The sequence below is a fragment of the Carassius carassius genome, chromosome 7, assembly GCF_963082965.1.
Source record: "Carassius carassius chromosome 7, fCarCar2.1, whole genome shotgun sequence".
NCBI classification, from domain to species: domain Eukaryota; kingdom Metazoa; phylum Chordata; class Actinopteri; order Cypriniformes; family Cyprinidae; genus Carassius; species Carassius carassius.
In genome coordinates, this window is record NC_081761.1 from 27,972,114 (window position 1) to 28,073,171 (window position 101,058).

At 39.3% G+C, this 101,058-nt stretch overlaps 6 protein-coding genes and 1 long non-coding RNA gene across 10 annotated transcripts; 3 read left to right on the forward strand and 4 right to left on the reverse strand.

Annotated features, from left to right (window-relative positions):
* Positions 1-92: 92 nt before the first annotated feature.
* Positions 93-1,699, reverse strand: LOC132143129 (lectin-like). 2 transcript variants are annotated; one of them, XM_059553275.1, is made up of 6 exons: positions 1,649-1,699; positions 1,500-1,575; positions 1,057-1,199; positions 817-957; positions 503-617; positions 93-341 (listed from the first exon to the last, which is right to left on the reverse strand). In XM_059553275.1, exons 1-6 carry the CDS (start codon positions 1,649-1,651, stop codon positions 238-240), a joined length of 582 nt encoding a protein of 193 aa, XP_059409258.1. In that variant the 5' UTR covers positions 1,652-1,699; the 3' UTR covers positions 93-237. The 2 variants fall into 2 exon arrangements, with proteins under 2 accessions (XP_059409258.1, XP_059409260.1); XM_059553277.1 differs by having other exon boundaries at positions 1,057-1,187; positions 1,649-1,691.
* Positions 1,700-14,304: 12,605 nt separating this feature from the next.
* LOC132143130 (lectin-like) lies at positions 14,305-15,847 on the reverse strand. Its single transcript, XM_059553278.1, has 6 exons — positions 15,830-15,847; positions 15,523-15,632; positions 15,069-15,211; positions 14,830-14,970; positions 14,645-14,756; positions 14,305-14,513 (listed from the first exon to the last, which is right to left on the reverse strand). The coding sequence occupies exons 2-6, from the start codon at positions 15,590-15,592 to the stop codon at positions 14,413-14,415; spliced, it is 567 nt and encodes a 188-aa protein (XP_059409261.1). The 5' UTR covers positions 15,593-15,632; positions 15,830-15,847; the 3' UTR covers positions 14,305-14,412.
* A 1,550-nt stretch (positions 15,848-17,397) lies between these two features.
* LOC132143131 (P2X purinoceptor 3-like) lies at positions 17,398-27,244 on the reverse strand. The gene is made up of 12 exons (XM_059553279.1): positions 27,026-27,244; positions 26,616-26,751; positions 26,217-26,288; positions 26,048-26,117; positions 24,984-25,077; positions 24,825-24,902; positions 24,597-24,738; positions 24,090-24,226; positions 23,635-23,728; positions 23,492-23,557; positions 17,788-17,865; positions 17,398-17,686 (listed from the first exon to the last, which is right to left on the reverse strand). The coding sequence occupies exons 1-12, from the start codon at positions 27,166-27,168 to the stop codon at positions 17,558-17,560; spliced, it is 1,239 nt and encodes a 412-aa protein (XP_059409262.1). The 5' UTR covers positions 27,169-27,244; the 3' UTR covers positions 17,398-17,557.
* A 3,678-nt stretch (positions 27,245-30,922) lies between these two features.
* Positions 30,923-54,114, reverse strand: ssrp1b (structure specific recognition protein 1b). The gene is made up of 17 exons (XM_059554422.1): positions 54,003-54,114; positions 53,739-53,924; positions 53,528-53,633; positions 52,302-52,495; positions 45,511-45,611; positions 45,287-45,416; positions 45,041-45,144; positions 44,604-44,732; positions 38,123-38,344; positions 35,485-35,557; positions 34,683-34,815; positions 34,145-34,190; positions 33,684-33,807; positions 33,389-33,556; positions 32,812-32,909; positions 32,496-32,670; positions 30,923-31,791 (listed from the first exon to the last, which is right to left on the reverse strand). Exons 1-17 carry the CDS (start codon positions 54,054-54,056, stop codon positions 31,726-31,728), a joined length of 2,109 nt encoding a protein of 702 aa, XP_059410405.1. The 5' UTR covers positions 54,057-54,114; the 3' UTR covers positions 30,923-31,725.
* LOC132143132 (uncharacterized) lies at positions 49,225-50,813 on the forward strand. The gene is made up of 4 exons (XR_009434197.1): positions 49,225-49,367; positions 49,586-49,634; positions 50,382-50,454; positions 50,541-50,813. It is a non-coding gene; the product is annotated as an uncharacterized LOC132143132 (long non-coding RNA).
* Positions 54,115-54,614: 500 nt separating the features above from the next.
* LOC132143133 (DNA polymerase delta subunit 4-like) lies at positions 54,615-56,058 on the forward strand. Its single transcript, XM_059553280.1, has 5 exons — positions 54,615-54,771; positions 55,183-55,284; positions 55,460-55,549; positions 55,735-55,846; positions 55,930-56,058. Exons 2-5 carry the CDS (start codon positions 55,185-55,187, stop codon positions 55,952-55,954), a joined length of 327 nt encoding a protein of 108 aa, XP_059409263.1. The 5' UTR covers positions 54,615-54,771; positions 55,183-55,184; the 3' UTR covers positions 55,955-56,058.
* A 1,140-nt stretch (positions 56,059-57,198) lies between these two features.
* Positions 57,199-86,712, forward strand: LOC132143841 (sarcoplasmic/endoplasmic reticulum calcium ATPase 2-like). Of its 3 annotated transcripts, none has more exons than XM_059554419.1 (23): positions 57,199-57,363; positions 58,578-58,697; positions 58,822-58,839; positions 59,188-59,270; positions 60,332-60,436; positions 60,566-60,704; positions 62,985-63,151; positions 64,286-64,441; positions 66,576-66,717; positions 70,668-70,834; positions 71,085-71,173; positions 71,410-71,512; positions 71,592-71,723; positions 72,501-72,626; positions 73,527-73,748; positions 73,894-74,005; positions 74,702-74,943; positions 75,017-75,237; positions 75,605-75,807; positions 80,469-80,554; positions 80,709-80,842; positions 84,350-84,467; positions 85,764-86,712. In XM_059554419.1, exons 2-23 carry the CDS (start codon positions 58,580-58,582, stop codon positions 86,049-86,051), a joined length of 3,171 nt encoding a protein of 1,056 aa, XP_059410402.1. In that variant the 5' UTR covers positions 57,199-57,363; positions 58,578-58,579; the 3' UTR covers positions 86,052-86,712. The 3 variants fall into 3 exon arrangements, with proteins under 3 accessions (XP_059410402.1, XP_059410401.1, XP_059410404.1); XM_059554418.1 differs by lacking the exon at positions 57,199-57,363 and adding an exon at positions 57,370-57,802; XM_059554421.1 differs by lacking the exons at positions 57,199-57,363; positions 58,822-58,839 and adding an exon at positions 57,370-57,802.
* The last annotated feature ends 14,346 nt before the right edge of the window (positions 86,713-101,058 follow it).

Below are 101,058 nucleotides of genomic sequence, written 5' to 3' on the forward strand. Positions count from 1 at the left end.
GGAACCATTATTCTTATAAGTGTAGCCATTACAGACAGTCATAATCAGACAAACAGTAAAAAAAAAAAAAAAATCAACTGATAAATTTGATTACCAGCATTCTTTATTAGCATTTTAAAGCTATTTGAATAATTATTTTGAATAATTATTTTTTATTTATTTTTATTGTAAGTTTTTTGTTGATGCAGAGAATATCATTTTACTCAGAAAGTTTTATGGGTCAGTACCCAGATAAAACTACTCCATCTCCTCAGAGCCTGGTTCCAAGATGCCATTTAGTTTGAAGGCACATATGTAGTTTTCCTTGAAATGACAACCGCGGTCATTCCATTTGCCAATCTCTGAAAATGAGGGACAGTGAAATAAAGAGATTATTCTACTTTCTGCAGTGTGTTTTACCAAATATTTCTCACAGCGTCACTGGAATAAATCACTTAGCAAAACATTTACTTAAAAATGAATGTGATTATCCTATAACCCATTAGTGTCTCTCTGTTCTTACCTTTCCAGTTCATCTCCACACATTCCTCATTGCTGGTGTACATATGGTTGGGTTCACCACGTGTCCAGATTTGATAATCCCAGTAGGATCCATCAAGCCAAAGAAATTTACCAGACTGAGAGAATGAGTTTTTAAAGAAGAAATAAAGAAAGACAGACACACACACACACACACACACACACACACACACACACAAGTCATTAGTGAGAAACTATAGTGCATGTAATAGAAAACCATATAATAACATAAAATATGTCATTTCTCTTTTCTCTCCATGTTTGTGTAAACACCAGCACATCTCAATCTTTTTTTACCTTAAAAAGTTCAAAAGCTCCAAGCCAGATGCGCAGGTTTTTGGGGTTGAATCTTCTCACAATGCAGAGCAACTCATCATTATGCTCTTTTTTATGCACTGACACCAGGTGTGCTCCAGGGGCTTCTGCCCTACAGCTGAACTAGATATGAACAAGGAAGAACATTTAATTACTACACATTACATTAATATTATTTTTTTTTTTTTTTTTATTTCACATTGCATGGGCAAAAAAACATACCTCAGCCGCAGTAAAGTTGAGAGGTCTGCTGAAGTATTTGACACAGACCCTGCCCACTTTGTACCAGTCAGTGAAGCCGTACACATTACACTTTTTAGGCATAGAACATTGCTCAGTGACATTTGTACGGCCTGCAACAAACCCTAAATGACAGAATCACATATTTGAAAATGTATATAAATATGATACTTGCCTGTATAAAAGATGAACTTTTAATTTATCACTCTGTTTATGTAATAATACTGTCAATGCATACTCAAAGCAAGTCATCTCATCAAATACTTTATAAATCATATGCACAAACTGGTCACATGCTTTTTGTTTAACAACACCTGGTTTACCTTTAATTCATATCAGGGGAGTTATTTACAAATGTGTGTGAAGTAATAGATAAAATTATGAAAAGTCAACATAAATATATTTTCGTATGAATTAAAAATTACCTCTCTCCATTTTTAAGAAGTCTCCACTCCCAAAAAGGAAAGCCATCAACAGAACGCCAATAGATCCTGATTTGACCTGTCAAAGAAGTGGAATATGATTATTAAGCACAAATTATATATATGTATATATAGAGGATACGACGACTTGCCATTGTAGTTCACCAGCTTCTGTCTCTTTCCTCACAATAATTTTACATCTGTCTCACCTTATTTTATACCTTTCCATTCGATATCACAACTCCTCCTCCTCTCTCAGTCTTACCATCTTAAGGGTGAAGAACAGTTTTTTATTCATCACACAGGAAACCGTTAAACACATCTAGTGACTGAAGCATTTTAACATAAATATATTTAATATAATTAAGAAAAATTTGATTTTTGTGTGAACCATTAAACTTTACACAGATCAACCTATGCATTCAAATTTTAATGAATAAATTAAAAAAAGGAAAGAATGAGAAGAGAGAGCGTGTACTGGTGGATAGAAACATGATTGCTTGTTTTATTATACGATCATGACATTAAAATGCTGCACTCTTCTCATTACAATCTGAGTCATTATGCACTTTTTTTTTTAATCTTTAAGTTATGGTTCAACCCTAACAAGAAATAGATCTGCATCTTATTTCCTACATTTCTATGACCCTTCTCTTATTTTTTCCCAAATATCAGTATAGTGACTGGAAAACAGGCTAAAATTTTATTCTTTTGCATAAAGGCCAAATCTCATTTTCAAGGGGGTCTATTACACAAGAATCCAAAACAAAGAACAACAACAATCAAAACAACACACCCTACTACAATATTAACACATGAAGTATTAATAATTATATTTATATTATTTATATGTATATATTTAAAATGGGTTTTATAGACACTACATTGGTCAGAAAGGGGCAATCTTGTAAATAACAAGCATCTGAAAAGTCTTTTAAAAGACAGTGAAACCAATAGGTCCTGGGGTTGAAGATACAGCTATGACCTGAATCGCTTTGTCACTTTAAAAAAAATTAAATCCATCTGCCAGTCACTTTGTACTGCTTTAAATTTCACAACTCCTCCTATTTCTCTCACATCTCATTCTCAGTTCATCACACATAAAAACCCTTAAAGCTGGCCTCATGATGCCTCATGGTAAAACAAAGCTACTTGTATTAGAACATACTGCATTAGGTTGTATAAAGCATTAGTTCTTATAATTTCCCATTCACTATTATAGCTAGAATGTAACTGTTTTGTTTGTTTGTTTTATGCAAGATCTAAGAGATTCTTGTCAAACATTCACCTTGCAAGAGTGAAGCCTTGGCTAGGAGGAGTTGATGTAATCAGACAGTATCCAACTCCCCTTGGGTGTTTTGACCCTGAACCATAACACCCTCCTTTTGTAATAGTGTAATAGTGGTCTCTAGAGACCTTCTTATCAGAGTGGATAGGTTCAGCATGTGGATCAGCCTGAGCATGAGGAGGAGTATTCACTCTCTGAGCAGGGGTATGATACCTTGGCATAACTTCAGGCGAATCATCTGTATAGATGAAATGATGCAGTCCCTCACCTGCTCTGTTATCTGCCTGATCTAGGCAGAGGGGTACTGGTAGAAGTCTCTGCTTTGTGTGGTGGGCACTGGCAGGCTACGACATGTTTCTGGCTCATGGAATTGAGGAGCTGGTATGGGAGACACTAATTTGCGTGGAGTGGTCACAGTTGTGGCTAACTGCTGTATTACTCATTTCGTGAAGGCATTCTCTGCTTTAAGGCCTTGCAACACACTTAAAATCTCTGGCAGTTGTCAAATGCAGCTGCAAAGCTCATCATTCTCACTGGTGGGTGAACACTGACTTATGGGTGTAGAGACACAGAACTCAAGCTCTGAAGACAGTGTTGGATCTTCATCATAATTGGAACATGCAGGTTGCTGGGATCTTTGCTCAGATCCAGGCCTTTGTACTTGGAAGTCTGCTAGATATGTAGGTGGCTTTACATGTTGTCTGGGATGTCATTCTCTGCAGTAATTTGAGATCTGGTTTGATGGACCACTTGTAATTGAGGTTTTAAATTGTTTAACTGATTCAAGTAGATGCGAACCCCTGCAGACAGTCGGTCAGAACTGGATAATGACTTCTAACTTGAAGAATTCATCCCAGACTTTTGAATCACTTTGAAGAGTTTACTGATGGCAAAGTTGTGGTTTTTATTTGCACACACAACTATATTACATCAGTAAGTTTGAGATATTGCAGACAAATGTGAGATGAAATGGATTGCTCATGAAAGGAGTACGCGTTACTGTATGCATGTCTGCTCAGTGCACCTGCTCCACTTCCTCATGGCACGTGATGCACATGATGGTGAAAGAGCCATCACCACACCAGTCAATGAAACCCCTAATTCTTGCGATTACGGTCACCGTTCTGATCACCTAGTATCAGTGCTGCATAAATTGAAGCAGCTTTCAAGTTGATTGTTTAGTAGACTTAGTTGCTTTACAAATCTTTTACTAACTACAGAAATTTAGTTCAGATTGATTGTGTACATTTAAGCACAGAGCCACAACATTAAAAAAAAAAATTAAACACATGATGTGACACAATAAGTGAAACAGGTTTTCTGTTCACTTCACTATTTAACAAGATTGTTTTACTTGATAATTTTTAATCCAGCTATACAATATCTCTATCATTTTCACAACCCTCCTCTTTTTTCTCACATTTTTTCTCACATTTTACTGTCACATCTTACATTCAGAGTTACTTCTAACACATGACAGCTTCCTTTAAAATGTCGCCTCATGATATTATAACCTGTCTGTTATTAGCCTGCATTATGCTGCAAAAAGCGTTATTTTTTCACTATTGCATTTACATGTTAAAACTGCCAAAAGTAGTATGTATGTATGATATAAACGTTGTCTTGTTTACATCCCTTTTAGAGGCTTAAATGTTTAATAATGTATTTAGGTATAGGATGTAAAAAAAAAGGACACCTTGCAAAATCATCAAACGTGAACAAAAGTTGAGTATATTGTATGTTTATATTATACATTGTGTATTTACATAAATATGAATTTATTATGACTTAATTAACATAAAGTAATATATATAAGACTTAAACCTAAACTTTTAACCTAAATCACCCCAGCGTCCATCTATAAATGACATAGGCTGTCGAACACACACAACTGTTAGCCAATCATAGCAGTTGGTGTTTACTTTAGAGTCTACAATCCACCACACCTATTCAAACAGAAGGTTCTGATGGGGGGGGATGGGGGTGCAGAAAATAGCCTATAACTTCTAAATTATGATCATTATTTTTTTAATTGTAAAAATATTATATAACATTATAAGTGGACAGTACAAAAAAAAAAAAAAAAAACCCGGGGGTCAGTTCATGACCCCTTTAACCATCTCAGATTATGAACCCCTGAACCCCTGAACCCCTAAATCAGACTGACTGGACTCTCTGAACTGTGGCACGAACATGGTAAACATGGTGGCGCCCATCTCAAGTTACAGATCACTATAGAGATCATTTATAAAGGTCTTTAAATGACAAAACACACTAATTTGAACATATTTGTAAAATCAGATTGTTCATGACATGATAAACAAGTTTGTAAATATATTAAATAAAAAATGACCGTTGGAATGTTTTAAACTCACCACTGAAAAGGTTAAAGGGTTGCCTTCATTACTTGACAGTGTGTACTAGTAAGTGATGTAAGTCGGTTGACAGCAATGTCATTTGTGCATGACGTTCAACAATGAAAACAGAAGAACAATGGTTACAACAGGATGATGGAGGACGGTGTGATCGGAGCTGTGTTTTTGTTGTGTCTCGCGGGTTTCACAATAATGGACATGGAATTTCGACATATGCATGAAGCGATTGAAAGAACAGAAATGAGGACTAAGAATCTCCAGTGAAAACTGACAGTGCTACATCTGCTACAAGTGCCTGCACTTCAGCGTCCGTATATCTATCGCTGTTCATCATACTTGCAAAATAAGTTGACACAATGTTTACAGTATGTTTACATTGTGTAGTTTTGGAACGCGTCTGTCCAATCAATGTATATTTACGTCAAGGATAGTATCAGTTGTGCTGGTTAGACCCTGCTCCGGAGTAGGAGATAATTTGGTTCTCTTACGAGAGCTCTCTCGTACTGCGTCTTAGCTAAGACGCTACGGGAAAAGTCTCTTTTCACGAAATACTGAAGCAAAAAATTATCCTTAATTTTGTATTTTTGTAAAGCGCATTTGCAGCAGTACACAGCCATAGGCGAGACGGCTCGCTCGCTCATTGGCTTGTTCTGCGGCAACTGCACAGCCTATCGAGCGCAGGCTGATGCAACATCAGACCAATAAGGGCGCCTCGCGCCTTTCTTGCCACTTCCCGCCGAAACGGGTGTGGCCCAACCTATAAAAGGAGCTCGAAAAGGCTGACTCACCTGATTTTTCATCTCTTCAGCGAAGCTCACGCATCGCTGGATCACGAGGAAGCAAGCGCCGTCTGGAAGAGCATATCAGCAGGACGAGCCATCCTGAAGCCGCTGGCACCGCCGCCTTCCACTGCCGTTCCTGCTGCGCTATCCGGCGCCCATATCCTTTATAATCCTTGTTCTGTGATATTCTGTGTGTGTGTTCGCCCTGCGACGCACATTCACAAAAAAGCTGCGTCTTTTTAAAGATGCCTTCGTGCGGCTCGTGCAGAACCCCGCTCAGCGAAGGAGATCGTCATGTCATCTGCGTCTCCTGTCTGGGTGAAGACCATGCAGCGCTCGCGCTCGCTGATGGCGGATGTCCTCATTGCGAGTTGATGCCTATGGTGACTCTGAGGACTCGCCTGGCATCCTTCTCGAAGCCTGCATCATCCGCTGCGCCGCAGCGCCGTAAGAAGCGCCGCTCGCAGCGCCTACCAGAACCGCCTCCAGCTCGGCCGAGCTCGCCGGTTCCCTCCGCTTCGCCGGTCTCCCCTGCATCGCTTCCCGATGCTCAGCGTCCGCTGCTTGCCGACGCGTCATCGGAGGAAGTGGATCTCAGGCCCGCGTCGGAGGAAGAAGACACGTGCTCTCTGCTTGCTTCGGGCAGTGAGGGTTGGGCGAGCTCCATGGATCTCGCGCCCGCTGCTCAGAGGCCCAGCAGACGGGGGGATATCGATAAGGAGCTGATGCGTGTACTCTCGTTGGCCGCGGCGAGCCTCGGCCTCGAGTGGTGTGCACCAGCGCCCCCTTCACGTTCCCGGCTGGATGGTAGCTATCTTCCGGATGAGCTATCAGGCCATCCAAAGCCTGCCGCATGACGTCATCGCTGCTCGCACGGATATTCTCTGCTGCTGGGCAGGCTGCGCCTGCGTTACACACCATGGCGACGCTACAGATTTTCCAGAGCGATCTTCTCCGCAAGCTGGATGAGATGGGACCTGAAGCGATCTGTCTCGCGGATCTGAGGAGTGCTTCGGATCTCTCCCTCCGCGCTACTAAGTCCGCTGCACAGGCCATGGGACGGGTTATGGCTTCCGCTACGGTGGCTGAGAGGCATTTGTGGCTGACGCTTTCTGACATCAAGGAGTCTGAGCGCGCTGCGTTTCTTGACGCTCCGCTAACTCCTGCCGGCCTCTTTGGATCTTCCGTCAACGAGTTTGTGGAGAGATTCGCCGAGGACCAGAAAGCTTCACAGGCGTTCAAGCACTTCTTGCCGAAGCGCTCCAGTTCTGCAGCTAGCCGCTCTAGACCGGCCCCACAGAGCTCTCAATCACGCCCACTGCCTCCTGCTGCGCCATCACGACAGCGTCAGCAACGCAGCTCGGGACCCTGTTCTCGCTCTTCGAGCCGTCGCCCCGCGCCGCGGGAGCCGTGGCAGAGGATTGCGGTGAAGCCAGAAGCCCCGAAAGCATCCTAGCACTGCTGGGAAAGCGTCGGTGTTCGAGTTCCGCTGCGGCCGAGCTCTCACCCAAGCGCGCCGCTGTTGCAGTTCCAAGAGTTGCGACTGCCTCAGTGTCTTCTGCAATGCGCAAGCCTGCACGAGTGCCCGCTTGCCTGCACACAAAAGCCGTTATCACGGCTACCCAGATGTTTCACAAAAACAGTGTTTTTTCTGGTGTTCCGGCCACGGCCGATGGTGCTATAAATGTTGTGACGATGCCCACTCCTCAGTGCCCATCTCCACATGTAAGCACAGCCCCTACACACAGGGCCTGCGCTCATAATGTCGACTCAAGTCGGTCGCGCACACTACATAGTAAACGTGCCCACCCCTCAGTGCCCACAATTACTATGTCACACGCGTCATGTGGTTTCTGTAAAAACGAAACCCGTGCACGCTCGTCCGGCCACGGCCGATGGTGCTTTAAATGCAGTGACGATGCCCACTACCCAGTGCCCATCCCCGCATGTAAGCACAGCCCTGCACACAGGGCTGGCGCACATAAGATCGACACAGATCGGTCGAGCGCGCCGCATAGTAAACGTGCCCACTTCCCAGTGCCCACATACACTATGTCACTTACGGCGCGGGGCTTCTGTAAAAACGAGGCCCGTGCACGTACATTCTGCACAGGCAGACGGCGAGTTGGAAGTGGTAAAAGTACACACATGCAGCCCACGGTTACTCGCAGATATATTGAGTCCCACGGGACCCGCTCAGCCTCCCTCCAGTCGGTTAAGCCATTCATGCAGATGCATGGTCAGCGCTTCCAGGGGTTTCGGATTGGGTGCTAGGCATTATAAAGAGAGGCTACTCGCTACAGTTTTCTCGACGCCCACCGCGCTTCTCAGCGCGCGTCGAAACTACGGTCAAAACAGAAGTAGCACACATACTTCGGGCCGAAATATCAAAACTGTTGAGCAAAGGGGCTGTAGAGCCTGTGTCTCAAGCTCAAAGCGAGGGGAGGCTGTACAGCAGATACTTTCTGGTGCCCAAGAGAGACGGGGGTCTCAGGCCCATACTGGATCTAAGACAGCTGAACAAGGCATTGATGAAACGCAGTTTCAAAATGCTCACGACCAGGAAGCTCCTCGCGCAGATTCACGGAGGGGACTGGTTCATGTCAATAGATCTGAAGGACGCGTATTTTCAAATACAGATAGCGTCAAACCACAGGCGGTTTTTGAGATTCGCCTTCGAGGGCCAGGCATACCAGTTTGCAGTCCTGCCATTCGGCTTGTCCGTAGCTCCTCGTACGTTTACGAGGTGCATGGATGCAGCGCTCGCTCCTCTCAGACTCAGAGGCATACGAGTGCTGAATTATTTGGACGACTGGCTGGTTCTGGCCCAATCACGAGCGGAGCTCGTGGACCACAGGGCCGTTTTACTCGATCACCTCGAGAAGCTCGGCCTCAGTGTCAATTTGGCGAAGAGTTCGCTGAACCCCAGTCAGACGATCCTGTTTCTGGGTATAGTTCTGAACTCGTGTTCCATGACGGCGCGACTGTCACCACAGCGCACGATGGGCATTCAGCGCGCAGCGAGTTCTTTCCGCTGTGGCGCGACTGTGTCGCTCAAACACTGTCAAAAGATGCTGGGTCTCATGGCCTCAGCATCTCCGGTTCTGCGGCTGGGCCTGCTCCGCATGCGCCCCCTGCAGTTCTGGCTGAAGGCTCGGGTGCCGCGCAGAGCGTGGGCGTCTGGCCGGCTGCATTTCAAGGTCGATCAGAGCTGTGTTGCGGCTCTAGCACCTTGGACAGCGAACGGCTGGTACCGATCAGGTGTAAGCCTGGGGACTTCCCCGAGTGTGAAAATGGTGTCGACAGACGCCTCCACTTCGGGATGGGGAGCGCTGCTCGAAGGCAGACCGTCCTTTGGCCTATGGTCAGAACGGGAAAAGCTCCATCATATCAACTGCCTGGAAATGCTGGCAGTGGAGAACGCGCTGACGCGCTTTTGTCCCCATATCAAGGATCACCACGTCGTAGTCCGTTCGGACAACATGTCCGTGGTGTCCTACATAAATCACCAGGGCGGTCTCGGGTCCCGAAACCTGTACAGGCTGACGGAACGCCTCCTGATTTGGGCTCAACGCAACGTGCGCTCGCTGAGAGCAGTGCATGTGCCTGGACTGCAGAATCTGGGTCCAGAGAGGCTGTCCAGAGGCAATGTCCCTACGGGCGAATGGTCTCTACACCCGCAAACAGTTCGGCTGTTGTGGGAGAGATTTGGCATGGCAGAGGTGGACCTCTTTGCGTCCCACGAAAACCCTCACTGCCCCGCGTTCTTTTCCAAGAACGAAAACGAAAAGTGTTGCCCGCTTTATGCGTTCCCTCCCGTCTCCCTCCTTCCGCAGGTGATAGAACGGGTGAGAGAAACGAGATGTTCAATACTGCTTGTGGCACCTCTTTGGAAGAACCAACCATGGTTCCCAGATTTGATGCAATTAGCAGATGTCGCCCCATGGCCGGTACCGTTGAGGAGAGATCTCCTCTCGCAGGCCAGGGGCTCGATTTGGCACCCTCAACCGGAGTTGTGGTCCCTCCATGTATGGGCACTCAACGGTTACCCGCTGATCTCGCAGTGGGAGTGCTAAATACCATCACTCAGGCTAGAGCTCCGTCGACACGACGTCTGTATGCCTCGAAGCGGTGGTGTTCTCCAGCTGGTGCACAGCTCGAGGTTATTCACCCCTTAGTTGTGAGGTGACGGAGGTCCTCTCCTTCCTACAGGAGCTGTTGGATAAGGGCAGAGCCCCATCCACGCTCAAAGTTTATGTGGCGGCCATCGCGGCGTTTTCTGAAACGGCGTCCGGTCAGTCAATAGGAAGGAACGATTTAGTCATCCGGTTCCTCAGAGGAGCTAGGAGGCTGAATCCTCCCAGACCTCCGTCAGTCCCTATGTGGGACCTCGCGGCGGTTTTGGAGGCCTTGAAGGGTCCCCCTTTTGAGCCTATCCAATCGGTTAGCCTTCAGCATCTGTCGTTCAAGACAGTATTCTTGTTGGCTCTCGCTTCTGTGAAGCGTGTGGGTGATTTGCACGCGCTCTCGGTGAGCCAGTCGTGCTTGGAGTTTGGGCCCAATGACTCAAGGGTCATACTCAAACCTAGGCACGGTTATGTGCCGAAATCCCTCAACACACCGTTTCGGGCTCAGGTTATTGCCCTGTCTGCCCTGCCGGTGTCAGGGGAGGATGGAGACTCGAGTCTTCTTTGCCCTGTCAGGGTTTTAAGAGCTTATGTGTCTCGCTCTGCTGCCTTTCGGCAGACGGAGCAGCTATTTGTCTCGTTCGGTGGACGTTCCAAAGGAATGGCTGTTTCGAGACAGACTCTATCCAGATGGATAGTTTACGCCATAGCGTTAGCTTACGCTTCCAGGGGCCTTCAGTGCCCGTTGGGCGTCAAAGCACACTCCACAAGAGGCGTCGCCTCGTCGTGGGCGTGGTCTACTGGGATCTCCTTGCAGGATATATGTATGGCGGCGGGTTGGGCCTCGCCGTCTACATTTATCAGGTTCTATAACCTGGAGGTTCCCGCCTTGCAAGCAAGGCTGCTGTCGGTATAGAAGAATCAGGGCCCTGAGGGGAATTCTGAATTCATGAGCGCTATGCGCTGCCGACTGTTATATGGGCAGTATTGCGTAAAACCCGCATTGCCACATTGGTCAGGCCTTGCCTCGGCTGTGTGATGTCATATTGCCGCATCTACGGATGCTGCTAGATATGGGACGGAGGGCTTTCCCCCTTTTCTGTCCCGGACTCTCTGTGAGTCCCTCAGGTGACTGTGCACTGTAAATCCTGGGCGTTGCTTCAGGTTTATTGGTGTGTGATCCCTGCGCGCATGGCGTTTTACATCGGGTTCCCGTAGCGTCTTAGCTAAGACGCAGTACGAGAGAGCTCTCATAAGAGAACGTACTCGGTTACTAAACGTAACCTCGGTTCTCTCTAGAAGAGCGAACGAGTACTGCGTTCTCTGCCGTGCGTACGATTCACTCTGGTTCGCTTCGGCGATGAAATAAATCAGGTGAGTCAGCCTTTTCGAGCTTCTTGTATAGGTTGGGCCACACCCGTTTCGGCGTGAAGTGGCAAGAAGGGCGCAAAGCGCCCTTATTGAAAGTGAAGTGACATTCAGCCAAGTATGGTGACCCATACTCAGAATTTTTGCTCTGCATTTAACCCATCCGAAGTGCACACACACAGAGCAGTGAACACACACACACACACTGTGAGCACACACCCGGAGCAGTGGGCAGCCATTTATGCTGCGGCGCCCGGGGAGCAGTTGGGGGTTCGATGCCTTGCTCAAGGGCACCTAAGTCGTGGTATTGAAGGTGGTGAGAGAACTGTACATGCACTCCCCCCACCCACAATTCCTGCCGGCCCGGGACTCGAACCCACAACCCTTTGATTGGGAGTCCGATTCTCTAACCACCAGGCCACGACTTCCCTGGTCTGATGTTGCATCAGCCTGCGCTCGATAGGCTGTGCAGTTGCAGCAGAACAAGCCAATGAGCGAGCGAGCCGTCTCGCCTATGGCTGTGTACTGCTGCAAATGCGCTTTACAAAAATACAAAATTAAGGATAATTTTTTGCTTCAGTATTTCGTGAAAAGAGACTTTTCCCGTAGCGTCTTAGCTAAGACGCAGTACTCGTTCGCTCTTCTAGAGAGAACCGAGGTTACGTTTAGTAACCGAGTACGTTCTCAAAAAAGCAGTCTGGTACTAAAATCGCACCAAGTTCCAGCGCTGTGAAAACATCAAAAAGTGGGTAGTTCCACAATTAGTTCTGGTACTATAAAAAGGTTCCTGCAGTGCGAAAGGCTCTATTATCACATGGCACAGCTGATTGGTTCTCTCTTGTATCAGTAGCCAACAGAGATGTATAAAGTACTAGAGACCCAGACTTGAGTAAAAGTACAAGTGCTCTATCAAAAAAATGACTTGAGTAGAAGTTGAAGTGCTCTTTAAGCACCACACTTAAGTAGAAGTACTAAAGTATTCAACCTTTTTTGTACTTAAGTATTGCAAGTAGTCTATTTGAAAATTTACTACTCAAGTACTGAAAGTAAAAGTACAAGTATTGTGTTATGTAGTTATTAAAGATAGTAGTCAAAAGTTTGAACATATTGTTTTTACTATTTCAAATGAATAACCTAAAGGACAATCACAATTCCTTTGACTGTAACTTTTTGTAAACAAAAAACAGATTAAAGGGTTAGTTCGCCCAATTTGCTAAATTATGTCATTAATAACTTACCCTCATGTTGTTTCAAACCCGTAATACCTCCGTTTATTTTTGGAACACAGTTTAAGATATTTTAGATTTAGTCCGAGAGCTCTCAGTCCCTCCATTGAAGCTGTGTGTACGGTATACTGTCCTCGGCGTTCATCTCTCTCTTCACAGCAGTTCAGTCAGCACGCGCAGTCTTCTTAATCGCTTGATTCGCTCAATGATGTGCCAGCTTCATCAAACCTGCCATCTACAGTTCTGTTTGTAATGGAATGATTCGTAACATTTTTATAATTGTAACGAGTAACGATGCAGCACATAAAAAAATATTGGAGTAAAAGTATTAAACTCATCGAAAATATGTACTGAAGCAAAAGTGAAAAAATAATACTCTAGTAAAGTACAGATACCGCCTTTTAGTACTTAAAGGCAGGATAGGTAATAAATTTATAAACAACTTTCTTCCAAATTTGTTTTAACTTTCTATATATATCAATGCATAATTAAAATGTAAGTACTCTGATAAAAAGAGTATAAAAATCGAGTGACTCTAGACCGTTTAATCTGTATTAAACACAGCTCATTATTTCCATTTCGGGACGAAACATAGGATTGGCTTAGGCGACTGTCACTCTCTCGCAACCATGGCAACCACCCTTTTGCCACACATGACCTGCCCACTTGCGCGCGCACATTTGATTTGAGGAATTCAAGAGGCACGGATCCTAGGAATACCAAAACAATGGCAGAGAAACAGCAAGCAAAATTCACAGTACCGGCCTATGCAGTTAGTGAAGGCAAATCAGGCAAAAAAAGGAAGACAGTAACAGTACAAGAAAAGGAAATGAACAAAAAGTCTTTGGATAAACAAAGAAATAAAACGCGAGTTAATATCGGCGTGGCTTTCCAGCGATGGCGAGAACTGAGGGAACTCAAGGGGCTGAAGTGACTCCTTGATGGCTTTATTTCTGCTGGACAGGTAAATCTTTCTTTTTGTATTTTGATCATACATATTTTTTTGTTTATTTTTTCATGAAGCATGTGTCATTAGCACACGTAGCTGCGTAATATAGCTAACATAACATTACTTAGCGAGCTGTAGTAGAGGCTTTGGAAGGAGCCCAGAAGGGAGGGGGTGGAGTGAATGGAAATAATGAGCTGTCTTTAAAACAGTCGTGAGAGGTCTACAGACACTCGATTTTTATACTTTCTTTTTCAGAGTACTTACATTTTAATTATGTATTGATATATAAATAAAGTTTAAACAAATTTGGAAAAAAAGTTTTTTATACATTTTTTTACCTACCCTGCCTTTAAGTACAGTAGTGAAGTAGTTCTACTTCGTTACTATACATCTCTGGTAGCCAATGAGCTCACTGCTCAACACTCAAATACTTGGCTAGTGTTTACTGTTTTAGTTTGCAGTGTGCTTCAGTAATCCTCCACCTTCCCCAGCTCCACCTGTATAGCATCGCTATGAGGTGATTCATTGTATGCTATGGGGGTTATTCATATGTTATACTGTATGTGCCGCAGCAGTATTTCTTATATGCTCATATCCATATGTTGTGGATGTATTGGCAGAAGCAAGTCTAGGTACTTGCCCTGCAACAGCAGCAACAGCGTAGCAGCAGAGCAGATCTTATTCCACCAACTCATTAATTTTATTAGAATACAATTTTTTATTCATTTGAAAACACATTGCATTTTCACAATTTAAGACAATGTTTCATGCTGAAGGTTTCATGCAATGATAAAAAAAAGTTCAGTCTAGGCCCAAAGTCTGAGTCAAAGATGTCTTCACTTTGAAGCCACAGATGTAGTTTTGTTTATCATGACAAGCTAAGTCATTCCATTTGCCAACATCTGAAAAAGTAGGAAAAAAACAACAGCGAATTAATAATCATTATAGATTATAAATTATATTTTATACTAATCATGCAATGATTTTACCAGTAAATAGAATTATTGGTAAAATGGTAAGGTGAAACCCTTACGATTAAAGTTCATTTCCACACAGTCTTCTCTTGAGTTGTAGTTGTTAGGCTCACCAGGTGTCCAAGTTTGATAGTTCCAGGAGGAACCATCAGTCCAGATGAATCTACCAGACTGAGAGAGTGAGACACATTTTAAAGAAAATGTTTTAAAAAAACAAAAACAAAAAACAGTCTGTATCATTTACCTGAAAAAACTCAAAGCCTCCGATCCAGATGCGCAGGTTTTGTGGGTTATACCTGATCACAATGCAGAGCAGATCATCATTAGCCTCTGAGTTATGCACTGACACCAGGTGTCCACCAGGGGCTTGGTTTCTGCAGCTGTACTGTACGGCAAGAGCAACAATGTCAATGAAAATGAAAATGTGGAAAGAATAATTTGGAGAATGTGAACATGTAATTTTGTTCCATTGAAACGACTTACCTCAGCATCAGAAAAGTTGAGAGGGCTGCCGAAGTATCTGACACAGCGTGACCCCACTCTGTACCAGTCCTCATAGCCAGTCAATGGACATTGTTTTGGCAGAACACAGCCTGATGATAGACTTGTATGTCCAGCAGCCTCATCTAAATGACATCATTATGCACCAAATTTATCCTGCACTCTTAGAAAAAAATGTTCCAAAAGTGTGTTTTCACAGTGGTGTTAACAGTAGAAGAATTTTAGGTTTCCCACAGAATCTTTTAGCGAATAGTTTTTTACCTTTTCTAAAGAAAAATATTTTACAATTTGAAGAACATTTTGTGCAATGGAAAGGTTATAAGCATAATGTTCTATATGGAAACATAATTGGCAAAAAAAAAAAAAAACTTTTAGAGTGTTAAAGCTATTTATTGCATGACATATTTTAGTAAATGAAACAAATGTTCAACATCACCTCTCTCGATTGTTAAGACGCTGCAATGTCCCAAGAGGAGAGTTACCAATAAAAAGCTGAAAGACTCCATTCCTGCTTCACTTTAAAGGAGAAAACTTTATCTGTGGAAACTCACAATTGTTTTAATAAAATTGAATTTTTAAAGACATTTTTCTTTTTATTTATTTATAATATTATAATTTATAATAATACATATAATAATAGATGGTTACCCAAATTTTAAATTATTTTTTTGGCTGCAATAATGACAAAATATCTTATGGTTTCTGGATACAAGAAATGTTTTTTTTTGAAGAAGAGGACTTACCGCTGCAATTCTTCCACTCTTGTCTTCTCTGTTCCCTCAGAACTTTTAGTTTGTCTTAAGTCTGTAGTTGTGTACTTTTTCACAACTCCTCCCTTTCTATAACCAGGGTTATTATAGTTAACTAGAACTAAAACCATTAAAATGAATAAAAAGGAAATAAAATATAAAAACCCTCCGCTTCAATTTCAGCTTGCAACATTTCTCATTTTCATTTAGTGTAACTTGAACTAAAATATCCTTACACCTTAAGTACATTTTAAAAGAAATTAACCCAAAATGAATATATATTATCTATCTATCTATCTATCTATATATATATATATATATATATATATAAATATATATATGAATATATAATATATAGTATCTCAACGATGTTAAGATAATAGTGTCTCTAGTTCAGCCTTTAGTGTATTTAATGGAGTTTGACATACTGTAGAAGCTCATGCATGGCATGCATTTTTATTGCATTACAAATACAAAAATATATATAATAAAAATTGGATTGACTATATTTAGACACATTAGACAGGTATTATTTTGGTGCTGTTACTGTAATTGTGCAAAATAATTAAGAAAGCTTAAGAAAGCCACACTAGACCGTTATACCACTGTCCCATGTGGTTACAGACACAGTTGCTGATCTCTTAAAATTTGAATTGCTACTTTTCACATTGCAAAGTACAGGTAATGAAAATAAGCTGAATGCATGCACTGTTTATCTGCCTAAAAACTTAGAATTTTTCAAGAAAGTCTGAAAATGACTGTAGAGCTTAATATCTTTTTTTTCAGCTTAGTAAATGTATTTCTCCTTATGTAAAAAATACTAATATACGTTCATTTTTTACAACTCCCCCTTCTCACTTTTTTTTACTGCATTTGAACTGTGATACTTTTTCAGCAGTTTTCACACTGAAAACCAAAAGCTTTTAGTTGTGTTAATCTTCTAATGTTAACCATGTACTTTTTACTCTTAAATTGAACATTGAGTCATTGATAGAGATATGTTTTCAGTCTTGTTTCTGTGTCATAAATCAATAATTAAGATGAGAACATTTTATTTATATTACAAATTACATTTCTTTTATTGCCCTGAGTCTCCCCATAACCTGCATCAAAGTCTACAAGCAAATTAATGGAATTAGTGGTGGTATAAAAAAGTAACAACATGTAATAGTTTAGAATAAAAAATGATCATGCAATGTTACCCTGGCCATACTTTGCCAAAGGTGTGACTGATATACTTTAACAATTAGTTGAACAATAAACAGTATCACAAGATAAAAAAACAACACATACATTTGGGTGTATACTATACAATCACATGATTTATTAAATATTATTAACTAATTGCTAGTTATGGCCATGCAAACACTATGAGCATACATACTTACTATTTAATACTAACAAAATAGAGATCACTCAGGCAAATAATTCATTTTGACTGATTGATTTTGATTTGAGATGTTTAAGATTGGGGCCAAGGCTATAGATAAAATATTCCTTATGTAAAATGGGGGGAGGGATTCAGCTTCAGAAATTAGCTTATGGAGGCTAAATATTAAATATAAATGTATTTATTTATAATGCTAGCATATTGGTCTAGACTGTTTTATGTGGAATAGTCTAAGTTAAGTGGAAAAAATTATATCAATTATTACTTGTATGAAATGCAATTAATGAAGAACTATGATTTTTTTTTTTTAATTCCTGTGATCGAATGCACTATTAACTATAACGTTCAATGGAAAATGCGCCGGAGTCGGTGGAGAACTTCTCATCAGTTTTGATTGAATGCTCGCTGTGGTCTCTGCTCCTGTACAGTGAATTACTGCTCTGAATATGTGAATCTGATACCTACAAACAGAGCAAGAGACAGACAGGCAAAGATTATTTTCATTTTCATCCTAACTAGATAGATGTAATGCTGTTGTCGACTTGTTCGCAAAAATGCAAACCTCTTCAAATTTCTTGGCCTTGTATTGGTCAGCTCCTTTCAAAAAGTTGAGCAGAATGATGTCACAAAGCACTGTACCCTAAAATATTAAAACAAACAAACAACAAAAAACATTAAGAAAAACGATAGTGTGGAGGTGGAGGCGTGGTTTAGCGAAGCCTGCAGCAGGAGAGAGAGTTGGAAGACGAACGGTGAGTGAGCGGGTTGAACGGAAATAATCAACACCTGTCTCTTGTTTTAGTAATTGGCGTGGAGAGAGTATTTAATGCCAGGGGAAACCAGAGGAGTGGAGAGAGAGAGAAAGGACTGCTGACGACCGCACGAGCCGAAGCCGCATCCCGGAAGTGGTGTTTAATTTATTGTTGCCGGTGTGAGTGACACCGTTCAAAGAGATTCTTTTGTTAATAAAACGTCAGCAGTCAAGCCGACCCCTCGTCCTCTTCCTTTCCATCCTTGAACCTTTCCACACTGGTGCCGAAACCCGGGAAGGAAGAAGGACCGCAGCCTTCATGCAAAACCCGTCCTCCACGCCACTCGCGGACATCATCGCGTCCCTCTCGGTCCTGCATCGCGAACAACACCAGGCCCTGCTGGACTTGAGGACCAACCAGGAAAGCGGTTCCAGGCCATCGTACAAGCCCAGCAGGAGGACCGCGAGAGGTTCCGGAGCTGGATCGACCGGGAGGTTCGCGCCGAGGCCACCGGGCCGCCCACGGTCCCGGTGCATCTGCCAATGCACAAGATGGGGCCCCAGGACGATCCAGAAGCGTTCCTGGAGCTCTTCCAGAAGTCAGCGGAAGCCTGCGGGTGGCCCCGCGAACAGTGGCCGGTGCGCCTCATCCCCCTGCTCTTGTGCGAGGCCCAGCTGGCCGTGCAACAGCTCCCGGTGGCGAACCTCCTGGTCTTCAATGACCTGAAGAGGGCCATCATCCAGCGGGTCGGCCGGAGCCCCGAGCAACATCGCCAGCGCTTCCGATCCCTGGACTTTGGGGGAGCCAGTCAGCCCTTTGCGATGGCCCAACAGCTCCGAGACTCCTGCCGCATGTGGCTACTGGCCGAGGGAAGTGACGTAGAGCACGTCATCAACCTGGTGGTGCTGGAGCAGTTCATCGCTCGGCTGCCAAAGACTGCCGAGTGGGTCCAGTGCCACCATCCCACGTCGCTGGACTCGGCCATCCACCTGGCGGAGGACCACATGGTGGCATGCCCAGGGGTCGGCGAACCCCTACCCTCTGCCTCTCTCTCTTCTTCTCTCCCCCCTCCTTCTTTCTCTCGCCCTGTCCCTCTCCCTAGGTCCCGGCCACCCGGCCCACCTAGAGTCCCGCCCCGGGGGCGGGGCAGACCAGGGGTCCTACGCGGGTTCAAGAGCACCGCCCAGGGGGGTGGGACTGATGGCCACCGGAGGGGACAGCGCTTCGGTTTCTCCGCTCTCTCCTCGCCAAATGTTCAACCCACTCCCTGTCACTGGGGCGGGGGGAAGGTCTGGGCTGGCCTGTTGGCATTACGGGGATCCGGACCATTTCGTGGACGGATGTCCAATGATGGAGGTGGGGACAATGATCCGGGTCCCGGACGCCCCGCAGGTCACCCCCTGTCAGGCCGGCGAATACCAAATACCTGTGAGTATCAAGGGGGGTATTTATCCGGCCTTGGTGGATTCAGGATGTAACCAAACCTCGATCCATCAAAGCCTGATTCAACCGGGGGCATTGGATACCAGCCACGTGGTTAAGGTGCGGTGTGTGCACGGGGATGTAGTGGAATATCCGGTAATGCCTGTCGTTATCCAATTTCGGGGTCAAAAGAATAGCGTCGAGGTGGCCGTTAGTCTGCACCTCCAGCATCCAATAATTTTGGGTACGAATTGGCCCGCCTTTGCGGCTCTATTGGGGTCTCTGTGCGCAGGTGCCTCTTGAGGAAATAAGGCCCGGAACGGGAGCGCACGGGTGCAGGTGGGAGAAACTGAGCCGGGACCGCCGGGCCCTGCTCCAGTGGAACCGCGTGAAGTCGAGAGATGGGGTCTCTTGAAGCGCAATGACTTTCCCCTGGAGCAGTCTCGGGATGAAACATTGAAACACGCAGGTCCGTACCATCGATGGCCAGCTTCTCCAGCCTACTCAAACGCTCTCCTATCCGTATTTCACCATTTTAAAAGATCGGTTGTATCAAGTGACCCAAGACGCTCGGACAAAAGAAGATACAACACAATTGTTAGTTCCAAGGAGCCGCAGGGAAATGCTTTTCCAAGCGGCTCATTCTAATCCAATGACAGGGCACCTGGGACAGGCTGCCACACTAAATTGCCTCATGACCCAGTTTTTTTGGCCGGGCATTCACGAGAATGTGCGCAGGTGGTGCGCGTCTTGTCCTGAATGCCAGTTGGTAAACCCACCGGCCACCCCAAAAGCGCCATTGCGCCCCCTCCCATTAATGCAGGTCCCCTTCGAGAGAATTGGTATGAACCTCATCGGGGCCATTAGAGCGATCCGTAAGGGGACATAGTTTTGCATTAGTCAAGTCGATTATGCAACACGATATCCGGAAGCAGTGGCCCTCCGCAACATTTCGGCTAAGAGTGTGGCGGACGCACTGTTTCGTTTAATCTCCCGGGTGGGGCTTCCGAAAGAAATCCTCACCGATCAAGGCACGGCGTTTATGTCACGTACGTTACGTGAACTTTACGAATTATTGGGCATTAAATCGATTCGGACCAGCGTCTATCACCCACAGACCGACGGCCTGGTCGAACGCTTTAGTCGCACGCTTAAGTCAATGATTCGTAAATTCGTGCAGGAAGACGCCAAAAATTGGGATAAGGGGTTAGAACCCTTGTTGTTCGCTGTGCGAGAGATCCCGCAAGCCTCCACAGGGTTTTCCCCCTTCGAGCTTCTCTATGGATGGCAGCCCCGAGGGGTGCTTGATGTCCTGAGAGAAACTTGGGAGGACGGACCGTCTCAAAGCAAAAATGAAATTCAGTATGTCCTGGACTTGAGAACAAAACTCCACACTTTGGGGTGGCTATCAAAGGAGAATTTGTTACAAGCTCAGGACAGACAGAGCCGGCTGTACAACAGGGGCGCCAAGTTACGCAAATTTGCACCGGGAGAGAAAGTACTTGTATTACTCCCAACCTCAAGCTCCAAATTAATGGCAAAGTGGCAGGGACCGTTTGAGGTCGCACAACAAGTTGGAGAGCTCGATTATGAGGTTATACGGTCAGATAGGAACGGGGCACGTCAAATATATCACCTCAATCTCCTTAAAAATGGAAGGAGGTGGAGCCAGTGATGTTGGTGACGGTGATTAGTGGAGAGGAGGATCCTGGGCCGGAGGCGAATGTCAAATCTCAATCCCTCACCCTGGCCCCAGGTTTGAGATCACCTCTCGCCGTCCCAGCTCACTGACGTAACAAGATTGCAGGCTGAATTTGCTGACGTGTTCTCGCCCCTACCCGGCCATACCAACCTGATCCAGCACCATATCGAGACGGAGCCGGGCGTGGTAGTTCGCAGCCAGCCGTATCGCTTGCCTGAGCATAAGAAAAAGGTAGTTCAGGCTGAATTAGGTGTCATGCTTGAAATGGGGGTAATAGAAGAATCCAACAGCGACTGGGCGAGCCCGATAGTTTTGGTTCCGAAATAGGACGGCTCAGTCCGTTTCTGTGTGGATTACCGCAAGGTGAATGCTGTGTCGAAATTCAACGCGTATCCAATGCCGCGGGTTGACGAGTCGCTTGATCGGCTCGGCACAGCTCGTTTTTATTCGACGTTGGACCTAACAAAGGGATATTGGCAGATCCCCTTGTCTCCTTTATCCAAAGAAAAGACAGCTTTCACAACGCCGTTTGGTTTACAACAATTTGTCACCCTTCCGTTCTGGTTTTTCGGGGCTCCGCCCACCTTTCAGCGACTCATGGACAAGATCCTGCGACCCCATGCTGCATATGCGGCTGCCTACTTGGATGATATCATATTTAGTAATGATTGGCAGCGGCATATGCAGCATTTGAGGGCGGTCTTGAGGTCGCTGAGGGGGGCTGGACTCACGGCCAGCCCAAAGAAGTGTGCGGTTGGGCGTGTGGAGGTAAAGTATCTGGGCTTCCACTTGGGGCATGGACAGGTGCGTCCCCAAATTGAAAAGACAGCCGCGGTTGCGACCTGTCCGCATCCTAAGACCAAAAAGGAGGTGAGACAGTTCCTGGGGCTGGCGGGATATTATAGACGGTTTGTTCCTAATTATTCGGACCTCACCAGCCCCTTGACTGACCTTACTAAAAAGGAGGTACCAGATACAGTCCAATGGACGGAGCCGTGTCAGCAGGCCTTTACCCAAGTGAAGGCTGCTCTATGTGGCGGGCTGTTGTTACACGCTCCTAATTTCTCTCTCCCTTTTCTGTTCCAGACAGACGCGTCAGACAGGGGGCTAGGTGCAGTCCTGTCTCAGGAGATCGAGGGAGAGGAACGGCCGGTGCTGTACATTAGTCGCAAGCTCTCTAGGAGAGAGACTAAGTACAGCACCATTGAGAAAGAATGCCTTGCCAGGTGGGCCGTCCTCACCCTCCGCTACTATCTCCTGGGATGGGAGTTCACCCTCTGTTCGGACCACGCCCCCCTGCAATGGCTCCACCGCATGAAAGATACCAACGCGTGGATCACTCAATGGTATCTGGCTCTACAGCCTTTTAAGTTCAAAGTGACCCACAGACCGGGTGTTCAGATGGCTGCGGCCGACTTCCTCTCCAGAAATGGGGGGAGGGGGAGGGGGAGGCTGCAGGCCGGATGGCTCCCCGGTGGGGGTATGTGGAGGCGGAGGCGTGGTTTAGCGAAGCCTGCAGCGGGAGAGAGACTCGGGAGACGAACAGTGAGTGAGCGGGTTGAACGGAAATAATCAACACCTGTCTCTTGTTTTAGTAATTGGCGTGGAGAGAGTATTTAACGCCAGGGGAAACCAGAGTAGTGGAGAGAGAGAAACGACTGCTGACGAACGCACGAGCCGAAGCCGCATCCCGGAAGTGGTGTTTAGTTTATTGTTGCCGGTGTGAGTGACACCGTTCAAAGAGATTCTTTTGTTAATAAAAACATCAGCAGTCAAGCCGACCCCTCGTCCTCTTCCTTTCCATCCTTGAACCTTTCCACAGATAGTTTTGTCCACTGAAATGGGTCCTTATATACCGGTCTCAAAACTTTAATGATGTTCAAGATGAGGATGGAGGTAAAACTGATGTAATGAAAATTATTGTTATACAAAATGAAAAATATACTGTAGATTATACAAAAGAACTGGCATGTGGTTCTCTGAGACATTACCTGTTTTCCATAATGTGTCTCCATTATACAAGTAAATTATGTCTATTCTGATCGATCTTTCCTGAAGATCTGGGGCCAATCAGGCAGTTTGTTCACTTCTCACTTGGGTCACATTTCAGATGATTCAACACATTTTCATTATTTGAGTTATTTCATGCGCAGAACTGCGGTAAAAGTGTTGTGCTTAGTAACTGGCAAGACAGAGCAGGACTGTCACACACACTTTTTTTTCTTAGATCCCGCTACCATTTTTGATTGAATTGACTGACAAGTTTTTTCTAAGAATGTTGTATGTCAAACATGTAAGTACACTGAATAAGTGTGCTTATAAGCTATATATGGATTGCATTTTGCACGGTTTAATGATCATGCACAGAATCTAGTAATGAAGACACATACCACGCCAACAGAAGTGAAGGCAGCAACCATGTTGATTAAGGTTGGGATCATGTCAAATTTTCCTGCCTTTAAAGAGAAGATCTAATGAGCGATAACGCCAAAACTTTCATTGAAAATACACAAACATGTTAATATAAACTCACATTTCCATTAACCAGCACATCAAATCTGATAGCATAGGCTTTCAGCAGAGTGCGATACTCGGTCCCGTTCTCCATTTGAAAATACTTTGCATACCTAAGGACAAAGATTTAGACAAATAAGTATTATCAAACCTCTTAACTTCGAATAATTTAGTGCCTTTATGTAATATTTTATAAACACATTTTATACAACAAAGGTGCATAAAAGGTTCTTCACAGTGATGCCATGTGGTTCTTAATGGAACCATTTAAACAAAAAAGGGTATTGTGAAGCACCTTTATTTTTAAGAGTGTAGTATGGGGGCCACTCTAAAAGTCTGGTGAGTAACAACTATGAACATCAGGATTAGTCATAAGAATGAAGTATATGTGTTTGTTTGTGCAGTATAATTAGAGCTCTGCAGACTCCAACATTCTTCATTCAACTTTAAGGTGGAAACAAAAGCTTCCAGAACCTGAAGTTGTATCCTGGAGACACATTGGTCTTTATTGACATGGCGTCCAGGCGAGTGAAGGAGTAGGCCGGCTTGCACTCATCATCTGCCTTGTCTAAATCACACAGCCACGCTATTTTTATCCCTATCACTCCCCCCTGAGAGAAAGAAAGAGAGAGATACCTTACATAAATCCAATTTGCTTTTGCACTTAAGGAGAAATAAAGATAATGCAATTTTCGGAGAGAAAAATCTGAGTTTTTTTTTATAAAACACCTATTTGATACTTTTATAAAAACAGTTATTATTTAAAACAACAGGTATTTCTTTGTTGTCTTTTAAACTATTTCCATTGGTAGAGTTAAGTATCAGGAACTAACTGGCCAAATTACTTTTATAGAATTACTTAATTATGGAATTGTAGAAGCAATGTAACAATCACATAAATAAATACATTAAATACGTTAATTACAGTAGAAAGCAAGGGGTAAATTAACCAAATAAATAAATAATTAAAATAACACTCACTTTTTTAGCTAGAGTAGTAAAGTCCTGTTGTGCAAATCGGATCACATCCCCCACTTTGAATATCGGACAATACATGTTACTCTCAAAGTCAAAATTACACCGCTTTATGTAGGAATTATTGATGTTGGGCAAAAAGTTTGCCCTGAAAGGAAAAAAAAAAAAATTAATAACATCAGAAATGCAGATATTATCTTAAAACAATTTGTCTTTGTGTTTAATTGGCCTTACTTTTCGAAGTTAAAACGTGGGAAGCGAATGCTGTTCTTGATGAAGATGGTAAAGTTCTCCACCTCCATCATGGGGTTTCTGAGTAAGAAAAAACGTCATCAGTCCTTTCATTCAACCATTTACGTGTCTATTCATTTGTTCATTCACAAGCAGACTCACGGCTGAATTTCATCAATCTCTGCAGGACACCATCCTTTAATCTCACAGGTTTTGTGGCTAGTATTGAAGTGCACACAGCGTCCTGTCAGCAACCCTTCAGACAGCCAATGAAAATAAACATAAGATATATAAACCAGGGCTGTTCAAACCCTGCATCCTTTAAAGGCTGCTTTCATCACTAGTGCACAACAAACCGTGGGATAGTCTGGGCAACAAAGGATTCATCTGTTGTATCCTTCATTGCCTAAAAATCAACAGATGAATTTGTGGTCCAGACTATCCCACGGTTCGTTGTGCACTGATGACGATAGTTTTTTTTTGTTGGTGAGAAAATGCTGGATTTGCTGGCACTGATATCCTTGTGGGCAGCATGCTGACATACTACACAGTGTGGCTTTGGTTGTCCTGAGATCGAATTCATCCTTGAGGACCTTTCCCGTTCCCATCCCCCATCTCTCTCTTCCACTCACTTCCTGTCAAATCTCTACTGTCATATCATAGTAAAAAATGCCGGATTACACTTTTAAATTAAGTATTGGGTTTAAAAAAACAACAACTTTAAATCTTTCTTTTATAGATATTTAATACTATTTATTATGTACATAAATGGACCAAGGTGAACATTTTTAGACAAGTTCTAAACCCTATTTTATTTTCAGACTTTTGAAATTAAACTAGTACTAACAGTACTGCCTTTTATCAGTGGCACTAGTTATGTTTAGTAGAAAAAAAGAGCAATCCTTCGTAGGCTAGACCATTCCATTAAACAATGCCCAGTCTGACCTTCGCGGCCTTTGAAAGTGTGGCCTTTTAAGTCCACATGCTTTAAAGGATGCAGCCTCTGAATTGGAACACAGCAAATAGACCATTAAGGGGTCACATTTTAATAAATTGATATTATGACGTTACTATTTTAATAGGTTTTCCTTGACAATTTCAGGATCACAAAACAAACGGTAAGATTAAATGCAAAACAATTCACAATTGTTTTATTGTAAAAATGTGATGATTCCTAATGATTTGGTCTTTCAATAAACTCAAAGATGATAAGGGAAAAAACTTACCATTGCTAGTTGGTTTTGACATATGCTTCTTACAATCATCGTCACTATAACATTTCAATTTGAACTCGCTCTGAAGAGTTACATGTACAAACACATAAACACACACAGAGACAAGAATCAATCAAATTCATGTACATTCATCTTGACAGATTTTAGTGTCCTCGCTCACCTCTGGACAGTAGCCTTGAACTTGATTTTCTGTCGTGATGAGCTTAGTGATAACGCAGAACACTGACGCCCCCTGGCACACACACACACACACACACACACACACACACACACACACACATATTATTTATATAAAAAAGACATACTATAAAATAAAGACATTTGAACTTAAAAAAGTACAAAGTATTTGCTGCATTTTTGACCAGATTTTCCAAATTAGAAACTCCTCAAATGCTTCCAAAGGGAGATCTAATTATCTTTTCATGACAATTCTGTCATCAAACAATGTGATATGTTTTATAAATAAATACAGATTGTATTTATCATACCGCATATGTACTGCATTCAATTATACTGTATATATACACCTCTAAATATTTTGAAACTGCTTGACATTTACTTGAGTAGGTGTGACATAATCGGCTACATCCATGATCCGGTTGTTATACTCTCCAAACCCTTTCACTTTAGTCATGACTGATGATTCGATAGCTGTGTCTCTCACTTGATAGGCTTTCTCATGCAAAAACACCCAGCTGAGGGAGGTTGGATAGGGAGGAAATAGAGAGAGGTAGGGTGGGAAAGATATAGAGAGTGATTTAATAACTTTCTTTAATGTAAAACACTTTTTTACCAAGATCAAAAAGATGATTCCTGCTTTCATACATTTGCCTCTTAAAGTACTTTACACCAATTACGTTGAAACAAAAGACTAAACACAAGCCGTTCAACTGAATTATTTGTTTGGGCACAATCTTAAATCTATCTATTCCACTGACATTATAAAAACAGTGTCTCAAAACAACTCACCCAAAGAAGTATGTGATGATGAGGAGTTGGACGACACGGTTTATGATCCCAATAGTCCAGCTCTTTACCACCACGGACTTGGTCGTCTCATAGGTAAAGAAATCTGTTAAGCAGCTCCACATTTTTGCAGAACACTGCTGCATTCCAAAAAATTACACTCCGCGTGTATCAGTGTATTTATGTGAAAGTTTAGTTAGGAATATAGTGTAGATGCTTCTGAGATATATCCGTCCAAATTATCCTGCTTTTTTAGAATCAAAAATCCATGGATTGTCAATAAAAGTCAAAAAAGCTCTTCAATAATCTATCTTTTTGGTTTGCCTGATATAAAGTCTTCACATCTTGAGAGAAGATGCCCTCTCTTCCTCTTAGTCCCTCCCCTTCTCCTCCCTCTTTCCTCATTCTTCCTCCTTCAGTAATTCAATCCTTTCTTCAGATATAAAATTGACATGTTACACTCAGATGCTTTCTTACCAAGTAACTTGTTCACAAACCAAAGTCACACTCAAACAATTACAAATCAAATTAAGTATTAGTTCCAAAGAAGTTCCTAAAGTCTTCTAATTTACATAAGCATCATACACTATCCATAATAAAACAACTGAATCAGATTCAGGGTATTATGAGTGCATAAAAATGCTATATATACAGTGTGTGAGAACTAGATCACATCTATAACTTTGCCCATAAGTTGATAGACTGCATTTAGTCATTTGCAATATTAGCTTGTTATCTAAACCATCATGTTCTGATGAGATTGACTGATGGTTTTATGCTTACAGGCACATAATGTTGTATGTGTAAAAATAATAGAAATAACGTTAGTTGCATTCATTTATAATAATATTAAGAAATATTAGCAATAATATCAGTTTTATTTTTACTAATATTATGTATTTTTAATTAACCCTTTGATTTTTTTACCATTCAAATGTTTGGGGGCAATGTGTTAACTTTTTTTCCGAAGAAGTCACTTATGCTCACCAATTATTAATATCTATAAAAAAATTTATTACAACTTAAAATAGGTCTAAATTACATGTATTCCCTGTTTTGAATATTTTTTAGAATTCTTTGATGAATAGAATGTTCCAAAGAACATTTATTTGAAATATTTGTTAAATAAAATGCGTAAAAATCTTTCCTGTCGCTTTTGATCAATGTATCCTTACTGAATAAAAATTGAACAGTAGTGTATTACTGTATTAACAACTTTAATGGAGGATGTTTAAAACTTATCAAGTTAAAATTTATTTTTTATATTATATTTAACATTTAGGCCTATATATAAGACAAAAACACCTTCTAACACTGAAACGTCAAGCTGTTCTTTTACAAAGAGCTGAACGAGAATGTCATCTAAGTTCGATTACAATTACGCAAATGGAAAAGATGCAATTAGGATCCATCCCACAACAAGCACTAATGCATACACACACTTTAACCACAACTGAGAGGTCCCATTTCTTAACATGGCCAAGAGAGCAACCATTAACCTGTGGTTACCTAACTCTATAAGTACAATACATCTGGGACTCGCTTCCCCGCAAAAACACACACAAAGCAGGAGTAACACATGACAGAGGACCAAATCAAATGAGAGACAGCAGAGTGAGGCTAGCTCAAGTACTGCTGGAGTATTTGAAGATGTCTATCAGTCAAGGATAATGTTGAGTGTTAGATGTCTCATGATGATTCGATTGTCTTGAAACAGGATCTTGAGATGAAGGGAGGGCACGGAGTGAAAAGGGGGGGTAGGGGGAGAAAGAGACTGAGGAGAGAGTGAGGAAATGGATGGGACTCAATACAAATTGGTGAACAAAGTCATCAATGCACAAAATGCAATAATGAGCAAAGTGGTTTGAGAGGCATGATCGAGAGAGACAAAATCCACAGAAACGTAACAGATATGAATGAGGGGGAATAAGAGGATGTTGCAGGAATAGACAGAATCAATTTGAGCCCCCAAAAAATATTTTATAGAATATTTAAACAGCACAGATATAATAATGCTGGTCTAAGGTGAGGAATACATCCTAATTAAGGGATAACTATAACAACAACGATGTCAATAATAATGGTAATCATTTTTCTCCTTTTTAACCTCACCATACAAAATGGTTCTACTTTTAACATTTCTCTTGCAAACGAGTTATTAAAAGGTGTAATACTTATAATATTAGTAGTAACAATTATTTAAAAAATAATAAAATAGATATAGTCATATAGTTCCTTCAGGCAAGCTGATAATAGCAAAGCAAAGGTCAGGGCTTCCCATGACAGGGAACACTAGTAAAGTGTGCTATACAGACACTATAAGTTGATTTGGAAGAAGAAAGTGTCTGGAAAATCAATATCTGTAATGTAAATATAAATGCACCTTTAATCTTTGACAAGAGACGTACCCGTTTAGTGTTTTGAATGGATTCAGAAAATCTTAACCTGCAGCAGTCATTCACAAGCTGCAAATGCTTGTGCGGGTTTTTATTTTTTTGATCGTATGTTAATATTAACTTCTTACAGCATTCTTTCTGTTTTGTTTAGTTCTTTATGAAGTGAGACACCAGCTCAAATGGTTTGAGTAGAGCCATTGTTGCCAATTTAGCAATTTTGTTGCTAGATTTAGCAACTTTTCAAACTACCCTAGCAACAAATTTAGCTATTTTTAAAAGGTTTTTGGCAACTTTAAGCAACTTTTGTAAAGTTACTCAGATGATAAGAAAGGCACATATTTTCATCTAAATTACCAGAAAAAGATGAATCCATTGAACAGCTAGCCAACCAAGCAGCACATCAACCCGGAGAGAGCTGGAGATAGATGCCTAACAGTACAAACATCAAATCTGCATTAAATTTCTAGTTCCAATTAGTCAATAATAAATGCACATTTATGATACCGCATGTTATTAGTTTGTATATATAATTGTTCAGTACCAGTACACTGCTTAAACTATTATTGCTCAGAATGTGCAGTTTTACTAGTTGATAAGAAAATACCTAAACTGTTCAATAATTCAATGTAGTATAAAATCCGATCATAAAGATGTGCTACTTATGTTACTTATACAAATTAAAATATTTTGTTTATAAAATTTTTATGAACAAACAACATGTAAAAAAAAAAAAAATTTTTCCCCTGAGTTTTGAGTAATATCGTTGTGTATTCTATGGGGGAAAAAACGCAGTTTTGTGTAGTGGTTATGCAATGACGTCATCATCACGCAATGACATCATGCAACTTCCCCTGAAAATCAGTTGGCAACACTGGTAGAGCCTGTCACGCAACCATACTTAGTTTTCAATTGACTTAATTAGTGTTACAGTATTGACTATTTATTTTTATAGTCTACTGTCTTAGCAGTTTATGCAGTAGACCCCATGCTTTGATTCTAGATTCTAGAGAATACAACACACGCTGTAACTGTAGAAAAATATAGAAAAAAAATGCAATGATTTAATGGGGGTCGGGCTACGAGCTTAGTAAATTTATGTCAACGAAGACGAAATGTCGCCCTTTGTAGTGGCCCAATGGGACTGACCATTAAACAATTGTTAAACTGTTGTTTTCTTTTTTCTCCATAACATCATTAGAAAAAAGTGTGAACATTATAATGTTGTGCTGATGTTGATATTCACATTGTACTTCTTATGCTTTACAGCTGAAAGTTAAAGGACGTCACGCTTTCCAGAACTATCCACATCCATTAGCAAAAACACACTCTCAGTTGTTGGGTTTGTTGGCATTTTACTAGGCTTAAATCATTTTACTGTTGATGCAACCACATTAACTTAAAAACCACACTACATTTCCACTTACATTCCAGAGGAGAACTGATGAGGGTTGTAAAACACTGAGTTGCTGTATTCATGACATTCAATATTCAAGCCAGTAATACATTTTTTGTTACAGTAAACGTGTACAATTAGTAATGTGTGTGAAAATACTGTATAAAATAAATGGTGAGCTCAGATCAAACTAAAAAATTATGAATACAGGATGAATACAAATGTAAAAAAAAAAGTTTTACATTTAAGCAATTATTTTCATAACTTGTTATTCAAATGCAAATACATATAGAGTAAGTTTAATAGCTGTTAAAGATACAGTTTCTGTTGTGTTTGGAAAGCTTCACTGTAAAATATCTCTGTACAAGCTGGGATCTGAACATGGACTGGACAACACAACACTTTTTTAAAAAAATAGGTCACCCATGTTTTGTTCCAAATCTCTTTTCAAAGCAATTTGAATGAATAGGGGATGAAGCATAAAACCTTCAGAAAAGAATGAAAAAGCAACCAGAAGTATAAAAACTATTTATCTATTTGGTGCATTGGATTAGCTGATTCACTGAAAAGATAGCTCAAAAGAATGATTTGTTGATGAAAAAGACATCTCTACTGCTTTCGTGAATGAGCCAAGGAGAGCTAAGGTGCAAAATATAGAGTACATCTTACGTACAGGATAGTAAGTAAATAATGACATAATTTTAATTTCTGGGTGAACTATTCCATTAATGTCAACACTACCAAAGGTATATACAAAATAGTTTATGATAGTCTTGAAAACTTGAAACAATACTTAATGTTTTGCCGTAATATGTACTGTATCAGGACTTCACCCGGTCATGTACACTATAATGATGAAAGGGAAATGGTGTTTTCTTCCATTCCCCATTTAATGTGTCTGTCATTAGTGTCTTTTAGTCTGAGCCAGACTCTTCAGAGCTAGGTGGTGTGCTGACCACTTCCTCTTCATCATCAGACCCCTGCGTAAAAAAATAACACCAACAGAGAGTGACAGGGAATCAATGAATACAATACCTGCTTGGATAGGATTAAAACTAAATAAGGAAAATCAAATGATCAACAGTCAAAAAGTGTCAAGAAGTCTGGATGCATCAATTGTAAAATCTACACGCAAGTATGTTTTTATATTAAGGTTAGAATCTAAACTTTTTAAATATTTTTTATAATCTAAGTCAATGTGAACTAGTTATTTTACAAGAACACAATTTAGATTAAACAAAACTCAAATTAAATATATATATATTATCATAAACTGCTCTTTTTAAATTCCCATTGAGGTAAAATCTTGAAAGACTTTATTAGTTGTGTATCAAAATTTGGACAGAATTTTGCATTATGCTTAATTTACATTCGATATAGTAAGATATAGGCAACATGTGATTTAAAAAAATTACTTCTTGTTAAGCTGTGGTTACACAAGACTTTGAGTGACCACATGTAATGAAACTGTGAAGGCAATGGGTGCAAAAAAAAATCTGTTATTCAAGAAATACACCAATTTTGACAGCCTGACTTCTCAGGATGTGACGTATGCAATATTCTGTAATCTTTTTCTGAGCATCCACCTATACATTTACCCACCAGTAAAGATACTATGGAAAACACTGCTGCTGTAACTATGTTAACGAATGAAACAAATTTGTGAAGTCTTTGTTAGTGTTACCTTGTGCTTCCGTCCCTTGCCTTTGTCTGACTCTGATGAGCTCTCCTCACTGGATATGAACTCTCGACTCTTGAAGCTGTCATTGCCTGTAGCTCGCTCCTTCTCTTTTTCCCTTCCACCAGCTGACTTCCTTTTCCTTTTTTCTTCATTCTTCCCTCCTTTCTTCTTTTTCTCCCTTTGGGAATGAAATGTGGGGAAATGGTAAGAAACGGCCAGTTACTTAATGCTAAGATCATATTTTGGAACAATAGATGGTGAGTAAATGCACTGTCCATTCAAAGTGAGCACAGGACAAAGTTGTGAATATTTTGAGTACTTTTTTGAGCTGCCCGAGGAGCCTCCTCCACTCTCCTTGTACTCTCGCATCGCTCTATCATACTCTTTCTTTGCTTCCACTGCTTTTGCATCCCACTCCTGGTGGAAAAACAAAATATCAGTTCAAGTTCAAAGGGAGACTGAAGGAGAAACAAGACAGTTAGAGGAACCTAATACATTAAAGGGATAGTTCACCCAAAAATGAAAATTCTGTCATTAATTACTCACCTTCATGTCATTCCAAACCTGTAAGACCTTCGTTCATCTTCGGAACACAAATTAAGATATTTTTGATGCAATCCAAGAGCTTTCTGACCCTCCATAGACAGGAACACATTTACAAATTGCAAGGCCCAGAAAGGTCGCGAGGAATACCTTTCTGGGCCTTGATCGTGTTAGGATCCTTGCGGTCTATGGATAATATCTTAATTTGTGCTTTGAAGATGAACAAAGGTCTTACGGGTTTGGAACGAGATGAGGGTGAGTAATTAATGACAGAATTTTAATTTTTGAGTGAACTAACCTTTAATATTGTGGAAAGTCCACTGAATGTGTCAGTGTTAGAGAGTGTATGTCACCTCTTTCTTCTCTTTGCCAAGTTGTTTCCACATCTCTCCAGCCTTTTTGGAGATTTCTGTGATAGAGATGCCCGGGTTCTCTGATTTAATGCGGTCTCTGCTTGAGTTCAGCCAGAGCATGTAGGCACTCATTGGCCTCTTGGGGGCGCTGCTGTCCTTTGCCTTTTTCTACACACAAGAACCATTGAATTTTGAGTAAAATAAATAAATAAATTACTAAATGTACTTAAAATATATTTAAATAACCAATGTGCAAACTCTGTCACCCACATTTTTTATTCTTCCCTCTTCTCACCTCTTTCTTCCGTGGTTTTCTTTCCTTTACAAATTTCGCTTTCTTGGCTGGTTTCTTCTTCCGATCACCATCACTGTCTCCGTCATCAGCGCTGCTTTCACTGGCAGAGGCCTTACTGTCATACCTGACACACAAATATGACTTAATCACCCTCACCATTAAATAGTGTAAGCGTGCTTGCTGCTTCAACATTAAGGTGTTCTGATGTCATTGATAGGGTATTCTGGGTGGTTTTATAGACGTTTTTTGACAGTTTGTAATGTCTGCCAGGCAAAAATCACAAGTCTCTCCTTAACAAGCCTCATGACTTGAGGTATCAAGAGGTTTTAAACGATGCAGCACAAACTATACACCAAAGTTTAATACTTACATTTAAGAGTTTGTTCATGTATGAGAAATAAATAGTAATAATAACGTTTGCCTTTGCTAAAACTGTGGCATATCAAAACAAAGCCTCTTACTCCTCTGCAATTTCATCATCTTCTTCTCCAGGATTAAAAGACTCATCTAAAAAAAAAGAAAAAAAAAAAAGTCAAATATTAGTGTCATTTTTGACATCTAAACATCTGCACCTAGGGGTGGGCAATATGGCCACAAAGTTATCAAGCTTATAGAAGAAGAATAAATCATCATCAATAAAAATAATAATAATAATAATAATTTCAAGCAATAGAATAAATCAATGTAACAGTACAGTACAGAGACACAATCGAAATAAATAGTTTTTCATTTATGTCTAACAAAATAAATACTATAATAAAAATAACAAGTACATATTTGAGTTTCTTTTGTATCTTATTGTGCCATTTAATATACCTTTTGCATTTAATATAGCAAGGCTTAAAAACATAACTTATGCGAGAGTGCAGCATTATAAAATGACATGAATGCAACTGCAACAATCTGAAATCTCTACTGACAAATTTCTACCGGTTTATTGCGTGTACACCTGTCATCTAAACACAAAATCATTTTTAGCTTGCCGACTGATTGGCTCACCACTCTCGCCCTCTGAGTCGTCACTGTCATTGCCCTCTTCGCGGATCTTGCCCTCTTCTTTCATGCGCTCCAGGTACGCATCATGCTGGTCGTCGTCTGAGTCACTGTACATGTTATCATTACCTTTCATACCCTGACAAAGTACAAATTAAAACATCAGGGCTATATATAAATATCATTGTAAAGTTAGTATTTGTAACAAAGCAGACACAGGAAACGAAAAAGATTGAAAAGATTTCAAACCCACTCATGTTCACATACTCACCGGCCTTTCTCTCTCTCTCACACACACATTCATATAAGCAATCAGTGCTAACTCATTCAAAAGCACTCCCTTGAGCAATGCTGTCTTCAGCACACAGAATTATCTAGCATACAAAAGGTTTTCTCGTAAAGTGACCACAAAATTATATTCAGGTTTCAGACACAATACTATTGTGGTCTTAATGAAAGTCTGTGTGATCTGAACACAGCGTTAAGCTGGTCAAATCATAACCAGCAGTCCGCCTTTCCACATTTTGGTGGATGAGTCATCTGCCTTAAGCCATCAAAGTTATGAAAGAACACATTTGACACTCGGGTTGTGATTGAGACACGCAAACAAACACCATGCAAGCAAGTTATTGGAGCACCGACACCAGACCAAACTGCAGGGCAATACCAACCTTTTTCTACATGAAGACAATACAGACATACACCACAAACACAAAGAACAGAATAAGTGTCCGTCCAAGGTGTGAGGGGTCTATGGACATGTTTAAGTGGATGAATATTATATAGTGCTTGATAGAAGAATACGTACCTCTTTGAAGCCCCTGTTCTTGATGCTTAACTTCTTAGCATTGACAAAGTCAAAGAGTTTCCCATATTCCTCTCTGAAGAGGAAGATAGAGGCAAAACAAACAGAGGATAAAGACTTTTTTAGTGAGTTAAAGCTTGTTCACACCAAGAACATGAACTATATGTGACCCTGGACAACACAAACAATTCATAAGTAGCAAAGGTATATTTGTATCAGTAGCCAACAATACATTATTGGGTCAAAATAATATGGGTCAAAATTATACATTTTTCTTTATGCCAAAAGTAATTAGGATATTAAGTAAAGATATTTAGTAAATTTCCTAAAGTAAATATATCAAAACTTCATTATTAATAATATTCATTTCTAAGGACTTAATTTGGAAAACTTTAAAGGCCACTTTCTCAATATTTAGATTCCAGGGCCCGTATTCATAAAGATTCTAAGAATCCTCTCAGAAAACTCTTAATTTAGCTTAAAAACTTTTACGTAGGAGTCTTAGCTTAAGAGCGATTCGGGACCGATCTGAGAGCAACTCTGAGTAAAGAAAATACAAAAACTTTCATCTTAGTGAGGAGGCGGGGTTGACCCCGTTGCTATGTATGACACAATCTTTTGAAGACTGTGATTGGTTGGTTGTCCAAGAAGGAAAAAAAGAGTGATTTTAAGTATAGGGTCTATTCAAATTCTCACTTTGAATTAACATGTGTAATTTTTCCTATTTGACCATTCTCTCTCTCTCACACACACACACACACACACACTATATGTGTGTATATAAATCCTCTTTTTATTTACCATGCTTTTATTTTCCTATAAGGTATTTGATTTGCTTAGAATGATAAAAATTGGAGCATGGGAGCGTATAGCACGAACTATTAACGGTTCATTCCCCCTGTTTGTGCGCACCTATAAGCCTGCTATATTCATAAATGCAGTTTTTTGAGCCTGAAAGGTGGGAATGTCCAGTGGAAATGAAATGAACTGCGACACAATAAGATGTTCTGAAAGTGCTGTAATTGTTTGTGTGATCACTCTGCTTACAGAAGGTTGTGACAGACCCAAATCATCATATTGCATTGTTGCATTTTCCCAGTTGCCAAATATCGTAATGTAGTGAATACTTTAATTTCTGGCACTATGGCATTTCTGCGCTGTGTCGGAGATGTTAGCATGTCTCTAATAAGATCAGTCACAAACATGATCCCTGCACGATCTAATCTATAGCGTCTTATTTACTCACTGTCATCCATTGTCTGCAACACATTTCTTCTGCCTCTTCGTCTTTCTGCCATTTTCTCCTCTGCTAAAGAAACTCTTAAGCCTCTTAAAAGTCCTCGTCTGTACTCCTAAGTTTGACCTTAAGACCTCTTTTAAGGGTTAAGATGCTTTCTGAATTACTTTTTTCTTTACTAGGATTTTTTCTTTAATTTTTTAGAGTAAACGCCCACATTTCTAAGAATTTTCTTAGAATTTTGTCACTAGGAGCTACTTTTTGCATTAAGATTCTTTATGAATATGGGCCCTGATTTTCAAATAGTTGTATCTCAGCCAAATATCATCCTATCATAACAAACTCTACATCAAAGGAAAACGTATTTATTCGGCTTTGAGACCTTTCCTAAATCTCAATTTAAAAAAAAATGTACCCTTATGACTAGTTTTGTGTTCCAGGGTCACAAGTTTAAAGTGTATCCTGAGGTTTTGTAAACTTAAATGCTTGAACTCTGGATTCTGATTGGCTGTCAATGTTTTCTTTCATAAGCTCAGGGAAAAAAAAGAGGAAAGTGATTCAATCAATATTGTTCCCCTTTGCTGTTATCATTATAGCTGTGGTGTGGACATCCCTATTCCATTTTATAATTGAATAACTATCTTTAGTAAGTTATATAGGGAAATCTTGAAGGTTTTAGTGAGATATGTTTTAGTTCATTAGATATGAAACAAAGTATGTACAATGAGTATGAACAATGAGAGTTGTGTGTAGGATTTTTACAAAAATAAAGAACCAGAATGTAGTGCAAAAGTGTGTTTAAGTTCGCTCAAAAAATGCTATTTTATTTTAAAACCTGCTATTGTTTACTCACCCTCATGTCTTTTCAAACCTGTATGACTTACTTTCCTCAGTGGAACACAAAATCTCAAGTGTGTGTTTGTTTGTTTTTGTCTACACAATGGAAGTCAGTGGGGTCCAATTTTGCTTGGAAAAAAATAGACAAAAAACAGAAACTTTTGGGTAACTATCTCTTTTAGTTTTGCAGAAAGTGTTGTTTCTCACACATTAGTGTGATGTGATTAACTGATGCCTTTGTGTATTGATTCAGTCATAATGTGTGTTAAATTGAAAATACTTTAATGTGCATAAAGTAGCTTTGATTTTCCCCCCTTAACGTCTAATGTAGAAGGGGTCAGGGCACTAAAAGAGAGGGCAATTTTATTCTAGAATAACAAATAAAATCACCACAAAGAGGAAGCACAGACCTTCTATGGCAGATGGGGGTAAGTGCTTAGGGACATAATGGCAGGAAGTGCCTTAAACAGGATATGGACACTGGCCTTTTCATTACTGATGTGGTCTAGTTCCCACAAAGTTATGTTCTCAACAAATGGATAAGACTAACAGTGGGCTCATGGGTACCTCTCGATGCTGCTGAAGGTGTATTGATTTCCCTGCTTGGTCTCGATCTCGAAATCAAAGGAGCGGGTGGTGGTGGTTCCACGAGCAAAGTTCACACAGGCGATCTCCTCGAAGCGCAGGTGCACTGGGGGCTTGTGCACATAGATGAAACCTCTTTCCAGAGGATACAACAGCCCTGAACTGGCCTTGTATGAACATGTTATACACTGAGCACCTGAGTGACTAAAAAGAAGAGAGAGAGGAAATAACACTGGAAGGTGTTTTCACCATAATACAGGCTTCACTGAATTTGTACAGATATTACTGTTTGTTCTACTACATAATTCCAGAATATACACTAATATCTGAAACATTTAAAGAAATGCATACTTTTATGCAGCAGGGGTGCATTCTAGTGATGGGAGGTTCGGATCATTTTACCGACTCAGACTTTTGAGTCTCGTTCAGCAAAATGAACGAATCTTTTTTCGAGTCATTTCGTTCATTTCGTTCATTTTAGCAAAATGTAATGAAAATGTTATGTGTTACTTCCCCAACACATCTAGTACTTACGCAAACGTTGATCACACTAAAAACAATACAAAACTAAAATGCTATAAGATACAGAAAAAAAAATAATTCTTTACCTTCAGTCTGTGATTAGCTCACCTCACCTCTTATCTGACAAGAGTCCTCGGGTTTAAGTCATTCCTTAATCACGTGACAGCCCTATACGCAAAACTAACGCAGTCTTGAGTCGGAAAGAGAATTGATTAGTTTATCTCATGAGTCTTTCGGGTCTCGGGTCGAGTTTGACTCGTTCCTTAATCACGTGACAGACCCATACGCAAAACTAACGCAGTCTTGAGCCGGAAAGAGAATTGATTAGTTCATCTCATGAGTCTTTCGGGTCTTGGGTCGAGTTTGACTCCTTCCTTAATCACGTGACAGCCACATACGCAAAACTAACGCAGTCTTGAGCCGGAAAGAGAATTGATTAGTTTATCTCATGAGTCTTTCGGGTCTCGGGTCGAGTTTGACTCGTTCCTTTATCACGTGACAGACCCATACGCTATTTCTGACATTTTCTGTCACTGTGTTTTTGTTACTGTTTGTTAAGGATCTGTGGTTTGTTATTATTTTATAAATAAATAAAACCCTGTTATAAATAAAATATTGATTAATTTGATTAATTAACTTTTTGACTGTCTATCGGTAAATAAACACTAGGCTATATAATAATATAATAATTCAAGCTTACAATAAAAAGTATTTATACTAGTTTGTTCATTTTTACTCCAATTTTGAGTTTGCTGGTATAATAATTGCTTTTCCTAGGCAGACTTTACATATTGGTGTAATATATGTATAAGAAGATTGCTCAAAAAAGGACATAATGACATATACATTAAAAGCAAATAAAATTTTGAATTTGAATTACTAATGTTAGTTTAAAACATTAAGGTTATGATAACTTCAGCTTTAACAGTTTTAACCCAGCTCAGAGTGAGGAGAATACTTCAGATCCTGGTGCTACTGCCAGTGCAGGGGCCATGTTTTGGGAAGACTTTGACGAGAGGGTAGCAAGCTTGAGGCCTTCTGCTACCTCTTCTAAGACCTCAGATGCTATATAGGTGCAGGCCTACCTTGCAGAGCTACTCTTACCCCGCACATCAGACCCTCTGGCCTGGTGGAGGAGATGTTCACCAGTATACAAAAGCCTTTCTGAAGTCACAAAGACAAGACCACATCTGTGCCATCTGAAAGAGTTTTTTCTAAAACTGGGCAGATTATCTCAGATAGAAGAAACAGACTCAGCCCATCCAAGGTCAGGGAGCTTGTTTTTTTAATGCAAACATGCCTTAAAGCAAGTCCTAAAAATATAGCCACAGTGTGTTATTTATTTTAAAGCTTATTTATTTTTATTTATTTAGAAAAAGACTAGCTTGATGTGCAATTTTTTTGTTGTTGTTGTGATTTTAAAGGTAATTTGTTATTGTTATAAGGATCCGTAGCTTTAGTATCTCTTAATTTTCATTTATTTTTATTTAAATGGTTTAAAATTATTTGGGGAATAGTTATCGTCTTTGATATAAAGTTTTTATTTTGGCACAAAAGTGTTATTTATTTGAAAATGTATTAATTTTAAATTAATAATCCAAGATGGCGCCGCACATGGCTGCTTCAGTGCTTGGCTCTCCAGTGTTTGTACTGTTTTTGTTCGTTTTTCCTGTTTTTTGTTTAACAAACACGATCAGTTTCACCAGGGATGAACTGCTGAACATTCGACAGAACACACCACATGATATTTTTCCGGATTTCTATTATACAGACGTTTTACTGAACATTGTTATCGGAGGAGCAGCGGCGCTGATCAATCGCTTCAGGACGCGCAGACGGGGAAAGCGAGCGGGAGCGCTCGTCAGACTCAGGAAGCGCGGATTTCGAACGCCGTTGCCTAGCATCCATCTCGCAAATCTCCGCTCTCTACCCAACAAAACGGACGAACTCCTTCTGCTCTTTCGGACAAATAAGGATTTCTCTCACTCTGCTGCTCTGTGTTTCACGGAAACCTGGCTGAATGACGCCATACCGGACAGCGCACTCCATCTGCCGGACTTTCAGCTGTTTAGAGCGGATCGCGACGCAGAATCAACGGGGAAATCGCGCGGCGGCGGGACATGCTTTTACATCAATGAACGGTGGTGTACAGATGTAACTGTGTTAAAGAAGATGTGCTGTCCTGATGTAGAAACGCAGTTTATCAACTGCAAGCCATTCTATTCGCCGCGGGAGTTTCACTCGTTCATTCTGGTTAGTGTTTACATCCCTCCTCAAGCGCATGTGAGCTCAGCTTTACAGAAACTCGCTGATCAGATCACAGACACAGAACAACAACACCCGGACTCTGTTTTAATCATTCTTGGGGACTTCAATAAAGCCAATCTTTCCCGTGAACTGCCAAAATACAGACAGCATGTTACCTGTCCCACCAGAGACAGTAATATACTGGATCACTGTTACACCACAATAAAGGATGCATATCACTCTGTTCCACGAGCAGCTTTGGGACGTTCTGATCACTGTCTGGTTCATCTTATACCGACCTACAAGCAGAAACTTAAATCTGCTAAACCTGTAGTAAAGACTGTGAAGAGATGGACCAGCGAAACAGAGCAGGATTTACAATCTTGTTTTGACATCACAGACTGGAGCGTTTTTGAAGCTGCCACCACCGATCTGGACGAACTCACAGAGACTGTAACATCCTATATTAGTTTCTGTGAGGATATATGCATTCCTACCAGGACTTATTTAACATTCAACAATGATAAGCCATGGTTTACAGTAAAACTCAGACACCTTCGTCAGGCCAAAGAGGATGCCTACAGAAATGGGGACAGGGTCTTGTACAATCAGGCCAGGAACACACTGAACAAAGAGATTAGAGCGGCTAAAAAGACCTATGCTAAAAAGTTGGAAGACCAATTTACTTCCAACGACTCTTCTTCAGTTTGGAGAGGACTGAGAGCCATCACAAACTACAAGACACCATTACAAGACACCATCCCCTTGCACTGAGGCTAATCAACGACTTGCTAACGACCTGAATGAGTTTTATTGTAGATTTGAAACCCCCAACACCCACTCTGACCATCTCCCTACACAACCATTAACACCTCCTGCAATCCCCCTCTCCATACCTCCTGCTCTTCAAATCTGTGAAGATGATGTGCGCCAGGTCTTCAAGAAAAACAAAAGAAGAAAAGCACCAGACCCAGATGGCGTTACACCAGCCTGTCTGAAAATCTGTGCTGACCAGCTGGCCCCCATCTTTTCACAGATCTTCAACAGATCTCTGGAGTTGTGTGAAGTGCCTTCCTGCTTCAAACGCTCCACCATAATCCCCATTCCAAAGAAACCCAAGATAACAGGACTTAACGACTACAGACCTGTGGCTCTAACGTCTGTCGTCATGAAGTCGTTTGAAAAACTGGTTCTGGCTTATCTGAAGGACATCACTGGACCCTTACTGGACCCCCTGCAGTTTGCGTACCGAGCAAACAGGTCCGTGGATGATGCAAGCAACATGGCATTGCACTTCATCCTGCAACATCTGGACAAAACAGGGACTTATGTGAGGATCCTGTTTGTGGACTTTAGTTCGGCTTTCAACACCATCATCCCAACAACCCTCCAGACCAAACTGACCCAGCTCTCTGTTCCTAGCTCTATCTGTCAGTGGATCACCAGCTTTCTGACAGATAGGCAACAGTTAGTGAGACTGGGGAAATTCATGTCAAACAGCTGCTCCACCAACACTGGTGCCCCTCAGGGATGTGTTCTCTCCCCTCTGCTCTTCTCCCTGTACACCAACGACTGCACCTCTAAAGACCCCTCTGTCAAGCTCCTGAAGTTTGCAGACGACACTACAGTCATCGGCCTCATCCAGGACGGTGACGAGTCTGCTTACAGACAGGAGGTTGAGCAGCTGGCTGTCTGGTGCAGTCTTAACAACCTGGAGCTGAACACGCTCAAAACAGTGGAGATGACTGTGGACTTTAGGAGAAACCCCCCTGCACTTTCCCCACTCACCATCATGAACAGCACTGTGGCTGCAGTGGAGTCATTCAGATTCCTGGGAACCACCATCTCTCAGGACCTGAAGTGGGACAATCACATTGGCTCCATTGTGAAAAAAGCCCAACAAAGGTTGTACTTCCTTCGCCAGCTGAGGAAGTTTAACCTGCCACAGGAGCTGCTGAAACAGTTCTACTCAGCCGTCATTGAGTCAGTCCTGTGTACTTCAATTACTGTCTGGTTTGGTTCAGCTACAAAATCAGATATCAGAAGACTACAGAGAACTGTTCGGACTGCTGAAAGGATTATTGGTGCTCCCCTGCCCACCCTCCAAGAACTGTACACATCCAGAGTGAGGAAAAGGACTCAGAAAATCACTCTGGATCCCTCACATCCAAGTCACCCCATCTTTGAACTTTTGCCATCTGGCCGGCGCCTCAGAGCCGCAAATACAAGAACAGCAAGGCACAAGAATAGTTTCTTCCCCCAGGCAATCTACCTCATGAACAGTTAAATGTTTCCCACTTAAACTTATGCTTATGCAAAAATGTGCAATATCCTTATATTTATTTGTTACCCCTCCATCCTAGAACATTCCTGCATCTCACTCAATCCTATTCCATTATCATTTATAGCACAATTGTTTATACACTTATTTATTTGCCAATTTGTAATTCTCCCGTAAATTTTTTTTTTTTTTCTGTGTGTTGTTGTGTGTCTGTTTACTGGAAGCTTATGTCACTAAAACAAATTCCTTGTATGCGCAAGCATACTTGGCAATAAAGCTCTTTCTGATTCTGATTCTGATTATTATATAAAAAAAGCAATATGTGAGCAATATTAGCGTATGTGGCTGTCACGTGATTAAGGAACGAGTCAAAAACCCGATAGACCCGAACTATGAACTAATCAATTCTCTTTCCGGCTCATATTGCATTGGTTTTATCGTATGTGGCTGTCACGTGATTAAGGAACAAGTCAAAAACCCGATAGACCCGAACTATGAACTAATCAATTCTCTTTCCGGCTCAGACTGCATTGGGTAAGCGTATGGGGCTGTCACGTGATTAAGGAACGAGTCAAAAACCCGATAGACCCGAACTATGAACTAATCAATTCTCTTTCCGGCTCAAGACTGCATTGACTGACAGGTGAATCACTACTACTAGAACAGAACCTATAGAATAATGCGCATGCGCGACTGAACGAATCACTCCCCGAGACGACTCGTTCTTCCCGAGTCACATTAAAGATTCGTTCAAAATGAACGAATCGTTCAAGAACGACACATCACTAGTGCATTCAGTTGATCAAATGTGACAGCAAAGAAATTTACATTGTTATAAAAAAATCTACTTCAAATAAATTATGCCTTTCTTTTCATCAAATAATCCTGAAAAAATAAATCATGGTTTCAACATACGCATTAAGCAGCACAACTTTTCCCAATATTGATAATAACGTGAAATGTTACTAGAGCACCAAATCTGCATATTCCAATGATTTCTGAAGGTTAATGTGACACTGAACACTGGAGGAATGATGCTGAAAATTCAGCTTTGATCACATGAGTTAATTACATTGAAAAATATATTTAAAAAGAAAAAGTTATTTTACATTTTAATAGTATTTCGTAATTATTTTATTTTATTTTTGATTAAAAAATGCAGCTTTGTTGACCACAGGAGACTTTTAAAAACTGAAATATTGAATATAACTGACCCCAAACTTTTGAACAGCAGTTTATCTGAAACTTTTGTTATTAAATTACTATTAAAACATACATCAGGAAGATTTGCTGCAACAAAAGTAGGTATATGTTGTTTTGTTTAAAATAATTTAAGATAATTTATAGTATTTTTGCAGTTGTTGGTTTTTTAAATCTAATTTTCTTACACTGAAACGTTTTTGCAGTGCTTACCCTTGGAAATTTCCAGGCACTGTGATCTTTCTGTTGACCAGGGCCTTCATGACTCTGCTGACCATCTCATAGAGAGAGCCAGACATGTTTTTATGAAGTTTCCCCTCAAAACGTCTCTCAACCTCATCCCTGCAGAACACAAGAGAGAAAAACCGTATTGCTGGATGGCAACACATTTTGAAGAATGAGTGTAAATGATGGTATATGTTTGAGTGACATATTCTTTTAATCCCAGGTTGCTCCAAGGTGATTGTCCCTGTAATAACTCTACTGTAACTTGCTTAGGATAAATGCATCTGCTAAATGACTTCTTGCTCTAAATTAGTTTCATCAACCTTGCTGAAATGAATGAAAGCTACCTTTTTACTTTTAGTCTTGGCAGCAAATGTAAAGAGTTTACATCCTTCAGAGTCCCTCATTCACTCACTCTCACTCACTCATTCATGTTAAGAGTAAGGCTGATATCCTCCTCCTTAGAAAACAGAAGAATGAGAAAATGATAGCGGGTTTGACCTTGTTTAATAGGCGGGTCCAGACTGATCTGAAACAGACAGAGAATGAAACAAATTTAATGCACAACGAAAACAGATCAATGCAAAAGACAAAGCCCTGTGATACTAGTCCTAAAGATGGATCCAGACAGAAAGCAGAGGTTGTTTAACAGACAATGATGCCGCTCTCACCACAAAGAACATTTGGCGCTGATCCTTATGAGGCAACAGGAAAAGGCGGAGCACTGTGGTGTATGGGATCTTGTAGTCAAATGTCTTACCATGCAGATGGAGGAATGTCGGATAAATGCGGATATCATACCTACAGAGAGCAAAAACCATCAAAACTTTGCTAGTTCACAAAATATTTTAATAAGAAAGCAAAACAGTGTGATGTTATGTTTATGTATATGTACCTGCCCCTAGGTGTGAGGCACTGCAACTCTCTGAAGATACACACAGCATCTCCTGTAGCCTGGATGACATCTGCCTTTGACAGAATGTTCTGAGCAAATGCCTAAAACAGCAGAGAAGAGTACCGTGACCTCATTAGTTTTCAGTTGAAGTGATCTTTACGGATGCAAAGATTTTACTTTAGGGCTCTAACTGGAGTCTGTACAAGCTTAGAGAAAAAAAAATCAAACAAAAGGATTAAACTGAACATGCAAATGAAAATAAATAAATGGATTAAAATAACTAAATATTACAATAAAAATTTTACAAATTAAATAATACATCTAACAGTACAGTACTATATAAAGTAATATAATTTTTTTTTTAAATATTTTATACATTTATAATGTTATTTTATCTATTCAAATTAGATTCAGTTGGGTCTTTTTACATGAAAATGTGTAACATAATTTTAGGACGGGTGTCACTCACACAAGGACGATCATATTTTGGGTCATCTAAAGACTGAAAACATACTCGGTTACTAACGTAGCCTCGGTTCCCTGAAATACGGGAACGAGTACTGCGTCGAAGACGAAGGGAAAAACTAATTTTTTCTCTTGAACTGAAGCCTAATTCAATCACGCAGTGAAACTGCACGGCCGTTGGTTCGTGCAGTGTTATTAAAACAAACCAATGGCCTGGCAGCAGTGCTGCACGAACCTATGGCAGCGAAGCACACCAAAGCCTGCCAAAATGGGCGGGGGACCTGGCTATATATTGGCCGCTTCGCCACAGGAAGCGACGACTGAGTCGTGCAGCCTTTTAGCATGGCAAGGAACGCTCATTCACCATTGTTGCCCTCATCGTAATTGAGTCTAACACTGTTCCAGAAACGATATCCGTTGGCTGGGGAACAGCGAACTCTTGGCAAAAATTCACCCTGATCCCCAGGCATTCCAGATGGCTGAGGAGCAAAGTTCTGTAACTCAATGCCTCCCCCTTTGACTGAGCTAGAACTACTTAGTCATCGAGGTAACTGAAAATGCGGATTCCCTTCTGCCTGAGAGGGGAGAGAGCCGCATCCTTGCACTTTGTAAACGTGCGAGGCGCCAGAGACAGCCCAAAGGGGAGGACCTTGTATTGGTAAGCCACACCCTCAAAGGCAAATCTCAAGAATGGCCTGTGACGCGGGGCTATCTGGATGTGAAAGTAAGCGTCTTTCAGATCCAGCGAAAAGAACCAATCCCCTGAGCATATTTGTTTCAACATGATCATTCTGAAGCGCCGTCTCATGAGGGCATGGTTCAGATATCTTAAATCGAGGATGGGGCGCAGCCCGCCATCCTTCTTGGGAACTAGAAGTAACGGCTGTAAAACCCTGAGTCACAGTGCGCTGGGGGAACGACTTCTATACTTCACCAGCAGATTTTCTTCTTTGGCACGAAGAACATGAGCGTTCTCATTGTGCACCAATGTGGTGACCACCCTGCGAAAGCATGGTGGTCGTCGTGCGAACTGAAGGGAATAGGCCAGACTCATCAGTGGCGGCGAGAAGTTTGGCCTGAAAGACTTGTAGCACTGCCATGGAGTGGAGCGCCGCGGCTGCTTGCCCTGCCGATGAATAAGCACGCCCGGCGAGCGCCGACGTCGTACAGCAGTGTTTGGACGGATGGTTGGCCTTGGCTTTCCATCCAATAGCCGTGGATGGGCAGAGATGCGCGGCCACAGACTCGTCCAGTAGCGGCAATCGCTCGTATCCTCTCTCTTCAGCGCCGTCAATCGAGGTGAGGGCAGATGAAAATGAAGTACGCAAGCGCGCTGAGTAGGGGGCGCGCCATGATTTTGTAAGCTCGTCATGGACCTCCAGGAAGAACGGGGCGGTTCTCTGACAAGGGGCTTGCTGGCGCCCCGGCAGAAACCATTCATCCAGACGGCTACGAAATGGTTCCTCTGGAGGAGACCATTCCAGACCCAGCTCATCCACTGCCCTGGAGAGAATGCGGATAAGTTCGGCGTCCATCCCTCGTTTCATGCAGCTGGGTTCAGATAACATCGAGGGAGCGGGGTCCGGTGAGCCCGACAGCTCCTCAGCATCTGAAGCAGCTAGAGACATGCTGTCCTCTAGCAGTTCCTCCTCAGTCCCTCCAAACATGACCAGATCACTCGCGGCATCTGAGGGATGTTGGTCTGGCTGAATAAAGAGGACTGGGGAATCCCCTCTGGGCGGAGAAAACGAGGCACACGGGGGATGAGCCGGCGTAAGCTCGCTTTCATCCTGTTGCTTTAATCCTCTGCCCTGCCTTTTTCTTTCTTGCCGGCTCGCAGGAGGAAGAAAACTGGAGGGCGCGAGGAGCGAGATCGCTCTCTGAAAAGAAAGCGATTCTCGAGCACAGAGAGGCGATATTCATGTTCTCACAATGAGAACAGGAATTCCCTGCGAGTGCTGCGTCAGCGTGGGGTTTCCCCAAGCACGCGACACACTCGCTGTGCCCATCATCAGCGTGCAGAGGGGCTCTGCACAAGCTTCAATGACGAGACGGCATTTGAAACAACGCCGTAGAAAAGGCTCTTTTAGAGAAATTTGCTCTTTCAATATATTTCACCGGATGGCCGCAGGGAAACAATGTATCTGCAGTGGGGACCAGCAGTTGCGTTCCAGTGCGAGGCGTGTCAACGGCGAGCAGTTCAGCGGAGATCAGCGATGACGTCGTCGCTGAAGGAAAAGAAATCTGAATTCCTGTGGCGAAGCGGCCAATATATACAAGTAGGGCTCACTGCAGCCTGCGGTGGACATCCAACCCCGCCCACATCCAAGCGTGACGTCAGATACCCCGCCCACATCCAAGCGTGATGTCAGATACCCCGCCCACATCCAAGCGTGACGTCAGAAACCACACCCACATCCAAAGACGTCACATATCCAACCCTGCCCACCCGGATGTGCCATCATAAACCGCGCCTATATCCGTCTACGTCAGGTTCTCATTAAATTTCAAACAAGAAGAAGCGTCGAGAAGACTGAAGTGAAGAAGTTTGTGTTGTGTTTAATCGGTAAAAGAAGGAAATATTGTTTTGTGATCGCCAGAAAGAAGAAGAAGTTGTTGTTATCTGTATTTGCCAGTTGCCCAGAAGAGGAAGAAGTTATCTGCCATGGCTGTAAGTAATGAAAAATTCGGTTCTTAGCCCAAAAGTGTTTGTCACACTCACTGTATGTCTCTGCTTAACGTTAATAGTTAAAATGGTCAACACATTAAATTTTCAATTAATATTTTGTTAGACATGAAGTGAAACGATAGCACAACGATAACTGTTTTGTTATGAGCTTTAGTAAAGTTACAAAGACACGATGCTGACTTCACACAGGCACGTTATAAGGCTACCAACACTGCTGTGTTTACTTTCATAATGTCTATAATGCTCCTAACTGTATCCTGATAAAATGTATGTGCATTGATTCATCCTTCATGTTTTTTTTTATATCCCTGACACATAATACTGATCTCTCTTTCTCTCTCACACACACACACACACTTCACCTCTCTCACATACATGTACTCCCCTGGCCCCACGCAAAACACATGGAATATATTTAATGATATACACTGACAACTCTTGCATAATAACTTGTTTGAGCAACCACACAATTCACTATGTCTTACTATGTCTCTGTTCATGGCAAATCTTTGTATCCTTCTATATACACATAATATTTATCATGTTTTACAGGATCCTACACCTCTGCAGTCCAAACCTGATCCAGAACAGTTCTGCCGTGATGGGGGGTTTGAATGTCCCTGCTGCAGTTTCACCACTGAAGAGAAGTTCTCTTTTACACTTCACCTAGAGAACCACATAAGTCATGCAGTGGACCATGGAGGTATGGTGAGAGCATGTCTTTAGATAATGATTGGTTTTTGTGTTTTTAAATCATATATGCATGTATATGTATGTTGTATAATCTAAATATGTACAGGTATGTGAATCTCAAAGAACAACAAGATGAACTGTAGTTTCTTGGGAACCACTAAAGTGATGAGAATATTGTTGTTATTTATCTATGTGTGTTTTTTAATTTTTTTTTCTACAATCCTACAGGTTACTTCATCTTAAAATGAATGGCCCATGGAAGATCATTAAAACCAAGGTACGAGAATGCAATCTTCATTTTTTTTTTTCAGTCCTTGTTCTGTAGTTTTATGTATAAAAAAAAATTAAATTATACATTTAAATTTTTATAGAATATTCCAACCCAGAGAGAGGGACTGGATTGTGGTCTGTTCATGCTGATGGTAAGCAGTGAATTACAGATTCTGAGCAGTTATGGTGATGGCAGAAGTTTAGTTTAGTTTACATGCAGTATTTAGATGAATACGGTCGTGTTATCTGTACGTTACAGTAAATTGGTGTCAGTTAATTTCAATATTTGAATTTTCTCAATGGTATCTGTTTCAGTATGCACTCTATATGGCCCTGGACTGGACATTTGACTTTAGCCAGGTGATGACCTCAAATTTTCTTTTGGAAGGTTTTCCTTTTTTATTTATTTATTTTTTCCAGAAGTTTTTTCAAATGCATTCTCAGTTTTTTTTTGTGTGTTTTATCTGTTAGGATGACATCCTTCAGCTCCGAAGGTGGTGGTGTAGTTTGCTCTTGCAAAACATGTCACATCCAAGGTACATACAACTGGTTAATGAAATGAAATTGATTCTTCTGCATTCAAACTACCCAGACACACTAAATGTTTCCTCCTAGAATGTTAAGCAGTAGCAAAACTTTGGAGAGGCCACAATGTTGAATGTTTAGAAATGTGTTGAATGCTTTGAGTGGTTGGAAATACTAAAAAGATGCTCTAAAAATGGTCCATTTACCTAACCTTTGAGTCTGTCTTTAGGTTGTCAGAGTCCACCATCACCAAACAGCCAGCTAGTACGGAAACTGTGATGGGTCAAGATGACAGTGATGAGGTAAAAACTTTTTTTTTTTTTGTGAAAATAATTATAGTAATTTTAGATTTACCCCACAAACACAGTTTATTTTGTCCTTTCAACAGAAGATTGAAGAGGAACTGAAGAGGAAGTTCGAAGAGGAACATAAGGGACATTGGTGTAGCATGGTGCTGGGTTCAGAGCCACTGTGAGCTGTTCCATGGAGAGGTGACAGAGCCTGAATTTCTCCAGATGGACGAAGAAAAACAGTCTAATATAATCAAAGACTACCTGAAAAGAGAGACTGAGAAAGCAAGGGATGCCTGTGTGTTTGTCTTTGACAATCGCGAGGATATGGAAACATTCTTATTAAAATGTGTTGATGAACAGAGGCTGAAAGTCAATAAAATGTTTCTGGGAGTTATTTAATTTATAATAATTTATTTACTCTACATTGTTGAATATTATTGTTTTGTGAAATAAATATAACAATACCCAGTGAAACAAGGGATGTCTTTTTATTGATCTTTATGCATCCGTAGGACTTGGACACATTTTTATATATATTTGTGTTGATGGAAAAATGCCCAAAAGTTAATGCCATGTTACTTACATAATCTATCAAAGCAACCAATGACTTAAGCCTATGTATGTGTAGCTTAGTCTATATAGAGAACCGTCAATCCTATCATGCAAATGTAGTTGCTCTTTTTTGCGAGGTGATAAATTTTTTTTTCCATGCACATATAAAAATATTAGTGTGTAGATCATAATTGTTCTTGTATATAATTAAAAGGAAATTAAAAATACTTAAAACCAAATGAATTATATAAATTTGCCAAATTCAGGAACATTTTTTTATTTAAAATGAAAGAAATATGAAAAATAAACACATTCAAAAAAAAATAAAGAGGGGAGGATTCCAGTTATTGCATAACACCCATATTTATCCTTAAAATAGTGATATGATCACTAACATTCCCACCTTATAAGTGAAACATATTTTTAGAGAATTAGATAAATAAAAATGCCTTAAACAAAATTGTCTACTTAACTTTGATATTGTCTAAGGTATGTTACAATCGATCATAAAATATGTGAATTTGTCATTACATAATCGAACAGCGGAAGGTATAAATATTTTATTAATTTGCCTAAGTATAATCAACTAATGCAGGCGTTTTACCGGCTGTTTGGATGAATTTACTTCCATACATTAGAGATGTGGCCTAGGTTTAATTTGTACTATTTAAATTTATTTAATACAAGTTATTTAACCTGTATTAGTAAAACGAAAGATAACATTATTTAATTTGATCCCCGAAACAATATACTTCCGCCATATTGATTCAATTTTGTTTACGTCTTAAAATTGTACTTTGACAAAATGTTAATAAAAAAAAAAAAAAACATACTTCCGCCATTTTTGCACATGCGCACAACACATGGGTGTTCACCTGGCATCACCCGATGACGTATTTTTACGTATGGCATAGGCGTGGCGTCTGACGTAACACTTGGGTGTGGGCGGGGTTGGATGTCCACTGCAAGCTGCAGCGAGACGCTCCTCAATATATAGCCAGATCCCCCGCCCATTTTGGCAGGCTTTGGCGGGCTTCGCTGCCATAGGTTCGTGCAGCACCGCTGCCGGGCCATTGGTTTGTTTTAATAACACTGCACGAACCAATGGCCGTGCAGTTTCACTGCGTGATTGAATAAGGCTTCAGTTCAGGAAAAAAAAAAATTGTTTTTCCCATAAGCGTCTTCGACACAGTATGAGTGAAGTATTGAAAGGGAAGCTCTGCTTTATAGGCATATTATGATTATTAGTTTTTAGACTATGCCATCTGTTGGTCACTGTTAGGTAGTGGCACACACACACTTACCTCCACAGGGTCTGAACCCTCCTCTCCTGTGGTGGGTGGGACATAGAAGCGCACCTCCATCAGGGATACCTCTGTGTCATCATTCTGATGAAACTCCACAGTGACCTCGTTCTTTCCCGTAGCACACTGGGACACACTGTTGAGCGGAATCTCAAACGCAGGACTCTCATTCACCTCAAATGAAAGCAGCGGCCCTGAAAAGCCACAGGAGGACAAAATGTTAACACTTGGATATGGCAGTGAAAGCTATGTCTATTAAAATGCAAAGCTGGTTAGTTATTAACAGTCTTCAATTATTTCTATTAATTATTATGAATTGATTTATTATTTCTTGTGGTTGACCAATGCAGTCTGTTGATCTCAACTTGTGTCTTAAAAATCAGAATGGCTGAAAGCTGATATAAAGCTAATAAATTATATCACAGTATTTTACTTAAAGAGTCTAAGTAATGCATGTATACCAAGTGCTGTAATTATTATTTGTTTTTTTTTATTTCTACATAATATTTACTAAATTAGACATTATTCAAATTATAGAATTTTTTCACTATTTAAAAAAATTAAATAATCTGAAATTGATCTTAAAAATAAACCTGTAAAATAAAAAGATTTATACTTAGCTATGCTGGATTCTGTAATTCTATTAAAGTATTTTAAAAAAAAAAAAACACTGATTACAAGTCTGTGTGCACAGGTAATATTTTTTTTTCCCTCACTGTAAATATGACACAGCACAGCATTGTATGAAATCAAGGATGTAAAGTTTGTATATGAGGAAGTATTATAATGTTTGCCTTTCTATTATCACTTCAGTAAAAATAGTAATAATGTATTATTAATCTAGTAATATATATAATAGTAGTCTATTATTACTTTCTATTATTACCAATAATTTAGCTCACTTAAGAACTATTAAACCAAGTAAATTAATAAAGAATGAGCACTCCAAAGTGTCTCGCTTAAGCAGCGCTTTTCAGGCAAAAAGAAAAACTTGTTTGGCATGGCCAGTAATTACAAAAGTGCCAAATATCAGCAAATTTATGGTGAAATATCAGTCAACCACTAATTATTTCTAGAAAATCAAAAGTCTAATACTGTGAAAGTTAGAATACTGTACCATTCATCCAACAGCCCATAGAAATTAAGGTCACTGTATTAAGGTCACTATAAAAAAATGTGATACTGTACATTTCTCAGAAATGGTGTTGCGTCAGAAATGCACTGACCATTAAATTTAGCAGTGCCCCAATTCCAGCCCTTCACACACATATCCTTCTCAACCAGCTCCACTTTGTAGTTGGCTTTGAAGTACTCTGAGATCTTCTCAAAGTCCTTTGCATAAAAAGAGAGAGAAAAATCTAAGACATGTAACGAAACAGTGGAGGCTGGAGCAAAATGATCTACTTTTATTGATTGTAATCTGTATCTCAGACTCACAGTGTCTTTGAAGCCATCATATTTGTAGATGTTACCGGTGCTGGTGCACAGCTTGATGCCGTGGCCCAGGCACACTCTCCTCCACTGGGCTTGAGTCAGCTCAGGCACCGGAATGCTGTCCACCTTCCCAGTCTTACTGTTTTTATACACCACTGTCTGCTTACTGAAGCGAAGACGCCCATCGTTCTGCAGAGAGAGATCGGTCAGACATGTTCAAGAATAACATCTCAGATTAGACTGCAGGTTGTCACAGCATCTACTCACCCAGGTGCCCTTGACCTCCTGATAAATCTCACTGAACTCCAGAGTGTCGTTCATGTCTGCCACTCCAGCTTAGACAAGAGTGGACCTGTGACGTTCAAAAGCTGCGACTGCAGAGGTAAAATCATACATATATACATTATACAGTATTCATATAGATTTTTTTTATCTTCTCTTCTTTTATCTTCGTTTCAAGAGTGTTGTCAATGATCGAAATTTACTAACTGATGCTGGGTCGGCACTATTTTCATTGCAAGATGATTTGGATGTCATTTAGCGTTGTGCTATAAAATAAGTATCTGCGAATCTTAATATAATGAAGAGGCACTTCAAATGCTTTTCTAAATCTAAACAAATAAATGGAGCTAGCGAAGCTATCATATTCTGGCTTTCAGTAGCGGCTGGTGTTTTTCTGTTTTTGTGACGAACGACAGATTTTAAAATTGACAGTAAATTTCTAACGTAACTAGTTTATTTCGAACACGTTTATGGAATATGAAATTAAATATGTGAGATATTTGAATCAGCATTACTGTTATTCGCGAGAGGATCGAGGCCGAGTCCCGTGTGCGTAGATTTGAGGAGCGCAGCGAAGAAGTATTGTTCGCCGTGACGCCATCACGCTCCGTGCGTAGCCCCGCCCTTCCCATCGAATGTTAGTTTTGCAAACGATCGAGCCACAAAGGCGAGAATTTAAAAGACTTTATTGATGAAGACTGCTGTCAACATTGGCAAGTAATTGATCGTACGACAACATCCTAGCAGCATTCAGGTATTACGTGAATTTAATATATATGTAAGGGGATACACGTGCAATTTTGCAAAAGCTTTAGTCCAGTCGGAAGCAGTGTTGTTCGATCGATCGATTAATAAAAATTGCCTTTACTGGTCATTTTAATGTTTTTTTTTTCTTATTCTACACAAAATGAATTGTTTTTGGGCTACTTTGCTGCATATGTGAGCATCTTTGAATAAAGATACTTTACTGTGCGTTGCTGCGATGTTTCCTATTTACAATGTATCAAACACAAGTGTTGTGTATACAATAACAATATGCATTTACAACATACTTGATGAATGAGCTGAAGATTAATGATTTAGACTTATCATCATGATAGATCCCTGTATGACTTCAGTTTACAATTTTTTTTTTCATTGTTAACTAATCTTTCTTTATTTTCAGATATGACACCTAAGCGTGGCCTCATAACCGATACCTTCAAAGTTGTGAAGAAGGCAAGGAGAGGGGGCAAGAGAGAAAAGTCTCCTCCACCGCCAATAGCAGGTGGGACAGGATGTTTGTTTCTGTTTGTGTATCTGCATGTGCATATTTCAGTGAAAGCAGAGATCTGCAATATGTCATGATATTCATAAAGTGTGCAAATTATTTAGAGCATGCAAATGCTCCAGTGATGCCCCAGTGATGCAGCAGCATTTATAACAATGTTATAACTTATCAGAGCCTGAGCCCCCACAACTGAGTGAAAGAGAAAAAGATCTACAAGAACTGAAGAAGTTTGATCTGGACTATAAATTCGGACCATGCACAGGTGCATTAATAATTTTACTAACCGATCTCTATGTGTACAATTATGTCAGTATTTTTTTTCGTTTCTGTAGTCTGTAAAGCAAAATAATCCTGAAATGTATCAGCCATGTCACTTTGAGTTCTTGAATTCTTTTCAAGATAAAAATAATATATAATAGTGTGTGTGTGTGTGTGTGTGTGTGTCAGGGATCAGTCGACTGCAGAGATGGGAGAGGGCAGCACTGCATGGGCTGAATCCCCCGCAGGAGATTAAAGACATTTTCCTTAAGGAGAGCACTGACCCAGAGTACACACAGAGGTATTAATGATATTCACTTCTATACTCTCTCCTTCTCTTTCTCTCCCTTTTACTGTAATGCTCATTTTCTTTCTCTGTTTCAGTCTCTGGCGTGACTATCCCCTCTGAAAAAAAGATGAGAAAAGAAGAAATAATTTTGTAGTGTTTGATAATATGTTTGCTTTGTTGTTTATTACACTACATTTTATTAAACATTTTATACTCAAAAGTTATTGTTGAGTCATGGTTTACTCTATGTGCACCTGTTCTATATGCATAATATCAATCACACATATCCTTATATGCCTTTTTTATTTATTCTCTTTATTATATATTTTTTTATCTTTTTAGTATATTCTGTCACTTTTTATACATTTGTGTTACATTTAAATTTTGTAAGTACCTTATAATCTTAAACCACAAATTGAAAGTTAAAAGGCCTATCTGACAATATTTTAGCAGCATTTGGTAAACCTCAAATATTTAAGTGGATCCCAAACAATTTTGCTAAAGCATTATTGTTTAACAGATCGGTTAATAATGATCACTTTTACCGATGCTTTTCAAATTATTTATATGTAATTGAAAGTGGGCATGCTACATAAAAATGTTTTAGGTTTTATTATAATTCTATAGGCCCAATTGCTTTTATAGATCTAAAGATCCCCTGTGCTGTGTGCTGCAATATTTCCTAATTAACAAAAGTTTTATATATATCAATCACACATATATAAATAACACTTACTGTAAAAGCCATTTTAACAGCTAGAAGTGCAAAAAAAAATGCAATTGTCTATTGAGTGGTCAATAACGTATCTGTGAAGTAAAAATCGAAGTCAGATGTTATTGATCACTCAATAGACAATTGGAATTTATTTTTTTGCACTTCTATCTGTTAAAATTGCTTTTACAATATACATATATGTATATGTAACATATGCATGCAGGAATTACAACAGTCCCTCTCGAGAATGATATAAATTAGGGGGCAGATAATTATTGCAATCACTGCAATAGGTCAGATCCCCTTCCACCCATCAACCTGTGTGTTTGGCTAGAATTCATTATAATATTTTCACGTCGACGTGGATTATGGATTGGACCAAATTTGCTGGCTCTGCATATCGACCTCATTCGTATGGCCCTAGTATTCACCAGCGAGCGCGTCATCAGCCTCCCTTGAGTGACAGATTGATGCGGGGAGAGGGGTTGGATTTATTGACCCAAGCGACGTTGTCCCGGCTCTTCGGTTAGAGCTGTTTCTCATTGGTTCACAACAGCGACATTTAACATTCACGTAGCCTGAGTGGTTTATGTAAATATAAATCATATGGCGTTTACTGTCGCACGCAACGGTCACTGGTTAAACAGAAAGCCACAGTGTGGATGGAAGCCCCGCCCTCCTGCAGTAAGAACGAGTAGGCGGGACTATCAGTAGATGAACGAAGCTGATTTGTCCACTCCATCCGTCCGGATGATGTTTTGATCGCTCATTGGCTGCAGCGTTGCCCTTCGATACTGCGACTGAAGCGCCTACTGTAATAATGTCGCTCAGTGACCTAGTATTAAATAAAGCGACGGTTATGTGGAAAGGAGGTAGCGGTGGATTATAGCATCGGCTTGGCCATTTTAAATACTACCGGTACATTCAGGAAGACTTGTCAGCGTCGAAAATTTACAAAAAAAAAAATCAATCATTCATCCCACAGTAAATTATTTTTGTATAATATTCCGGATCATGCTGAAATCAGAAGGAAAACGCAAAGCAGAAAATCATCACTTGCCTTGAGCAGCGCTGCAGTGCGATCTCTGCCTCTCCGTCCGACTGGATTTCATCAGCAGATCGATCTACAACAGCACACACCGCATTGGGGTTTAACTGGGATATATTCTCTCTTCTCGCGGTTTAGCAAATCGGTTTGGTGTAACGGAAGTTATTGGTTTGCAGAGGACTGAATTAACGTTACAGTTAAACTGGTGAGTAAGGTGTTGTCGGCATCATGCTGTGTCTGATAATACAGTAGAATATTGGGAAGTTATCGATCACAGTGCCTGCAGGATCAGTCATTAAGAGGGAATCTGATCAGCGCTGTGTGCGTGTATTTTGCCCAGTCAGCTGTAAGCCAAACTTGACAGAAAGATACACAATTCACAGCTTGTAATCACTCGCTATTATTTACATTTACATCATCATTGGCATAAAATGAACCGAAACGTTTAGCCTCGGATATTTATGTGTGAAACCTATAGAGTTAAATATTATCCTGAATGGTTCTATTCAGAAAGTCATCGTTATAACTAAACCTGCAGGTAACGCACAGTAATAACAGGTAGTTTCGCGTCTTAATAGAGTTTCCGGAAAATATAATATCCTGGGTCTTTCATTCAGGCAGGTAACTTACCGTTAATCATAGATACACAGCAGGTGCGCACAGGTGTTTACTGTTACGAGTTACGTTACGTTTACGTTAGGATACTGTGTTTTTTTTTAAATATCGAAAGTTCCCGCTAGTAATTGAGCCTTGTTTGAAATTGAAAGCTATTATTCAGATAAAAATTAAATTATGACATTTTGAATCCCTCATGTTGGTCCAAACCTGACAGAAATCACTTTCATTGTTTCTTGTGTTCATGCAGTCAAAGTGGACAGTGACTGCGACTATTATTTTTTACATGGGAAGGTTGTCATTTTCAGGTAAGGCTGAGTGAATGATGATCTAGTTAGATTTTGAGATCTATTATTTCCTTGCAGGGATGGACAATGCCCATACAAAGACGGTTGAGGAGGTGCTGGGATATTTCGGTGTCAACGAGACAACGGGACTGAGCTCTGAGCAATTAAGGAAGAGCAGAGAAAGATGGGGCCCCAATGGTACTACATATCTTCCACAACTGTTTTGAGCATTATTAACAATAGAAAATGTCATGATGAGATTTAATTTAACCTTTATATTTTATCTTCTGCCCATTTTACTTTGCTATAACCTGTGCCACAGAGTTACCTGCAGAAGAAGGTGAGCTGCTCCCTTGGGTTTGTGTAATTATTAGCAGATCTTTCATCATATTCTCTAAGTTAAAAGTCTCTCTGAGCTTACCTTTGTTGCATGGGAGATGCTGGTTGTCTATATAATTAGTTATTATTAGACTCCCTTGAGGAGGTTGGATGAGGTTTGCACTCTGTTTGTAGCTGAATAGATCTTGATTGAATGTTAAAGATGTATTTGTAATGTTTTTTTCCATGGTAACAAGGTTTACATGTTCCAGGTTTTAGTTTTCTGAGGGTTCTTTTTCACTTAATGGAAAGTGATGTTGAAAACTTTGTGACCACCGTAGGTCTTTATCATTTTTTGTTGTGTTTACAGGTAAGTCACTATGGGGACTTGTTCTGGAGCAGTTTGAGGATCTGCTAGTTCGGATTCTCCTCCTTGCTGCCTGTATTTCCTTTGTAAGTATAAATCAAAGACTCTGTTTACTCTCTACACAAGATTAGTGCTGCCACAGGACAATAGCACAAGCTTTTCACTTTTATAGATACCAAACACATATGCATTAATTCTACAAAACTCTAGCAATCTCCATTCATCCACAAATACTACTGCCAAATATCTATCCATCCATCTCAAATATCTGTATAATTGCAAATTGATTTTAGGGAACAATTCAATAAACAATAAGTTAATATTGTGTTTACTGACACAATATTTTCAGTACTGCTGAAAAACAAATTGTCTGTTTTTGCTGAACAATTTGAGTGAGCTGATGATTCAGTGAGCTGTTCATAAAGACAGTCACTTGCTTTGTTTTTGAATGAATCAGTCATTGGTGAATTGGTTGAATGGATCATTGAATTACTCACTTGACCTGCTGCCACCTGTTGGCGTAGTTTTTAATTTCATATTTAGACTATCATGTTATTAAAAAAATAATAATAATATATATATATATATATATATATATATATATATATATATATATATATATATATATATATATATATATTTCAGTATTCAATAAAAAATAGAAGAAAAACATTAATGCCCATTCAAACCCATTAATTGGCATTATTTATGCAATTCTAATAGCTAATTTTGGCCAACATATTTTCTTTACCCTTTTTTAAAAAATATATATATATTTTAAATGCATGTAAATTCAAATCTGTATTATCCTTATTTTAAGAATACATACTAACTAAAATAATGCTTTAGTTATCATTAGTTTAATTCTTGCACAGAGTTACAAATAAAAGCCTGGTTTGCTGTCACAAGCTTTGCATAAACAAATGTTCACACAAAAATATGTTTGCACTAGATTTAAGATAAAAGTTAGAACCAACTGAAAGCCTTATTTAGAATCATTTAGATTTTTAAATGGAAATGTATGTTTATGCAGTTGTTCTGAATCTGGTGTAACATTTCCATGGTAACATGGTTTACATTCTATTGCTTTGAGAAAAATTCATATTGCCCATGTTTTGCATTACATTGTTCTCTCTCTGTCTTTCAGACTCTGGCCTGGTTTGAGGAAGGGGAAGGAACAATCACAGCCTTTGTAGAGCCATTTGTCATTCTCCTCATTCTTATTGCCAATGCCATTGTAGGAGTGTGGCAGGTAAAGCCTGTGTAAATTGTTAAATACCTCTTAAATATGTTAATATAAAATATATGAAGCCTGTGGATGAGACGATAATGCAGGGTGATTTGCTAGAAATTACAACTCACTGTGTGTATGATTTTGTAGGAGCGTAATGCAGAAAATGCCATTGAAGCCCTAAAACAATATGAACCTGAAATGGGGAAGGTGTACAGACAGGACAGGAAGAGTGTTCAGAGGGTCAGAGCCAGGGAGATTGTGCCTGGAGACATTGTGGAGGTGGCTGGTAAGAATGAGAACTAGATTTCTACATCACTTTTTTTTTAAATTTGCCAAATTAAAATGTATATAATGAAACATTTATTTTTAGTTTGTTCATCTGTACGCTGATGTGTTTCATTTATGTCCCAGTTGCCTTTTATAATTCGTTTCTAAGAGGCTGGAGTAAAAGTTAGAGAAAATAAAATAGATGTGGTAAGTGTTTCCATAAAGAAAAAAAGAGAGGTCCACTCTCAAAGGAGATGTCTGGAGATAATTTTAGGACATTGCTGAATAGAGATGGCTGTGTTCTGATTGTTTGTAAAAGCCAGTCAAAACTGCCTAGCACAGTCTGTCTCAAATGCATTTCTCAAGAAAATAGCCAGCTGTTCCCACAGTTATGTAAAGTATTGTTAAATTCATGTTTGGCATAGGTGGATTCTTTCCAAAAACTAGGCACATTGATTATCTGAAGTAATGACTCCCGTGAGACTGCTGCCCAAAACATCACAGGTCCCCACCATATATTTATGAAAAATTTCTCATTTTACTTTTTTTAGTGAACAAGGTTTTAGATTCTTTAAACAGGTTATTTACCCTTTTGCATTAATAAAATGCTACTGTCAGAATTTCCTTGTTTATGAGGTTTGTTTTAAATACTGTTTACATTTCTGAAATTATGCTTGGGCTTTAGGCCAGTTATGCATTGAACTGTCCTATTATTATCGTTGGTGAGCTGTGACTTGCAGCCACAGTTCCTTTTGCGTAAGTGAAGTTTTTCCATATTTATTTGCGCATGTTATTTTTATAGGCCTTTTCCCTGGACGCATTAAATGTGCTGCATTCTGCACCTGCAACTGTAGCACTTGGCATCTTTGGAACACTGTTAGTTGCCTCTTGTTGCTTTGAAAACTCACATCAAAGTCTTAATCGTCTGAATCCATTTATAGTTGATGCTTGCTGCTAATTGGCAATCAACCTAATTTGACTCTCCTTTGTAGCTGCATTTGCAATTATCATTTGTTCTCTTCAAAATAAATCTTTTATTCATTTACATACATGTACATATACTGTGAAAATCTGAGTATCCATCTCATCCATCCATCTATCTTTTCCCCTCCTATGTAGGGTCACAGGGAGGATCTTAAATGGATTAAAATAAATAAAATGATGCCACTAATCAAATAAATGACAATGACAATCTAAACGTCTTTTAATTCAGTCATTCACTCAAATTTTTATTCTGATAATACATGATGTATTTTTATTTGAACCAATTTTTGAAGTTTTTGTGGTCTTTAGTATCAGATTTGAAAGAAACGGTTAAAACACAGTCTCAGAATTTTCTTGGCCCTCCACTCAAAGTTCCATTCTAAGAGTTCCAAAGCTAATGAATAAAAATAAGGTTGACATCTTTTTTGCGTCGATCTGTATCTTGACTGACATTGGTTTCTAAAGATAGATTGTAAAGTATGGGGTGCTAATCAGCAGTATTGTAGTCTAAACCTCAGAGTCCCACTGTAGCAAAAGGACAGTAGTTATTTAAAGCAATTAAATACCTTTTTTCCTCTTCAATTCCCAACATTTAGTGATAGAAAAATATCCCAGTATAGACTGCTTTTTTTCTGAGTGTTGCAGAAATGCTACAGGGGTCATTTTTTATGTAATTAACACATCAGAGCACAGTCAATAATATATATATATAAATATTAAATATAAAAATAAAGTTTTCTAAAAGGTTTTTTTTTTTTCGGGGAGGGTGGGCATTTTTGCCTTTATTTAGATAGGCTAGTGTAGTGACAGGAAGCGAAGTAGGAGAAAAGTTTGGTGGGGATCGGGAAAGGTCCATGGGCCGGGGTTTGAACTCGGGACACCCGAAGCACAATGGTCGGCGTTATATGTCGGCGTTTCCCAAAAGTCTGTCGGCACAGACTATTTGAAATTATTTTTGATGCAGTCTAATGAAATAATACAATTTCTTACCTTAATTATTATTGCAGTTTGAAACTTTTTCAACAAACATCATCATTTTATCATAAGTGGTTCCAAAAATATATTTCATTTGAAAAAAAAGGAGAGGATGATAGTTAAATAGAAAAAAAGTCTGTCTGTTGCTCAAAAGTGCTTTAATACATCAAAAGTATGTTCTTATACATTACCTAAACCCTTTCTCATTTGTGCTAATTACATTGGTTGCATTTCTGTAAAAAATATGTATATCTTTGATACCTTTACTGTTCTAATCGCATAACATGCCTGATAAAAAAAATGACACGAGTTTATCTTTTTCGCATCTGCTTTTCTCCAGTTGGTGATAAAGTCCCAGCAGACATCCGACTAACCTCCATACGCTCTACTACTCTGAGAGTGGACCAGTCCATCCTGACGGGGGAGTCTGTATCCGTCCTGAAACACACAGACCCAGTGCCTGACCCCCGTGCCGTCAACCAGGATAAGAAAAACATGCTCTTTTCGGTAAGATTATCTGGAGTGATTATGTTAGTTATCTGTCCATCTACAGCTATTCTTTATGAATTTCAAGTTTTGTTTTTGATACCTTTGGTGATTAGGCACTGTATAAAACTCAGATGTGAATGTGGATGTGTATGATGGTTTTTGTACTGTAGTGGATTATGTCTGGCAGTTGAGTCTGTGTGTTGAATAAAACATCACTCATATTGTTTGCTCCCACATGGCTATAGACTGAGGCTTTGAGCTCTCAGATGGATAATGACCACAGAGTACCAGCCTCAAAGACTCCACCCCCACACCCACACACGCACACTAAAGCCTCCATTACTTCTGTCCTGCTGAGAAACTCTAATAGATGTCTGGCCATGTAAGGACAGGAACATAAACAGTGACTTGGAGGACCCATCCAAAATGAAAAGCAAAACAATGAATGAAATGGGAAGCACTTTATTTTACAGTCCTGTTCTACTTGTGCTTACTTATGTATGTATTGTAATAATTATAATAACTGGGTAATAACTTGGTTCTAACCCTGAACCTACCCCTGAATCTAATCTTAACCCATGAAGTTACCTCATAATATATTACAGTAGTTTTTTGGGTAAGTACACTGTAAAATAAAGTGTTACCATGACATGACTTTAAATATCACACATCTAGGCTCCAAAATTAACTTTTTGTCTCAGCGGACAATGGTAGGTGTTAAAAAAGTACCTACTAAGTGCTGTGAAACTTTATCAAACATATATGATGTTATTTGTTATTTATTATTTCATTTTCATAGCTTAAAGTCAGGAATATATTGCCCATAGATTTCTAAAGTTGGTACATTTTCACCTGAATTAAAAGTTGAGGTAAAAAGATACTTTCTCTTTCAGTACGTCTAGCACTGATTAGATCTGAATTAAATTACTTGTCATTTATAAATAGCGTTTTAAATAATGTATTATGTCACAATTCCTGTCCATCTGGCCAATAACATTTTATTCATTTGTTCATTTTATTCAATTTCTTAATTCCTAAGTTTGTTATGAGTACTGTAGGTGATGTTAATCCATCCTGGAAATTCAATTATGCTCATAGTAATTACTCTATATGCAGTTCATCTGATCCACTTGTGAATATGTGTTTGTGTAGGGGACAAACATTGCAGCAGGGCGAGCGATAGGTGTTGTTGTGGCCACAGGTGTGCATACAGAGATCGGGAAGATCAGAGATGAGATGGCAGCCACCGATCCAGAGAGAACCCCTCTGCAGCAGAAACTAGACCAGTTTGGAGAGCAACTCTCTAAGGTAGGAATCTCAATTATCTGTGCTCTCTCTTTTTTATTTTGCACATTATGGAAATTTTCGGTATGAAAACAATGTGCAGTATGAAGCAGAGCACTGTGCTCAATGTGAATCTCCATTTCAAGTTTGATGAATGGAAGTGTGATTTACAATTTTCCTTGATTTGTTTAAACAAAATGTGATTAAATTACAAAATAATCTTATTTATTTTTGAAATATGCAACATTTTATCATAAATTGAATATTGCATGTGCATATGACTTTTAAAAAACTAGTTGGCTCTTTAATATATACTGTGCAGTATATATTCCAAAAGATTAAAAAATCACACACAAAATCTGTGTCATATTCCATATTCTGCCGTTTGCATAATTTAGCTTTTTCTTGCTATACTTGATTTTTTTAGAGCATATAATTTGCACTGCGATGGTAATTTGCCATTTTTGTACCTCATTGTTGTACCTCATTATCTTTACTATTTTGGTCCTTTTTGCAATTTTTGCTACTCATGAACTCACTGCAGCAATTATATTTACAGGTGCTGGTCATATAATTAGAATATCATCAAAAAGTTGATTTATTTCACTAATTCCATTCAAAAAGTGAAACTTGTATATTATATTCACACAGACTGATATATTTCAAATGTTTATTTCTTTAAATTTTGATGATTATAACTGACAACTAAGGAAAATCCAAAATTCAGTATCTCAGAAAATTTGACCAATACAAAGAAAGGATTTTTTTTAATCTTGGCCAACTGAAAAGTATGAACATGAAAAGTATGAGCATGTACAGCACTCAATACTTAGTTGGGGCTCGTTTTGCCTGAATTACTGCAGTCGATCAGTCTGTGGCACTGCTCAGGTGTTATGAGAGCCCAGGTTGCTCTGATAGTGGCCTTCAGCTCTTCTGCATTCTTGGGTCTGGCATATCGCATCTTCCTCTTCACAATGCCACATAGATTTTCTATGGGGTTAAGGTCAGGCGAGTTTGCTGGCCAATTAAGAACAGGGATACCATGGTCCTTAAACAAGATTTTGTTGGTAGCTTTGGCACTGTGTGCAGGTGCCAAGTCCTGATGGAAAATGAAATCTGCATCTCCATAAGGTTGGTCAGCAGCAGGAAGCATGAAGTGCTCTAAAACTTCCTGGTATAGGGCTGCGTTGACCTTGGACCTCAGAAAACACAGTGGACCAACACCAGCAGATGACATGGCACCCCAAACCATCACTGACTGTGGAAACTTACACCACCTTTACAACTTTACACTCTTTTGCAATGACCTTTTGTGTCTTGCCCTCCTTGTGCAAGGTGTCAATGGTCGTCTTTTGGACAACTGTCAAGTCAGCAGTCTTCCCCATGATTGTGTAGCCTACAGAACTAGACTGAGAGTCCATTTAAAGGCTTTGCAGGTGTTTTGAGTTAATTAGCTGAATAGAGTGTGGCACCAGGTGTCTTTAATATTGAACCTTTTTCACCATATTCTAATTTTCTGAGATACTGAATTTGGAATTTTCTTAGTTGTCAGTCATAATCATCAAAATTAAAAGAAATAAACATTTGAAATATATCAGTCTGTGTGTAATGAATGAATATAATATACAAGTTTCACTTTTTGAATGGAATTAGTGAAATAAATCAACTTTTTGATGATATTCTAATTATATGACCAGCACCTGTATACACATTGCCATTTACGCTATAATTGTCATCTGCCATTTATACATCATTATCACTGTATCTGCACCCTCTCTTATTTTTGTTCTTTTTCATTTGCATTTAACTTTTCTCTTGGCATCTATTCCTCATATCATATAACTGTATTTTATTTGCTGTGTACTTGTACTTTGCCCAATAACAATTGAAGTGAATGTATTCTTATCTAATCTAATATGTATGCAACTCCAAAAACAGCCTTTGTTAAATAAATGAACCAAAAAATACAATGCAAATGTAAAAATACATTTACAGTATTTCATTGACAGATCCTCTAATTTGCTACGTAACATTTAGCATGCACTCTTCAGCAATTTGTCAGCATTGTCGAGCTCCAGAGGTTGGGTCAGAAGTAACTGTTTGAATGTGAGTCATTCTTTCTCTTTCTTTCTCTTTCTCTTTCTCTTTCTGTCTGAAGGTGATCACAGTGATCTGTGTGGCGGTTTGGGGTATTAACATCGGTCACTTCAGTGACCCAGTGCACGGAGGCAGCTGGCTGCGTGGAGCTGTGTACTACTTTAAGATCGCAGTGGCACTGGCTGTAGCCGCCATCCCTGAGGGTGCGCAAATATTAACCTATTTTATTATCTTTGCTATAGCCAAATTATTTAAATCTCCTTTTCTCGGGAATGCTATATGTTGGGTTCCAGATGTCTGAAAACATTTTGACAATCTTAAATTGTAAAAAACCTACAGAACAGAATATTTTAGGTTTTTGAAAATGTAAAGTTAGAAAAAGATTAATTTTGTTTTTGTTTTTTATGGACCCTTTACACTTTCATGGTTCTTGGAAGTGGAAATTGGTTGGGTAAACTTAATTGGGTAAACTTCTATAATGGTAAACAGAGCAACAAATAAAAGTTTATAAATATACTGCAAACAATATAATTTCTGTCTTCCCATTTACTCCAATAGCAAAAGTAAAAAAAAAAAGTTTTAGTCCAGTTTTAGTTTTAATTATTTCAGTTACTTACTTACTGCCCGTCATATGGGCTGTCAACAACAAATCTCCAGAGTCCTCTGTCCTGGGCCATTCTCTCTAGCTGTCGCCAGGTATAACCCATCTTTGTGGTGTCAGTTTCAAGGTCACGCTGGCAGGTTTTTCTTGGACAGCCTCTCCTCTGATTTCCCTGGGGGATCCTCCTAAGTGCCTGGCTGGTGATTTCTTGTGTTGATGTGAAGGCTGCTCTTGCTTTGCCAGTCCTTGCCTCAATGTCTGCATCTGTGCTGCCCTGTTGGTCTATGATGCTACACAGGTAGGTAAAGGACTGCACTTCATTCAGGGGAATTCTGTTTAGAGCAATTGGCTCTGTACTGATGGTACTGACCTTCTGAATCTTGGTCTTGTCTTTGTGGATGTCAAGGCCAACTTGTGATGAAATTAATGCCACAATGTTTATCTTATCTTGAATCTGTTGTTGGCTATGTGAAAGGAGGGCAAGATTGTTGACAAATACCAAGTCATCTAGCTGTTTCCACAAGGTCCACTGGATCCCCTTCCTGCGTCCACCGGTGGACGACTTCATTTTACAGTCAATGGAAAGAAGGAAGAGGATCGGCAACAACAAGCATCCTTGACGGTATCTGGTTCACACCTGGAAGCTGTTGGTAAGCTGTCCTCCATGGATCCCCCTGCAGGACATGCCATCGTAGGAGTTCCTGATTAGGTTGACCATTTTTGCTGGGATTCTGTAGAATCTAAGGAGCTTCCAGAGGGTCTCTCGGTCCACGCTGTCTGTCTAATGCTTTCTCGTAGTCGAAGTTGATGTACAGTGGGGAGTTCCATTCTAGTGACTGCTGAACATTTATGCAGAGTTTTGCAATCTGGTCCGTGCAGGATCTGTTTTACCAGAAGCCTGCCTGTTCATCTCACAGCTGTGGGTCGATGATGTTCTTCATCCTCTCTAGAAGGACCCGGTTGAAGACCTTTCCTGGCACAGATAGTAGTGTGATACCCCTGTAGTTGTCATAGTTGCTGAGGTCACCTTTCTTGGGAAGCTTAATAATGGAACCTTTCATTCAGTCTGCTGGTATATCTTCTTCCTCCCAGATCCTTTCAAAGAGTGGTTATAGCATCTCCACTGACACATCCAGGTTCGCTTTTAGCACCTCTGATGGGATGTAGTCTTGTCCAGCTGCCTTCCCGTACTTCATCATGGTAATGGCCTTCCTGATCTCGTCCCTAGTCAGCTTCGATGTCTGGGGTTTCGGAGTTACTGGGTTTCTCAAAATGTTCAGCCCATCTTTTCATCTGCTAGTCTAAGCTATTGATGGCATTGCCCTGCTTGTCTCTAACTGTTTTTTTCCGGCTTGCTTAACCTTCCAGAGAGTCGCTTGGTGGTATCATACAGCTGTTTTATGTTGCCACTGTATGCTGTATGCTGCCTGCTTCACTTCAGCCACTAGTCTGTCCACGTATTCTTTCTTGTCCTTCCTAATACTCCTCTTCACTACTCTGTGACCTTCTGCATATTCTTCTTGAGCCTTGGCCTTTGCTACTCTAGTCCTGCGGTTGTTGACTGTTTCCTTCTTCCTCTTCCTGTCTTCCATCTTGGTCAAGGACTCTGCTGTGATCCACTCCAAGTGTTTCTTTAACCCCACTACTTCTTGGCGTGTTGATCTTAGGGTCTCTTTCACTTTCTGCCACCTGTTGATCACATTATTTTCCTCTTCGAAAAGGTCCTGAAGCACATTGAACTTATTTTCCAGTGCCCGTCCAAACTGTTCTCTTGTCATGGGGTCTTTAAGAAGGCTGACGTTGTACTTCACTCTTCTGTCTGAAGCATCTGTCTGGTTTCTCTTCAGCTTCAGTTTCAGTATTGAAACCACCAAGTGATGCTCAGACACCATCTGCTCCACTTCTTACTCTAACGTCCTGCAGGGATCTTCTGAATTACTTGTTAATGCAAATGTGGTTGATCTGATTCGTGCTGTATAGTGATGTCCATATACATTGTGGATCCACTTGTTTGGAAAGATGCTACCTCCAATGACCAGGTTGTTGAGTGCACACAGGTCCACATTCTCGTTCATGTGACGTTCGTGCACCAGAGAGACACAGGGAGATTGCAGATCCAAATGCAGGTATTTATTCAATCAAGGGTAATCCAAATCGTAGTCAAACACAGCCAAGGTCAAAACCAAAAAGACAGTCCAAAATAAACAAAGGAAAAGGGACAGGAAAGGGAACTCGGAAAAACGGGAGGACTCGGAAGACGAGCAGAATGGGAAGAATCTCGGGGAACGAGAATGCTGGAAACATGAAGGGTAAGGACTCCATACAAACAACAGGAAAAGACTGGCATTTATAGGGAGGCTAATGACAATAAAGTGACTGCACCTGGTGCAATTAACAGGAGTGCAATTACTGTGATGACAGGACAAGATTAGAGGAATTCTAGTGCCTACGGTGAAGTGCCTAAGGGGAAGTGAGCCCACTAGTGGACACCCAGGGAAACAGAGACTAGACAGTGTGACAGTTCATCACTCCCAGGGCATGGGTGCCCATGACTTGATCGTATCCAGTTTTGTCTGACCCAAACTTGGCATTGATATATCCCATGAGGATGGTGACATCCTTGTCTGTATAGGTCTAAAGGATCTTCTGCAGTCTGTAGAACTGATCTTTATCCTCCTCTTCACTGTTGCTCGTTGGAGCATTGCACGGAAAGATGCTGAGATGATCCTGGGGCCATGCGTCTCCCATCCAATCAGAGCCCTCTGCACTTGTTTGGACAACATTAAGCCTACTTCTTGTGTGTGGGGTGCATCACTGTCTTCATGCCCTGAGTACAGTCAGCAACAGCTCTCCTGTCATCAGTCGTCTCTGTCCAGCTTGGGTCCATCATGCTTCACTGATGCCTAACAAGGTCAGGTTGTTGTTCCTCATCTTGGCTGCTGCCTCTTTCCTGACTCGTACATGGTCCTGACATTCCTTGTGCCATTTCAAGTAACAAACATGTGTTTTATGGTTTAAGTTTTAACTATAGTAACCCTGACACAGCAATAGCTATTATCTAGTATTCAGCGAAATAACTGGAAACACATCATATCTGTGAAAAGGATCCATTAATCAAATTTGTGACATGATTATGTGAACTCTTTTGTACAAAAGGTCAGATGCATTTTGGATAATTCTTGTAACCATGAACATCAAATTTTACTTTCAAATTGAGTGCTGCTTTTAGCAAAGCAAAATATTTTTAAAAAAGCAAATGCTAAAAAAAAAACATTTATATTCACTTATTTAAATATTTCATAGTAAATTAGAAAGAAGTGCACAATAGAAACCTACTGTTATAAAGCTTCCTGAAAATTCAATTTCATATAAATAAATATACAGCATTTAAATTTACACGCGCTGTTTGCCAAAGTTTGATTTTCTTTAAAAATGAAAGGATTTAGAGAAATGTTGTTTAATATTTCATTGTACAATAGTACATTTTACTGTGCTCCACTCCTCTATCTTTTCCCATAACTTACTCACTGATGTCTTTGTTCTTTCTCACAGGTCTTCCTGCTGTCATTACCACATGCCTGGCGCTTGGCACACGCCGCATGGCCCGCAAAAATGCTATAGTCCGTTCCCTCCCATCAGTAGAGACACTTGGCTGTACCTCTGTCATCTGCTCTGACAAAACAGGCACTCTTACAACCAACCAGATGTCAGTCTGCAGGGTGAGAGAGACTTGTGTCCAGAGCCACAGTTTTACTCTAATACTTAAGTTATTCTAAATTATGTACTTATAATAATAATTTCTAATAGTGTATAATTATTCTAACAGATGCATTGTGGGATTTTATCATTCTATGATAGCTAGAAGATTAATAACATGGAATGATGCTTGAAAACCACGGATCAAACTTACTAATTGTGTGTGTGTGTCTGTGCATGCATGGCTGTGCATGTGTGTTTGTCTGGGTGCAGATGTTTATTGTGGACATCGTGGGAGGTGAGAGTTGTTTACTGAACGAATTTACAGTAACTGGATCTACTTACGCCCCTGAAGGAGAAGTGTGAGTTTATTTCACATCTAACTACACGCACATACACACAAACTCACAGGAATCTCTTCTGAACTAACCTGTGGTTTGCCTAAACATTTATGGGATGCCTTTCTTGAAAAAAAATGTCTATTCCTAATCGATCTCTTTTTCTCACTTTACCCATTATTTTTTCTATTTTCAGTCCTGAATTATCTATTTGCTGTCCTCCTCCAATGCCTGCCATCCTCTTTTTGTCTCTGTTTCAGATATAAGGATGGTGTAATGGTACGCTGCAGTCAGTATGAAGGGCTGGTGGAAATGGCCTCTATCTGTGCCCTGTGTAACGACTCTTCGCTGGATTACAGCGAGGTGTGTGTGCACATCTATACATATTCTCTCTGTCATTATGAAGCTGTAGAAAACTAATTTTCTCTGCATTTCCTCTCAGAATAAAGGTGTGTATGAGAAAGTGGGAGAAGCGACTGAGACGGCTCTCTGTTGTCTGGTGGAGAAGATGAACGTGTTTGACACAGACCTGAGAGGCCTCTCGCCTGCTGAAAGAGCCACTGCCTGCTGTTCAGTGAGTGTTTATATAGTAATATGTTGGCCAACACATAATCTCCACTTAGTGACAAGAGTATGATATGGTATATTACACATAGAACTATTTTAAAAAAAATTTCTAACTGTATTATTTATTCTATATTATAAGATGATTATGAATGTATTTTATTAATGTATTATTATATTATTTTAAATTTACACTATATATATATATATATATATATATATATATATATATATATATATAAATATATATGTGTGTGTGTGTGTGTGTGTGTGTGTGTGTGTATGATGTATAATTAATACATATAAATCTATAACCCTTTAACTATATTATTAGTATTTTTATTTATTAATAATTTGATTGTATTCTATTTGTCAGCTACTCTGGCACAACAGATTTCAACACAAATGCACTTTAATATATTCTCTTTATTCTGTATAGTTTGTTTGTCAAGAGTAGATGAATGCACATTTTTGCCTGATACATTTTTTACAGATAGAGAAAAGTTGCTTTTTTATTGTTTGTAAAACTTCACCCTCAAGGAACTGAAAACACAACACTGGATTTTATCACTGGATCAGCAGCAAAGAAAATTGGAAAAAAGTGCAGATTCTGTGTGGATCTAATAAATTATTTTTATATTTATATTTATATTTATATATTATATTTATATTATTTGGTGGCTTTTTTTTACTGCTGCTTGTGAAATTACTGTCATTAATGATGAGTGAGTTAAAGAAACCATCTAGAATGTACTTCCTTACACACTTCACTTGCGTCTTCTCTCAGGTCATAAAGCAGTTAATGAGGAAAGAGCTGACTCTGGAGTTTTCTCGAGACAGGAAGTCCATGTCTGTTTTCTGCTCTCCAAACAAACTCACTCGCTCTGCTTCAGGTGCCAAGATGTTTGTCAAGGTCTGGTTTTCATCTTTCTTTAAAGCTTTCTCTTTTCCATTCCTTTCATTTAGCATTTTTGTTGGAGGATCACTGTATAAAACTGTAACTACATCTTTAAACAAAATAGACTAATACAAAAACTATGTTCGAGTCTCCATACCCCATGACTATGGCGCTGTCTGTGCTGGTCACTATAGAGATGTGCAATGCCCTCAACAGGTATGTGATTTAAAAAAACAGAAACTTGTAATGACTGGAGAATAGCACACATGGCGCATATATATAGTTTTGACTTGGTATTTTTCTGTCAAGAGCAAATGTTGGAAAATATATTATATAACATGTGGACATTCAGCAGCCTATATTTAAAACATTATTTTTCTTTTAAATAAAGAAAACTTTTAAAGTGTCGCATGAGCTCAAAATTATAGAAGGGAATTTTTAGGAATGTGACGATTGTGATTCCCAGTTCCACTTTACTTGGACATCTTCGTTCTCTCTCTCTCTCTCTCTCTCTCTCTCTTTCTCTCTCTATATATATATAAATATATACAGTATATAGATAGATAAATTATTATTTATTTATTATTTATGTATTTATTTATTCAGCTGTGTTACATGATCCTGATCATTCTAATATGGATCATTCTAATATGCTGATTTTATCAGATTTTTCAGTGAAGCTTAATAATTTTGAGGAAATAGTGATGCATTTGTTTCTGGATTATTTGATGTATAGTTGAAAAAAAAACAGCATTTATAAGCATAATTTTTTGTAACATTATCATTTCTCATCCATCTACAATTCTACATGCAATTTATCTCTTGATGCTGTGGATTTTAATTCCTATTACAACTTTTAATTGGTTTTTGATTCTTGAATTTTACCCTCACTTTCCTCACTATTCATCTTCATAGGGGGCACCAGAGAGTGTGCTGGAGCGTTGCCGCTGGATACGGGTAGGAGGTGGTACACGGGTACCACTGACCTCTGACCTAAGGGAGCAGCTCTTAAGCACAGTAAGAGAGTGGGGCTCGGGACGTGATACACTTCGCTGCCTTGCCATGGCAACTAGAGATTCACCCCCTGACCCTCGAACCCTGAACTTAGAGAACTCTGCAGCCTTCAAAGAATATGAGGTGAGCAACTTTGTGCAATAAATAATCTGAAATTATGAGAATAAGTTTAGGACAAATTAATATGAAATTAATTGTACATGAAGTAAAAAAATATATAAATATATTTGAGTGCTATAACTTGAACACTTTTTTTTGTCTCTCACAGTCGGACTTGACATTCGTAGGTTGTGTGGGAATGTTAGATCCACCCAGGAAGGAAGTGCTGAATGCAGTGCGTATGTGCAGACAGGCTGGTATACGGGTCATTATGATCACAGGTGGGTTAAACACACAGATAGAAGTGATTGGAAAGGGAAAATTCACCCAAAAATAAAAGTTCAGCCATCATTTACCGACCCTCATGTCATTCCAAACCAACATGCCTCGTCCCGTCTTGTGAACCTTTCCCAATCATGCTCCCCCTTGCTTTTTCCCACTTTGCTTCCTGTCAACTAACTGTCCTATTAATATTATAATAGGCAAAAAATGTTGTTTTTGGATCTTCTGTTCTAAATTTTGGTTTTGGTTCAAAGGAGAAATAGAAACCTTTAAGAACCATTAAAAATGTCTTCTGTTTTGTAGATTAACCAAAGTCTTAAGAACCTTTCCAATTGCCAAAATAGAACTTTAGTTTAAAAAAGCAATAAACAAACCCAGGCCAAGGGAACAAAAAGTAATGCAAAAGCAATGTAATGCATTACTTTCAATAAAAAGTAACTTCAGTAAGTAACGCAGTTAGTTACTTTTTTATGGAGCAACGCAATATTGAAATGCATTACTTTTAAAAGTAACTTCTCCAACACTGCATGAGGGTGAATAAATGATGAAATCTCAAAGCTCAATCTCAGTGACAAATATAATTCCAAATACAAGATTCCAAATCTATTATCTAATTGTGCATGGGCAGGGTAAACACAAACAAATATGCATGTGAATGTCAATCTAAGGTCTTCTTCCTGTGTTGGTTTATCTAGGTGACAATAAGGGCACTGCCCTGTCTATCTGTCGTCGAGTGGGCATCATTACTGAACAGGAGGAAGAGGAGGCTGAAGGTGGGCCGTATGGCAGCGGCCTCACAGGACGGGAGTTTGATGAGCTGCCTCCCCACCTGCAGCGAGAGGCCTGCCGCACCGCCCGCTGTTTCGCCCGCGTCGAGCCAACGCACAAGAGCCGCATTGTAGAATATTTGCAAAGCCTCAGTGATATCACAGCGATGGTAAGTGTTACTAGACATAAGACGCGAAAGTGCAAAAAACTCAAATGAATGAACGCTTGTGTTTTCTGTCCAGACGGGCGATGGTGTGAATGATGCCCCAGCTTTGAAGAAGGCTGAGATTGGCATTGCTATGGGCTCAGGCACGGCTGTGGCTAAATCTGCTTCAGAGATGATCTTGGCAGACGATAACTTTTCAACCATCGTAGCTGCAGTGGAGGAGGGCCGTGCCATTTACAACAACATGAAACAGTTCATCCGTTACCTCATTTCTTCTAACATTGGAGAGGTAGTCTGGTATGTACAGACAAATATCAATGTAAAGCCAAGGTCACACTATACTTTGAGCAAGCAAAATTTCTGCAGACACTGCAACAGTTGAAAGATGACATCACTCTCTGTGGCATCTTTTCTGAAAATATATCCAGAAGGCTGTGAAATATGTGCCAAGGAAATCTTTCACTTTCATGAAATTACATTGGCAAAAGAAAATATTCAAAACAAAGAGCACAAAATTTTTTTCCTTCCATCTCATATTTTTTTTTCATCACCATGTCCACTTAGCTCAGATTCCCAATTACACAGATTCCCATTGAATGGATGACTGGATTTCATCTGCAAAATTTGCATTTTAAGCATTGTATTTTTTCTCTTTGTCTCTCAGTATTTTCCTCACCGCTGCTTTGGGAATGCCCGAGGCTCTGATCCCAGTCCAGTTGCTGTGGGTCAATCTGGTGACGGATGGTTTCCCAGCTACTGCTCTCGGCTTCAACCCCCCTGACCTGGACATCATGTCCAGACCCCCACGCTCACCTAAAGAACCACTCATTTCAGGCTGGCTCTTCTGCAGATACCTCATCATCGGCTGTGAGTCATTTACACACATCACTCCTTGTTATTTAGATTAAAACCTTTCATTATTGTATATAGGATAAAGTTATTTATTAGGTTAGATCTGATTTTTTTCTTCATTTCACTTAATGATGCAGGGGGGAAAACTCGTCTTATCCACTAAAGTGCAGCTTTTTTTTTAAGTTATGCCAGACAATCAGTGCAAATGTGGTATAAATGTGAAACGGATCCATTTTGTCCCGTGTGTGAAACAGATAGCTTTGTGTGAGGTGTGAAGCAGTGATTAGACTTGGTCTGAGCCATCTGGCCTATTCTAATTCAAACATGATCAGTGATCACATCTATATTTGTGTTATCTTTCACAGTAATTTTGTTCAAAACTCAAACCCTTATAAATGTACGAGGCAGCATGTTAAAAATCAAGAAAATAAAATTCGCTTTGGGGTTGATCAGCGGTCTCTAAAAAGGCTGATCTCAAAAAAACGATATCAAGCTGATGATGCACCTGCAGTGAGAGGTTTGGCATGATGTGCAGCAGAAAAATGCTTGAGGTGCAGGTGAAAAAATTATGATGCTATAATTCTATATTAAATAACTTATAAAGTAATTTGAAAACCTTGTGTGAGAAGTAACTTCACAAACAGTGGGAGTGAATCGCGCTCTCTCTTCCTTTCTCAAAATATGCAAATTACTTCAAATCACCACACATCGCATCTATCTATAAGCAATCTGCACAGGTGACACAGGAATTGTCACTTGCACAATTGAGGCAGTGTCACATCGTTATTAAAGTTTATAAATTGCATTACTTTTTAATTCTTGCCCGTGTTTAACCATTCAGCACTCGCGCGCTCTCCTGGAGACCGTGCACTCATGCACACTCGGAGCATGTGCCAGGTTCACATTCCTCATTTGCAGTGACACGTAAATGTAGTAATTACACCATATATGCATATTATTAAAGTCTACTGTGTTTCACAGTCAACACATATGTCTTTTTGGTTAGGTATAAAGGGAAAGAGCACTTTTAAATAAACAAGGCACTAAGATGGCACTCGTGGAGGAAGACCAGAACGTACTACCCCCTCTGCCCTCTGGCTGTCCGATGTTCTCCATGAACCTCGCTCTAGACTCAGGGCTGCAGAGAAGAAATGGCGCAAATCAAATAACTCGGCCGACGTTAGTGTTTATCAGTCACTCCTCTCCTCCTTCTCTGCAAATGTCTCCACTGCTAAAACGACATACTACCACAGCAAAATTAACAACTGTTCTGACCTAGGACGTTGTTTTGGTTTCTACATTAAAGGAGTCATACCCTCATATTACCTTGGATACCTACTGCTGTATTATAGTCTTTCAGGCCCTTCTAAAAAAGAAAAGTGGAAAAAAAATAAACACAGAGCTCCTCAGACCCTTATCTCTGTAGGCATTATTGTCTCGCGAGATCTGATGCGATATTTTGGCTGTCGTGGACGGTCATTATAATAATGCAAATGAGGGGCACGTTGATTGGTTGCAGGAAGGAGGGGGGGTTGACACCGCAGGTAACACTTTAGCATATCATTACAAACTGACATCATGGCGCAAGTTGTGAATGAACGCGACCGGCTTCCCGGCCAGTGTATAAGTATGAGGCGCCGTTTAGGGCTTAAATCAAACTTCATTCACGCACACATATGAAACACGCTTGCATATATACTAAGTACTAGTCACACATACATGTATATGAACTATCTACGCACATAAAGTTACTCATATGAGACGTGAGCACAGCACACACACACAAATATAAGACGTGAGCACACACACACACAAACTAGACGGGGCCTCATGTAAGCGTTAGGCAATAAATAAACAATAACCGAATTCATGATGATCTCAGTCATTTGTTTTTTGCAAAGTACGTTAGCAGCCATTCCCCATACCTCGAAGCTAATACTCCCGCCAGAGTTGTGCCTGGACGCGTTCATTGAACGATAATTCATGAACTCGTTCATGTTTTGGACTGAACTGAACGTACCGCATTACTGCCTGATGAACGTTACTGTGAAGTCGTTCATTCTGGTGTCTGTGAACGCCACGCTCTCTCTCAGTTTAACTTCGTTCAGTAGGATGCCAGATTTCTATAAAGCCTTCTAGGCGAAAACCCACCTAAAACCCACCGTAAACCGGCCTTAATATGTAGCGGAAAAACACCCAATCTGGCAACGCCAGACTCTCTTGTTCAAACTCTCTTGTTGTTTTTCGAGTCATTTCGTTCATTTAAGGGGCTTTAAATGTTACTATTAACTGGCAAATTCCCCGAACACATCAACCTACGCAATCTTGATCATATTCTGAATTAAGAAATCATTATAATGCAGTCAAAAGTCCGTTTTTGCAGTCCGTTTACAGGGAACATAAATAATTACTTCACCTCCAGTCTTTCGTTTATTTGTCTAGTGACAGACACAATAGCAATAGCACGTGGGCTATTTTACAAACCCTGAGGTAAACAAACGCTTCACTTTTAAATATCGGCTTCCCAGCCAGTGTATAATCGTTAGGCAATCATAACATACATTGATTCTCGTGGAAAAGTGAAAATTGTGGGTCATGACTCCTTTAAAGTGTGAACCGTTTTAGTAGAGTCCCGGGTCTTGCTCACTCATAAGGCTTATTTATTTGTTTGCTTATATATTTATTTTTGTGAAATGGTGTTTTGTGCTAACATCTATGCAAAATCAGTGCAAGAAACTAACATCATGGTTAACAATTACTTGTTTACATATAGATAACAGGATATAAAGATATATTTAATGTATTTTATATTATTTAGTCACAGAATTGTTCAAATTCAACATGCCATGGGAAGTCAATCTAACTTAACTTTTCTTATACTGATATGGTTTATTTCTTACTCCTTAACAGTCCATCAGGCTCTTAATGATTTAATCTATGCCATCTTTTGGAATATCTGAAGCCCATAGTTCTTAACCGTAGCATTTGTTGTAATAAGACTAGCCTATTAATCATTACCAGGCCAATAATGACATTTTTAAAATGAATCAATATAGCATTTGTTATCAAGAAACAACCGCCTGCACGTTTAGGACCAATAGCTACAATACGCCACATTTGTAATATAAACCTATAGGGAAAAATCTATTCTCGTAACAGATTATCTAATATAAATTCTACAACATATATACTCCATTTTAAATACGCCTACAATAAAACGTGATAAATTCTAGGAAAGGAGGTCATGAGAGTTTTAAAAAGATTTTAATACATGTGCTGATTCAAGATCAGTTTTTTTTTTTTAGTTTATTTGCCTTTGTTAGATACCACGCCCCTGGTTCTGTTCAACTTTCTCCATAGCATTTTAAAGTGTCTGTTTCTCTAAATAATTCAAATAGATCACATATTTGACCATCAGCTTTGGGATAAGAATGGCTTGCACAAATCTTATCACACTTCTCTTGCGCGGTGGTGAACATACTCAGAGTATACGGTGATCCACGCACCGCTCATGCACTTCAATCATATTGTGCTTATAACTGCTCCGTTTGGTTCTTACGTGAAGTTAGCACTTATAAAAGCGCTGAAGGGCGCAATTTAAATATTTATATATTTAAATATTTAAATAAAATTTGCATAAAATTCGAGGTACTGATGTTTGCCTACAAGACAACATCTGGCACTGCACCAATATACCTAAACTCAAACTATACCTAAACTGTAAACTCAAACCTATGCATCTTCCAGAAGCTTGCCTCCTGCAAGTGAACGATGCCGTGTGGTGCCATCCCAAAGAGGCACAAAATCACTATCATAGACCTTTTGCTGGACTGTGCCCAGCTGATGGAATGACCTCCCTTTCTCAATTTGAAAACCTGAGTCTTTGGCCATTTAAATAAATAAATAAATCTGAAGACACATCTTTTTAACCAAAACCTGCCAAACTTATAATAGCACTTACTTATTCTATTCTATTCTATTCTATTCTATTCTATTCTATTCTATTCTATTCTATTCTATAAAAAATAGCTATGTGTATTGTGCTAGACTAACTGAGAGTTATCACAGCATGGTTGCTCTCTCGTTCCTCTGATTGCTTCTTTTGTTCTCCTAATTTGCAAGTCGCTTTGAATACAAGCATCTATTAAATGTAAATGTAATTACTCACCCTCATATGCTATTCCAAACCCATAAGACATTTGTTCATCTTCAGAACACAAATTAAGATATTTTTGATGAAATCCTAGAGCTTTCTGAATTACTTTCTGCATAGACCGCAATAAAACTGACATGTTCAGGGCCCAGAAAGGTAGTAAGAACATCGATAAAATAGTCCATGTGACATCAGTGGTTCAGCAATAGTTTTGATGAATGAAGGTCTTTAGGAACGACATGAGGGTAAAAGTGAAATTGTTGTACATTCGTCAACAGAAAACAGCATAGACTAAAAGACTGATGTTGGATTTTCAGAATCAATATTGGTTCATTAAAATGCAGATCAATTCCAATTGATTTACCATTACTGTAAACCAAGCCAAAGTTAACACAAGAAAAAAGTCAACAGACTTAACTTTCTTAAACTCTCTTTCAGACTATGAATTAAATTTAAAGAGCTCACTCTGAATATCTTGATTTGCTAAGTTGCATTGCCATCCCTTTCTCTCTATATTTTGTAGGTTATGTAGGGGCCGCAACAGTTGGAGCTGCTGCCTGGTGGTTCATGGCAGCTCATGATGGACCAAAGCTCAATTTCTACCAGCTGGTACTAAAAAATAAGTTCACAAAAACAACATAATTTACAGCAGTGTCAAAGAGTACAGTTCTGATTCTTGTTTTGTCTTAAATCAGAAGGTTGAATTTTTGTTGATCCTGTATTATAGTAAATATATAATTTTTCCCTGTTGTTTCTTCTATAGTCTCACTATCTGCAGTGCAGTGAAGGTCATGCTGAGTTTGCAGGAGTGCAGTGCTCAGTGTTCGAGTCTCCATACCCCATGACTATGGCGCTGTCTGTGCTGGTCACTATAGAGATGTGCAATGCCCTCAACAGGTATGTGATTTAAAAAAATAAAAACTTGTAATGACTGGAGAATAGCACACATGGTGCATATATATAGTTTTGACTTGGTATTTTGCTGTCAAAAAACAAAAACTTGAACTATAGTGTTTGTTATTACTTGTATGTCAATGTCAATGTCACATTTATTTATATAGCACATTTCCAAGGCCAGGGCCTACCAAAGTACTTCACATTAAAATACACAAAAAAATAAAATAAATAAATGTTAGTCACACACTGATACAATAAGAACAATGAAGTAACAAAATGCTAAGAATAAAGGTACATATAGAATACAACACATTCATCAAGGCGGCTCCCCTGTGCCAAAAGCTACTTCAAACAAATGAGTCTTCAGCAATGATTTAAAAGTGGACAGGCTACTAGCAGTCCGCACAGCTACGGGCAGTGAGTTCCAGAGAGTGGGAGCTGCCACTGAGAAGGCTCGATCACCACTGGATCTCAGTTTCGATCTAGGAACCTCCAGGACAATCAGGCTGGCTGAACGGAGGTCTCTGGAGGGCCTATGCAACCTGACAAGGTCTGTAAGGTACTCTGGGGTTACGGTTAAAAACAAATAAAATAACCTTAAAATCAATCCGATACTTTACTGGAAGCCAGTGAAGCGATGAGAGCACTGGAGTAATGTGCTCCCGCTTCTTCCTGCTGCTTAAAAGATGAGCTGCTGCATTCTGTACAAGCTGCAGACGATAGAGCTCAGACTTCCCAATGCCTGTATACAAGGAGTTGCACTAATCCAGGCGAGAGGTAATAAAAACATGAATAACTTTTTCTAGGTCAGCCTGTCTCAGATACGGTTTGACTTTAGCTATCAGTCTAAGCTGAAAAAAGCTAGACTTAACCACAGCACTGACCTGCTTATCCAGTTTAAAAGCACTGTCAACAATCACTCCAAGATTCCTGGCATGGGATCTTAAATGAGGTGCTAGTTGGGCAAGGGAGCTGGTAAGAACCTGAACCAACTCTGGACGACCAAACAAAACAACCACCGTTTTATTCTCATTAAGTTTTAAAAAGTTTAGGTCCATCCATGTCTTCATATCGCTCATGCAGTTTATCACGGCCTGCAAAGATTCTTTTGCTGGAACCTTTAGCGGTAGATACAACTGCACATCATCAGCGAAGGAGTGGAAGGAGATGCCATGCTTCCTGAATATGAATCCCAATGGGAGCATATACAGGGTGAATAGGAGTGGACCCAGAACTGACCCCTGCGGTACCCCACAGGTCAGAGGGGCCACTGAGGAGGAAAACTGTCCCATTTGTACAGAAATTGATCTGTCTGTTAAATACGACTCAAACCACAGTGGACAGTGCCTTTTAAGCCAACACAGTGCTCTAAGCGCCACAGAAGAATTTTATGATCAACTGTGTCGAAGGCTGCAGTCAAATCAAGCAGAATTAGAATGGCACAGTTGCCAGTATCAAGGTGTAAGAACAGATCATTAAAAACTTTTAAAAGAGCAGTCTCCGTGCTATGACGAGACCTAAAACCAGACTGAAACGGTTCAAAAACATCAGCTGTTTTTAAAAATTCTTGGACCTGAATTAACACAGCTCTTTCTAAAACCTTTGAAATAAAAGGCAGCTTAGAAATGGGTCTAAAATTAGACAAAACCAGAGGGTCTAAGTTCTTCTTCTTCAAAAGAGGCTGAACTATGGCATGTTTGAAGGAGGATGGGACGCAGCCAGTAGAGTTGTGACGTTCGCGAACGAACCGATTCTTTTGAACGGCTCATAAACATGAACGATGGGAGCCGAGTCGCGGCTGGAGGGGAGCCGTTCTTTCTGTCGTTCTTTTTTCCTATGCGTGTTTCACACAGATGCACACAAATGAGCTCCTCCGCGAGACAGAACAGTTATGGGGGAGGGGCGCACCCAGCGCAGGCAAACCCTTTATAGCGTGATGATATTAGTTATTAGTTGTGCACGCATCCTTCACGTGAGTAGGACTCCAGTGGAAAAAAAACCCTGCGTGCCTCTGTCATTGTCAGCTGTCACAGACATTCATTGCAGCCCACTTTGTTATTGTTCATTGACTTGAAGGGGCTGATGTCCTATTTGCAAAGTTTACAGTAGTATGTAGACATTTCCATTTTATTTATTAGAATTTTATCTACTTTAAATATTTTTAGTTTTCTATCAAAATGTTCTTGTGTGATAACAATGTTCTTGTGTGGAAGTGTTTGTAGTAAAAGCTGTTTTGCACAGAAATTCATTGCAGCTGGCTTTGTTTTTTATGTTTATTTGTGAGTAGGTATTGTATGAATAACATAAGTCAACGTAGCTTTACACACACACACACACTTTGTACTAAAGGTAAATCCAAAATAGTGATGTCACTGTCTAAGCAGAGGGATTTGTGCAACCCTATGGAATATAGTCCACACATGACAAATGAGGTAATAATCAATATTTCAGAATAATTCAAACTCAGATATTGGTGTGTGATATCTGAGTTTTAATTATTTGACTACAAATCTCACCTCATCATTCCTCCCAGTGATTATTTCCAGGATAAACTGAGATGCCCCCAAGCTGGCTTCTTAAAACTGACTAAATATTTAAAAAGAGCCAAAAGAGCCGTTCTTTTGAACGGCTCTTTGAAAGGAACGGATCGCGAAGATCCGGATCCCCTCAAAGAGCCATAAATCCCATCACTAGCAGCCAGAACTAAGACACAAATTAATAAATTTCAAAATAAAAGACTCCACCGAACAGAAGACCTCCTTAAACAGACATGATGGAATGCTATCTGTTTGACAGTTAGCAGGGCGTAAATGTGCAACTATCTGATTCAGTTCAGAGAGACAGACCGGTTCAAAGCTGTCAAAGCTGTGCTTGCTAGAGGAGCTGTACACAGTAATTATACATCATTGTGTTGTACATCTAATACATACTCTATCGTTCAGAATTTTGCAGTCTTCCGATTTTTAAATGCTTTTAAAACCAGTCTCTTATGCTCCCCAAGATTTATTTGATCAAAAATACAGTAACATAAGTAATATTGTGAAATACTATTGCAGTTTAAACTAGATATTGTCCATTTGAATATATTTTAAAATGCAATTTATTCTTGTGATGGCAAAGCTGAATTTTCAGCATCATTACTCCAGTCTTCAGTGTCTCATGATCCTTCAGAAATCATTGGAATATGCTGATTCAACTGCTCAAGAAACACATTTTTTTTAGGATTATTTAAATAATAGAACATAATTTACTGGAAATGTAAAGGTTTTAATTTATTTCCAAAAAAAAAAATAATAATAATATATATATATATATATATATATAAAAAAAATATATATATAGGTTATCGACCCCAAATCTTTAAACGGTAGTGTAAATACATTTAAGTAATATGTTTGTTTGAACCGTGATGTTACTGAAAACGGCAGAACTTTCTACCTATGTTTGACTTTAAGACAGCAGGGAAGCATGAACTGCTCTTATTGTCTTTGTGTGTGTATGTTTCAGTTTGTCAGAAAATCAATCTCTACTCAAAATGCCTCCGTGGTCAAACCCCTGGCTGGTGGGAGCCATCTGTCTCTCCATGGCCCTACACTTCCTCATCTTATATGTGGACCCTCTTCCTGTAAGTATTCATCTGTGTTCTCGAGAATTTGTAAAGATGATGCAGCACAATCCCAGAAAAATGCTTGGGCATAATTAGGAATGTGAGAAATGTGTGTTTAATAATTTGGACTTGTGCATGCATGTCTGGCATAAGCCACAATGAAAGTAGTTGGCTAATCAATCTGGAAATTATGGATTTGCTATTAGTTTCACTGATGATGAAAGGCTTCCCAAAGAAAAGAAGGAAATGACTGAGGGTAAAACAGTACATAACCCCCTCATAGCTTTATTTGCCATATTTATAGTACCGGTCAAAAGTTTTATACTCAGCAAGGCTACAATTATTTGACCAAAATACAGTAAAAACAGTGACATTTTATATACATTTTAAAATATAATTTATTTCCATGATAGCAAAGCTGAATTTTCAGCATCACATGATCCTTCACAAATCATTTTAAGATGAAGATTTGTGAAGCTTTTGAGGCTTTTTCCTGATTGTACCAAAAAAAGATTCAAAGCTTCAGAGCCTCAAAGACAGACCCTACCAAGTTACACCTGTGGGCAGCCGCAATTATAGTAGCCACTTTCAAATGATTCCCACATCTTGTTGATTCTAGTTTTAACACAAAATATCTACTACCTAACTACTATTTACACAATTATTATTAGTTCTGCTCAGTATGTAAAGTCCATTAATTATTAAATGAGTTCATTTGAGCAATAAAGCATCGTTTACTAGTATGAATTGTTGAATGGTAGGTAAATTAATTTGAGGCAACAATCTCAGCAACTGTGCTGAATTAATGTTTTGTTATTTGACAACACTTTAGCACACTACTCTAAAATATGTGCTGCTTATTATATACTTTTTCACACACTATTTAAAAAATAGTAGGCAGTATACACTGTGTACTGGGCAGTAAGAAGTAAGCAAGTATGCCGTTTCGAACACAGCCCATGTTCTGTTTGTGTGAGTATTGTAATTCCGTGACACATCCTTGCTGAAAAAAAGTTTTTTTTTTTTTTTTATATAAACTCTTGCTAACTCATTTTGAACTTTTGAACTATAGTGTGTCATTCCAAAAACCTTCATCCTCAGAAACCACGTGGTAACTTAATGTGAGGAAAATAAGGTGTTTGTGACTTACACAAAGCTGTCATTTTGCTTCGGTAGCATCTAATAGCATAGAAAAACTTACTGGTACATTTAATCGCATGGTGTTCTGTGGAAGAGGGTTTGTAACGGTCTGAGGGTGAGTAAATGATCATTCCAGTAAGCAGTTGACATGTCTGTTACTGTTCATCTCTGTAGGTCATATTTCAGATCCGGCCGTTGTCTTGGCCCCAGTGGGTGACTGTTCTCAAGATGTCCCTGCCTGTTATTTTAATGGATGAAGCCCTGAAATTCTTGGCCAGAAACTACATTGAGCCTGGCAGCGATCTGCAGCTGGAGGAGGATGGAATCACAGCCAGCGGAGTGATTGGCAAGCTGCAACGGGCATTTAGGGGTGTGTCCTGGTCATTTGTGCTCATCTCTAGCCCATTGCTGGTCTGGATCTTCAGCCTGGACTCAGACATTACCAACATCTTCTGGGATTAGAAAGAAGGAAGATGTGTGTGAGTGCGTGTGTGAGTATGTCTGAGTCAGAGAGGAAGTCAGAAAAGAAGCTGATGAGCAGAAGCAGTAAAAAAAAAAGATCCAATACAGAACAAATTTGGAGCTCCGTTTGAAAAACCAAGAAGTAGGGATGAAATCTAGAGCAAGACCAGGACAATCACAGATAAAGGAATGCTGGGAAATGCTAGGGACATATAGAGGAAGGGAAATTGAATTCAGTCTTTTAAAATGGCATGTTTTGTGCTCATGACCACCTTCTTCAGTTTATCTGTGTGTCACTGGTTTTGCATTGTTCTTCGGTCTATTATTTGTATTATTTATTTGTTTTTTAATACACGTACATCTGTATTCGTTTTAGTTTTATGAAATGAGTTGCTTTTTATGTGTGTAATTTCTGTAATACTAGCAACACCAAATGTCTTATATTTGCCAGGTGAGACATAACAATGTTGGCTCATCCATTGGAATGATTTTTTATAATTTTAACTAATCCATGAAAGACAGTGGAAACATTTGGCACTGCTATTTGCACAGAAATTACACACTTCCCTTTCAAGCAAAGTAGCTGTGACACCTCAAAAGCATGGCAATTGTCTGTCAAAAACTCATTTTACCACATGCTGTCACATATCCCTGATTTCATACTTTTGTTCATGTTTATGTCTTATTTGTAATGACAAATTTAAGACAATTTAACTAAATATTAGGTGTGCTGCTTTAAGTCAAAACAAGTTCAAAAAGTAAATTCACCAAGAAGAGTGTAATACTTTTTTTTGTTTAACCTCTGGGGGAAATAATATCAAGTTCCGTTAGTTATCTGTTTGATGTTTCCTCACTTGCTTGGGATAAAACACTTTTTTTTTTTGTAGCAGAATACAATACTCAATACTACAATACTAAAATACTTATGTTTCTGGCATTTTCTTTTTATTATTTGTTTGGTACCCAAACCATTGTTTTATTTTTTCATTTTTCATTTTTTACATTTCAGCATCTTACCTGGAACACATCCGTGTAACTGTAACTGTTTTTGAAAACTGTCTCTCTTATATGCCTACTATTCAGCAATGCATCAAATTTTAAATTAAGAAATACTATTAACAGTCTTCAAACTGTGTGTCTTATGATCTTTTATTCGGGTATGCCACCTAAACTGTGCTTCATTAAAAATCTTTATACATGTCACACTGCTTGCAGTCACAGTACTTTTTTTTTTTTTTACGTGGGGCTTGGGTTTTCTCCAGAGTTTTTTATTTTTTTAACTCTCATGATCACGTTGAATCATTACTTTCAATATTAAGAGGGGATTTTCTGAAATATTTTCAGTGTGACTGCTTTAGATTTATTGCTATGCCTGTATGATGGGAAATTTTGTTTTGCCTGCTTTTTCACCTTTAATAGGACCCTCATCTTACCAGGGGCCAATTAATTTTTATTTAGACCAAACCTCATTATCAGGTCATTATATTCTGGTTCCTTTTGGGAATAGCATCTGTACTTGATCAGAGCCCCCAAAAAACGATGTATTCTAGAGTTCCAGGATTGGTTGATGATTATTTGTTATTAAGAACAAATTAAAATTGAACGATTAGGTTGAATTCTGTAATAAGCTTTCAAGTTCCAGGGAAAAAAGGGACAGGTTCATGTTCATCATCAGTTTATTTAAAGTCATTGTTTCCCTAACCTATCTCTGAGTCTTAATGTTTTTTTTTTTCATTGAAAACCATTCCAAAAAAAAGGAACATTATAAAAGAGAAAAACCATGTTCTTCCTATTTCTGGCATTTTGATTCTATTTATTTATCTTGAAAAAGAATACATTTCGAATTTTGTAGTATTTTGTTATTCATACAGTCGATACCATAACTGTCATTTCATCGCTGTTTCATTAACAGGGAAATGGAAACTGCTTCAGGAAATGGAAAATAAACTCTTGGTTTGAAATTCACTTGTTGTGTACTTTTTTGATGCTGATGTTGACGTCACGCCCGAACTTTTAGCCAGTCTCTGGGATCTGCAGAGCAGACAGTCCTGATGATGACGAGTGACGGGTTTTGCCTAAATATAAGTGTTTTAACACTCAAAACGTGAATTACACCTGTTGAGGGACTGGGAGAGATGACTTGAAGGCTCTAATATCATTGCAACCCCGAAATTAGAGCACAGTGGAATTATTTAATCAACTTGTATATACTTGTATATAATCTATATATATTTATATCCCGTCTTTTGTCTATTAAACAGTCTAGATTGAACTTCACTAAAGACTTAAGCCCGAATCGGACGGTAATTGTATCTAATGGGGACCGCTGTAAAAATAAATAATAATAATAACATTTACATATCACATCAGTGATAAAACTAATGGATTACGGATGGCGATTATTATTATTATTATTGTTTTGTTGTTGTTGTTTTTTTTTTAATTGTCGGATTAATGAATGACGACACAATTTTGATTGACATATGTTTGCATAAACAAGTGTGAAATACATAATTACGTTGCTTTTTCCTAGCACTTATATTGGGCACTTTTTTTGCATTTAAATTCTGACTGTTGACATTAAAAATGATGCATGTGTTTTTTTTGAGGGTATCGGTAAATTGCTTGAATGACGTTTTGACAGTGACTGCTTGCATCATATTTGGTCACTCTCTTTAATATATTTGCCCCGATTTGATCCATGCGAAATTTATCTAACGTTATTATATATTATTTTGTCGTCATTACTTTGTTTTAAATAGTTAACTAATGGTTACCAATCTTGACTGAAATTTTCTTACACATTATTTTGACATTTAAAGTTTTGGGCGGTTTTTTGTTGGAGTGGGCGGGTTTTTGTGAGCTGTGGGGATGGAAATCGTCCATACAATCTGGCAACACTGATAGAGTAGGCTAGCATCCCTTCTGATATCAACCCATATATATCTATGATATCAACCAATCATCATAGAGACGTAAATTACGTAATATTAGTTTAAACGTCTCCGTAGCGGCTGGGCTGATAATTTACCAAGTATTTATGTAGTATTATGAGAAGTAGGCCTAATTAAATTTCGCAACAGGCAGCTCTCTTTTAACACAGACTTTTAAGAAGGGATGGATGTTTGTTTCAAATTAGAACAAGTAAGTGAATTTATATTATCTTGCTGTATGTGTTTTCTTTACGTTTTCTGACTAAAAGCCACCAAAAAGCCATTTTAAAGTGGTTAAGCAAATAATAATAACAATCGGCAAGGATCCCCAGACCAATACAATTATTGTGCCTCCTCTATTTTAAAACCCTGTGAATATTAAAAAGATTTCTTTTTTCAAAAAATCTTTATTGAAAGAAATATATCAATAAAAAAAGAATATTTCCAATATATACCAGAGGAATAACATATATATATTAAAAAAACACAAATTAATTGATAAATAAATAAATGTAAAAAACGTCAGGATATTCTCAGTACTTTTGCTTTTTTAAGACAATTTAGGACACACATATTGCATTGTATGTAAACACGCCCCAATAACCTGATCCACAAACACTTTAGTTTTGTCCCACATAGAAAGCTGTTGAATTTCCGAGGGACACGGGGTATTTGATAAATTGTCCTTTTTTTCTTCATCTGAGCATTTGAGCATCTGCAAATACAAAGAAACATCGTAACCCATCTTGTGTTACACATGCATATGAACTGCATTCATCTAAAACACTTCATTACCTCTAAGTTATCAATTAGGCCTTGAATTTCTTTCTTAATTCTATTGCCATCGTTCTGAAATGTCACCTCACAGTTATAATACTCACAAAGTTTCTGTAAAACTACAGCCTGAGAAAAGAGCACATACATATCAGATACAGTACAGTGGCTTAGCATTTCCAATATCTAAAAAGAACTGTCCAAAGTAAAATGTCAACGAGTAACTTACCACTCCACAGTCAGTTTCTGAAGAGATAGTACTGTTTGGAGTAAGTAGGAACTAAATATAGATATGGAATTAGCATTGGATTATAAACAAACCAAAAACAGATGAATATTTATGCCACAAACGCACTTACATTTTCATTGATTAACAGTTCTATTATCCTTCCAGCCTGCAGTCTTATATTTCTGCAGGTCTCTAGACTCCTTTCAGCTAAAGTGTGGTTCCCATATGGTGCAAATATACCAGATCTCACACACAGCAGCAGTAGAAGGGTGAAAATCATAGAACGCACTGTAAAACAAAACATATCCTGCTTGCTTATTAAGCTTAGAAAGCAGAAAACAAACTAATTCAGTCATGTACTTAATCTTATAAAGACTTACTTGTATCTTCTTTGTTGGTTTGTCTAAGGTCTTGGCAAGTGGGGTTTTAGAGTTGGGTACTCTGGGTCTTCCTTTGTGCCACCACTTCTGCAAATGTTCCTAAAACTCCATCTTATATATCTAGAGGTCCTTTCCCCTGTTACCATAAATTTCAGGCAGTGGCCTCATGTATGTGAATTTTTTATGGGTGTGTGAGGGTTGATTGGATATGTTTCAGCGCTACTGTTAGTTAGAATTTCTGAGTCCTCCTGTTATGATCACTGCTTATCACATCCTCTAGTAATGTTGTAAACAGGTTAATCGATGACCGCACATCTCTGACACTGCATATTGTGGTAGATCATTTGGATGGTTAGTCAGATTTGATATGATTCTTGTTATTGAGTCTTCCCATGTTTTTCTAAGAGACTAGATTTCTTGACCCGTTTTGGGTAAAAAAAAATACCGCAAGACATTCTACTTCAGGTTCCTTTCAGATCTTTCTCTTGTGCTTGAAGAAGCTCCATTAATATACCAACCTACTGAAGAACTGAAATCTGTTTTGTAACTTTGTAATACAGTGATAACCACCAAATGCAGGTAATGATGAGAAAAGTCACATGATGTACCACAGTCCATCACAAGCAGCTTTTAAATAATAACATATAGAACACCATCATGGTAACACACATGAAACTGAAATAATGCAATAAACATTCATTTAACAACATATAACATACAACAGGTATAACATACAACACTTTATATACAAAACTGATAAGACAAAAACTAAGAAAAAACAGTTATTTCAACAAGAAAACATCAAATTTTAACACAGGGAATTCTGGTAAAGTCAATTTACGTTTTTTCACTGTAAATTAAAGTCTTTTTCAATTCAAAAAAAGGTATACTACCATAAAATTACATGTAATGTCCAATACAGTTTTTCACCGTATATACGGTAGTAGGGGAATTTACCGTTAAACATTTAACAGGTTTTTACTGTAGCATTTTTACAGTCTTTTACCGTTAAATTCACGGTCAAGTTTTACAGTTTACATTTGTATAATGCACTTTTATCTGAATACAATAATTCACTTTAGCACTGAAGTTCTTATTCATGCTTCGGTTAGGCTACGTCACAAATTGATTATTGTAATTCTCTTTTATTTGGTCTGCCTGAACAACAGCTTAATAAATAACAGTAAATTCAGAACACAACTGCTAAATTGCTACCCACTCACATAACTTATTTTCCAAATACATTGAGTTCCTGTTCGCTATCGCATTCAATATAAAATTTTGTTGCTTACCTATAAAGCACTCCATAGGCTCCTGTTTATCTTTTCAGTTGTACATTCCTTCATGTTCTTTGAGATCATGTCCTCTGCAGACTTAGTGAAAATTCCAAATTTTAAGTTGAGTTCTTTTGGTGGTAGGGTTTTTAGCCCTATGGAATTCTTTGCCACTGCATATTCATTAGCTGGATTTTATTTCCCTTTTTAAAACTCAGATTTAAACTCATCTGTTTAGAATTGCTTTTTTTTATTTTAATTTTTTTATTATTGAGAGTGCAAAACATACAGTGAACACAAAACACATAAAACAGCAATTGAACAGCAATTATAATAACAGCAATGAAAATAAACAGCAATGACAATCAGTAGTAGTATTAAAGGTACGAAAATCTTACTTCCGTTTTGGTACAAATTTCGGCTGTTTTTTTTTTTTGATCGAGGATCTAATGACGTAGGAAAAACACGCCCGCGCACACACATTGACCAGAGGAGAGCGTTTGTTTTTCCGGGGCAGCAACGGAGTGTAGCAAGTGCGTTTGTGTGTTCTGGTCATTTGAGTGTCGAATGTTTTAGAAATAAGGCCCAAGTCAATGCTGGATTTGCACTTCATTTGCTATTAACCGTTCCTGTGATAAGACCCCATTCATGTAAGTACAATTGCATAAAATTTCAGTTTTTTGTTGGAAATCAGCACATAAGTGAATATTGTTAATGGAAATTACACAAAACATCAGTATTATAGCTCTGCTCACGGCACACATCCAGGAACTCAGCTTTTCCTGGAAAGAATCGGAAAGCTGAATTTTTCTTTTATAAATATGATAAAACAAAAGACTTTTTGGATATATGAAGGATGCAGTACTACTCTCAAGATTAACATGAGATTAGGTGAAACTGTGTATGTTATGTACCCTTTAAGTAGTACTGACATGCATAATAAAAAATATGTTGATGATAAAAATAATATCTTGTGATGACGGCAACAGTAACACCAATGATAAATGTAATAATAATAATAATAATGTAATAATGACACGTAACTAATACATACCACATCTATCCTAGCTTCTGTGTCAGTGTTCATGTTTTTTATTTTTATTTTTTAGAATAACTTTCAGTGATTTGATTTGTATGCTTGTGTTTTGTATATTTTGTATTGGTTTATATATATTTCTTTTATAATGTACAGTGTCCTTGAGTGCCTAAAGATTAAAGGTGTTATTATTATTATTAGATGTTTGCCTATATACAGTTAGGAGAGCTGGTTTCATTTAATAGACACATTTTTTTTATTATTAAACACTAGCTTGTTTTATTTGGGATTTTCTGTAGTACACAGTAACCAGCTAACATTTTTTTCAAATGTGACTAAGGTCATCAGGTTTTTATTTTTCCCCGTAATGATGAGATCAGAAGTAGTTCCCTCACAGGGATAGACGGAAGAGCCGCGAACTGTGTACACAGAGCACAGACTGATGTAACGTTAGTCCACGCCCCATTAATGTTGTTTTTTACGAAAACATTTAGCCTTACGCTCATAGTCTATGAATGAGTTACTTCGTCTGGCAGCGGTACTGATCGTCCACAATTTTGCGGTCTTATCTTACTTCCACAGTCTTGTGGTCAGATATAGATTACAAAGAAGTGAAATCGAGGACTGATTCAGCGTGTTGCAACCAATGACTGTATGCTTACAACATTCATGACGCTATAAAGAATTGGAAAATTACTTTTGTACTATTCAAAGTAGTACTAATAGAAAGGCTACTAAAACTGTCCGTTTATGCTCTGTCTTCAAAATATTTGAGTAATGTAATGGTCTTGCCTTTTTTTTTTTCTTCTTCTTTCTTTCTTTTATTTCCCTGGCTTTATTATTTTGTCTGCTGTATTGTTCTGTATATGTTGTTAAGGCATAATAAAAAAAAAATAAAATAAAAAATTCTTTGACCAGTTGCCAACTCTCGCGAGACAAATGAGCAACCGCAGCTTCAAAAACAAGACCAATATTTTTTGATAATTTATTATGATCAATATTATTTATTATCAATGGTTTACTACCAATAAATGAGCCTGCAACATATTAAACTGAAACTACTCTTATCTGAAAACTGATCTTGCATAAAATGTAAGCATTTGTTAATTAAAATTATAAAATAGATACAACCCGAATTCCGGAAAAGTTGGGACGTTTTTTAAATTTTAATAAAATGAAAACTAAAGGAATTTCAAATCACATGAGCCCAAGGGCGTAGATTTGGTTTGAACATTGGGGGGGTTGAACGTTGTATGCTGCCCGTTATTTATTTATTTTTTCAAAATTTTTTTTTATGTGTATTGTTATTGGATAATTTCTTTCTTTCTTTCTTTCTTTCTTTCTTTCTTTCTTTCTTTCTTTCTTTCTTTCTTTCTTTCTTTCTTTCTTTCTTTCTTTCGTTCTTTCTTTCTTTCTTTTTTTCTATCTATCTATCTATCTATCTATCTGGCAACATGCTTTAACTGATTACAAATTCAACATATACAAATATGAAAGAGACAACATTTAGACATTTATTTTAAGATTTTTACATTCCACCTTAATGCATTTTAATTTTTTTTTAAAGGGAAACACATCTTTAAAACATTAAAGGCATTAATGTATAGCCTAATTTTACAAAGCTGCTGTTTTTCTGTTTCCTATTTTATTTTATTGATTAATCAATGGCATCTTCTTTACCTGATCACCTGCTCCTCCTCTCCCTCTGCTGACTTTTCTACCCTGCAGCTATATTTACATCGAATCTGTTATAAAAACATGTTAAGAGATTATACACCTCATAACGTTATGAAATTTGTGTATAATCATCATTCATAAAATTCTAACATAGTAGAGATTATCAAAAGAAAGAAATTAAGTATGGAAACCACCAGTAGGCGGAAGTGTTTCACTGTTTTAATGAGTTAGCCACTTAAATCGTTAATTCATCCAATTCAATCAAAAGTCAGATTAATTTAGTAAGAAAACAAACACCGATGTGAATACTTTTGTCGTTGATAATTATAGACACTATTGAAAAATATATTAGCAAAACTGGCAGCTGCTTTGGTAACTTATAGTTAGTTATAGTTAAATACATTGCAAATGGAGTGGTGTGAACTAACTATTACACAATATTCTCATACCTCATTCTCAGTACATGCTTTATTTTTTTTTATTTTTTTGCATCCCTCTCTGACCAGCAGTTAAATATAGTCCGCTGTGCAGCGCTTCTCTTCAGTTTTGTGCTCTCCCATTCAAACTCCTTCCAAACTCCTCCCATTCCACTCGCTTATTTTGGTGAAAGTGCGACTCATTGGTTGGGCGTTACCAATCGGTTCAATGGAGGGGGAGTATTTTTTGTCTGATTTATTATGACATACTCATATTTGATTAGGAGCAAAATTATTTTTACAAAATAAATGAATTCTATTTTCTCAAATTATATTTTTCATTTGATCTACTGTGATTTTCATGTTGAAATATTGGGGGGGTTGTAACTGATGGATTTGAATATTGGGGGGGTTACCCCCCCCCCCCCCCCATAAACTACGCCCCTGCATGAGCCAATATTTTATTCACAATAGAACATAGATAACTTAGCAAATGTTTAAACTGAGAAATTTTACACTTTTATCCACTTAATTAGCTCATTTAAAATTTAATGCCTGCTACAGGTCTCAAAAAAGTTGGCACGGGGGCAACAAATGGCTAAAAAAGCAAGCAGTTTTGAAAAGATTCAGCTGGGAGAACATCTAGTGATTAATTAAGTTAATTGATATCAGGTATGTAACATGATTAGCTATAAAAGCTTTGTCTTAGAGAAGCAGAGTCTCTCAGAAGTAAAGATGGGCAGAGGCTCTCCAATCTGTGAAAGACTGCGTAAAAAAATTGTGGAAAACTTTAAAAACAATGTTCCTCAACGTCAAATTGCAAAGGCTTTGCAAATCTCATCATCTACAGTGCATAACATCATCAAAAGATTCAGAGAAACTGGAGAAATCTCTGTGCGTAAGGGACAAGGCCGGAGACCTTTATTGGATGCCCGTGGTCTTCGGGCTCTCAGACGACACTGCATCACTCATCAGCATGATTGTGTCAATGACATTACTAAATGGGCCCAGGAATACTTTCAGAAACCACTGTCGGTAAACACAATCCGCCGTGCCATCAGCAGATGCCAACTAAAGCTCTATCATGCAAAAAGGAAGCCATATGTGAACATGGTCCAGAAGCGCCGTCGTGTCCTGTGGGCCAAGGCTCATTTAAAATGGACTATTTCAAAGTGGAATAGTGTTTTATCGTCAGACGAGTCCAAATTTGACATTCTTGTTGGAAATCACGGACGCCGTGTCCTCCGGGCTAAAGAGGAGGGAGACCTTCCAGCATGTTATCAGCGTTCAGTTCAAAAGCCAGCATCTCTGATGGTATGGGGGTGCATAAGTGCATACGGTATGGGCAGCTTGCATGTTTTGGAAGGCTCTGTGAATGCTGAAAGGTATATAAAGGTTTTAGAGCAACATATGGTTCCCTCCAAACAACGTCTATTTCAGGGAAGGCCTTGTTTATTTCAGCAGGACAATGCAAAACCACATACTGCAGCTATAACAACAGCATGGCCTGCCTGCAGTCCAGATCTTTCACCTATAGAGAACATTTGGCGCATCATTAAACGAAACATACGTCAAAGACGACCACGAACTCTTCAGCAGCTGGAAATCTATATAAGGCAAGAATGGGACCAAATTCCAACAGCAAAACTCCAGCAACTCATAGCCTCAATGCCCAGACGTCTTCAAACTGTTTTGAAAAGAAAAGGAGATGCTACACCATGGTAAACATGCCCCGTCCCAACTATTTTGAGACCTGTAGCAGAAATCAAAATTGAAATGAGCTCATTTTGTGCATAAAATTGTAAACTTTCTTAGTTTAAACATTTGCTATGTTATCTATGTTCTATTGTGAATAAAATATTGGCTTATGTGATTTGAAAGTCTTTTAGTTTTCATTTTATTAAAATTTAAAAAACGTCCCAACCTTTCCGGAATTCGGGTTGTATATTGAAATATCTAAAGGCCTGACATTTTATCACGAGAGAATATATATAAAATTACAGTCCATACAGACACAAACAAGACTACTTTTTTTATTTTTTTATTTGACAGTAACGAACACATACTAGGATTTATTTAGATGTGGGAAAAAAACAACCTTGCACACTTTATTGTTTTAAGTGTCATGATACAATATACACTGTAAAATAATGTCAGATATACTGTAAATGTACAGGTGCTGGTCATATAATTAGAATATCATCAAAAAGTTTATTTATTTCACTAATTCCATTCAAAAAGTGAAACTTGTATATTATATTCATTCATTACACACAGACTGATATATTTCAAATGTTTGTTTCTTTTAATTTTGTTGATTATGATGAAAATCCCAAATTCAGTATCTCAGAAAATTAGAATATTGTGAAAAGGTTCAATATTGAAGACACCTGGTGCCGCACTCTATTCAGCTAATTAACTCAAAACACCTGCAAAGCCTATAAATGTTCTCTCAGTCTAGTTCTGTAGGCTACACAATCATGGGGAAGACTGCTGACTTGACAGTTGTCCAAAAGATGACCATTGACACCTTGCACAAGGAGGGCAAGACACAAAAGGTCATTACAAAAGAGGCTGGCTGTTCACAGAGCTCTGTGTCCAAGCACATTAATAGAGAGGCAAGGGGAAGAAAAAGATGTGATAGAAAAAAGTGTAAAAGCAATAGGGATAACTGCACCCTGGAGAAGACTGTGAAACAAACCCCATTCAAAAATGTGGGGGAGATTCACAAAGAGTGGACTGCAGCTGGAGTCAGTGCTTCAAGAACTACTATGCACAGACGTACACAAGACATGGGTTTCCGCTGTCGCATTCCTTGTGTCAATCCACTCTTGAACAACAGACAGCGTCAGAAGCGTCTCGCTTCAAAAAGGACTGGACTGCTGCTGAGTGGTCCAAAGTTATGTTCTCTGATGAAAATAAATTTAGCATTTCCTTTGGATATCAAGGTCCCAGAGTCTGGAGGAAGAGAGGAGAGGCATACAATCCACGTTGCTTGAGGTCTAGTGTAATGTTTCCACAGTCAGTGATGGTTTGGGTTGCCATGTCATCTGCTGGTGTTGGTCCACTGTGTTTTCCGAGGTCCAAGGTCAACACAGCCCTATACCAGGAAGTTTTAGAGCACTTCATGCTTCCTGCTGCTGACCAACTTTATGGAGATGCAGATTTCATTTTTCAACAGGGTTTGGCCCTAGCACACAGTGCCAAAGCTTCCAGTACCTGGTTTAAGGACCATGGTATTCCTGTTCTTAATTGGCCAGCAAACTCGCCTGACCTTAACCACATAGAAAATCTATGGGGTATTGGGAAGAGGAAGATTCGATATTCCAGACCCAACAATGCAGAAGAATTGCTGCAGTAATTCAGGCAAAAGGAGCCCCAACTAAATTATTGAATGCTGTACATGATCATACTTTAAATTTTTATATTTTTCAGTTGGCCAAGATTTCTAAAAATCCTTTCTTTGTATTGGTCTTAATTTATATTCTAATTTTCTGAGATACTGAATTTGGGATTTTCCTTAGTTGACAGTTATAATCATCAAAATTAAAAGAAATAAACATTTGAAATAGATCAGTCTGTGTGTAATGAATGAATATAATATACAAGTTTCACTTTTTGAATGGAATTAATGAAATAAATAAACTTTTTGATGATATTCTAATTATATGACCAGCACCTGTATAGACGTTTCATCGGGCGCACGCGCCTGGACCTAAGTTAACTTCCGGTCTGTGTTGTGTATATCGGTCTGGCTGCAGTGCCTTCTACAAACGCAGTTAAAGTCAAGGTGATGAGTAGACTGAAGTTGGGGTCAGGTGGTTGTGCTGCGGGATGTGTTTCCCATACATTTATTTATTTTTGGAGACTCGCCACAATTTTAAAACTGATTGATTTTCAAAAAGGCTTCGTTGTATAAACATGAGTAACGTTACGTACTGCACGTTTAATAATAATAATTCCTTACATTTATATGTTAAAATATCAAAATGAGGCACAGGTGTTTTATATCACTGTATTTCTGAAGGAAGACTTGCATGCTAGCGTACCAGCTCTGCTCTGTTTACAGCTACTGGGGAAACCTCTATTTCTCGCGCTTTATGTCTATGCTTTAAAACATCTCCTGCTGGCAAAGAATGAATTTGCATTTTCATTAAGTCCGCCTGATCCACGCGGCAAACATATTTTGTTTGTTATCAAAAAATATCTACTCTAGAGGGACTTGGCTGTTGTTATTGATTCTATTTGGAAGTCTACCGGAAGTTAAGTTAGGTCCACAAAAGCATAATGGAAAATGAATACAAAAGAGAGACATGATTGCATTTAATTTTTCCAAGGTTTTTTTTATTTATCATTCTGAAGGCTCTCTGTTATTAAAAATATATCAATCGTTAAAATGCCAGGTTTAATTGATCATTGTTACATTTATGAACTTTCTGTTCCCTTTTTTGGTCACCTTCCTCCTTGTTTTGGTTAATTGATTATTCCCCACCTGTCTCCAGTTCCCTCATTACCTTCTGTGTGTTGAAATACCCGTTATGTTCAGTTCCTCGTCGTCCGTGATTGTATTGTAACCTGAATGTGTATGTGCATGTTAACCAGATAGTATTGTGAATGTGCATCTGAATGTCAATGTCTATGTGAATGCTGTATCTGTATATGTAACTTAACCTATTTGTGAAGTGTAGTATATTGTCTGTATTCTCCGTCGTCATCCAGTAAACTCCTCATTTTGATCACCATCCTCCTCGAGTACTTTAGTCTTTCGTTTAGCACACACCATATCTGTAACAGAATCACGGACCTAAATAGTATAGTTTGTTTAGCGGCGTTTTTTCTTTCTTTTGTTTTTTTATTTTCCTCCCTCTCCCGGAATGGCCATCCCAGCAGTCCGTCTCCTGTGCCTGGAGCAACTGGACCGTTCGCTGGAGGACCATACCAGGGACTTTCTAGATCTGGCGTGCCTTACCCACTTCCCCCTTCGTGGAGTGGGTGCTGGAGAAAAATGGATCGTCATGGACCATCAGCACCGCCGAAGAGGATATCTCCAGCCCCACTCCCGACCCAGAGACCAGCCAGCCACCATCATGCCACACGGAGCCAGAGCCCACCGCAGCCGCAGAGCCCGAGCCAATTCAGGACGTCGAGAGCGCGACTGACCAGGTGTGTGAGCCAGCAACACCGTGCATCGTGGGAGTCTTAGTGGAGATCGACGCCCTGCCCACACTTCCAGGCAGGGTGTGAGCTGTATTCGGTCTCGGGAAAGGATATGGAGCAACTTATGGACCTTATGGACTGGTCTATGGAGGTATGCCCTGTATTCTCTGTTTCTCCACTGGTTCCATCCAGCCCTGATCCCCTTGTATACCCTCTCAGTCTCCCATTCCCACCTCCTCCAGTCAGTTCCTCTGCTCCATTTCCGCTGGTTCTGCCCAGCCCAGAATTTTCTTTTTCTCCGCTGGTTCCACCCAGCCCTGAGCTTTCTGTTTCTCCGCTGGTTCTGTCCAGCCCTAAATTTTCTGTTTCTCAGCTGGTTCCGTCCAGTCCTGAATTCTCTGTTTCTCCGCTGGTTCCACCCAGCCCTGAATTTCCTGTATCTCCGCTGGTTCCACCCAGCCCTGAATTTCCTGTATCTCCGCTGGTTCCACCCAGCCCTGAATTTCCTGTATCTCCGCTGGTTCCGCCCAGCTCTGAACTTCTGCCCATCCTTCCTCTCTCTCCTCCTCCTAGACCAGCCAGTTCCTCGTCATCCCTGCTGGTGCCAGTCAGTCCCGCAGCTCACCCTCAGTCTGCGCCATCTGGGCACGATGGTTCGCCGCTGGACTGCCAGTCTCCAGCTCCGCCTTGGTGTGTTAAGGCCCTGTCTCCGCCTCCAGCCTCCGAGCCCTGGACTCCTCCTCGGTCCTTCGACCCAGCGGCTCCGCCTTGGCTCTTAGCTCCCTCGTCTCCACTGTGGCCTGGCATCCCACCTGCTCCACCGGGCTCCCTCGTCGGCCCATTCTCCACCATGGCTCCTCCTGCCGTCGACTCCACCATGGATCTCCGTCCTGGCTGGTCTCCGGAGGACCATCTACTATTCATTCATTTATGTACAATAGGTGTACCCATTTCTGTGTTGTGCCTATTTCATAATGTTTTTAAGTCTGGATTCTCTTTGTTGACTTCTGAAGAAAAATGAAAATGATTAGAAATGTGATCAGCAGTCTGACTTCTTAGCAGACTCTTTTAGAGTAGCTCTGTAAAGATAAACCCCACAAAGCTTACTGTGAGGACTGGACATTTTTTAAT

Excerpts from the sequence above, each read along its gene's own strand:
- LOC132143129 (XM_059553275.1), bottom strand. Across the intron at positions 1,200-1,499 it reads CTTCTTAAAAATGGAGAGAG|GGTTTGTTGCAGGCCGTACA; the intron begins GTAATTTTTAAT and ends TCTGTCATTTAG. Across the intron at positions 958-1,056 it reads TCAACTTTACTGCGGCTGAG|TTCAGCTGTAGGGCAGAAGC; the intron begins GTATGTTTTTTT and ends GTTCATATCTAG.
- LOC132143130 (XM_059553278.1), bottom strand. The coding sequence starts at position 15,592 with ATGGAGTCTTTCAGCTTTTTATTGGTAACTCTCCTCTTGGGACATTGC. Across the intron at positions 15,212-15,522 it reads CGTCTTAACAATCGAGAGAG|ATGAGGCTGCTGGACATACA; the intron begins GTGATGTTGAAC and ends GATGTCATTTAG. Across the intron at positions 14,757-14,829 it reads GAGGCTTTGAGTTTTTTCAG|TCTGGTAGATTCATCTGGAC; the intron begins GTAAATGATACA and ends TCACTCTCTCAG.
- LOC132143131 (XM_059553279.1), bottom strand. The coding sequence starts at position 27,168 with ATGCAGCAGTGTTCTGCAAAAATGTGGAGCTGCTTAACAGATTTCTTT. Across the intron at positions 24,739-24,824 it reads CCACGTTTTAACTTCGAAAA|GGCAAACTTTTTGCCCAACA; the intron begins GTAAGGCCAATT and ends TTTTCCTTTCAG. Across the intron at positions 23,729-24,089 it reads TCTCCAGGATACAACTTCAG|GTATGCAAAGTATTTTCAAA; the intron begins GTTCTGGAAGCT and ends CTTTGTCCTTAG.
- ssrp1b (XM_059554422.1), bottom strand. The coding sequence starts at position 54,056 with ATGAACGACACTCTGGAGTTCAGTGAGATTTATCAGGAGGTCAAGGGC. Across the intron at positions 44,733-45,040 it reads CTTACTCTTAACATGAATGA|GGATGAGGTTGAGAGACGTT; the intron begins GTGAGTGAGAGT and ends TGTGTTCTGCAG. Across the intron at positions 33,808-34,144 it reads GATGATGAAATTGCAGAGGA|GTATGACAGTAAGGCCTCTG; the intron begins GTAAGAGGCTTT and ends TTTGTGTGTCAG.
- LOC132143133 (XM_059553280.1), top strand. The coding sequence starts at position 55,185 with ATGACACCTAAGCGTGGCCTCATAACCGATACCTTCAAAGTTGTGAAG. Across the intron at positions 55,285-55,459 it reads TCCTCCACCGCCAATAGCAG|AGCCTGAGCCCCCACAACTG; the intron begins GTGGGACAGGAT and ends ATAACTTATCAG. Across the intron at positions 55,847-55,929 it reads GACCCAGAGTACACACAGAG|TCTCTGGCGTGACTATCCCC; the intron begins GTATTAATGATA and ends TCTCTGTTTCAG.
- LOC132143841 (XM_059554419.1), top strand. The coding sequence starts at position 58,580 with ATGGACAATGCCCATACAAAGACGGTTGAGGAGGTGCTGGGATATTTC. Across the intron at positions 72,627-73,526 it reads GTGCCAAGATGTTTGTCAAG|GGGGCACCAGAGAGTGTGCT; the intron begins GTCTGGTTTTCA and ends TCATCTTCATAG. Across the intron at positions 73,749-73,893 it reads CAGCCTTCAAAGAATATGAG|TCGGACTTGACATTCGTAGG; the intron begins GTGAGCAACTTT and ends TGTCTCTCACAG.